This window comes from Felis catus, chromosome C1 (assembly GCF_018350175.1).
Source record: "Felis catus isolate Fca126 chromosome C1, F.catus_Fca126_mat1.0, whole genome shotgun sequence".
In the NCBI taxonomy this organism is placed as follows: Eukaryota; Metazoa; Chordata; class Mammalia; order Carnivora; family Felidae; genus Felis; species Felis catus.
Window position 1 is genome coordinate 30,681,066 of NC_058375.1, and position 119,551 is coordinate 30,800,616.

General features: G+C 51.5%; 5 protein-coding genes and 1 long non-coding RNA gene across 12 annotated transcripts; 1 reads left to right on the forward strand and 5 right to left on the reverse strand.

Moving 5' to 3' along the window:
- Positions 1-251: 251 nt before the first annotated feature.
- On the reverse strand, positions 252-20,406 carry NT5C1A (5'-nucleotidase, cytosolic IA). Of its 3 annotated transcripts, none has more exons than XR_440887.4 (7): positions 20,180-20,406; positions 13,278-13,445; positions 12,688-12,817; positions 11,372-11,494; positions 9,284-9,468; positions 6,965-7,747; positions 252-3,034 (listed from the first exon to the last, which is right to left on the reverse strand). XR_440887.4 is itself a non-coding variant. In XM_003989889.6 (6 exons), exons 1-6 carry the CDS (start codon positions 20,312-20,314, stop codon positions 7,382-7,384), a joined length of 1,107 nt encoding a protein of 368 aa, XP_003989938.1. In that variant the 5' UTR covers positions 20,315-20,406; the 3' UTR covers positions 252-7,381. The 3 variants fall into 3 exon arrangements, 1 of the variants encoding a protein (XP_003989938.1); XR_440886.4 differs by having other exon boundaries at positions 5,726-7,747; XM_003989889.6 differs by having other exon boundaries at positions 252-7,747.
- Positions 20,407-25,180: 4,774 nt separating this feature from the next.
- Positions 25,181-37,409, reverse strand: HPCAL4 (hippocalcin like 4). Its single transcript, XM_003989890.6, has 4 exons — positions 37,252-37,409; positions 31,098-31,267; positions 30,617-30,832; positions 25,181-29,272 (listed from the first exon to the last, which is right to left on the reverse strand). Exons 2-4 carry the CDS (start codon positions 31,257-31,259, stop codon positions 29,075-29,077), a joined length of 576 nt encoding a protein of 191 aa, XP_003989939.2. The 5' UTR covers positions 31,260-31,267; positions 37,252-37,409; the 3' UTR covers positions 25,181-29,074.
- An 11,688-nt stretch (positions 37,410-49,097) lies between these two features.
- Positions 49,098-52,302, reverse strand: LOC111561945. Its single transcript, XR_002745000.2, has 3 exons — positions 50,578-52,302; positions 50,326-50,394; positions 49,098-49,622 (listed from the first exon to the last, which is right to left on the reverse strand). It is a non-coding gene; the product is annotated as an uncharacterized LOC111561945 (long non-coding RNA).
- A 10,218-nt stretch (positions 52,303-62,520) lies between these two features.
- PPIE (peptidylprolyl isomerase E) lies at positions 62,521-76,852 on the forward strand. 4 transcript variants are annotated; one of them, XM_003989891.5, is made up of 10 exons: positions 62,521-62,590; positions 63,519-63,617; positions 65,125-65,168; positions 65,619-65,645; positions 66,787-66,868; positions 67,397-67,497; positions 70,061-70,184; positions 74,405-74,590; positions 75,551-75,693; positions 75,875-76,852. In XM_003989891.5, the coding sequence occupies exons 1-10, from the start codon at positions 62,560-62,562 to the stop codon at positions 75,941-75,943; spliced, it is 906 nt and encodes a 301-aa protein (XP_003989940.1). In that variant the 5' UTR covers positions 62,521-62,559; the 3' UTR covers positions 75,944-76,852. The 4 variants fall into 4 exon arrangements, with proteins under 4 accessions (XP_003989940.1, XP_019692287.1, XP_019692288.1 ...); XM_019836728.3 differs by having other exon boundaries at positions 62,527-62,582; XM_019836729.3 differs by lacking the exon at positions 62,521-62,590 and adding an exon at positions 63,219-63,355.
- Positions 76,853-82,030: 5,178 nt separating this feature from the next.
- On the reverse strand, positions 82,031-111,439 carry LOC102901566 (bone morphogenetic protein 8B). 2 transcript variants are annotated; one of them, XM_023258517.2, is made up of 7 exons: positions 110,725-111,438; positions 94,234-94,423; positions 93,662-93,810; positions 87,079-87,273; positions 86,241-86,320; positions 85,568-85,678; positions 82,031-82,272 (listed from the first exon to the last, which is right to left on the reverse strand). In XM_023258517.2, the coding sequence occupies exons 1-7, from the start codon at positions 111,056-111,058 to the stop codon at positions 82,123-82,125; spliced, it is 1,209 nt and encodes a 402-aa protein (XP_023114285.2). In that variant the 5' UTR covers positions 111,059-111,438; the 3' UTR covers positions 82,031-82,122. The 2 variants fall into 2 exon arrangements, with proteins under 2 accessions (XP_023114285.2, XP_023114284.2); XM_023258516.2 differs by lacking the exon at positions 82,031-82,272 and having other exon boundaries at positions 82,506-85,678; positions 110,725-111,439.
- On the reverse strand, positions 89,429-91,575 carry OXCT2 (3-oxoacid CoA-transferase 2). The gene is given in 4 exon segments (XM_023258515.2): positions 89,429-89,903; positions 89,906-90,894; positions 90,897-90,923; positions 90,926-91,575. Coding segments are annotated over 4 exon segments (1,560 nt in total). The 5' UTR covers positions 91,179-91,575; the 3' UTR covers positions 89,429-89,612.
- Positions 111,440-119,551: the final 8,112 nt, after the last annotated feature.

The window sequence follows — 119,551 nt, forward strand, 5'->3', positions numbered from 1 at the left end:
TGGTAGTTCCAGATGGGAACACTGAGTCCATTGAGCCAAGAGCACTATCAGGAAAAGCGTGCCTTCTGATGGGTTCAGGCTGCAGAATCTCCCCTCAGGGTGGTCTTCATGTGGGGGAAGGTCTACAGAGAGACACTGGACCTGGATGGAACTGATCTCAGGCCTGCTCACTACATGAAATGCCACTGGCATTTCTTGAGAGGACCAGTTAGTAAATATAATTGTGACGAAGGAAAAGAAGACAATAGAAATTTATTTTAAAAGTCATCTATTTATTTGAATGGCTTTTATGAGGCAGAAGCTCATGTTGTAAGATTCAGGTATAGGACCAGCATGAGGAATGAGAGGGATCCCCACTGACAAGCACACAGCACCCTGTATCACGTGACTGGGTAAATGCTGTGAGCCCGACAGAGCTGGGGCCCGGGGAGGGCTGATGGCAGACCATAGAGGGGCTGAGCTGAAAACGTATGAGCTGTCTCACCCCCTCCTCAGACAAGGGAACTCACATAGATAACGAAGCGCATGCTCCAACCATTTAAGGAGGCACTTAGGAGATATACCATAAAAAACAACCCAAGGAGGTTAGGTTGTAAGGAAGACCAGGGCAGCCCATGTTTGCCAAAGATATAAATAGACCTATAAAGATATAAATAGGGCTTCAGTCAGGTAGATACAAGCATACTATGTATAAGGCTTCACTTTAAATCTTGTTCTATATTGAGGGGGGGAAGGGGACTGAGATGCTTTTTAAGTAGAAACCAGAAGCTAAAGATACACATGCTAATAAAGTACTTGATATGCACACAGTTTAAAACACACAGGGATGAACTAGGTTATCTCTGAGGTCTCTTAAAGATCCTAAACTCTGGGAGCCTGAGTGAAATACCCTTACATGCTCAGTTAGTCGGTTCTGAAGAACCCAGTTCACTGGGCCTGGGCCAGAAGGTGCAGACAGGCGACTCCAGGGCTGGCTTGAGCCTGCAGGATGTGTTTTGTTTGGCTTGTGCAGTGCTTTCCAAATTCAAAAGAGTTGCCAACATTTAAAAGTCCAGATTTTTAGCTTCTCTTGAAAAATGGGGTGGAGATATCTGGCCACACCAGCACACATTCCCATGTGGCAGAAACTGTGTCAGACAACAGCATATGCACGCTCCCTTTCACTAAAGACTCTGCCTCTCTTCTCTCATTTATGTTTCCTGCCTGGTCCGTGGAGGCCCTTGTGACCAGGCCCAGACACCCAGTCCGTGGTGACCTCATGATTTTCTACCTGGTGGAAGCTACAAGCTTAGCCTTGAGGCCTTTATCCTAATTCCATGGTGGACCCATCTTAACAGTGGACCCACGGAGGCATTTTCACCCACAATCTAGGAGTATGGGAGGCAGTAACTCCAGTCTGTAGAACTTTCATTTGTCTTACAGGGACCTCTAATCCTAAGAAGATGAATAACTGAAAAGTTGCCAGCCATATTTCACTTTCATAAATTCAATCCCAAAGGCTTTGGGGAGATACTTCCTGATCAAGGCCAAGAGTTAGTCATTTCTGGGCCAGACTAGAACACCCAAGCAGAGAAAGGAATCCCAGCCTAGATCGGGCTGGGCCAGGGGAGCAGGGAAGAAGGTAGCTTTTCTGGCCATGACCATGAGATGACCAGGACAGCTGCGTGAGGTTGGCAGGTTTTGCAGGTGTTAAGAAAGCTCCACTCATGTCATAGTGTGAATGACACCATCTGGATTCGTGCAGTATACAATCTGCCCAACTGTACGTGTTAACCCTGGGACTATTAGGGGGAGAAAAGAAATAAGTGGAAATGGTGAGGCAAATGCAGTCCAAAGGGGTGTCCTAGCACAGATTCTACCACTTCTTTCCCAAGACTGCAGGGTGTAGGACTGGGAGGTAGAGGATTATAAGTCAAGATCTTGTTGGCCAGAGGAAGCTGGCAAGAAAGATAAGTGGCCCCCATGCTGCACATGTGCAAATGCCCATGAGATGATGGGAATGGCCAGAAGCAGTCCCAGGAAACAGGGCTGGCCATAGTATGGGGGGCCCAGGATCCTTAGTTAACAGAGATAACCATCCTGTCCACTGTCCACACACACACACACACACACACACACACACACACACACACACAGAGTTGTCAGCAGATATATCTGACCCATTACACGCTCACATAAACAAACATACATGCAGTTTTTATCCTGTTGTACACACTCAGATGAATGTGTACAAACACACAATCACAGTGGTTGCTGGTAAGAGCAATCAGCTTGTCACACAGGAAATTTTCAGTCCTTTCCTGCAGGAATCTAGCACAGCACCAACTAACACAGGAGACAAAAATCAACCCCTGAATAAAACCACCAACTCTGGCCTGTAGTGCCATCTTCTGGCAGGACGGGATATTGTACTTTGCCTCAAAATGGTGAAACCCAGTAGTTTCCCAGGCACGGGATCCAGGGAAGCCACCAGCCCCAGGATGCCATCCCCCCTCCTCTTTGTGTTCTGTCCTAGTGGGGTGAGACCCCAGCGTCCTGAGTTGTACCACGGCATCAGAGAATGAACATTCAGGGCCTTGAATGCCCTCTGGAAAGCAATGCCCAACACCAACAGGGATGTCAAAATAGGGTTTCATCTTTCATGCCAACTCTAACTCACTGGTAGGGGCCTCCTGGAAGGCTGGGTTGAGAAGGCTTCTGAGGCCAAGTCTGGGCATATGGGAGAAGAGTATCATGATGGAACAGTGATGTCTACAGGTGGGACCACTTCCACACTTGCCATTCTTGCAGTGGATTCTGCAACCGTGGTAAGTTCCTAAACCTGCAGGGTCCTAGATTTCTCGTGATGCACAATTCCACCGCGAGGGTATGTGTGTTTGTCGCTTACACCTGCATAGCACAAGACAATTGCCGCTCTGACTTTTGATGGAGTTTTATCTCTTGCTTGATCAGTAACATCTGCGCCAGCTAAAGCCCTCACTGAAACTCTTCATGAAGAACGTGTTCTTGCTTCCACAGAAAGCTTGCAAGTGACCTGTCAGATCAGAGTGCTGAAGTCAACATTGGGCACTTTGCTTTATCCAAAACTAATATTTAGCGAAACCCATCCATCTACCAGCACTTGTCACTTCCCGAGAGGCCCCATGAGGGCAATGACAAACTTACAAAGCCATGTTGGTCAGGTGTTGGACAGCCATCTGGGCTCAGCCCTAGCCAGGGGTCCCGCTCCCTGCTCCTCACCCGTCCGTTTAGGAGGGCACGTTCAAGTCAAATTTGCGCATCAACAACACTTCAAATTACAACAGGCCATGGGTCACTTGAAAATAGTCAAAACTTGAAATCTAAAACCCTCAAATGCCAAGAGTCGGTTGCAGTCAACGTCAAGGCACTTAGCTGGGTGGGGCCTGAAATTTTCTGCAACCCTAATGATGCTCATTGATGGGCATGGAACCCCCACCCCCATGCTCCCCTTTCTGGCAGTAAAACCAGCATCTAACTCCACTGCTTAGGTGGATGTGAGCTGGTCTCTCCCAGTATGGGGCAGACTGGAGATGTTTGCCTTAGCCCAGGGTCAGATAAATATTTTCAGCTCCTTGTTCTCTGTTGAAAGAAGTCAACTCTGCTGTTGTGTGCAAACGCAGCCATAGACATATGTGAACCAACGGGCATGGCTGTGTTCCAATAGAAGTTTCTTTACAAGAATAGGTGGTGAGCTAGGTGTGGCCCATAATTTGCCAAACGCTTCATTAGCCCAATACAAAGGTCTTCAAGCTGGGTTCCAGGGAAGGGTGGTGGCGGCCGGTGGGGGGGGGGGAGCGGTGGGGATGTCTGGAGGTGCTTCAGGAGTTCTACAAACGTTTGGCTCTAATTTAAATCCCTCTTAGCTATTTAGGAAACCGCAACAAACCTGTACCCACTTTGTCACGAAGCTTCTCTGGCCACCTCTATGCTGTCTGGGCTGGACGGCAGAATGGCTAAGAGCCTGGGTCCCAACAAACAGACATGCGCTTGAGGACCAGTGCGGCCACTTACTAGCTGCGTGACTTTGGGCAGGTTACTGTCTCTAAGTCGAGTGGATGATGGCCATCGTGCTGGTGCAGCCTCCTGGACGCCCCTCTGGCTGAAACTGTGGGAAGATGGCGTTGTCACAGTGGAAGATGGCCAGGGCAGCTGAGGCCATGGAAGGTCACTCGGGCTCGGGCCAGTGCTATTTACTAACTGTTATGGAGGTATTTCAATACCTTTATCACCAGTTTGGTGTACTGGTGCACACCAGTTACACCAGTTGAATATCATTGTAATGCCAGATCCACCGCGGGTTTGAACTTCTTGCTGGTTTTGATTTCTTCTGGCATTTTCTGCCACCATCCCCACCATTCTGATTGGGCACTCAGGAAAAGGAGGGAGGAGTTCTGCATTGATCTTAACAGCCTCAGTGCATAGAACAGGGCTTGTTGTTCTGTTCAGTGGCAGTTTCCACTGGGTCTGGGACTTATGTTGGCAAGCACTTCCTGGGAAGTGTTCCACAGGACTTGTCAGGGAGCGGGACTGTTGGCTTACAGGGGTCCAGCATTTCAGGAGCTGTGGCCCCTCTGCCCCAGTGCTGCAGTCCAGTGGGGGCTTTGGTGCTCAGCTGTCTTTTTAATTTGCCTGGTGAGACAATCAAGGATGTTCCTTGCCCCGGAGCTCCTCCTCGCCACTGGAAACAATCAGAACGTGTGTCTGGCTGCTGCCTCGCCTGCCTCCAGGATTCTGGCCTTTGACTGTAGCCACTGAAGGCTGTTTTCCAGGCCTGAGATGCTCATTTAGGGTTTTAATAATAGAATTGGACCCCAGTGTTGCTCACTGCCCGGGGCTATCCATGTCTATTACTGGTGGCTCCAGTGAAATCGCGACTTTTACTACACCTTATCTTTCTGCTTCCAGCATCATATTTTTCTGCTTCCTGAGAGACTTAGAAGAATCAGGGCTGTTTATCACTAGGTTCTGGAAGCAGGACCTCTTGGTTCCCAGAAGCCCTGGGGTTTATCTTAATTAGGCGCCATCTGCTACCTAATATACATGTCTGCCCTGGTCATCCAGCCTGATACTATTCCATGAACCTCGGCTGTGCCCAGCTTTGCAGGCTGCTTATGGCTGTGGCTGGCTCTGTGAGCCCTAGAGGCTCATCCAAGGGGGTGATTCTGATGGGGGGAGGACAGAGGCCCTTTTGTGGTCTAGTCAAGATCAAAGATAACTCCCTCTCTCACTGTCTTTCCTGCAGGCTGTTCTTAGGTCTCACTATCTCCGGGCTTGGAGCAGAGGGAGGAGCTCAAAAACCAGACCCTCTGCCCTGAGGCGTCCTCTGTTGGCCGGAAGAATCCTGCCCCTCCTGTGATAAGGCAGTCATTGGCGGGGCCTGCCCCAAGCACTTAGCAAGGTCTAGACCTACCCCCCACCCCCCAGTTTCCCTGCAGCCCCCGACACAGAGTGAAAATCAGACCCAGCACTTCTCTTCTGGCCCCAACTGTTGCACATTTTAAGAACCACCTCTGTCTTCCCACTTTTTTCTCCATCCTGGATTATCTTTCTGCAACTACTACCCTGCCCTACACTGCTCAGAACCATTACCCATTCGGACTCTGAGCCAAGTCCTCAAAATCACAAAGGTCAGAAGGTCAGGCCCCACGTGGCCCTTCATCCCCTTTTCCCGCCCTCATAAGCCGTCCAACCCTCCTGCACACACCTCCAGGCTCCTGTCCCTATGATGGTTCCTGTGGCTTGCTTCACAGAGTGCTTGCTCACGCTGGGATTCTTCTCGGAGCCAGGCAATCAGTCGCTCACACAGACAGCTGCTCACCCTTTCTGGGTCTTCCTGAGGGACAAGTTCTCAGTGTCCCCACCCTCCCTTCATAGCGAGAGCCAGGCTCGTCTGCAAAGGAGGAGGCTGACTCATCAAGGAGTGAGAGTTCTCCACGGGAAGTGGTGACAAAGGGGCTGCAGAGGCTCCTGCAAGGGTGGAGGATCCACTGGGGCACTGCAGGGGGAAGTCACTTCATCCTGGAGTCCCTTGCACAGCATCCCAGTGACAGAGAGCTCAGTACTTCCGCTCGCAGTCCCATAGCTGGAGAATCTTGCTAGTGCACACACTTCAGCTCCTTGCTCTCTAGCTGGTCACTGTCTCAGATCCGACCTTCCCACGTCACCCGGGGTGGGCCTTCCCTCCCACGCAGGCAGGACTACCTCCCCCTTTAGCCCCTGAGCTTTCTTCCTCTGCATTTGGGTCCACAACAGTGAACCCCAAACCCCACCTCTTCCCCCACTGGCGGAGCTGCTTGGCAGCACAGCAGGATGCGATCATTGAGGGAGGAGGGGGGGCTGAGCTGAGGGGGTTGGGAGGCAGGAACAAAAGGAAATTTGGCTGAAAGCAAAAGCAAAGGGAGCACTGGGCAGGCTGCCACCACCGCTCCTCCCTGGGAGAGCTTGCAGTGCCCCCTGCTGGTGGAAGGAGAGCTTGCGCGCAGGTTAAATTGGCTCCTCTCTCCTTCCGCAAACCCTGCCCCTGGCAGCTGACCCCTGGTGCATGACTCAGAGCAGAGGATCACAGGGAGCAGATGGGTCATCTTGTCCAGTGGTTTCCAAACGTGTGGCATTAGAGGTAGGGTTGCTGCAGACAATTGTGCATTTTGCCCATCTGACAAAGGCCCCTGGCCTGAGGAGCCAGTGGGGGCTGAAAAACAGGCTACATGCTGCCGAGCAAGGCAAGGACCCCAGTGTGGGTCTGGGCCAGCCCCCAGGAAGGGCCGTCTTTCTGAAATTCATTCTAGAGACAGTGCTCTTCTCTAACTGAACAAATGTACCATACGGACTAGCAGCGGCCCTATCACAGGGCAATCTTATTAAACCAAGCTTCTTGAGCTGAAGGAGACTTTGAAAACCACCTACAAGATGGGGGAACTGAGGGCCATGAAAGGGAGGGACTTACCCGAAGTCAGACAGCTAATGCCAGGACGGAGCTTGGAAGCCAGATGCCTTCTCTCTCAAAGCCATGTTCCTTGCATCCCACTGAGCTGGTTTTCACCCCAGGCCCCTTCCCTTCTTACCTGGCTCCTCTGACCAGGCCCCACCCTGGCTCCTCTGACCTGCCGCCCTCGTTCCCTCAACTTTCTCTGCAACCCAGCTACTCTGCAGTCTTCCTCTCCTTGCCGGAATCATGGCACAGTGTTTGCCCGAAAGAGGGGCTGGTGAGAATTCTGGCTCAGTCCGCATAATTCCCCACCAGTCCCTCACTCGTGGGGATGGGAGCAGTCGTGTAGGACAGAGTGGTGAGGAACTAGAAGGGTCCACTGGACGACATGGTGAAGTATATGACAGGGGGCTGTGCCTGGAGCTGGCGGCTCAGCTACTGTGCAGACGGGGCCTGCTTCGCAGGTGCAGCCTGCTGGGGTGTCTGTGCCACGCCGTAAGGCACATGGGCGGCCACTGTGCCCATCTCCTGAGCCCCAGCCACATGGAACATCTGGTCGTCGAAGAAGATGTGTGGGCGGATCTTCTCAAGGAGGGGGCCCTTGGGCGCTCCTGCAAGGAACAGGGCTTCGTCTGTCTCCAGGCCCCAGCTGCGCAGGGTCTTGAGAGCTCGGGCCCCAGAACTGGCCGCGCTGCGTGCCGTCACCAAGTAGGTGCGGATTGGACACTCCAGCCGCAGGCCCTTGGAGTAGAACTTCTTCTGCAGCCTACCCAGTGCCTCTAGAAAGCCCTTCAAGGGGCCCTACAAGAAGGCAAGGGAACACTGTGAGCTCGTCCGTCTCCCAAACATTTGCCCCCTCCCCCCTCCAGCTGGGCTCCTTCCTAAAGCACGAGTGTCTTGTTGTTTGGGACAGGAAAGGTTCTCGGGATCCCCAAATCTCCCACTTCTGCTATGCCTGCTAGGGCCACTGTGTGCATCAAGGGGACTGTAGGTACCTATACTGGTCTGGTCTCCACACTGCTGTGATTGGGGATTTCTGTGTCAGAATAACCATACCAGAGCAACTGTTACTCTGTATGTCCATCCATGTGGCCACCAGGTACATGGGTGTCTGTCCTGCAGCTGTGTAAGTGTGGCCTTCTGTGCTCATCAGCAGGGAGGATATTAAAAATACTTAGTAACTATGGCATGGGCACCCTCCAGTCAGAATGGACTCCGGCTGCAAATAACTGGGACAGACAGACCAATGGGTACCTGCTGAATATCGACCTTACCCATTGGGCACAGGTGGCTCAGGGTGTCGTGTTCCAGCTCTCTAGGGTCAGGGAAAGGATTTACTCTCTACTGTGCCTAGGACAACAAAGCTTAACGAGGATGTGTGAATAAAGAACCAGATGCTGATGAAGAGGGAAATCGCAACAGCAGCTGGAGATGAGGGCCTGTGGGCTTCTAATCTTGGAGACCCCTCACTGGCTGGGTGAGCCAGTGAAACAGGGGTCACTGGCAAGCAGTGTTCTCCTGGGACTCTGCCTACCACTTAGTGGTAAAACTGTGCTGCCCTGGATTCCCGGGGATTTCAGAGGAATCCCAAAAGAATGCAAGTTGGATGACTATCCGGGGGCCACAACTACAGAAAGCCTGCTGAGCTCTGGAGAAAGAGGTTCTGGGATTATTGAGTAACGAGATTTTTGTCAAAAGCGCAAATAGGAGCTCCCAGGGGGTCTGAGAATCCCAACACCTCTAACCCCAGGGGGTTTTCACAGGCTCCAGGGCACAGTCTCGGGGAGACTCCAAGCCATAGGAGGGCCCCTGAGCCTCCCGGCCAAGGGATAGATGGCAGGAGGTGGGAGGGCCGGTGTGGCCCAAAGCAGGTAGGCTGCTGCAGACCCCACCCTCGTCTGGATCTCCTGCCCCCTGAGGAGCCGTCCAGCTTTTTCTTTTCTCCAGTGAGGTAAATGGGAGCTTCCTGAGGACCTGGGAGACTAGTCAGAGGGGTGAGGGAATCTCAGAGAAGGAACAAAGGCTCCAGAGAGAAGATGGCAGCTCTGGGGAGAGGGTGAGGCCTTTGAAGAGAGGAGGGAAGCTTCGGAGAGGGCAGGGGAACTTAGAGAACGGGGGCTTCAAAAGGGGGGTGGGATTGCACTGAGGTAGATGGGGTTCATTGAGGGGAGCCAGGGGTCAGGTGAGAGGGATGAGGGCTGGAGGCCTGGTTGGGGGGACCCAGTTGGATTCTGGGCTGAGCTTGGGGTTTGGTTCTGGGCTCAAAGTTCCAGCCAAGGGCAAGTTCTGGGGACCCTCCTTGCCCCTCTCAGGGGTTCTGGGGAGTGTGTGGAGCACCTGAGCCAAAGGTTTGTTCTCGTGGGCCTTCTCATGCTCGAAGAACCTGTCCAGCCCATGGGCCTTGACGATGCGCTCCGACTCATCGGAGAAGAGCACAGCATCCCCATCGAAGGCCACGCGCAGCTGACTCTGGGATACAGCCACGTCCCTGCTGGGGCTGAAGATGGTGGCGGCTGCAATTCCTGGGCAGAGAGAGGCAAGCGTTGTCTGCTTTCATCTAGGCAATGGGGGGGAAGGGTGCCCTGACACCTGCCTCAGCTGCCTGGGGCCAGGAGACCACTATCTCAGGCTGTTCATGTCCCACTGGCCTCACCCAGGACTCAGAGCAAGGCTAATGAGGGCTCATTTTCAGAATATTTAAAAACTGGCCAATAAAAATGGACAGTGGCTTTTGCTCTGAGTAGGACTTTGAGGGCGCTGGCCCAGGTCAGGGTTTCCTTTTAGTTGCTGCTGTGTGGGAAGGTCTGGGGTGGGGGCAGCAGGAAACAGGGGTCATTCAGAGAATGCAGGGAAGCAGCTGTTTATCAATCAGTAGGGAGAAATTTCAGTTCTTTAATATCTAGTAAGGTCATGCTGGTATGGACCAGCTGAATGTCAGTCCTGACCGGAAGGAAGGGCCCCCCAGGTCACTTTTGTCCTTCTAGGAGCTCCTTACAGGCACCTGATGTTGACTCGCTAGGGGCTGGGAAGGAGCCCCAACCTGGGCTTGGCCTCAGTTACCCTCTCCTGTTGATTCTGGCAAAGTCTCTCACCTTCTCTGGACCAAGGTAGAGTTAAGGGTGTCTGAGCTCTGTCTGGAGCTGAGATTCCAGGCTGAAGCCTATAGGCACCCCCAGTCCACTGCCACAGTGACCACCAGGTATGCCCCACTCAGGCCTCCTTAAAGCAACATGGGCGACCATCAAGGGCAGTCCCAATGCTATGTGGCTGTGTACATAGAATCTCTGCAAGCCTGGGCTTCTCCAGGGGTCAGGGATGCCTGTGGGAGCCCTGGCCCCAGACCAGAGCAGCACTGGACAGCAGAGAGCCAGCGCTAAGAGGCTGGAGGCCTGGGGATCTGTTCTCTAGCTGCCATCTCCCCAAAGGCTGCTTCAGCCCTGCTCTTGGGAATCTAGGCTCACAGAGGTTGGACTAGGGCAGAGCTCTGTGAGGAGAGAGCAGTGCCAGGCTCCCTTCAGCAGCCTGAGGATGCTCTAAGTAGGACCAGGTCCTGGGCATCAGGCCAGGCACCTTCTCAGCACCTGCAACACTGGAGCCAAGATGAACCAGGACCACCCGACTCTGGGCAGGGCCTCCCTCCTGACCATCCCCTGCTTGCTAGCCTGAGCTCAAATTACAGACATATAGAGACACACATGCAGGCCAGTGCCAAGGCCCCAACCAGAGGGTGTGACATCTGCCTAGAGAAATCACTTCCGGTTTCTGGTTAAAGAAAGCCTCTTGGAGCCTAAAGCAACTCAAAAGAGTGAGGCATCAGTGGGAAAGAGGCCAGGCTTCTAGGCAGGAGACAGCATGAAAGAAGAGGAAAGTGGATATATTGTTGGTTGATAGAGAAACCCACCAGTAGTGTTCAGCCTGAGGAGCCGTCTCAGGCAGGAGGACAGTCCTTCCTCCCCTGTGGGCCCGTTTTCTTCCACGAGCAAGAGGGATATGCACCCTGTCAGGAGGGCCGAGACTGTGGATGCCACCCCAAACTTCCACTTGAGAGAGACACATGGACTCTGGGAAATTCTCTTCGTCAGTACCTGCAGCTGTGTCTCCTAACTTCACCTCGGCACGGCCAGGCCAGCTGCTGCAATGCCAGCCATTTCCCAGACCGCAGTGCTCAGGATGTTCTAGATACTGACCTTCTTCCCCACTGGCCCTGCGAGGGGCGGAGGCTGCTCATGGTCACACAGGAATCAGAACTACTGACCCGGAGGGTTCTTAGAAGGGAGTACAGGTCATAGGAATTAAGGAAGGTACTTCCTTTCCAGTTACCATGGTAACCCTTAGCACCTGCTCAGAGCTTTAGGACCAAGCCCCGCACCCCCCGAAACCCCTCTGTCAGACTCCCCCATATTCTCCCTTCCCAGTTTGACTCACCTTCATCAATGGCTTCCCGCACTTTTTCCGCATCAGCTGACAGGTAGAGGTTGGTGTGATAGGCCTTGAGGTAGCAGATGGGGCTATTCCCACCTGTCATGCAGAACCGCTCAATGAACAGGTCTGGGGAGGAGGTAGAAAACACCCAGGTGATGCCCGAGTCAACCCTCAGGGCCTCAGAGTGGTCCCTTGGTGTCCAGTGGGTGCCATGTTGGTTCTGAGTGGTGGTGGGGCAGCAGAGGGATTCTCTGAATGATTTTACGTCACCATTCCTCTCTCTGAGCCCCTCCATCCTTCATTCATGTAACATGGATGGGCAACCAGGAGTGACTGCCTGGTTCAGGGTAGTATCTTCTTGCCAGATAGTCACAGTACTACAAAAGGTGGGTCCCCAACCAAGCCTGGCCCTCCTGGCCATAGCTGATTGGATAGGGGCAGACACCTGACCCAAGCTGGGCCAATCAGATCCTCTCCAAGCCTGGGCTGATAGTGACTTCCTGCCCCTGTGTGCGGAGGCTGTAAAAGATTTGGTGGTTGGTTAAGAGGCTGTCTGAGCCCACTGAGTTATTCCATCGCTACCCTAGCCCCCATGAGGGACAATCCACAATGGAAGGGCTAATGCCTGGTGCAGCAGGAGCCCTTGAAGGCCATGCTCCAGTACTGTAGATGGTGTCTCCTGTTTACTAGGTGCTTATGTCCTAGGGCACTTAAATATTTTGAATATCATCGCTCCCAGCGATTTTAAGTTAGGATTTTTAAAATGCCACCGAAGTTCTGTTGGTTGCTTAAAACAAGAATTTGTAAACTTATAAAGCTAGCTCTGGAGGATCTATTACTTCCAATCAAGAGTTTGGACTAAGACACAAAGTCCCTTCTCTCTGACAACTGCACCTACTTCACCTAGCAGCCTTGTGAGGCCTGTGAGCCCCACTGCAGACAGAGAAACTGAGGCACGGAGGCAGCAAGTGCCCTGCCCAATGCATAGGCAGGGTGGCCTGTGCAGTGGGGTACCGGAGCTGGCTTGTACCAGCTTGCGAGAGCCTAATGTTAAGCATTCAGGGATTTTTTTTTTTTTTTGAGTCAGTTAGATTGTTCAACTGTTGACAACTTGAAATCAGCCATGGTGGGAATATTTATGCCCTAAGATGGCAATCAGAGTTTTTGTTTGTTTGTTTGTTTTGTTTTCTTAAAGACGCAGCTTACCAGCATACGCCTGGGCTCAGGTTCCAGTTGGCATCACCTCCCTCCTGCAGAAGTGTGGCCCTATCCCCAAGCCTCTAGTAAGGGTGTCCCATGGCCAAGCCCCTGATGCTCACCGTAGTGGTTGATACTGTTGATGAGACGGACACCCACTTGAGCGTGGTTGTTGGTCACGAGGACAATGTCAAAGATGTCCTCACTATCGGGGTACAGCTCCCGCAGCCGCCTGTTCACAGCCTCCAGAGCCTGGATGGGAGAGAGGACCCTCTTGCTCAGAGCCCCGGGGAATGATATCTGGAGTTGGTAGCCAGGGCTGGGGAGGAGGGGGGGTCAGCTGGGATCTAATGGTGGGAGAGTGGGAGAGGGGAGGTCAGGGACTGGCCAGGGGTGAGAACAGTGGACTTGGACTGTCTCATCCTAACCTCACATCATGCTGGTTGATGGCTGCACAGGGGCGCCTCACTAAAAGGGTGAGTGGAGGCTGAAATCCAGTCCATTTCCACTCACCAAGCTAGTTACCTGGAGCGGGGCTGCATTAGCGCAGAGGATGGGGAGGCTTCTTCCCACAATGGCTCTGTCCCCTTGCCAAGCCAAGTTCCCGTGGGCTGGCATCTGCCCGGGTGTGGTGGGGGGGGGGTGGCTTTCCTTACTCAAACACCTAGGAGTGCTTTTTCTGATCCCCACAAAAGCACTACATGGCACCCACCTTCACGAAGGGGAAGGCCGGCCCGGGGCTGAAGGGCTCGTTCTCATGTTCCAGCTGGTAGCGCACATACTCCTCAACGCCCTGCTCCGTGTAGATGCGCTGCTCCTCATCCATGCGGAACAAGGCTCGGGAGGACACAGCAATGGTGACGGCATTCTGAGGCTTGGGCTGTGCAGGTGCAGGAGGAGGGCTGTTACTCACACTCCCTGAGGCAGGTCGCACATGCCAGCTTCCCTGGGTACTGGGGACAGGGAGAAGACCCAGGCCCCGTCTCTGCCCTAAGAAGCCTCTGCCTTGGGCAGGGGCAGACCTGGGTCAGGACCCCCTCCATGCGGGACCCAGCCAGGAACTGAGGGAGATGGTGGCTCCCCACCAAGGAGCATGATCTGGTGGGAGGGATATGCCCTCGGGCAGTCTGCAATCTAGTCAGCTATCTGGACACAACGGAAAAATGAATACAGTGTATGTAGCCAGAGTATTGATGCCCAAGATGGTCTCCTGATGGGTTCCATTACCAAATGAGAGCTATATGCCCCTTAGGAAGAAATGGTGCCCAGAAACGTAGCAGTTACATAAGAAAATTTATCTCCAGCCCAGATCTTTCTCCCGAGCTCCAGACTTCTACATCTAACTGCCCAGTTGACCAACAGACACTCAAACTCAACGTGCCCAAAGCTGAATTCCCACCACCCCTTGCACCTCCAAACCTGATCCCCCACCCACCTCCTCATCTCATTCTCAGCACCACCATGGACTCAACACTAAGGTCAGAGCTGAGATGTCAACCTCAGCTCCTCCCTGTTCCTCAATTCCCCCTCCCCCACCAATCAATCAATCAATCAATTAATCAATCACCAAAACCCGTCAACTGTATAGAATCCATCTACTTCTTTGAGTCTTCCCTGCCAAAGTCGTCTTCCCTGCCAAAGTCGAGCCCATCACCATCTCCCACCCCAGGTCATCCATATTGTTGTCAGGGGATGTTTCTCAAGTTCACATCTGATGATGCCCCTCCCCCTTTCAGTGGTACCCACTCTTCTTAAGTTCTGTTTCATAGCCTTGAGTATGGAGTAGAAAGCCCTTTGAGACAGACCCCTATCTCTCTCCACTGTCACCTTCCTGTTATCCCACTTTGTTCAGTCTGACCTTTCTCATGTCCGAACATACCCTTCTGTCTCTGAGCCTTTGCATGTGATGTCCCCTCTGCCTGATCTGCTCTTTCCTTGACTCCATCTAGCTAACTTCTTTTTTAGTGTTTATTTATTTTTGAGAGAGAGAGAGAGAGAGAGAGAGAGAGAGAGAGAGAACATGAGAGGGGGAAGGGCAGAGAGAGGGAGACACAGAATCCAAAGCAGGCTCCAGGCTCCAAGCTGTCAGCACAGAGCCCGACGCACAAACCAAGCGATCGTGACCTCAGCCAAAGTCAAATGCTTAACTTACTGAACCACCCAGGCGCCCCTCCATGTGGCCAATTTCTACCCAGCCTGCAGATCTCAAACTGCATGTTGCCTGCAGGAAGTCACTCCTTGCTCCTAGTCCTGGGCTTGCTACCCCTCCCATAGATTTCCTTTTTTAATCAAATTTAGTGCAGGCTTCATTTAACGATTTCCATTTCTAGACAGATCTGGGGAGGAAGCAGGAACCATGCTTAAATTCTGAGGGAGCAAGAACCAGGACTATCTTGTTTATTTACTGTATCTAGAGTGCTTAAAACTGTGCCTAGCACACAGCAGGTGCTCGGTAAATTTGCAATGCTCAAGTAATCTGTTTCAACGAGAAACAGTATTTGCCACAACAAACTTAATGCGAACTGGACATTCCAGCGCAGTACCTCGATCTGCTCAGATTGCTTGACATATGGTAGGTGCTCAGAGAATACTTTTTTGGTTGATGCAAATTTTACAACCATTAACTGGTCCTTTGTGCCAAGACCCTGGGCTCTGCCTGGGAGTGGCCCTGGTAGTGACTTGGCTCCTGCCCTCAGAGTCACGGGCTAGTAGGGAAGAAAAGCAGGTAAACAGAGACACAAAAGGGGGTTAGAATGAGTAATAGAACACAGGTGAAAGCAGAGTTTTGATGACAGGGGTTCACAGTAGGCTGCCACAGGAGAGGAGGTATTTGCATGGAGCCCGGAAGGAGGAGTCAGGTGAAGGGAGGCATAGGAGGTGAACACGTGCACGGTGCATTCACAAAGGTGAGCAGAGACCAGGGCAGGTGTGGGTGGAGATGAGCCCAGAAGAGGGGGCAGGTGCTAGAAGGCCTCTGTCGGGGCCTGGGAGGGCCTCAGAGCTCCCTCACCACCTGCAATGGAATGGGGAAAGGGGCGCCACCACAGACAGCAGCTGGACCCTTTATAATCCGCGGGGAGGATTAGAATGTGGGTGCTTGCCTGTGGGTGCACATGCACCCAGAGTCCCAGCACATCTGTGTGGCCTGAGCATTCCTGGAACTGTGATTCCCACTTTATAGATGAGGAAACACAGGTGCAAGGTGAGAGTAACACTCATAAATGGGCCTCAAATTCTGACCTACTGCTGCCAGCACTGTGGGCCATGTGCTCAACCCCATTGCTTCCCTCTGGAGTCAAGCCTGGGTCCCAATCAGTTGACAACATTGAGCGATTACCATGTGACAGGCACCATGCTGGAGACATGGCAGGAAACAATACAGGCATGATCCTCACTCCCATGGAGCTTATGATCTACCCCCAAGGCAGAGATCTGTGCCATCCTTTAGAACAGCATTGTCCAGTAGAACTTTCTGTGATAATAGACACGTTCAGTGCTGTCTGTGTGGATACGTGTGGCTACGGAGCAACTTGAAATGTGACTAGTGAGACTGGGGAACTGGATTTTTAATTGCATTGAGTTTTAATCAATGTAAATCTCAGTGGCTATGAATGGCGAGTGGCTAATGGAGCTCTAAACCTCAAAGTAGTAACAGAAGACCAAAGAGTTCCCCAAGCTCATGTGGTAAACCTCAGTTTGCATTTGACTTTTACCCCAACCAAGATGGTGTCTGTGGCCAGCAGGGCCAGGGAAAGGCAGTGACAAGACAGGTGCCTCTTCTCTGGGACTCAACCCAAGTGCCTCTCCCAGTTGCCAAGCACCCCCTGATCATGGGTTGGGTACCTCCCAATCTCCTTGGCAACTGTGAGCTTTCAAGGAAAAAAGGTAAAGTTAAAAGACCAACAGGAAAGCGGTGATAGAGGCCTGGCCAGGGATGGTGAGGGTGGGATCGGGGGAGTGGGGAGACCACTCTTACAAACCCAGGAAACCTGCTGGGCTTCAGGACAGGGCCTGAGCTTGCTCCACCCCCTGGGCTTCCTGCCCCCAGGGACAGGCCCATCACCCCTTCAAGGACAGACAGCCAGCTGCCCTCTCAGCCCCTTCAGGCAGGTTCCCAAGTCAGCCGCTCCAAACCAGGCAGCCAGCCAAGGTCTCGCTCCTCACTTGCTGTCCCACAGTCCCTGCCAGACTACTGCATTCTGGGTCCCCTCTGGCTGAGCTATTCAGACCCCATCCCATCCCAGGAAAAACATCCCAGTTGCCTTTCTTCTCTTATAAATGGGGGAGTAGACTCAGAGAGGGGCAGAGTATTACTCTAGGTCACACAGCAAAGTCAAGGCAGAGGCAGGTATGGAAGATCCCAAGTCTCTGGTCTCTAACTTGGCCTCTGTCCACACAGCAGCACCTCCCCCCATAAACCCCTCCTTGATTGCTCCCAGATGACCCCAACCCCTTCCATGTCAGCCACTTCCTTGGGACCCTTGGCCCACACAGACTTCCCCTTACAGATTTGAGAGAAATGATAAGGGAACACCATGCCCTAAGGTGGAGGTTCCTATGGGCAGGGCTCTCTTTCTCCTCAGAATGGAGGTCCCCAGGGCAGGACCCTTCTGCCAGCTCCATCTGCTTTGACACTGTACAAGTGGGATAGGTTCTTAGGGCCCAGAGGGCATGAACTGCTGTGAGAGATACAGAGAGAGTGGCCTCTCCAGGCTTTAGGCAGAGCTGAAGGGACAGGTGAAGGGCTGACCAGAGCTGGGGAGAAGCCAAGCACTCGGAGAGGCCCCTGGACCCGGTTGCAGAGGAAGGCCACCCCTTCACGTGTTGTCAGGCATACCTGGGAACAGTTCCTCCAGAATGCAGAAGGAAGTCCAGATTCCAGACCGGGAATTGGGTCAGAGCAACCCTTCTCCCAGACCAGGGATTCAGCCCGAGAACACTGGGCTCCAGGGAGCCACAGTCCTGCCAGTTCTCTCTGCCTTCCACGGGGCGGGCGCTGGGGGGCCGGTGAGGGGGGATAATGCAGGAAAGGCGGCCCCGCCCAGCCTGCCAGAGGAGCTCTCATTTAGACTGACAAGATTCTGCCTGTTGGGCCCAAGAGAGGAACGTAGCCAAAAGCTGTTATTTCTAAAAAGTCATGCTGGGAGAAGAGCTGCTGGAAGAGAGAGTGACAAGCTAGGTCTGGACTGAGGAGTTCTCTGACCCCATGAGGTGAGGGGCTCCTATGGGCTTTCAGGGCTTAAGTATTTCACTCAAGCCCCCGGGAATGAGAATAAGCTCTAATGGGGCCCAGGAGGCCTAAAGCCCCCAAAATAGCCTTTAGGAGGGGAGGCTGCTACAGGAAGGAGCGGGGGGCTGGGAGGCCGCCAGGTCCTGGGCTCCCAGAGGACCATGAGGCATCAGGGGTCATGACTGACAACTGGACCTGAGCTCCCTGGCTCCACGGAGGAGATACATTGGTGAGCTCCACACACGACCCCAGTCCCAGTCTCCATCCCCTGGGCCATGCCATGACACTAGTCAAACTTCCTCCTCAGGCAGGGACCAGCCTCCTCACTGGTCTGCCTGCTGCCAGACTCACCCTCTCCCAGCCGTCTCCCACACAGCCCCAGAACAATCTTGCTAAAATGAAATGGGACCAAGTTAATCCCTTGCTGAAAAATCCTGCAATAGCACCCTAATCGTTGTCATACTTTTTAAAAAGAAGATTAAACTTTTATTTCAATGAACTCCTGGGCAGAACCCCAATATGTAAATCAGATATTACTATAGCTTATGAGTTTAAATTTATTTTACTAATTTACTATTTGATTCAAATGTATTACATGCACATGATATATTATAATGTCAACCAATGGAAACGGCACAGTTGTACAGGTGATAAATTTGAAACTGGGGGTTAGGCTGCCGATGCAGACTTACGCTTCATCATCTAGTTATTTGTTTCTGTGTTTGTTGGTTTTTGCACAGTATTGAGAAAGTCCTGAGTCACACCAATAAGCAGTTGCAAATGGTAAAAAAAAAAAAAAAAAAAAAAAAATTGTATTGTTTTAAACTACAAGTCTCAAGATACTCAGCAATAGTAATTGCCAGCAATTTCAAGATAATCTTCTATTAAGCAGTTCACAGGGAAAGCTTTATTCTGAATTTTGCTAAAAAAGAAAGAAAAAAAAAAAGAACCTGTAGCATAAGTTAATATATTGGTGGTATCCAAGGTGCTAAGACGTCCACATAACACATTTGAGGGAACTGAGCTTTATTACACATTTTAATTGTTTAAAAGGAAGTTGGAAGGAAAATGAAAATAAATTTGATCTGCATATAAGCAGACCCCCAGAAACATGGGGCCCCAATGGAACCTAGTTTTAAAACCCCTAACCCACTGAATACCCAGGCTCCTTAATATGGCACTCAAGGCCCCATGTGGGTCTCTGGCATCGCTCTGATGTATCTCCCAAAGATCCTGCATTCTCCCACTCAAAGACATCCCCAAGCCTTTTGCTCGTCCTGTTTTCCTGTCTGCCTGGGAAATGCTGTCTACTCAGGCTTTAAGGTGAGCTCAGATACCACCTCTACAAAGCCTTCCTTCGTGAGCCGTCACTTGCTCCCCTATGCTCCCTCTCCCCCCATCCCAGGCACCTTGTAGGGTCTTTTATCTGAGCTCTCACTATGTCCAGGGTCTCCCTCAGTGCACTGTGAGCTCCTGAGGCAGGGACTCAACCCAGTTCATCTCTCAATCCCCACTGCTGAGCTGGGAGGGCCTAGAGGTGCTGCAGGAAATGACTGTTGACAGGGTGGGCCTCCTGGGGAAGGCCGGAGGGAAGCAGCAGGATGCTTTAAGGTCAGGCAGGTGCTGTTTAGAGGATGCCTCTGGGCCAACCTCCGTTCAGTCCCCTTCCCAAGCTGTGAGATCTGGGAAGCAGGGATGAGCAACGCCAAGGCGAATCTGTCCTATGGGGAGAGGAGCTCTCTCCTCTGTGTGAGTGTCAGAGGGCTGGGACCACCATGGGGGGCACGGGGATGTTGGTGACTACTGCGATGGGAGCAGAGCCCGAAGCTGTGCGGCGGAGTCCAGCGTCGGGAGCCCTGAACACAGAGCGAAGATCCCAGTGCAGCTTAGGACGCGGGCAGCGCAGCACCCTGAGCGCAGGGCGCAGGGCCTTGAGCCAGAGTCCGAACGCAGGCGCTCGGGTCCGGGGCCCGGTGCCCAGATCGCAGGGACCTGAGCGCTGAGCGCACAGCGAGGAGCCGGGTTTCCAGTGTCAGGTTACCCGAGCCCGGGGCGCTTCCGTAGGCGCCGCAGACCCGTTTTGCCAACAAGTGCTGCTGTCCGCGCGCCCCTGGCCGCCCGCTGTCTGAGGAGCTGGGCCCTGATGACAGCATGGGGGAGGGAGTCCTGGCGTGGAACCCGAGCGCCGGTTAAAACAACAACATCAACACCGGCGCGGAGCTCCCAAAATAAACGTGAGCCAGCGCCAACTGCCCGGCGCATTCTGGTGCTGAGGAGCCGTCTCCCCTCCCGGAGGGCCGCCACGGGCCCCTCTCTAGGGGGCTTACGACCCTCCCCCGGTGACCCTTCCCCAGCCCTCCTCCGTACCCAGGCCCTGATGTTACCGATTTGGGTTTCTTCTTGGGCGCGAGGTTGTCGTAGAAAGTCTTGGTTTCCTCCCATCGCGGGGCCGCCGCGGTCTCTGCCCCTGGCCTGGGCTCGCGGGGCTCGCGGGGCTCGCGGGGGTCCCCGAGTTCCATGATCCGGCTGCGACCCGGCCGGCGGGAGCAGGCGGCGGCGGGGACGCGGCGCTGGCGGGGCTGGGCTGCAGCAGGGAGGCGCGTCCCGGGCGTGAGAAGGGGGCGGGCCGCGCGGGGAGTGTGCGCGCGCTAGCCCGCGGGGAGGCGGGGGGCCGGAGGGAGGGTGGCTAAATTCGCCCTCCTCGCTGCCCTCGCGTTGCTCTTTGCGGGATGTGTACTGGGTGGCAGCGGAGTCCAGGAATGAATGGCGGCGGGGAGGGGGCTCTAGGGAGGGTTTGGCCTCTGGGACTCCCAGGGGGAGGGGCCCTAAAGCTGGGCTTTAGGGCTGCTGCGGATTCCGGATTTCGGGGATCGTGTTCTTCACTGGTGCTCAAGGGCACCCAGAAAGGAGAGGCCTCACAACTTTTTTTCCCAGGATGGCGATCCCCAAAGAAGAAAATGAAAAGCTAGATTCCACCCTCCCCGCTCCCCGCCCCCCGTCCACCCTGCCAAAAGCTAACCCGCCTCTTTCCCCTCTGGTGCCAGGACCCTGGGGATCCGATTGGCGTCCCCTTCTCCCAGACCCTAGTCTATCCTGAGGAGGGAGAGGGGGTGGTGGTGGATGGACAGCTCCGTCCGGGAGCAGGACTCTGCTCCTAGCCGGGCACACAATAGAGGGCCCAGCTGGGCAGCTATTCTCAACCAAGGCGAAAGGGTCTTTAAAGTCCCTGGTAAGACCAGGTCCCCTCAGCCTGGCGGGGGACTCAGGCACGGGAGACACCCGGGGACTCTGAACCCAGGTTCTTGCTGGCCCCTTGAGGGCCAGCAGAGGACGCGGGTTCACAGGTTCCACCTGCAGAGCTTGGGGTGGTTAGTCACAGGCTATGGAGTGACTGAAAGGAGGAAGAGTAGAAAAGGAGTTTGGGAACCAAAGACGATTGGACCACCACCCTGGAGTTCCAGGGCACTGTCTTCCCTTGGTGCAGAGCCTAGGGTGCAGCCACTTGTGCCACCTATCCCAAGGCACAGGTCAGGAAGCAGACAAGGGGCATCTCTGTGTGAGCCTAGAAGTCAGCACAGGTGTGTGGGAGCAGGAGGAGAACATACTGGCTTAGCCTGGAGGGTGTCTGGCTGGAAGGGGGCACAAAATAAAAGGATATCCCCAGGTCCTGGGGGGAACCAACCAAACCTTGTGTGGGAGGAAGGGGGAAATAAGCAAAGCTTTTAGGATTGGGGTAAGTACTTTAGACTTGCCCTTCTCCAGACTTGATAGATTGTTTCCATGGATGGCCCCAAACTCCAGTCTGACTGCCCTTTGGCAGTGTGGCTTTGACACAGAGACCTAGATGAGCCTTAGCAAGCTGCAGCTGTGTGCCACATAAAGCTAAATGGGGTTAGAAACTCTAAGCAGAATGAGCCGGTCAGCAGATAAAGATGGGGAAAGATGTGCAGAGGGCAGCAGGGACCCCATGAAAGAGAAACCATGCTACCCTGATAGGGAGCTGCCACCGGTCCAGATGGTTTCCCAAGCCCCAAATGAGGCCAGACGATACTGTCCATCTCTCAGTCTCCATGAGATGCTCCACACCCCGTCAACAAATGCCCCTCAAAAGTTGGCGGCTATTGATTTTGTCTGACTAGCAACCTTTCCCACCTTCTTCTTCTACAGTTGACACTTGTAAGACATGGGTACGAAGTACATGAGTTCACTTAAATGCAGATTTTTTTCAATAAGTATAGAGAGAGTACTGTAAATGTGTTTTCTTTATGATTTTTTAAAGCCATGTTTCTCTAGCTTACTCTATTGTAAGAATACCGTGTGTAACACATATAACATACGAAATATGTGTTATTTGACTGTTTATGTTATTGAGGTTTCCAGCCAACAGTAGGCTATTAGTAGTTAAGTTTTGGAGGAGTCAAAATTTATACGTGTATTGTCGAATGCTTGTTGGTAGAGGGTGGTCAGTGCCTTTAAGCCCCGCATTGTTCAAGGGTCAATTGTACTAATGGGCCCTACCTCCCTGCCTCCTCGGTCACAGGAGTAAGCATGTGAGCTAGACCTGACCAATTGGAAAACCCTATTTCCCTGGACACAGTGATTGAACAAAGAATGGGCATGCGACCACAGCTGCGCCACTCTCCTGCATTCTTATATAGGGTTGCTGGGAATTTGGCTTTTTCTTCTCTGGGATTATTAATTTGGGACAATGTGAGCTAGGAACCCATCTTTCCCCGTGGTAGGTTAAAGCACATGAGAGGAGCCCATCTGGAGTGGACAGTGAGGTCACAGAGACAGAAAGCAGAAGCAGAGAGGGAGAGAGGCTGCAACATGGAGCCTCTGGATCCATCAGTGCTGGAATTCCCAGTTACAGGAGCCAACAAGCCTCCCTTTACACCTGAGCTCGTTTGAATTGGCTTTTGTTCCCCCCAAACCAAAAGCCTCAACTAATCCAGTCCTCTTACTCATACTGACATGAGTAGGCCTCTAAGGATTCTGTCTGACTCCGGCTTCAGTTCCTTTAAGAACTTTCCCTAGATCCCTCTTTGGAAGGGTTGGAACTCAATCCTAGATCCTTCTTTCCACCCTTTTTGGCTTCTGGCCATCGTCTCTGTCTTCTTTTTCACACCCTGACCACTGGCTTCATGCAGGGATTCCCTGGCTCTCTGCATTCCTGCACTTTGGCCAGCACTTCCCCTCAGGGTCCAGCTCTTCTGCAGATGAATAAACTGGGAACACACCCCTTTGCACGTAAATCCAGGATCCCTGCACTTGAACTGCTCTCCTGAGCAGCCTTAACCCAGCATGCCTGGTCCTGTTGGCTGGTCTTTAGCGAGACCTGGGGCAAGAAGCCACCTACTCCATGAAGCCCCCCTTCACCCTTCTCCTGACCCCCCGACCCCCCCACACACAGCAAGCACAATAAACAGTAACCTTGACGTTAGAAGACCTGAGTTCACGTTGCAGCCTTACCATTCCCTGAACTTTCATTTCCTTGCCTTTAAAAAAAAAAAACAAAAACAAAAGGAAACTTAAACATGTGCTTGGCTCAGCTGACCCGGAATCAAACAGAAACTATGATGGACTGTGTCCACATGAGGGGTCAACTGTTTGAGGCTTGGGAGGGCTTCACTGAGAGAGACATCATTGAGACAGGGAATGGGTGGCCCAGGCAAAGGCAATGGCTTGTGTACAACCACAGAAACATGAGAGAGGCCTTAAGGAAAATGGAGGACAATACGGGATGACTCAAATGCAGGGGGAAGGAGGGGGGTGGGGGAAAAACAGGCTTCAGAGGTCAGCAGGTGGCAGGCAGATCATGCCGGGCCTTGAGGGACTTTTAAGGAGCTTATCACACTGAGGAAAGAGGGGAGATTTTCAAGAATTGACATGGTCCAGACTTGCACTTTAGGGAAAACATTCTGGTTTCTTAGGGACAGCTGGATGGCACAGAGGGTAAGCCTGAAAGCAGGAGGTAGATCAACCTGGGTCAGAGGTGATGAAGGCCAGAGGGGGAAGTTCTTAAGAGATGGGAACCCAGGACTTGTGCACCCCAAGGTAGGCAGGGAATAAAACTCCCCATCCCCCCAGTGAGGCTTCAGCTGGGAATAGCAGCCCCAAGTTCTCAGGCTCCTGAGTCACCTTCTGGGTTCATGGCTGCCCTGAGGCCAGGTCAACCTCCTTCCTCTGTCCTAATTGCTTCCTGCCAAGGAAGCTGGCCCCCTCCAAGCGTCCTTGAGAAAATCCTTGTTAATGCAATTGAGCGTTTCAGGACAAAGCAGGCACCTCCAGCTGCCACTGCCCCCAACTACCTGCAACAACAAACAGTGCCTCTCTGGCCATTAGAGGGCAGGGGAAGGAGGACGAGAGGGAAAATTCTAGGAAAAACACGTCAACACTAACTGCATCCCAGGGAGGTCTCAGGGCCTGGGCTGAGCTCCTGTGGATGGTGGAGCAGGTTACACACTACACAACATCCTTGACCAGCAGGGCAGGTGAGACTGAAATCCAGGATTTGTTCCACTTGCCAAGCTGTGTGCCATGGCATGACAAGGCTGTATTTGTTCAGAAGAAGGGGTATACTTTTCTCATTAGGCCAAAGGTGCCATCCACTGGCCCAGCTGTATACTTAGGAGGCTGTTTACACTCAGAAGGGGTGGCTTTTCCTAATTTGCTCAAAAGGGCACCATATGGCCTAATTATAATCTTGGCTCTTGGCTTTTCTCTTCACTCCCCACTATCCACTCATTTGGGCTCTGTGCTGCTTTCCATTGGACAGAGGGAGAAACAAAGTCCATTGTTGGCTGCCATTATCTCCCTTCTGGGGAAACTGCTCTGCTCACAGGCCCACATATCAGTACCTGGTCTGGCTATTGATGAATGGACCAAGGCCTCCCTCTGTAAGCCAAGCTGAGCCAATCAGACCCTTTTGCTTGAAAACTGGAACTAAGAGATGCAGAGTATTGTCAGCTATTGGTGAGTCTTGACACAGTGTTGGGGCTGCAGCCACTTTTGCAGGGAAACCAAGGAAATCTGAAGAGAAACCGAGGAAAAGAAGACAGATACAAATATTGCCAAGAGGAAGAGAGCCTGTGAGGCCCAGAGAGGAGAAGGGAGAGACCTTGTGGCCAGTTCTTTTGAGGCCCAGCCATTCTTGATTTTTCATCTTCAGGGTCCCTTGTAATCTGCTCCTCCTTTCTTTGAACTAACTCCGGTGGGTCTCTGTTCCACATAACCAGAGTCGTTGCTAGAATAAGGACCTCAGCCCCAAGGGAGTCGTTGAGGCACCCCCAACAATGAGCTCCCCACCCCCCTCCCCGGGGCCTCTTCTCCCCTGTCCCTAACCCCAACCCTATCTTAGCTTAGGGAAGAATAAGAGACCTCAGCATGGTCACACCTTTTATTCACTGTCAGTGAAAAAACACACCATACAGCACAGGGTTGAATAGTGAGGACAGTCACTGCGGGCACAGTCGGGAGCAGCACATGTGGAGAGGACAGGGAGCCACACTAGAAAATGAGTTGGGATGCCCCCCTCTGCCACCCAGCTCCCCTATTTCCCCAGGTCTCCACATGCCCACAGCCTCCACAAAGCAGGAAGGGCCATACACCTTGGGAGGCCTGGTCCTGCCCCACCTTCTGGCAAAGGTAAAAGAAAACCTTGAAAATTTCAGAAAGAAAATTCCATGTTTTTCTGAGACTTTTCAATTGCAGAATTTGACTTTTTTTCCCAAAAATGATAAATAAAATACGTAAGAAATATATTCTTGCTTCCACAGTGATCTCTAAAGTCAGAACAAAACCTCACCCAGGGTGGATCTTCAGGAAAATGTGTTGATTTTGTAAATTTTTGTGTAAAAACATTTACAGTGTCAGCTTACTACCCTGTGTAGAAACACCACATTATTCTCTCATTCTTTCTCTTTCCTTTCTCTTCCCTCCCCTCCTTCTCTCTCTCTCTCTCTCTCTCTCTCTCTCTCTCTCTCTCTCTCTGCAGCATGATGAAATTCTACCTCTAGAAATTGTCAGGAAAAGATTCAGTGCCTTAGCTTATGGGCTTCCTTTTTCTTAACTTTTGATTTGAAGGTAAGTTATATAATCCTGATTATAGCTCAAAGGACTGGAGTGGCCATGTGAAGTAGACCTTGCTGTTGATTTTTAGAGATAAGAAATAAGGGGCTCATCAATCAGCCCCAAAGGATGAACGAGGAGAGAATGCAGTTAGAAGGTAGATTCTGAAACCTTGTAAATCAGACTTGCTGCAAAAAGAGACAAAACTTCAAAAGGAGAGTTTGAATATACTCTATGTATTGTTTTCACTGTCTATATATTTTTGTGTCTCTACAAGTCATACTTCAATCTCCACTAACCTTGAGCTTTATGGCAAGTCCCTCATACTGGCACAGGGATTGGAGGCCTGCCTCTCTTCTCAGGGCAGGGTCAGTGCTCTACCACAGGAACTCCTGAGCATGCAGCCTGTAGGACATCCAGGAGCATGTGGGAGCAAGACGTGGCCTGCCTGGGCTCCTCCTATCAGCAAGATGGTGTTCCCAGTTCCCAGCCTGGTTTTATGTGTTCACATCACTGGGCTGTCTGACAATGTTTGGCCAGACTGGCAAATATCACCCACAGGATACGTTGAGAAGCTTGGAGTGATCAAACATGCTCTCACGGGTAGGACTTACCCACCAACTGGAGAAAGACAAAAACAGTTCTCGTAGGGAGGAATAGGATAGTAAAGACAGTGCAAAGAAAGTGCAGGGTGCTTCCAGGGATCTGAGTCAGGGGCTTCCCAGGACAGCATTGACCTGTTAACAGAGCTGCCCAGAAGCAGACAACAAGATACTTAAAAATGTCAGGAGTTCAACCAAGCTCCTACCTATTTTTGGAAGACCACCACCTCAGAAACTTCTTAGCAGGAAGCATGTACAGGACCAAAGCTAACTTAGCCTGCCCTACAGGCAACTTCATATGATTCAGATCCAGACAGAGGAGGAGGGAGAGACTCTGAGGGAAGAAACCCTCTTAGAGCCTTGGGTTCGAGCCTTAGCGCTGTGCCACTCCCTGACCGTGTGCTCTTGCACAAGGGATTCCCCCCCTTTCTGTGTCTCACTTCCCAAGTCTGGAGAAAGAGAATGAAAATCTCTATTTCCTAGGCTGGAGAATAGAAAGAGATGGAGTAGATGGCAAGCCTTTGAAAGTCATGAAGTTTTCGATCGTGAATTAGATTAGATTCAATATTTGGGGGATGGGAACCCCAGTTTGTAAAAAGCCTTCCACTGGAAGTCTCAGCTAAGCCAGGCTGTTGAATATCTATGCATCTTCAGTGCTGAGTGGTAGCACAAGATACACCTAACGACCAGCTCCTCAGAGCAATGGAACATTCCTTGAGGCATTATTGGATAAAAACTTGCTGGTTACTGCCTGAGGATGTGAATTCCCAGCCTTACCACATGGCTGGTCATAGGCAGAAGACAGAAAGAGTGTGGCAGCTAAGTGGCCTTGCTACCTCCAAGGGCAGCAAGAAGGAAGGTCCAATAGAGTTTGGGACCAAAGGTCAGCATCCTCAAGCAACCTGCAAAGAAGGGAGGACAGGTGAGCACTCAGAAGAGGCATGCCGCATCTCTTTCCTGGAGATAAAATCCCGTACTCCTGACTCGGCAATCACTCCCTGCTCCTACCCTGGGCTGACAGCACCTGTATACGAGATTGTTGTCACCAACAGCTTAAGAGGAAATCTGTCACTGCATATCAAAGCTAATTTCTGATCACAAGTACAGTAGAAAATAAAGTGAAAGGCTTGAAGGAGCAAGATTAATTTTCTGGCAGTCAAAGCATGCAGCTGTATAGCTCACGGATCCAAAATCAGAAAGCAGACATTGGAAAGCAAAGCCAGTGCACCTGGAAGATGATGAATTACCTGGCAGACTGAGGATCTGGGGTTAGAAAAAGCCTTTCAAATGGAGCACATCCCCAGCACTTTTTAGGCATTTTGGTCCATAAGTGTAGTCTGGCAACCTGAACAGTGGCCAGGTGGTCCTCTTCTTCTAGGTCCTTCTGTTTCTGTGGCAGTGAAAGAAAAAGCCCCTCTTTGAAACTAGACCAAATCCGGAAAGGAACTACCAACATGTGGAAGATACACCAGTCTCACTCTCAGCAAACCTGTCTTTTCTGTTTCTGAAGTCGGCATCCAACCAGAGCAAGCGCATAATAGAGAGTTGCTCGCTGAATTGAAAATGGTCATTAAAAAGGAAGCAGCAGAAGCTGCTGACAGTGACGCTTCAGGACTTGATCTGATAAGAAAAAGTGTTATTTGGTAAGTTTGCTGGTATTCTCCCTCTTTTTTCTCAGCTCTCCCCCCCCCTGCAAAATTAGCATTTTCTATATTCATTTAATCATTTTACAAGAAACCAAGTAATATAAAGTATGTTTTAATATCCTAAACTAATAAAATGACTTTAGCTCTTTCAAAGGGTTCTAAAAAAATAAGTATTACATAAATATCAGTGTTTCTTAAAACTTCCATTCACATGGTTCCTAGACTTCCAAACACTTCGTTTCATCTCTCTGCAGCTCTGGGTGGAGCTGAGCTGAAAGATTTCATAGTTCCTTTCGAACTAACTAGCCTTTCCATGCCCTCTGCTCAGCTGTGTGTGACGTTTCCATCTGAGACTCTGACCACTGCCTCACCCTCCTTTATGAGCTTCCAGAGGGCATGGAATGTGTTCTGTAAAATACCATAACCTTAGCACCTAGAGGTGCCTGGCATTGAACAGGTGCTCAATAAACGTTAGGTGAAGAAAGGATTGAATGAACGCTCCAAAGGCTGGGGCTGGAGGGGCCAGGTAGAGTCAAGGGGGCAGGGCAGAGACCACCTTTAAGGAATTTACATCCTCAGCAAAGGACAGGTCCACTTTGGCCCTTTAATTGGGATCTGTGGGACCACATCCTGTAAAGCATAATCCCAGGAAGAATAGACTTTCAAAGCAGACCCACAGCCCCCCGTCCTCAACCCTGTCTCTTGGGGTAAAAGCCAACTCTCTATGCCCATGTTCAGGGCCATGACTGGGGGGTGGGGCTAGACCACAGAATACCTGAGGATCTGTCTCTTTTCCAGGGTGAGGTGGTCCCTCAAGGATCTTGACTGAGGGGAGCAAGGGCTTGGGCAGAGGGGTGGGTGAGCCAGAGAGTGAGGCTAGAGTACCCCTCCCCCTGAGAGGTCATTGGGTTGGGAGGTGGCCACGCCCCTCCTGGCCAGGGGCCCTGCCCCTCACCACCCTCTACTTCTGCATGTCGCACTGAAGCAGTAGCACAATGGATGGGTCACTCTTGGCAGCCTCCTTGAACTCCTCCAGTGTAATCTGGTCGTCCTTATCCTGGTCCATCTTCTTGAAGATCTTGTCCACACGCTGCTGGGGCGTGAGCCCATCCTGGTTCATACGCATCATGATCACAGTGCCCACCATCTTGTAGATAGCCTGGCAGGGGTGGAGGGGAAAGAGGGGAACTGTGAACACCCACAGTGAACAGAGACAATGGCGGTGTGTGTGGGGGGGGGGGGGGGCGGTGCGGTGAATGAAGGAAGTCAGGGGTGGGCAGAGAGTACACTGGGAGATGGCAAGGATACTGGAAGGTGATGTATGGTCACTAAGACTGAATATTTAATGGTTATCTCATAACCAAAGATGTCTAAAACCCAAGTCTTCTCCTCCAACTTGCTCTCCCCCCAGCATTCCCTTTCTCATTAAAGAGCAAATTCATTCTTTTAGTTGTTCAGACCAAAAACCTTGACGTTCTTGACTCTCCCTCAAGTCCAATCCTTCAGCAAAACTCGTCAGCCCAGATTTTGCATTAGGTCCCATATCCAACCACTTGCACTGCTCCTGACTGGCCTGCAGTGGAAACCTCCTAACTGGTCTCCCTGCTTCTGCTGCCTTCCCATGCCCTTCGTCTGTTCTCCACACGGAGAACAGAGAGCTCTAAATGGTTTCCCTCTTGCTCAGAATAAAGTTAAGTCTCTACCCCAGACTGTGAGACCGGGATCCTGGCTGCCTACCTGACCACTTCCACTCTCCCCTCTCTCACTTCTCTCGTACCACCCTGCTCTCCTGGCTACTCCTTGAACGCTGCAAACACGGTCTCACCTCAGAGTCTTTGCATTTACTGTTCCCTCTGCACAGAATACTCTCCCCCACCCCCAGATTAAGCTACATGATTAACTCCCTCACCTTATTCAGGTTGCTTCTCACATTTCACCCTATACACACCTCCTCCATCGCGTTAGCTCCCCTTACTTTGTTTTTCTTATGTCCTAACATTTACTGCTTCACATGCACAGGGTTTTTTTCTTGTTGTTTCAAAATATTCTCACTGTAGAAGGAATGTCTCCCCCCCCCCAAAAGCAGTAACTTTGAACAGTGCCTGGCACATGGTAGCACTCAATACATACTTGTTGAAAAAATAATGAGTTAGAAACATAGGCTCTGAAGTCAGATTTCCTAGATTTGAATCATGAACCACTATTTGCTATGTTTCCACATCTGTAAAATGGGGTTTCTGCCAGTACCTACTCCATAGGGTTATTGGGTAAAGCACTTAGCATAAGGCCAGTCCTTACACTGCACGCCCAACCAATGCTAGTTAGCCACTGGGTCCTGGGAGGCGGGAGGCGGGAGGCGGGATGCGGGGGCAGGTGGGGTGCAGCGGGGATGTTCCTGAGGCCCGACAGTAAGGTGACTGGAGATGGCTGGAGAGGACGTGCCCCGAAGCCAGGAGCGCGTCACCCCAGCACACCCTGGCCTCCCGGATCTGCCCCAGCGCACCTCGATGATCTCCAGCATCTCCAGGCGCGTGATACGCCCGTCGCCGTCCAGGTCGTACATCTCAAAGGCCCAGTTCAGTTTCTGCTCAAAGCTGCCGCGGGAGGTGACGGAAAGGGCACAGATGAACTCCCGGAAATCGATGGTGCCGTCGCCGTTCTTGTCAAAGGTGCGGAATGCGTGCTGCGCAAACTTGGAGGCGTCGCCGTAGGGAAAGAACTGAGGCGCGGACGCGGGTAGTGGTGAAGCCGCAGTCTAGATGTCTCTGCCCGCCCGCGGCTGTCCGGCCCGCCCCCTGGGGTTGCCTAGCCCCGCCCCGGCCATCCGGCCCGCCCCCTGGGGTTGATTGGCCCCGCCCCTGGCCGTCAGCCCGCCTCCTAGGGTTGCCTAGCCCTGCCCCCGGCCATCCAGCCCGCCCCCTGGGGTTGATTGGCCCCGCCCCTGGCCATCAGCCCACCTCCTGGGATGGCCTGGCCCCGCCCACCTTGATGTAGAGCTGCTGGAATTCCTCCAGGTTGAGGATGCCGCTGGGGCAGTCCTTCAGGAAGCCTTTGTACCACTGCTTCAGCTCCTGCTCGCTGAATTCGGTGTTCTGAACCAGGTCCTCCAGCACCTCTGGGGCCAGTTTGCTGTTGGTCTTCCCCATGGCAGGGCCTAGAGGACAGGGGCTCCCTCAGTTTGGTTCAGGGCAAGGCCGCCTCACCAGCGGTCCCCAGGTCCCCATAGGACAGGTTCTCTTTCTCCACAACAACCCCTCCCATAACAAGTCCCACATTCTCACAGCCAGGATTCCTCCTTCCACAGCAGGATGGGTCTCCTGCTCTCACCTCCACCCTCCACAGCCTCCCCCGCTTCCTACAGCTAGGCTCTATCCTTCACACACTTTCCCACAGGACGCCCTGCCTCCCCCACCCCCTTCCCCTCATCATTCATTTCTCTCCCATAGCGGCCCCTCCCCCCTCCTGGCAGCAGGTTTTCCCTCCTGGCACCCAGGATCACCACCCCCAGGTCTCAGCTCCTGGCCTTCTGGCTGACTGGCGCCGATGCCACAGCCTGCATCCTCCCCTCTCCCGTTTACACCTGGCATAGCCCCCCACACCCCTAGAGTCTTAACCCCTTCTCCTTGCTATTTAGAGCTTTCCACGCTTGGCCCCTACCCGCCTCTGCAGGCTTTTTTCTGCTCAAGGACCTGAGGAAGGTTCCTCATATGTCCCGCCCCCGGCACCATCTCCCAAGTTCTTCCTCAAGGCTTTCTGGGCCACCCCAGCAGGAAGCTTGTCCCTCCCCTCCTCTGTACAAATAGAAGTCCTAGCTGATAGCATTGATGACCCTGACTAATCCTGTTTTTCATTAGTCACTCATTCCCTGAGCATTTATCGAGGCTGGCTGTGTTAGGTCCCATGCCAGTGATGGGGATAAAGTAGATACGGGCCAACCCTCAATAGCTCATAATTGGGCCAAAGAGGTAGCTGGCTGATTGTCAAGGGCCTTCAATCCATGCCAAGGAGTTTGGCCTTTACCCACAGGGATTTTAAAGCAAGGGCTGAGACGATAGCATTCAGTCCATCAACACAGAATGCTTACAAATGGTAGGTCCTGAACTAGGCGCTGGGATGAGAAAGTAGGAATGTGTTTTAGAATTTTTCCTTTGGCTACAGCGTGCAAGATGACCTGGGTGGGGGAAGGTACAGAGAAGAGAGGGGCCTGCTGCATGGTTCAGGTGAGAGATGGTGACACTGAGCAGAGGCCGTGGAGTGACATGGATGGACCGAGCCATGTTAGGAGGAGGCGCTGGCAGGACTCGGGTGACTGAATGTGGGGATGAGAGCAACACAGAAGTTGAGGCAGAGGCTCAGATTTGGGGCTGAATGAGTGGAGGTGGTGTTGCTGAGAAGCGGGTTTGGGGAGGATGAAGAGTCATTCCCCACTGGAACAGGAGCCCCTCATGTAGCCTGTGACAGAGAAGTTTCTGCAGAGGGAGGTACAGGCCCTCCCCAGGATGTATCAGGAGTGAGGCCTTGCCAGGCCCTGAAGGCCAGGTAGACATTCTTGGCTGACCTCCACGGGAGGAATATCCCTCCAGGAACTGTTTCCAGGACCTGGCCCTGGAGGTGAGTTTGACCTGCCTGGAGTCTCTTTGGGAAGGCACCAGACTCCGACCCCAGGGTAGCCTGTCATGAAGATACTCTGGAAGAGGAAGTTGTCAGGCTAGCAGAAGAAATTCCTCTTCCATAGCCCACTGCATGCCAGTGTGGCTTCTAATCCTTACTGCTAGGGGTGCCCTGAACAACCAGATCTAAGATTGGTCTGTTCCATGTCCCCTCCCTTGCTATGTGGCTTCAAGTTAGTTACAAGATATCTCTGGGCCGCACATGCCTCCAGTGTGCCATGAGGAAGATCAAGCAGGAGTAGGGGTAGCGATATCCTCCCCCGCCTACCACCCCCAGAGGATGAGGAATCCTCTATGCTCCCAGGAGAAGCCAAGGAGGGGGAGGCATGCCATCCTCCAGAACCCCGAACGTGGGGTCCAAAACAGCTGCACTGGGCACAAGGATGCCTCTGGAGCACCTATGGGCAGAAGAAGGAGGCAACATCCCCTGCTGACCCCTCCCCAAGTCCAAAGCACACTGCAGGCTCAGGGTGTAGCCAAGCGAGCTAGAGAACCCAGAGGGAGAGGTGTCCGATAGGGGAGGTGGAGCCTTTCCCGCGTTCTTCTGGGGGATGTGCCTGAGCGTCTGTGTGAGGGGCTGGGTGTGGGCGGGAGCATGTCAGTGAATGAGACCGCAAATCTGTCAGAGCACACATGTCTGCGTGTGTGCGTCATGATGTCTGTGTGGCTCTGGCCTTCCGTCCCTTGACTCCTTCCTGCCTTGTGCTCCCTTCCCACAATTCTCTATCTCTTGGGGTCACACCTGTTCCCAGCCCCAATTTGGTCCCAGGCCCACTGAGGATTATGCCTCTTCCTTCATTTCTCTTCATTTCCTCTATTGTTCTTGGATTGCCAGTCAAAGCTGGCAGTCCCTTTAAGATATCGCCTTATTTGGGGGCGCCTGGGTGGTGCAGTCAGTTAAGCATCAGGCTCTTGATCTCGGCTCAGGTCATGATCTCACAGTTTGTGAGTTCAAGCCCCGCTTCGGGCTCTGTGCTGAGGGTGCAAAGCCTGCTTGGGATTCTGTCTCTCCTTCTCTCTGCCCCTCCTCTGCTTGTACTAGCTCTCTCTCTCTCTCTCTCTCTCTCTCTCTCTCTCTCTCTCTCTGTATCTCTCTCTCAAAATAAATAAATAAACCTGAAAAAAAAGATATCCCCTTATTTTAGTGAAAACTGGAACCCAGAGAAAGGAGACAACTGGCTCAGAGTTACACAGCAGGTCAGTGGAAGGGTCCAGATGAACACCCAGGCTGAATCCATGCCACCTGCCCGGACTACTCTCTCCAATTTATGACTACTCTTGTCCAGTACAGACCTTCCCCACTCCTGCCTGCCTTCTGGGAAAACTTCAGCTCTGATCTCCCTCTTGGCCTCAGTGGGTCCATCTTACTGTGCTCCAGCCCACTGTATCTGACATCCAGGAAATATCCACCCCTCGGGGTAGCCCAACAGCTCCTCTGACTCCCCTCATCTACAACCAGACACCCTCAACCTGTGGCCACCTTCTCTCTCCATCGGCCCTTCCTTCCTTTCCTCCTCCATCCCAGAGTGGAAGTGCAATGTTAATTACCTTTACTTTCCCCTCTTCCTTTTCCCTAGGTCCAACTTGCAACCAAGCCCTGCTGTTCTTTCTTTTGATGCTCTCCTGGAAACTTCACCATGTCCTCTCTCCCCCCGCCCCCCATCGTCAAGGCCAGGGGCACAGCTAAAGGGGCTGAGATCCAGCTGGAGCACTGCATACGAAGCCATGCCCATGGGCTCAGCTGCCTCAGAGGAAGTGTCTTTCTTCTGATTTCTCCGTTCTGAGGCAGCTTCATCTCTGGTTTTGCCCATAAGTATACGATACAGGCTAGAGGTGGATATGCCCATGGGCCCCCTTGTACTCTAGAATCTTCTAGAATCTGGCATCAAGGTGCCCACCTGTCTAGCCTTACTTTCCACTGCTCCCCTCATAACTACATGCTTTTCAGTTAGTTTTCACACAGCCGGGACCTATTTCCCTATTGCATATATTATATGCAATATAATATATTGCATATATATATAGCCGGGACCTATTTCCCTATTGCTTTCCCCTCCCCTAATATCCTTTCTTCCCCTCTGGGCTGACGCAGCTATCCTCAGCACTCAGGCCTGGCTGAAGCCTACTTCCCAGCCTGGACAGTGGACAGTCAGCAGCATGCACCCAGCTGTGGAACTGAGCCCCACAAGTGTGTGGATTCCAGAACTCTCTGACCCTCACCTTGTGCTCTAGAATTCCAGAATGGAACCTGACTTGGGAAAGATCTTCGTATTAAGCCCTGGCCCAAGCCAAAAAATATTCTTAAGTTTTTTGCTCAATGGCAAAGAGTTTATCCCCCTCCGCCATATAACCAAGTCCACTTTGGGGCAGATCGGAGAGTGAGAAAAGCACTTTTCCCATCATTCCGAGTTCTGCCCTCTGGTAGCTGCCTCACACCAGTCCCGCTCTGCCCTCTGTGGCTGTGCAGAACCGCCGGCAGAGACCCAAAGGCCATGTCTGGCACAGAGTAGTTCAATGAATGCCCCTTGGTGGATTACACAAGAGGGGCAGAAACCTCGTCTTCCTCCTTGGAATGGCGTCAGTCTCTTTTGTTTATCTGTGTTCTCCTGCCATGGCACCCACTTCAGAGACAGTGGAACCCAGACCCGGGGAAAGGAAGGGTTCACTGAAGGCCAACTACAGCCCACCAGTAGCAAGGCAAAGGCCCTGGGGGCATTTTCTGTTGGGACTGTGGCCCCGCTGAACATCTGCAGGCTCCCCTGCCTACCTCTTGAGGGTTGCCCTCCAGCTGTGAAGGAGCTGGCACTGCCCCGTACACAAAGCTGCTGCCCCTCTGTGCTCACAGGCTTCTTCCAGAGGGCAGAGCTCCAGGTTGTGGGCTTCAAATGGGGAAGTGGCAGTGAGGGTAGGAGGGATTGAGGGAGGCAATAATCCCACACCCTCACCCAGCTTCAAAGGAGCTGGTGCTGAGACGGTTGCCATGGTGACAACAGCTCCCTGGTCAGGAGATTTTTCTCCTTCCTCTCCTCCCTTTGCTCCTCTCCAAGCAGCTGCCATAGCGGCACGTCTTCTCCCTCTCCTCCTTAACGAGGGGCAGGGCATTACAAACAAAACGTGGGCCCTAGTGACCACCTCCACTTTGGAACTGTCCATGCCACGTGGGCTGGTGGTCTGGGAGGGGACTCCGGACAGCTGAGACCGGGCCTTGGCTTGGAGAGTGTGTGGGAGGGGGAGGCCTGGGTAAGAAGCAATGCCCCCTTGGTGAGGACTAACGCCCCCCCCAGGCCTCTCTCTGAAATGCCTAATGGCTCAGGGCAAGAGTGAAATGGTCCCATCTGCCCATAATTAGCCACAGAACCAGAACGTGTCAGGGTTGGAAGGCCGTTCAAGACCATCTCATCAAGTCCACCCTCTGTCCGGCCCCCTTCCCCATTTCAAGAAGGGTCAGAAAGGGAAGTAACTTGGTCAAAGGCAAACAGCAGGTGGGGCAAAGGGAAGATTTAACCCAGCTCTTCTGCCCTCCAGATTCAGGCCACCTTAGGGAAAGGAGTGACACAGTCCACATGGAGCTTTGGCAGATCCTTGTGGGGCAGCAGGAAGATAGGAGAGAGAGCGACTGAGTGCAAGAAGGCCAGAAAGAATCCAAATTAGAGATGTTTGAGAGGCAGGACTCAGCACCTGTGAAGGGTGAGGGGAAAGGAGAAGGCTGGGACCTTGACAGCAGTGACAGTCAGGTATGGGTAGCCTGCTGGGGGTGGTGCCCCTGGCTCATCCTCCAGCCAGGATGAAAGAGGCCAAACATGGGACCACTGCCTAGCCCTGGGACCATGGGAGGTGGCAGTGCTGTTGAGGAAGTGTGAGGAGAAGAACTGGGGGGGGGGGGGGGGGGAGGTGTTCTTCCCTCCCCCAGGTATGCTGTGAGGTCTATCACCTTGAGGGGTGGGAGATGGGGACAGTCTGAGGGGACAACGTAAGGTGGGAGTAGGCTCTCCATGGAGGTGGGGGGCTGTCTTTGGGGACAGGGACCTTGTGATGTGAAGTGCAGAGCTAGCTGCTGGTGGGGCCGGGTGGCATGGGTGGGGGCTATCTGTGGAGGTGGGAGGTTGCCATGGTGCTGGGCAACTAACTACCCATAGGCAAAGGGGAAGGGTGATTACTGCCTCCTCGAGCACCAGCAACACCACACCCCCAGCGTGGGTGGGTGTGGGTGTGGGTGTGCGGTGTGTGTGTTGGGGGCCAGAGCAGTGGGTGTTCTTACCTGAGCTGGGAGTAAGAAGGCGGCTCTGCCTCCTTCCCTGAGACCTATGGGGCCTGGATTAGGGTGGGAGTCCCTGCCCGGGGGCAGATGCTGCCGCCTATGGAGGAACCAGGGGTCAAGGAGATGAATGAGGGGAACAGGAGAGGAGAATGGGAATGGAGAGTGGAGGGGGAGGGGACAAGGGCCTCTGCCCGGCCCCGCCCGCGTTACCTGAGGCCGCTCGCCGGGTCGCTGGATGGCTCTGAGCCTCGGCGGGCCGCGGGGACCGAGACTGGCTCGCGGGCTGGAGGCCAGGCTCTCCGAGGTCCGCACCGGAGCCGCCTCCCAGCTCTTGTATCACTATGTCTCTCGGAGGCGACACGATTTGCATAAGCCCCGCCTCATCCCGGGCAGATCGGGCGTTGATTGGCTCCGCTGGGGCGGAGTGGCAGGCGGGGTTTCAGGTGGGGACTGGATGGCCAGTGAGGCCCGGCTGCCGGAGCGCGCCCCGCCCGCCCGCGCTGACCTTCTCGTAGTCGCAAGGAAGGGGGAAGGGCTGTGCCCCCGACTGTACCCCGCCCTAGGGTTCAGACTCCGGGCCTCAGTCTGCGGCCAAAGGTGATGATTGAAGTGGATTCGCGCAAACAACCGCACGGTTGCTGTGGAAACCGGAGAGCCACAGCCGAGTCTCTAAGCCTTCCCTTCCAGGGCCCCAGCCGGGGGTGGGGATGGAAGAGGGGATGAGTCACAAGATGCGACCCCCTCCAAGTCCCACCCGAAATTGGAGGAGGGCGACGGGGAGCTGCAGAGAAGCTGACTGGTGGAGGGAAGAGCTGGGGTGGTCGCCCACCCACGCCTTCGCTTCGCCCCCTCAACACACGCCCTGCGCTGCCGGCGGGGAACTGAGAGGAGGGTGGGCGGGCGCGGAGAACGCAGCGCCGATGGCGAAGCGCCCAACCTCTACCTGGACCCACGCTAGTCCTGGGCTCCCTACAGCCCCTAATTCCGATCCTCTCCAGACAGGCCTTCCTTATTTCTCACGGGCCCCCAAGAGGCCTCTCGGGATCTCCCCCAGAAGGTGCCCCTGCCTACCCCATGCACCTTCCAGTCTCCACCCTCCCATCTTCCCGTCCCGCAGACGGAGCTGGTCCCCAGCCGCCGCCAGTCTCCCAGTCTCCGGCCTCGGATGTTGACACAAACCCGAGGTGGTTTACACTGAGTGAGTCTGGAAGGTTTCAGGGCCCCGGGAACACCTCTTCCCCGCACTTAGGGGTCTCCCCAAAGCCCGGACGGGCTGCCCTGGCTGCCCTGGCAGCTGAGAGCTCCCCACCCAAGGGGGTGGGAAGGAACCTTTTTATTCCAAACAGGGAGGGGGCTGGCCGGGAGGGGAGCAGGTATCTCTCACGCTGGGCCACGTGCGGAGGAGGGACTTCTAGGCATCTGTCAGAAGTGGGGCGGGGCGTCTGGGGATTGGCCGAATGGGAGCGGGGATGCTGAAGAGCAGCGGGGGGGGGGGGGGGGGGGGGGGGAAGAGGTGAGGCTTCTGACGAAAGAGCAAAAGTTGAGGTGCGCCGGCTATAGGGGATGAGGACAGGCCAGCCAAGAATGGAGGCGAGGCTTCAACGACTGGTCCCCAAAATTCCCCGGCCAAGCTCCCGGCGGAAGGAACCCATGGACGTCTCTTTGTGGGAACCCGACCCATTCCTGTGGAACCCCCGTTTTGCTGTCCCTTTCTTACGGCTGCGGGCGGTCTTCTCTCTGGGGCCCTAACAGGATGACAGCACTACCTGGGCCTCCAGTTAGCTGGCACATCCCTGGCCCCTTGATTGATGATTCACAGGGACAGGTGTCTGAAAGTCCTGACACTATCACTTCCTGAGCACCTTCACCTGCCCTGGGGACACGGAGACAGGCAAGAACTCATCCCTGCTCACAGATAACCATAATCCAAAGCATGAGGAAGTGGGAAGCAGCAGCATGGGTTGCTGGAAGTGGTATCTGAAACTCTAAAATGGGGCCCTACCTTTGTCAATGATGCTACGTATTACCAAAGTCAAGACCATTCTCTCTCTGGGCTTCCCAGTCTACGGGGAAGTTGTGAGAGCTGGTGCCAGAGGCCCAGGGGAGCAGGGGAAGAATTTCAAGTAGAAGAGTGAAGACAGACTGTTTGCAACCCTGGACAGAATTGTGTGGGCATGACTCTGTTTCACTACACTTGTGAGCTCCTTAACAACAACTAACATATACTGATGAGAGCTTACTTTGTGCTAGGCATTGGCACTATGTAAATATGATGTACATTTTGTATCCTAACACTTTATATGTTTTACCTAATTTGTTCCTCACAAGAACTCTATGAGGCAGGTACTATTATGACTCCACGTAACAGATGAGGAAATTGAGGCTCAGAGCCCTTAAGTGACTAGCCCAAGCTCACAAAGCTAGTAAAGCTGCAGGGCTGGGATTTGAACCCAAGCAGGCTGGCTCCAGAATACACTCTTAGACAGAAAAAATACTGCCTCTCTTTAAGATCTTTCAAGTCCTTAATGGCAGGGTCCTTGGATTGGAATATTCTTTATCTGATCCTCCAAGGCATAAGAAAGGCAAACAAAGCCCAGCCTCCTGGAAGCAGCTTCTGGAACTCTGAAGTGGTCGAGACATAGGGTTCCAAGCTCTCCTGGACTGCAAGAGGGCCAGAATGTGGCTGCACCTGACTCCCCCATCCCCCACCCTGGAATCAGCATGGGATCCAGGAATCCCAAGTAAGCGGAGAAAGGAAGGCAAAGGCAGTCGGTGAAACAGGATATACTGGTCCTTCTCTGGCTGTTTAAACCAGGCAGGACCACTCATGCAGCCTCGCCCATGAATCATCCTGGGCCCTGTGACTGTTTCTGACCTGCCGGTCATAACCCATCTTCCCCTGCTTGTAACACTTGAGATCCTGATCTTGATCCTGTCTCTGCCTTTAGGTTTGGTGTTTAAAACAATAATGGTGGCTGTTACCAAGTTGCTTCCCTATGTATTAAATTCCCTGCCAAGTCCTTTATCTGCATCATCTCACATAATCCCACGGATGACCCCTGCCATTAAAGATATCTAACAATCCATTCAAACATGAGCATCACCAATCAAAGTGGATGCTGACCTTAGTGCTAGACCAAAGACTTAGTAGGTCTTCGTTCTGCCAAGAGTTAACACTTTAGTTATTGGATCAAGGGGAATAGTCAGGAGAGAAGCTTAGGGATGGGGGGGGGGGGCGGGTGGTGGCGCCCAAGGCCTACGATTACCTATTTACCAATCAATTTGGAAGTATTTTGGTGTTTTAACAACCAGTTCAGCTGTACCAGGCATGGGGACTGAATTTCAGCCCTAGCATACTTTATTTCATGGCAGTAGATGGAGGCTCAGAGAGCTTAGGCAATTTGCCCATTGTAACACAGCTCATTAGTGACAGAGAGGACTCCAATCTAGGTCTGACTCCAGAACCCACACTCTTAGTACTGACTGACCTGTGTTCCTAGGAAGAGAGAGCTGGGGTTTCCACTTTCTGCATCTAAAGGCTGAGCCAGGGGAATGTGGTTTAACTTCTGGGACTTTGTTGTGGCCTGACTATTCTCAGGCTTGGAGCCTTGGCAACACCTGTTCCATGTTGTTGAAAAGAGCAGGCCGTGCCCCTGCAGAGTGAGGAGGGCAGGCTGTATGGGACAGCGTGCATGTGTGGGAGACCCCAAGAGCGGACACAGAGGGAAACCTCAGTAGGGTTTTGATGAGGACAGAGGTCTGCAGGCAGTGGACACTTCAATTTGCTTCACCAGAGTGCTAGCATTCCTCACATCGGGTACCGACAACAACAAGGATGCCTTTATGATGGATAACACCTTCCTCACTCCCTGGGTTTCCTCAGACTTGGCTCCTGCAGTCTGGTGACAGCTAGAATTCCCCTGGGTCTTAGATATTTCAGTCTTTTTTGTGACTGGGAGAGAGTGAGATCACCAGCTTTGGGCTCCTTCCTCTCCCTTATTGGCTAAGCGGGACATTTTTTTTTTCTTTTCCAAAATAGAAATCTATTATCTTTTTTCTTTTCCTGTTAATACATGATGGCTAAACAAATGATACAGAGAGAGTGGAAATTCCTGCCCCCCCCCCCCCCGATTCCTCCCTTGAGCATTTCCGTGCAGGGGACCTTGCGTTTTGGTCTGCCCTTCATTCCCCTTCTTCTGGAGAAGCCCTATAGCATAGTGGGTTAGATGTGCAGACTCTGGAACCAGGCTTTCCAGGTTTTCATCCCAGCTCTATCACTCACCAGCTCTGTGACCACAGGCAAATTACTTAGCCTCTCTGTGCGTCAGTTTCCTTATCTGTAAAAAAGGGATAATAATAACAGTACCTATGTCAAAGGGCTACTCAGTGTTAGAATGAGTTAGTATATGCAAAGTGCTTAGAACAGATTTTGCTTTGGGGAATTACACAGCCTATATTGTGTACAGTCTTGGTGGAATTATCAATCCGAGTGCCCTGCCTTCCTGTGGACAGGGTTGGGCATGAGACCCCAGTAGGGTTAAATGGCTACCCCCACCCCCCACCCCGCCCAAGCGAATCTGAATCTTGAGTAAAGTGACTCAAGGACACTAGATGGTTACCGTTGGTTTATGCCAGGGCAGTGCTCTGATGACTGTCCACTCATTCCTGCTATCTGAATCCTCGGGAGTGACTCTAGTACACGTCCACATACAAGACCTACTTTGGCTTTTCCTTTGGTTCTATGAACCACCTACATCCCTCCCCAAAATTTCTTTTCTTTTCTTTTCTTTTCTTTTCTTTTCTTTTCTTTTCTTTTCTTTTCTTTTCTTTTCTTTTCTTTTCTCTTTTCTTTTCTTTCTTTCTTTCTTTCTTTCTTTCTTTCTTTCTTTCTTTCTTTCATTATCTAGAGGAGATTTCTACTTGCCTGCAGAAAACATATGAGCTTGGCATATTTCTCTCTGTTACGACTCTTGCTTGCAAGTGACACAGAACCAAACTCACAATGGATTAAGCAAAAAGAAACTGTAGTAAGAGAAAACCCAGGAGGGGATTGGACTTTGGGGATGGCTTGATTCAGGGGTTTATACAGTGTGATTAATATCTGACCCCTTTCCAGGGCTTGGCTTTGCTCTCCCATGTTGACTTCATTCTTGAGATCCACATAAAGGCAAGATATCTGCCAACATCTCTGGGCCAACACACTCTCAGGTTGGAATGCCACAGAAAAGAAGAGAGCTTCCCTTCCCCCAGTGCAGGTAGCCAGCATTCTGGGATGGTTTTCACTGGCCTGGTTTGGGATCCATGCTAAGCTCAGAACAGTCACTGAAAACAGGGGATACAGTGCACTGATTGGCCAAGGCTGAGTCACTTGCTTACCCCTAGATAAGGTCAACTCCTCCCAAAGAGTGTGGACCCAGAGTAGGGAAAGGTGGGTGTTCTTACCAAGGACAGCAGAAATTGCCAAATTATAAAAACACATCCAAGCTCTACTATCAGGGTACTGACAGGAAACAGATGGCGGCACTCAAAGAGATGACTGAAGATAGGTCAGTGAGGGAACTATTTGCACAGATATGGGCAGGGTTGAGAGAAATCAACAAGGTATTATCCAACGCTGGGGCTAGCACCCTTGGAGAGCCGTTACCACCTCCAGACCCCAAGGGGCAAGGAGAGGGAGCAGAGCTGTTGTTGTAGAAGGGAGTTTTCAAGGGAAGCTATGGTCTTTGGTAAGGAAACACAGCACTGCCAGCACATAGCCTGATAGGGAGAGACTGAGGGTGGGTAGAATAAGCACCTTGACCTCCTTCGTTTTTTTTTTTTTTTAATGTTTATTTTTGAGAGAGAGAGAGAGAGAGAGAGAGAGAGAGGAGAGACAGAGTGCCAGCAGGAGAGGGACGGAGAGAGGGAGACACAGAATCCGAAGCAGGCTCCAGGCTCTGAGCTGTCAGCACCGAGCCGGACGCAGGGCTCGATCTCACAAGCTGTGAGATCATGACCTGAGCCAAAGTTGGTCACCCAACTAACTGAGCCACCCAGGCGCCCCAACCTTGATCTCCTTCTATTCCCACATCCCAGAAGTCTCCTACTTATGTCTCCCGTTGGCCAAACCCAACTGGAAGCCAGAGGGCAAAAAAGCCCCACTGATGCAGTCCCCACAGCAGCCTCCTGGAGCAGCACACAGAGGGCAGAGAGTGGAGGCAAGCAGAAAACAAACCTAACAGGAATAGATGATGCCTATACCTACATCTCTCTGTATACACACATTATGTATTTGTATGTAAAGTATCTATATATCTATCCAAGTGCTTAGGCTTTCAAGTTAGACAGCCCTTGGACAAGTCACTTCACCCCTCTGCAGTTCAGTTTCCTAGTCTGTAAGTGGGAATAATAAAAAGAATTACTTGTTGTGTGAGGGTCCAGTGAAGATAGAGTCTTTACTGTCATTCACATAAACATATGAACCATGGCTGTGAAAGTGCTGTATTTGTTGGAGCAAAGGCTAAGCTGCTGTAACAGATACACCCCAACATACAATAACTCAAAGAGAAGTTTATTTCTTGTTTACATAGAGTCTAGGGTCGCTGTCAGGTGGATGGGTGGCTCTCCTTCTTGCAGGGATTTGGGACTGGGGCTCCATCTACCGTGTGGTTCCACCATTCCCTGGGATCTCCAGCCAGTGGAAAGGGAAAGAGAGAGTGGAGGAAGCAGACGGTGAGGGTGCCCAGAGAGTTCTAATTGGAGGAGGCCACTACCCCCACCTAGGCTGGAGGGGCAGAAGGGAAAATGAAGTCAGCCAGAGCCCGTGCTCACTGCACCTGCTGCTGCCATCACCAGAGCCAACACTGCTGCTGCCCCGAAGGAAGCCAGGAACTCACCCTCTTGGCTGATGCTACAGTCTGGAAGTCTGAAGTCACTTGCTGTTGCTGTTGGACACTGAAAGCACAGCAACCAACGTGTGGTTACTCGTGCAGGGAATGGCGGTTATGACCCACAGGAAGAAGCCTACTCCAACTCACTATGGGCAGTCACATGAGAACCTATTTTTTCCTTTCTCCCTCCACCCGAAAGCCCACACCAGAGAAGCAATCACAAGGAAGGGGGTGAGTGCCTAAGAGCTCCCTAACTGCCTTCAGCCGCTGGAGCCTTAAGTCTGCCCTTCACGGGGTGGGGCTGAGAAAGAGCTTTGAGTCAAATGTGAAACGGAAACTTTAATTGAAATTCAAGAACCAAAAGCGATTGAGATGATGGGCTCAGGATTGGGGTAGGGATGAGTGAGAGGGTGAGAGGAATCAACTCCCTTGGTCCGGTGCTGATCTTCTTAGTGACCTCCTTCTCCTGTCTGCCATTGCCAATCCCTGGCACAGCTCCTTCCTTACCCTGGCTCTGGTTTGCTTAGCCACTGAGCCCAGGGAATGCCTGGTCCTTTGGCAACCTGCATACACACACCCCAGCAGTCCTGGCCAGCTCTTAAGACTTTCAAGGGCCTTTGGGAGTACAGGAGCAGATCAAGGCATTCACGGGCCAGCCTGGCCATTAGAGGAGGTAGACCCACCATAGAGGCCCCATAGCCTCAGTCTGTACTCGTGGAAGACATTTGGCTCAAGTTAGACCAGTGAGATGTTGTCTCCCGGGAATCTGGAATTTTGAATGGAGAGGCACAGAAACCTCAGTGTCTTTACAGCAGAAGCACATTGATCGAAGTGCTCTGGGAGAAAAGTCCTCTGGTTTCCTGCGGGGGGCGCTCTAAGTCTGCCCTTCTGTGAATCGCCTTGGTTGTTCAACCCTGTCTTGGAATCCATGCGCTACTCCATGACCCTTCTAATGTTCATCCCATGCTCTCCTCACTCACCCTCCCTCCCCCCCACCCACACATACACCTTTTTAAGTTAGCCAGAGCTGGTTTCTATGGCTTTCAGCCAAGTGGCTCAACTAATAAAAGGCCATTTAAGGTCAGAGACGGGAGGTGCAGTGAGAGGCAGATGCCAGCAGAGGGCACTGTGCGCTCACTTAGAGAGGCCCCAAAGGTTCTGGAGGCCTTTGAAGGGAAGATGGGTGGAGGAGCCAGGCAGTGGGGGGAAGGCTCTTCCTTGCAGTGTTTTATCCTAGCAAGTGTAGGGAGGACACACAAGGAGACGATGATGAGATGGAAAGTCGGGACCTTTGTTGCAATTGTATCTGTGTCATTTATCTCACCGTGTGACCTTGGACAAGTCATGTAACCTCTTTGGTTTCCCCATTTGTAAAACTGGGATAAGACTTGAACCTGCTTGATGAGGTTGTCGTGAGGATTAAATAGAACAATGCCTCTTCAGTGCTTAGAACATTGTCTGGCCTATACACTGTTAATACATTTTAGCTATTATTGTTACTCTCATGTCACCGAGCACATAATCAAAGGGCCAGAGATAGAGCCAGAAAATGACAAGGGGCACACAAAAAAAGGTTACTGGACAGTAGTCACAGACTTCAGATGATTCCAGAGAACAGGAATGTTATCAGGAGGTCCTTGGTGCAGAGGAAGAGGAAGAGAAGGGATGGAAGGACAATTCTGAGGGCAAAGGTTGGTGGAATGATCTGAAAAAGGGAAATGGGGACACTTACCCCTTTGGGGTGAGAGGAAAGGAAATCAGGAGAAACACTGGAAAAACTGGGGACAGATGTGGAAGTCAAGAGGCTTCCTCCCCTTACACAGGCCTCTAGTCTTTGGGAAGCATGCCATGCACTTAGTTGGGGTGGTGGGGGTGGCTGAGGAGGCTCAGCTTTCTCCACCCTCACCAGCCTGGGCCTTTTTTGTCATGTGAGTCCTACTTTGTCTTCTTTTAGTTTTTACCATTCATCCATTGATCACATATCTATTGGATGCCTATTAAGTACTAAGCTCTGGAAATATAAAAGAGTCTCTATTAGTCTGGGTTCTCAACAGAACCGAAAGAAGATAATAAGTAGATAGATAGATAGATAGATAGATAGATAAGAAGAAGAAATGGCTTATGCAGCTATGAAGGCTGAGAAATCCCAAGATCTGCAGTCAGCCAGCTGGGGATTCAGGAGAGCCTATGTTCTACGGTCTGGTCTTTGTCCACATCCGAAGACAGGAGACCAGTGTCCTAACTCAGAGATAGTCAGGCAGAGAGAGCAAATTCTCCCTCAGCTTTTTGTTCTATGTAGGCCTGAATGGATTGGATGCTGCCCACCCACACTGGGGAGGGCAGTCTGCTTTACTGAGGCCACTGATCCAAATGCTAATCTCCCTCAGAAACACCCTCACAGGCACACCCAGAATAATGTCTGGGCACCTCATCGTCCAGTCAAGCTGACGTGTGAAATTAACCATCGTAAAGACCAACATGGCAACTCCTTTCATGCAGTTTATGGTCAGACAGGAGCACCAGACACAACAAGTAAAACAGTGACTGAGACAAATGAACAGGGTCTGTGATCAAATAAGCGGGCCCCAAATGGAATGCAGATTGGAGGTTCGGGGGAGCATCTCCAAGAAGATGCCATGTTGAGGATTGGAAGTGGACAGCCAGGGGAAAGAAGAGGAAGAATATTCTGGTGAGGGAGTGAGGCTCAGGGAAGTGTGAGCTCAGAGAAGACCTTTGTGGCAGAAAAAGAAATGAGTTTGCTGAGAGAAGTGAGTTCACTAGATTTTATCCTAAGTACCATCAGACTGTTTTGTAGCTGGGGATGGGCTACACATCCCGAATTCCATTGTTCAGGGTTACTCAGGCTTTTAGCTAGAGACTGGGGCAGGGGCGGTTGTTGGGGGGGGGGGGGGTGCTGCAAGTAGAGGTGGGAGAACGGGAGTGGTAGAGGGCTGGAATCTGGGCTAGAGAGCCAGCAGCCTGATGGAGAGGGATGACAGGTAAAACTTGGGACAAGGGTCTGCAGACCTGTTCCCATGGCCTTCCATACCAATAACATGGAAGGTAACTGGGAGCTTGACTCCCCGTTCTGGATATTGGGAGCCTCTTGGGTGCTGGGTGGGAAGGTGCCTTTGTATCAGGGTACTTGGTGGGGGTGGGGGGAGAACCCTAACGGTAGCCAACCCACTGAGAGGGAAGCACTAAACGTATTCCTCTCCTCCTGGCAGACAATGGCTAGCTAGATTGAATTCTGGGGTCAATTCCAGATCTGAGTTCTAGCTTCTGCTCTTGGGTGATTATGTAGGAAGAGAAAGAGCAGGGCTCAAGACAAATCTGATTTGAATCTCAACTCTGCCCTGTACTCCCTGCTGGGACTTCTCCTTCACTGATGCTTGGTGTCCTCTTCTCTGAAGTAGGATTAATAATGGTCCCGGGCTCATAGGATTTGTTGTCAGCATTAAACGAGGCAATGCATGAAAAAATACATGGCTCAGTGTCAGGCACATAGCAGGGATTCAACAAACGGAAGCTGCTTCCCTGTGCCTTAGAGAAAGCTCCAGTTTCCAGCTGAGACTAGAGGTGCCCCATCTGGGACCAGGTTGTATGACCCGGGAGGCTCTGCGGCCTAATTCACCCCCTATCTGCAGACAGAGCCTGGTTCCATGGGGTGGAGAATCTGGCTCCAGATCTGGAAAATGGGGAGGTAGCAGTGGAGGGTGGGGGAGAGCAGAAAAAGGCAGAGTTCGAAGTGATCCGGAAAATATCACAGTCTCAAAATTGGAAACTCTGGGGTGACTCATGGGAATCGGCATTTTCTGTACACTGAAGTTCGCGGACTACTGACTTGTCTATCTTGTCTATTTTCGGTTCTGAAAGACTCAGGCCAAAGGAGGAGAAGCAAAAAGCAGAAGAGTGCGTGCGCTTGGGTGAGGAGCACTGGATGGGAAAGAAAGGCCCCCCGCAATAAATTCGATGTACAAAGGGTGAGGTCCCAGGTTTTGACTGCAATGGGAAATGTTTTTCCCCTTCGTTTAAAAAGAACAAACAAAACACTTTTGTCATTTGAATTCTGAAAGGAAAGTTTGCAAGTGGGGAGAGATTTCTAAGTAAATCGCCCAGTTCTGCCCCACCTACAGCCCCCATGATGGCAGGCACTGTGCGACACAGGGCTGCTGAGCAGGCGTGCACCCTTACAACTGGGACAGCTGATGAAATGTTGCCAACTGAACGCCCTAGTTGGCCAAAGGTACACGGTAACTGCACTAAATAGTAAATTATTTATAAACATAAGTTATAATACAGATTCGTTAGTTCATTGGGTACCATCATGAACATCGGTCAATGGTCCTCCTAAAATAGTCACTTCTGAGAAACCCCCATGGCTCTCTCTGCTACTTCGCCCACGTCTCTGCAGACAGCACACGCGGCGTTGCTCATTCTTTATGAAGCGCTCTGTGCTCTAGAGGAATCATCAGTTTATCTTTATCCTCAAATTACTCACATGTTAGAGCTTCTAAATAGTTTACCCTTTCCGCTGGCTTTCTTGTTGGTGCATTATACTTGTATAACTAGTAAGTGGGGAGGGTTTTAACATTTTCTTAGAAGATCCAGAACTTACAGAAAAAAAAATTTTTTTATTTTAATTTTTATTTATTTTGAGAGAGAGACAGCACAAGAAGGGGAGGGGCAGAAAGAGGGAAGGAGAGAGAGAATCTTAAGTAGGCTCTGCACTACCAACACAGAGCCTGATGCAGGACTTGAACTCACAAACTGAGATCATGACCTGAGCCAAAATCAAGAGTCAGGCATTTAACCGACTAGGCCACCCAGGCACCCCACAGAAAAATTTTAAAGATAAATATCCAGAAGAAAGGAACAGTGGTGTTTGGGTAAATGTTTCTTTTATTTATTTATTTTTTAATGCTTATTTACTTATTTTTGAGAGAGAGAGAGAGAGCGAGAGAGCGAGCAGGGGAAGCACAGAGAGAGAGAGGGAGACAGGATCCAAAGAGGGCTCTGTGCTGACAACAGAAAGCCTGATGCGGAGCTCGAACTCATGAACCATGAGATCGTGACCTGAGCTGAAGTCAGATGCTTAACTGACTGAGCCACCCAGGCGCCCCAAGGGTAAATGTTTCTTTTAAATATCAGAAAGAAAAGTCTTCTGAATCTGGGGGAGAAATTTTTTTAAAGATATTAATAATTACTAGTAATATAAATGTTGAATTAAAAAGTACCCCAATTTTATTAGAAGTTAAAGGTGCCCACCTTCTGTGGCCCTTGTACCATTCAGAATGGCAAGCATGTTCGGCCAGAGTTCATGGTTTGTATCAGTCAGGGTTGGAACAAATAAGCGGAAACAGTATGAATAATATAGAAAAAGGAATTCATCAAGGGATTAGAGTTTATGCAACTGTAGGGTTTCCTTAAGGTTGAGGGGGGTGGCTTCTCTCAGTTCCTCAATGTCTGGGAAAATCTGACACTGAGAGCTAACATCATCTGGAACCATCTTCACACATACATCAGGTGCTTGATCCTGGTGTCAGTGGGGACCTCAGCTGGGGCTGTTGTTGTGTAGACATGAGACTGAGATCTGGCCAATGAAATATGAGTGGAAGTGATACTATCTCTTCTAGGCCTGGCCCATACAAACTTCTCGTATGATCCTTTCTCTTTTCCATCTGTCAGCTGAACGCGCAGGACTTCAAAGACCTAGAAGAAGGTAAACCCAAAGGTGAAAGAAGTCTGGGATTCTGAGGGACTGTGTAAAGCAAAACCCTCAAAGCCCTGAACCGGACTGTGACATGAATGAGAGATTACTTCCTATTAAGCCATCTACAGTTAGGAGCTGTGTGTTACAGCAGCTAACATTCATTACCCTGACTAATAACCATCTCTGTTCATTTACTAGTTACAGACGACCAGAGGCTTTTATCTGGTGAGATCCGGTGAGCTGTAAACATCTCTAGTGGTTGAGGTCGGCATCCCCACTATTTCAAGAGCCCTTGGCACAGTCACCGTGTCAAGGGATGGTCTCGTAACTCCTATCAGCTAACACGTGTTTGAAGGAATTTTGATGATCTCATATGCCTCTTTCTGACAATGGTCACAACTCATGAGTTTGTTTTGTTGGTGCTTTGTTAGGGAAAAGGGCAATCTCCATTGTCTTCCACCGCTAAGTTTATAAAAGAGCTGATATCTGGATCAGATATCAGCTGATATCTGGATCTCTTTTGCGCCCATGAACATGGAGAAGTGTTCGCCTCCCATCTAAAGGCAGTCCAGGGTACAAATGTCTTCCCCCTTACCGAATCCAACAGTAATTCTATGGTGTTACCCCTCTTAATCCCCTTGATAAGGCAGTTGAACAAACCCCTCCTTGAAACACTTTCTTCATTTGCCTCCTATAACACACCTTTCCTATAACTTGCTGGCTTCGCCACGGCTCCTTCTGCAGGCTCTTCAGTGGCATACTAATAGGCATCTGAAATCAAACAAGCCCAATTAGAAACTCTTGATTAACCCCTCCAGATCCAGGGCGCCCACACGCATCCACATGTCAATCCATAGCACCACTCTGCACCTAGTGGTCAGGCTGGTCACCCAGGAATCATGCTTTCTGCCTCCGTCTCACACCCCCAAACTCTAATCAATCAACAAATCCTACCGACTCCAGCTTCAAGAGATATACACCAGGATCAATCGACTTCTCACCGTTTCTGCTTTTACTATTCTACTTCCAACCACCGTCATCGTTTGCCTGGAAGACAGAAAAGCCTTGGAATTGGTTTACCTCCTCCGCCCTTCTTTCCATATTGTTTATTCTCCACAAAGAAACCAGAAAGATCTTTAGAAGCAAAAGCCATCCTTTCAATTCCTTAAACATACTAAATTCTTTCCTACCTCAGGGCCTTTGCACTTGTGGGTCTCTTTTCCAGGAACATCCTTCTCATTGAATGGCTATTTCTTATGCTTCAGGTCCAAAACTGCATGTCATATCCCCAGAGAGCACTTATCACCCTGTATGAATTAAGTTCTCTTGCTGTGCTCTGTCACAGCACCCTGTTTATTTTTCAGTAGGACTCGTAACCATATTTCTGTTTACATGTTTATACTGTTGAATCGTCAACCTTCATGAGGTGATAATCTCCATAAGGGCATGTGCTATGGACTGAATTGTGTCCCCTCCCACCAAAATTCATAAGTTGCTCTAACCCCCAATGTATTTGGAGATATATAGTCTTTAGGAGGTAATTAAGATTAAATGAAGGATGGGGTGCAAATCTAATAGGATTGATGGCGTTAGAAGGGAAAGATCTCTCTCTGTCAATCTCTGTCTCTCTCAGGACATCTGGATGGCTCAGTCGGCTAAACGTCTGACTTCGGCTCAGGTCATGATCTCATGCCTTGTAAGTTCAAGCTCTGCATTGGGGTCTGCGCTGACAGCTTTCTCCCCGCTTCCTCCACACCAAGCATACCTACAGAGAAAAGGCCATGGAAGGACATAGTGAGAAGGTGACTGTCTACAAGCCAGGAAGAGGGCCATCGCTGGGAACTGAATCGGCTGGACCTTTAATCTTAGATTTCCAGGCTCCAGAACTGTGAGAAAATACATTTCTGTTGAAGCCACCCAGTCTGTGGTGTTCTGTTATGGCGGCCCCAGCTGAATAGGACAGGAGGGTTAAAGAACCTGTTTGTTTCCATTTTTTTATCGCTCACACTGAGCTTAGTGACTGGTACATGGTAGGCACGGGAAAATTATTTCCTGAATAAATGAATAGACTCCACACAAGCTACTTGTACGACTGCTTCAGCTGTATATACCACGCTTGTGCCGATCCTCAAACTCCCTAAATATTAGGCCCATGTTACAGGAATTTAAAGAACAGCTTTTCCTTTCCCCTGCCCCTTTACTGATTACTGGAAACATCACTGATAGCTTACCGCCCACTTCCCCCTCGTTAAGACACTCTACCCAGAACTTAACTAATCAAGACTGGCCCACAAGATGAAACCCGTGTGCCTCCCCTGGACTAACTGTAACCAGCTCTGGTGAGAAAACGAGGCCCGTCCCCTTGGCCCTCGCTCAGGGCTGGGTTAATGGGTAACCAGGTTTGGGGTTTTCCAGGCTCGTTCCTGTTTTCTGTGGAAATGGTGATCTGCAGTGTGAGGACCCGGTGCAGAGAACAGCCTGGAAGAGGTGTGGGTATTACCCGCCTGCCCCGGGTGGGACCGGCGTGGGGAGCTACAGCAGGCTCCAGGACACAGCCCACGGTGAGGTGCTGAGGGGAGTACACAGGCCCGAGTCCCAGGCAGAGCACTGCTGGCCTCCCTGTGTGGTCAAGGGCCAGGCGGCTCCAGGCTCTGAGCTTCTCAGCCCAAGCCCCTGAAGTGCAGAGGCAGGCACCCAACAGCCAGATCTCTAAGAGGCACATGTCCACTCTCTCCATTAGGTCCCCCAAGCTTTCACCTCCTCACCATCCCCCTGCTTTGCCCTTGCCCCACAGCCCATTCTCCTTACAGCAGCCCCAGCAGCTTTGAACATGCAAGGATGAGGCCACCCTTTTGCTCAGCACCCTCTGTGGCTTCCTCTCCCACGAAAGCCCACAGCCCTCCCCACGGCCACACAGCCCCATATCGTCAGCTCCCCACCCCACACCTCACCCCAGGCCCATTGCACAGAACTCTCCTGTCACCGCCCTCTTGTGCTACCCTGGCCTGCATTAGTCTGATTATTTCAGAGAAACAGAACCAATAGGATGCACATTATGTATTTGGAGAGAGATTCGTTTTAAGGAATTGGCTCCGATCGCATGGGGGCAGGAAGTCTGAAATCTACAGGGCAGGCCAGCAGGATGGAAATTCAGGCAAGAGTTGATGTAGTCTGGAGTCCGAAGGCTGGAGACTCGCGCGGAATTTCTGTGTTACAGTATGGGGGCAGAACGGCCTTCTCCCTCAGGAGGACCTCAGTCTTTGTTCTTAAGGCCTCTACTGATTGCATGAGGCCCACCCACATCATAGAGGGTAACCTGCTTTACTCAAAGTCCGCTGACTGAAATAGCGATCACATCCAGAAAGTGCCTTCACAGCAACCGCGAGAAGGTGTGTGACCAAAGAACTGGGCACCACGGCCTAGCCAAGTTGACATATAAAATTAACATCACGGCGACTCTGCCATTCTTTGAAGGCGGGCACCTTCCTGTCTCGGGACCTTCATCCTCACTCTTCTCTCTGCCCGAATGTTCTGCTCCAGGATATCCACCATGACTCCTGGATATCCAGAAGTTCCTCCCTCCTTTTCTATGGGTTTTGCTGCATGTCATTTAGTGACACCTCCTCTGACAGCCCAGTGCTCCCAGGCTCCTGTGCTGGCTTCCCTGTATGGAGGTCTCAGGTGAGGCTTGTCTCTAAGGCATAGCTTTCTACTAGTACAATCTCCCTGTGAACAATTTTGTTGCTCTGGACTAGAAACTCCTTAATAAAAGGCCCTTATCTAACTTGGACAGTGGCCAGTGCTTTGGCTGTAATCTCTCTGCTTCAAACGCCACCCCTCTTCTATACTGGGCTTTGTGAGGCTGGAGCTGGGACTCTGAGGCCCACGTTCTGCTTTGCTAGCTGGCTCCCTGTTGGAGTCTGCCAACGAGGCCACTACAGACTGCCCTAAGGGGACCTGGGGTTTGTTTAATCAGATGAGGTGGGACGTGCACACACAGAAATGACTGTCATGAAGGAGGATGCTTAGTCACGGTCCCTAGAAACAGGAAGACAAGGCACACCATGCAAGGCCATGTGGGGGAAGCACCAGGGTGGGTCAGGAGGGAGAGGGAGTAAGGGGAAAATGTGGGAGGAGTATTGATTGATTGCAGTTTTCATTGGAAGGGATGGGCAAGGCAGGGTAAGTGGGTCTAGAATTGGCTAGTGTGAATAATTTCAGTGGGCTCTGGGGTATTGGGGCTGTCCTTAGTTGTCCTTCAGTTGGCCCTGAGGCAATTAGAGCAGGTGGATAGTGAATAGTGGCCCAGAGTGTGAGAGCCCACTAGAGGATGTGGTTGGCGTTCAAGGCTCCAGACTCATGGTTGGTTTGCATATGAAAGGCATGGTCTAGGGCAAATTGTGTGCTATCTCTAAAGGCGGGTAAGCTAGCCTGGAGAGGGGCAGTCCCTCCAGAGGCAGTAAGGCCCCAAGACACCAAAGCATCAAATAAAAGAAAATAAAAAGGCATGATTAATATTGGCATATCTCGTTTTATTGTACTTCGCTTTGTTGTGCTTCACAGATATTGAGGGTTTTTGTTTTTGTTTTTGTTTTGTTGGTTTTTTATTTTACAAATGTGGCAATGCTGCATCAACGAAATCTGTTTGCCCCATTTTTCCAACAGCATTTGCTCACTTCGCATCTCTGTGTCATATTTGGGTCATTCTCACAATATCTCAAAATTTTCATTATGATATTTGTGATGTATTTGTGATATATTATTATTATATTTGTGGTGGTGATCTGTGATCAGTGATTATGACTCCCTGAAAGGTAAATGATGGTTAGCATATTTTAGCAATGAGGTTTTTTTTTTTTTTCAGTTTATTTTGAGAGACAGAGAGAGAGAGAGCATGCACACACACACAAGCAGGGGAGGGGCAGAGAGAGAGGAGAGAGAGTGAGAATCCCAAGCAGGCTCCAAACTGTCAGTGTGGAGCTTGAGCCCGTGAATTGTGAGATCATGACCTGAGCCAAAGTCAAGAGCTGGACGCTTAACCCACTGAGTCACCCAGGTGCCCCAGCAATTAAGTATTTTTTAATTAAGGCATATACTTTGTTTTTAGACTACAGTACAGTGTAAACTAATTGTTTAAAAAAATTTTTTTAATGTTTATGTATTTTTGATAGAGCAGGACCAGGGGAGGGGCAGAGAGAGGGGGAGACAGAGGATCTGAAACAGGTTCCATGCTGTCAGTGCAAAGCCCTATGCGGGCCTCGAACCTACAAACTGTGAGATCATGACCTGAGCTGAAGTAGGACACAACCTACTGAGCCACTCCGGTGCCCCTAAACTAACTTTTATATACACTGGGAAGCCAAAAAATTCCTTTCACTCGTTTTATTATGCTATTTGCTTTATTGCAGTGGTCTGGAACCGAGTCAGCACCGGGCCCAAGGTGTGCCTGTACAGGGAGGGAGTGTGCAAGGACGGGGGTGGAAGAAGAAACTCCCCTGCATTGTTGCCCTGTGAACTTCCCGTGGGCTCTCCTGATGGCTTCCACTCTCTGTATCACTCCAGCAACGCTTTGACTCCCTGGTAACAGCAGGGCCTCCCCGCAGCAGCAGCAGCTGAGTCCAGTTTACAATTCCCTGTCACTTGCAGAGCCAGCCCCATTGTGCTGTCTCAGAGATACCAGCACCAGGGAGTCAGTGCCCTGTCCCCAAGAGGTCTGGGTCTCAGCCCCATGGAACCCTCTTCCCGATTCAGAGACACCAGCATCCTCCAAGTAGCGCCCAACCTTTTGAGGCCTGCGTTCCAGCTCTGCTGTGCTTTCCTCCAAACTTCCATGAGGTTCTATTACTCACACCTCTTCTCTGAGCTCCTTCAGCCCTGGGGGTGGTAGCTGCTTCCGGCAATTGCTACCTCTCGGTACCTTGATGGTTTTTTAACTGTTCCTTTAGTGACTTCATTAACAACTTTATACTTAGTTAGCCATGATTTATATTCAGTTCTCTCTGTTCAAATAATTGGTGGGTTCTGTCTCCGGATTGGACTCTGGCTGACTGAGAAAATGTGCCAGAAGGGGATTTTTTTTTTTTTTTTTTTGGCGTTACTTTGGTTGTGTTTTTGGATAGAACTCAGTGCTAACCTTACCCACAGATAATGGCATGATAGCAATCTGTGGCATGAGAAGACTTCACAATTCAACAAACTATGACCCACAGTCAACTGACTATTGACTATTGACTATTGACTATAGTCAAATGACTGTTGAAAATGCCAGTGGGGCACCTGGGTGGCTCCGTTGGTTAAGTGTCTGACTCTGGCTCAGGTCATGATTTCATGGTTCATGAGTTCAAGCCCAGCTTGGGCTCTGCGCTGACAGTGTGGAGCTTGCTTGGGATCCTCTCTCTGCCCCTCCCTCACCCTCTCTCTCTCTCTCTCTCTCTCTCAATAAACAAACAAACAAACTTTAAAAAAAGAGAAAATACCAGAGGACAAAGTGGCTGTTTCACTTGGTCATTACAGCAGTAATGACAACCACAAGGACCATGGTATAGGAAGAATTTTTTTTTATGTTTATTCTTGAGAGAGAGAGACAGACAGATCATGAGCTGGGGAGGGGCAGAGAGAGAGAGACAGATCATGAGCTGGGGAGGGGCAGAGAGAGAGAGACAGATCATGAGCTGGGGAGGGGCAGAGAGAGACAGATCATGAGCTGGGGAGGGGCAGAGAGAGAGAGACAGATCATGAGCTGGGGAGGGGCAGAGAGAGAGGGAGAGACAGAATCTGAAGCAAGCTCCAGGCTCCAAGCTGTCAGCACAGAGCCTGACACCAGGCTCGAACTCATGAGCTGTGAGATCATGGCCCAAGCCTAAGTCAGACTCCCAACTAACTGAGTCACCCGGGCGTTGCAGAAGAATTCTTTTGAATGCACCAGAGTGCTTATAGAAAGAAGATGATGAGCTCACATGAATCTTCAGCTGGAATTATGACTGCATTTAAGGAGTAATTAACATATCTTAAAAATGGATGTGTGAATGTCTCAAAAATGGATACAACCATCCCTGCAACTTTGCATCTCCTCATTTGGGGGAGAAGATTAGATGTCTCCATTTGTATGAAGGACAGTTTTATTTTGTTAGGTAGAAAGAGCTGTTTTCATTGTCTTATAGGAAGCTCAAATACATGAAGATGTGTGTGTAGGGATGCTGAATAGCCAAAGGGAGGGATGGCGCCATTCATTAAGCTGTTGTCTATTAACTCCAACTCACCCTTCCATACTCTGCCCTGCGATGCTGGGGCAGGGACCCTGCCAACCACATCTCTGCTTTGTCGAAAGCAGGCTCCCTATGGGCTTTGTCAGTAGGTGATACGAGGGATAGCAAGGTTGAAGGAAGAAGGAACTGGCTTCTTCTCCTGCGTGGCCCAACCTTTATTATCCAGCAAACTTCTTCACCACAGCCACAGCAGATCCCGTGGGGCTTGTGAATCCAGTTTTTGGTTTTCCCAACATTTGGACACTAGCCTTATTGTGTTTCACTCAGAAACCCCAACCACAGCTGACCAGTACCCCTACTCAGAGATCTGAGTTTCAGCTCTGCCCGGCCTCTCCACTAAGCTTGAGTTTTAAACCTTCCCTTTGCTCTCCTAGCCCCGATGGTGGTATTGCTTCCAATAATTGCTTCCTCCCAGATACCTTCTTCTGTTCGTGCCCTGTCAGCTAAACGGTTAATAACTTCATACCTCGGTGACAGTCCTTTAGATGAAATTCTCTCTGCTCAAAGAGTGTGGTTTCTGTATCCTGATCAGACCCTTCCCAATACACATACCTTAGAATGTAGCACTGAAAAAAAATTTGTTGACTAGCAATAACACTTATTGGGTTCTTACGACCTCAGGCTTTGTTCTAAGTGCCCTACAGGCATTATCTCATTTCATCATCAAAGTAATCTTATAGATAGGAACTATTAGCCCTAATAAAAGGAAAAATCAATACTGATACGTAGTGAGTATTAAATGTAATGTACTGCCAGGTAAAACAGGGCCACTTGATCCAATACGGAAGTTAGGCCATGGGAGGGGCACGTGGGTGGCTCAGTTGGTGAAACGTCCAACTCTTAATTTTGGCTCAGGTCATGGTCTCACAGTTGGTAGGATCCAGCCCCGTGTTGGCTTCTGCACTGACAGTGTGGAGCCTGCTTGGGATTCTCTCTTCCCCTCTCTCTCTGCCCCTCCCCTGCTCGAGTGCACTCTCTCTCTCTCTCTCTCTCAAAACAAACAAACAAACAAACAGACAGACAAACAAACAAAAGAAGTTAGGCCATGTGAGATTGTATCTTCAGATGAAGTGTTAGCAAACAACTCAGGAAGCAGGAAAGGTTTATTTTGAGGTAGACAATGTACAGGGGCTGAACAGGCCCTGTGAAAACTGACTCCACTCAAAGGCAAAGGTGAGCTTCTAAGGGCAACAGCCCCAGTTTCAGAAGGAAAAGTGATCGGTTGGTTCAAGTAAATCTTTAGCTTGTCAGCACAAGATTGTTTGGTGTGGAATGGACCTGAGCCCCCATTCCATTTGTGACTTGTTGGAACTTTACTGACCCAAAAAGTCATCGGGTTGAGTCCAAATAGGACAGTTGAGACACAGATCACACGTTTGGCAGGCTCATCACCAGGCTCTTCGTTTTGCTGATTCTCCCAGAGGCAGTTGCTTTGAGCCCTGACCAATGCCTTCTTGCCTTTTACTAGCAATATAGTCTCAGAGACATGCAGCAGGTAAGCCTATCTGCAGACGCTCAAGACTGAGCAAACATTTCCTTATCGTCTCATTTCTACCACGAGGAACCCGAGCTACAGAGCAGTTAAGTAGCCTCCCCTTGGTCACGCAGCTAGTCAGTGAGAGAGCCAGACATTGGTAGGTAAGTCGGTGGCTTATTTTTCACAGGAATCAATTTCGTGATGCCATTTTCCCCTGCAGGTGCTCATGTGGGCCAAGCCTTCCTGGTCAGGCAGGTTGACCTCAGAATTGATACATTTAACCACTTTGTTCTACTGCTTCTAAGGAGGAGAGAAAGGGAAAGAGTGGGAGAGAGGAAGAAAGAAACCAAGAATATAGTATTGTTAAGAGCATGGACTCTAGTGCTAAGTAGATCTACGTTAAAATCCCAGATTTGACTTACACCACTTACAACTTTCATGAACTAATTAAGTTACTTAGCTTTTTTTTTTTTTTTTCAACATTTTTATTTATTTTTGGGACAGAGAGAGACAGAGCATGAACGGGGGAAGGGCAGAGAGAGAGGGAGACACAGAATCGGAAACAGGCTCCAGGCTCCGAGCCATCAGCCCAGAGCCTGACGCGGGGCTCGAACTCACGGACCGCGAGATCGTGACCTGGCTGAAGTCGGACGCTTAACCGACTGCGCCACCCAGGCGCCCCTAAGTTACTTAGCTTTTTTAAGGCTCGGTTTTCTCATCTATAAAATGGGAAAAACGATACATACCTAAAATGGCACTCAGTTTAATCTCTTTCAGGTAATTTTTTTAAGCATACCAATTTATGATCCATGAGTGCCCCCTAGAGGTAAAATTAAAAATTTGCACTCTACAATTATGCTAAATACAATTCCTGGAAAGCTCTTTTCTTCCCAAACTGTCCAGCAAAAAAGCCAGTAGTGTCTGCAAATCAAATGGTCCAATAACCACTGGTTTGTGGTGTCTCTGATCTCCTTGAATTGCAATATCAGGCTTCTCCAAATGTAATCAGCAAGGCTTGTTGCGGCGCCTGGGGGGCTCAGTCGGTTAAGCGTCTGACTCTAGGTTTAGACTCAAGTCATGATCTTAGTTTCATCAGTTCAAACCCCGTGTCCGGCTCTGTGCTGGCAGCGTGGAGCCTGCTTGGGATTCTGTTTCTCCCTTCTCTCTGCCCCTCCCCTGCTCACGCTGCCTCTGTCTCTCTCAAAATAAATACATAAACAAAACAAAACGGAAGCAGCAAAGCTTGGCCAAGTTGGGTACTGCAGGGCACCAAGGCACCAGAGAAGTGTGACTCCCACGAAAAGTCAGTTACTCACTATCAACAGTAACAACAGCACACACAAGACATGAGGCAAACCCAGATATCTTTACAAATGAGTTTCTGACATTTCAAAGAAAAGGAAATTATCCCCACCATACACAAACTACTTCGAATCACAATAAAAGGAAGGAAGGAAAGGAGGAAAGCAGGGAGGGGCGAAGGGAGGGAGGAAGGAAGGAAAAGACACCTGGATGGCTCATTGTATTAAGTGGCGACTCTTGGTTTCGGCTCAGATCATCATCTCGTGGTTCGTGAGTTCGAGCCCATCTCATGGTTCGTGAGTTGGGCTCCGTCCTAACAGTGCAGAGCCTGCTTGGGATTTTCTCTCTCTCTCTGCCCTTCCCACACACACTCGCTCACACTCTCTTTCAAAATAAATAAACTGAAAAAGAAAGAAAGAAAGAAAGAAAGAAAGAAAGAAAGAAAGAAAGAAAGAAAGAAAGAAAAGAAAGCTGACCAATTCATTTTATTAGGTTAAACTAAGTCCACAATCCTTTATCTTAAATTCTTTGGGGCTGGGGAGCTTAGAAAGATAGTGTAATATGTAAGTTGTGTATAACACCCCAGCAAAGTCTGAACCAGCTCCCACAATCAAATATGTTAATATTTTTGCGGTATAACATACTAAGTGGGGTAAATAAATGCTATAAATCGGCTTGCATCAATTCAGATCCGGCTTTACTGCCAACTGAGTTTGCTGAAAAAGTGCTCTCCCAAAAAAGACACCTATTGTTAGTTCTCAGAACTCTTTGAATTTTAGAATTGCAGGTAAAGATCGTGGGCCTACTAAGGAATGGATGCCAAACAAACCTGGGATGCTAGTATGAGGAAAGAAAATTTAGCCCAAACTTGTTAATATATTTGCAAAACTCCTGAAGTAAAATGCTAGCATATAGAATCCAGCAGTGTATAAAACAAACAAACAAGCATATGGCATGAGTCTTTTCTCTCACCTTCCTTGACATCCACTTTCAAAATATATCCAGAATCCCACCACTTTTCACCGCCTCCACGGCTATTCCCCCTGGTCCACGCCATCATCTCTCAACTGCATTTCTGTAACAGCCTGCTACCTGACCTCACGCGCCACAGAAGCCGGAACGGTGCCAGTGAAACACATCAGGTCTTGTCACTCCTCCAAGCAAACCGGGGGTGTCTTCCCACTTTATTCAGGATGAAAGTCAAGATTCTTACAATCACCTCCAAAGCGCCCACGTGATCTGACCTCCCGGCGGTCTTTCTGGCCTCACCTCCTGCTGCTCTCCCTCAGCTCACACCACTTGAGCCACAATGGCCTTGGAGTTCCTTGAACGGGAGGGGAGACAGGGAGATGTGAGAGCAAGCCCCACGCTAAACACCACGGGCTCCCACTGCTCTTACCTGAAATTCACCAGTTTTTCACGAATAAACACTTCTCAATTTGTTATGTAGCTGAGGCACAGGGGTGCAAGACCAACTGTGCCAGGTATTAGAGACAAAGATCAAATATATATACATATATGTGTGTGTGTGTGTGTGTGTGTATACATATAGTTTTTTTTTTACATTTATTTATTTTTTGAGAGACATAGAGAGACGGAGCACAAGTTGGGGACGGGCAGAGAGAGAAGGAGACGCAGAATCCGAAGCAGGCTCCAGGCTCTGAGCTGTCAGCACAGAGCCCGACATGGGGCTCGAACTCACAAACTGCGAGATCATGACCTGAGCCGAAGTCGGATGCTCAACCGACTGAGCCACCCAGGCGCCCCTATATAGTTTTGTGGGTTTTTTTTTTTCTAATTATACCACACCCACTTAAAGGATGCCTGGTCAGATTCTTCTTGAGAGTGACCTTGTTGGTCTGGAATAGTGACAGGTACCCGAGGAGATCCCATAATCAGATCTCACAGCCTCATTTCTACGATCACCTCCCTGGTTTGGCCTGAGACTGGTGAGGCCAATGGGCATAGGCCTTGGTGTCAAAGTGGGAGAGACAGACACACCTGACCACAGTTACAGGGTGTGGTCCGGTTGGCTTCTGGATTTGGCAGCTATGGCTTCTGTCTAAAGGGGCGGGGGTGGGTGTGAAGCTTAACAGGGACTGGTGGATGCCTCCAGATGGAGGAAAGAGAGAACCAGAAGGGCAGAGGCAGAGGCGGGGGGAAAGGGCATGTAGTAAGGGCCAGAACTGGTATGGAGGTTGGGGTTGACTTACGTCCAAGGCCCCTTGTCAAGGGCTCTAGGGGCCTTGTTAACTATCGGCAGCAGGGTTTAAGAGGGAGCTCTGGAGAGTTTAGATTTATTTTGAAGAAAGATCACCCTAGGAAAAAGCTGGAGGATGGAGTGGAGGTAAAAAGCCACCAACTCTGGGGGACCTGGGTGGCCCAATCGGTTAAGCAGTGGACTTCGGCTCAGGTCATGATCTCACCGTTAGTGAGTTCCAGCCCTGAGAGCCCCCCCCCCCCCCCCCACCTGTGGACTCTGTGCTCGTGGCAGGGAGCCTCTCTCTCTCTCTCTCTCTCTCTCTCTCAATAGATAAATAAATAAATAAATAAATATTAAACAAAGATTTTTTAAAAATGGGTTTGTCTCGTGTCTGTAGCAGGTTGTCCAAGGGCACGCAGGCGAGGGTGGCCCATCGTTTACTGGCGGTTTTTTATTCGCGGAGCCGGAGGATTCCGCCGAGCTCGGTTTGCCCCAGTACCGAACACCTACCACGCCGGGGCGCTGCAGCTCACTCACGGCAGGGCACCTCCCACCGCCCCGGACGCCTGACTCACAGCCAGGGGCGAGGTCTGTGAGCGTCTAGAGGCGGGGGCGGGCCCGGAGGGGCGGGGCCTTGCGGAAGGGGGCGGGCTGAACTCCGGCTTCCGGTGGGTGCGCGCGGGAGCAAGATGGCCACCACCAAGCGTGTGCTGTACGTGGGTGAGCAGGCCCGGAGTTAGGTGGAATCGGGGCGAACCCGCAGGGAGTGGGTCCTGGCGTAGGGTAGGACGCGTCTACGAACGCGGAGGGCAGCGAGCAGCTGTCTAGGCGGGATCGATGGCGGTACTGCTTTGCTTCAGGGAGTTAGCCCGAGACGTAACAGTCTTTCCCGCTCTCTTCCGGGACGGCTGAGCTCTAACAGGAACCCCTTCACCCACTCGACCCGGAGGATTGGTAGAGGAATATTATGGGGCTCCAGATCCTCGCGCTCATTCATTTTATAGACACTCACTGCAGCTCTGGCTCAGTCCCGGCCCCTGCCCTAAAGGAAGGGGTTCCCTGACTAACCGGTAGCCGTGAGAATAACCTCAGTAGCAAAGTTTGATGAGCGCTTTGTAGCCCAAGTAGGGGCAGTTGTGTTTACCGAAAGGGAGCAGCAAGAGCAAAACCCCGAAGATGTGAAAGAGACTTATACGTGGGACAAAGGGGTCATCTTGGGAGAAACCCAGGGAATTGAGGAAGCAAAGGGAAAGTTGGCGGGGCTCAGGTTATCAAGAGTCTTTTGTGTACGCTGCTAAGGAGTTTGTGTTTTATCCTGAGGACAGTGGGAAATCTTTGAAGGAGTTTAAGCAGTGAAGTAATGGGTTAAAATCTGCATGATCCCAGGATCGCTCCAGTTGGCTGTGTGGAGGAGAGGGAGGGCAGTTAAGAAGCTATTGCAGTAATCCTGGCGCTAAGATGGGCGTCTGTGAGAAGCGTAAAGAGGTGTGTTTCCTTAAGGACGGATGAGGGAGCAAATGAGAAGGGTGGTACCCAAAGGACTGGATGGAACAACCCCTCTCCTTGGCTGTCGCATGCTAACTGGGCTGCAGGGACTTCTCAAGAGAATAGAAGACAGTGGTTCAGAGGGCACTTGGCTTCTTTGCAGGTGGGCTGGCAGAGGAAGTGGACGACAAAGTTCTTCATGCTGCTTTTATCCCATTTGGAGACATCACAGATATTCAGATTCCCCTGGATTATGAAACAGGTGAGTCCTTTTCATGTCTTTCATGTTCAGAATACTAAGAGGAAAAAATTCTAAATATGGTTGATATGTAGAAAAGTTCAAGAGGGTGCCTCAGTAGGGCAGCATGAGAGTGATCTTGATGGAGAAGGAATGTTCTGAATCTTGTGGTTGTAAGCTGTAACATAACTTGCAGAGTCCCATCTGTTGAGTGTGAGATAACAAAATTTTCAATAGCCCAGTAGGAAGATAGATTTTGAGCTACAGGGAGATCAGACTTCTTTCAAACTACCTGCTGGACCCCTGCTCCTTTCTTGGCAGCTGTACTGTTAATCAGGGCACCAGGGAAGCTCAGCCCCAACTGAGGGACTTTGGCCCCTGCTTACCTGGGGGAGTTTTCCTTCAATTGCTATCACAGGTACAGTGCAGTTTTTCTACTTTCCCTTTCTTGTCTTTTTTAAGATTGGAGTTTTAGGCCTAGATCAGTCATCGACACTGCACGATTATTAGCAAGGTCTTTAAACACTCTGGGTCTGGGATCTTTATCTGTAAAAATCAATATGGGCATACTTTGGAGATATTGCAGGTTTGGTTCCAGACCATTACTATCAAACCAGTATCGCAATAAGATGCGTCAAGTTAATTTTTTGCTTTTCCATATAAAAGTTACATTAATCTATACTATAGTTATTAAGTGTGCAATAACATGTCTAAAAAAGCAATGTACCACCTTAATTAAAACATACTTTATTGCTGAAAAATGCTAGCCATCACATGAACTTTCAGAGAGTTGTAATCACTAATCACAGATCACTATAACAAATATAATAATGATGAAAAAGCTTGAAATACTGTGAGAATTACCAAAATGCGACACAGACACAAAATGAGCAAATACTGTTGGGAAACTGGTGCTGACAGAATTGCTTGGTGCAGGGTTCCTTTCTCAGTTTGTAAAAGATTGTATCTATGAGACACAACAAAGCAAAGTGTAATAAAACCAGGTATACCTGTAAGGTTATAGTGGTTCTCTAAAGTTAGTTGGTTTAATTAAGTTAGCACTGTTGTGCTTGGCCTTTTAAGTTAGGTCAACATTTTTCTGAGGGTAAAGAGTGAGCATGCTAATCCAGGTTTTAAGATTCATGCTTTATGCACAGTTGATGCTCAAAATGTGTATTTGGGACCAATAACTGATAAGTTAAGTAACTTAATTTTTCTACTTGCCTTGTATGCAGAGGTTAAGGCTTTAATTTGGCTTTGGTAAGAATTGAATGCCTTAAAGATTAAAAGTACAGTTCATTCTTTAGCCATGTTTTCTAAAAGACAGAGTTCAATATTACTGGAAATATTGTTCAAACCGGAAAGAATCAAAGAAGGAGATTCTTTCTTACAAAATAGTGATTGGGTAGAATTTCCAATGTCGGGATATGGCATGTGATTGACTTCCCTGTCCTTGTGACCATATTTCTTCCCATTGCCCCCAGTGCTAATTACTTGTTTTTGTTTTCCCTTTTTTTTTTTTTCCTTTCAGAAAAGCACCGAGGATTTGCTTTTGTTGAATTTGAGTTGGCAGAGGTGAGAAAATTCTGTGTTACTTCTGTTTATTAGTCTTTGTTTTGTGTTAATGTTGTTACTGGTTACAAAGGGAACCAGTCTCCATTTGGTTAGGTGTCTAGGCCTCTTGCTGAGGCTTCCATAGAGACATGAAGTGCTGCTTAATGGAAAGCTTCCCATCCGTTAATAACATTTAGAGAGTTAACAACACAGACCTGCCCTTCTTGCTCTGCACAGCTCCTGCAGCCCTGCTCACTGAGCATTCCTGCCTGGCCACACTGGTGATCATTTCTTAGGTCTTCCTCTAGATGGCAAATTGCTGAAGTGCTCTTTGTTAGACACACATACAACCAAGGCAGGAGGTATAAGATGTGACTTTTTCCTATTTTGTTTTAATTTTGTTTTTCTGCTGCCAAGTATGCTTTTAGACACCATAGGAAGCTAAACTTGTACCTTGTCTTTTCTCGGCAGGATGCCGCGGCAGCTATTGACAACATGGTATGGCTGAGGATCTTCATTCCTAACTGAAGTTGCTTTTTGGTGGTACAGAGAGTCCTTATGCCTCGATTGGTTTGCCTAACCTCCAAAGTTACAGGGTTGCACGGGGAAGTAAAAATTGTCATCGTGTGCAAATATTCGCTGTGAACTGATCACTTGTAAGATTGGTCCTTACTCAAACGGCCTTCCCCATTTACCAGTGATATAAATTCTAATCATCCCTATTGGCCAGTCTCTCACTGACTGCCCCATGTCTAGGATAATCGCAAACACTATGTAAGTTGGTTGCACAGTGAAATCACACGTTTTGCAAAAGAGGCAGAATTTCATGAAACATCGGACCAGTGACAAGTAAGAAGAGAAGTTCAGTAAGGGTAATGGCAGGGTGTGTTACTGCTGTGGAAGATTTGAATACCCTGGAGAAGACTTTGGGAATAATGATGAATCTCTAGAGTATTTGTAGCGTCTTTGTGATTTTCATATCAGATATGACGTGTAATAATATCATATACTGTTGACAGAATTTTGTTGGAAAACCACTGCAAACTCATCAGCATCCGTTATGTCTTTGCTCTACAAATTAGTACATAGTTAAACCTGAAATTTATAAGAAATTTATTTCCCTTACTTTTAGTTTCACCACAACAAAGTCCTGGTCCTTTTTTTTTTTTTTTTTTTACCCCCCTTCTCTTTTTACTCTGAATTTGTCTTCACTGCTTAAAATGGATTTATGATAAGTGACCTTTCCCAGTACTAGTTATCTTTGGATGATAAAGTTCTCCTTTACTCCTGTTCTGGTACCCATTCACAGAACATATTCCTTAGCCCTCAGAGATCATTTCTCACCATTTCAAAGCAGATCTTGACTTTTGAAGGTGAACCCAAATACTTGGAAACTGTAATTACCCGTGTAATTCCAGAGCATTCTGGAGTTACTTTCAGGAGCACCCCGGGGGGAGGGGGGGGAAATTGCAGCCCCTGGGCTGCTGCGTGGTAGGCACACAGCTTGTTGTTAGTGGTCAGGGATTCAGGGAGAATGAAGCATGAGCATGTCTCAGATGTATTAGAAGCAAATGCAAAGCTGTCTGACTCTCTTTTAACCTGACAAGAGTTTAAGCAGTTGGATTTTCGATCTTTTCAGAATGAATCTGAGCTCTTTGGACGGACAATTCGTGTCAACTTGGCAAAACCAATGAGGATCAAGGAAGGCTCTTCCAGACCAGGTGAGCGGGGACAACCACAGATTCCACATCACATCCTCCAGTGTGGCCTTAGTCACATTTTTATTCCTGTTTACTTGGAAGTAGGCACTGAATGCCACTCCAGATGGATAGTAGAGGAGGGTTCACATTGGCAAAGGGCATGTGCCGCCTTTGTGGGGAATGAAAAGAGTTTGAGCTTCTCAGAGTGATTGTCTGTATTATAAGAGAAACCCTGCCCAATCTCTTCTCTTCCCCAGTTTCTCGGCACTTTGCTCATCAAGGCTGGAACTGGCAAGGCTGTGCCTTCACCCTTGATGTAGTTTTTTTTACTTAATTCTTGATGTCGTTTTTTTTTACTTAGCCTCATACGAGCTGGACTTCAGGGCGGACATTCCCGTTGGGAACTTTCCTTACCCTTGGGAGTTCCTCAGCAGAAGTGTCTGGCTCCGAGGGCCATGGAGTATGTTCCACTTTGCCGACCAAAACGCTAGTGAGCAGCTGGCCGTTAGCTTGAATTTCTTAGCATTTGTTCAATTCTTCTCCTTTCAGTGTGGTCAGATGATGACTGGTTGAAGAAGTTCTCTGGGAAGACTCTCGAAGAGAATAAAGAGGAAGAAGGGTCAGAGCCTCCCAAAGTGGAGACCCAGGAGGTGAGAGTGAAGGCGTGCGCTTCTATAGGAAACTTTTTTTTTTTAAGTTTTTATGGAAATTTGCAAATATATACACAAAAGCAGAGAGAATGAAAAGCAGACTCTTAGTGTTGTGATGAAGGTGGTATTGAGTGAGTGAGTGAGAGGCTCTAGTTCTTTTAGCCTTGTGCCCTGTGTCATAATGAGCTGCTCCGGTCTGCCTAGTCCCGTGTTGGGATTGTCTACTGACGAGGAAGAAGCCTGAGGTGAGGAAAGTGAACGAGTGGTCCTCTTCACCCCTCCTGCCCAGTCCCTCCTTCACTGAAGTGCTTTACAGAGGCTCACTGTCTCCCTGTCGCTGCCCTGATTCAGAGGAGGCAGGCCAGAGTGGTGCCACCTTCCCTCAGTCTGTACACAGGTTCGAGGCTCTCCCTTCCCAGGAGGAGCCTGCCAGCACTCCCCCCTGACTCTGAGCATCCCTCCCTGGCTGGCTCCCCGGGCTTCCCCTTTCTTCCTTGTGACTGTTGTTCTCTGGATTTCATTCTTGGCTCATGGTGTCTGTCTCCCTCTCTCCATCTCCCCTCCTCTCCTTGGTTGAAATTTTTTGTTTTTAATGTTTATTTTTTGAAAGAGAGAGAGAGACAGAGCACAAGCGGGGGAGGAGCAGAGAGAGGGGGAGACACAGAATCCGAAGCAGGCTCCAGGCTCTCAGCTGTCAACGCAAAGCCCAACGCAGGGCTCGAGCTCATAGATCACGAGATCATGACCTGAGCTAAAGTCAGACGCTTAACTGACTGTGCCCCCCGGGCACCCCAGCAGTCACTGATTTTTTTTTTTGCAGCCTCTCCCGTGCTGTTACCTTTCCTGGCCTCTGTTTCTAGTGTCCAGCTTTCAGATCTTTCAGCTGCAAGTCTCACAGGCAGCTTAGAGTTGCCCAGCACGAGTGCCCTCCTCTCTCTAATCTTGCTCTCCATCTTGTCAATTTGCCACCATCCAGCCACACACACACCGACCCAAGCCAGAAATTTGGTTGCAAAGCAGAGCACATATGGCCTTCACAGTCCAAGGAGTAACCTTAGACCCCCCTCTTTAGAACGGCCAGCACATCATCAAATGCTGCCAAGTGTTCTCAGACTTTCCCGAGTCCCCCTCCTTGGTTTGTCCCATTGCCCCAGTTAGCCTCTCCTTGTGCAGATAATTGCAGAAGTTCCCTAACTAGTCTTCTGGCTGCTGACCTCTCTCTAGTCCTTCATTGAGACAGATGGAATGACCTGTTTAAAGCACAGACTGAGTCGGAATCTGTGACTCCCTCTCTGCCGCTCCCCCGCTCATGCTCTGCCTCTCAAGAAATAAATAAACATTAAAAAAAATTATAAAAAAATCAATAAATAAAGCACAGACTGAGCCCCTGATTCCTGCTAAGAATTCTTCAGTGGCTCCCATTGCCTGTCCCGAGGAAGAAAGTCGGGGTGTGCTCCCCAGTTCCTGTCCTCCCACCTCACCATCTGTCTCCCTTCCACTCTCCCGCTCCGGTCCCCACTTCAAGCTCAGGAAAACCAGTCTCTGTTTCGCTGTACGTCTTTGCTTTTGTGCAGGCTACTCCGGTGTTTCTTGCCTGTCCCTTTCTAGGCAGTAATTCTGTGAGTGTAGGGGCCTTGTATTAAAGTATCTTATTAATTAAAAAGTGAGGTGGGTGAAAGTGGTTAAGAGTGCGGGATCGGGGGTGGGGTGGGGTGGGATGATTTAGGCCTGAATTCCGGCTTCACCATTTAACCACTTCTCTGACCTTGGGCAAGTTACTGAACTTCATTGTACCTCAGTTTCCCCACCTCTAAAATGGGGATAAATAGCAGTACTGATTGATCTTTAGGGTGGTTGTAAAGACTTGATGAGCTAGTATATGTATCCTTCAGAGAATAGTACCCCGTACTTGGCAAGTGCTGTGTGAACGTTTGCCGCTGTTGTCGCTAGTGGCAAATAATAGTAATAGTATCCTCAGTGCCAGCGGGCGACCTCAGCGCACTGCTTGACTTTTCTCTTTGGAACACATGTGACCCCAGCAATTGTCTCCTTATCCTCTTCTTAGCCTTGTCTCCTTGGGGTGTAAATCAAGGCCCCTGCCTCCCCCATTGTCTTCTGAGCACACCAGAGGGCTGCCCTCCCGGCTTCCGTTGTAGCCAGCCTGTGGGTGCGTAGGACTGAGCATAGAAGGGAGGAGGTGGCGTCTTATTTAATTGGAGTGAGGTGGGTTTGAACGTGTTGAGAGCTACCTTCTGTGGGCCAAAAAAGTGTTCTGTGACCACAGGGCAGGGCGAAGCGAGCTGGCGTGTCTGAGGGTAAGTGTGATAAGGTAATGAGCCTGCGGGGTGGGGCTCAGGTTAGCTGGTGCTGAGGTGTCCTGTCACTGGGTGTCCAGCCGGGGGTTGCGGCCGTGGCCTTCCCTTTCACGGCCCAGGGCCTTCCCTGCCAGCATCTTGCTGCAGCCCGCTCGCGGCTGTTGGGTTCTTGGTGCATATTCGGAATACTTGCTCTCCTACTTGGGGGTCAGAGTTCTCCCCAACTTAATGATTTCTCCTGCACCCAGGGAGAGCCTGCTGCGAAAAAGGCCCGATCAAATCCTCAGGTGTACATGGACATCAAGATTGGGAACAAGCCAGCCGGTCGCATCCAGATGCTCCTGCGTTCGGACGTTGTCCCCATGACGGCAGGTGAGTGGGACTTCGGGCAGGATGCCGGTGGCTGAGCAGTGGCCTTCCCAAGGTCCTCACTGCCACAGTTCTTGTGCCCTTGACACTGTCTCTGACCTGAGTTGACTTGAGGCATCTCAGATCCTGGGATCTAGGAACAAAAGAGTCGAAGCAGGCACTTTTGAAACTTTATAGGTGCTGGTTTACTATTTTTTAACAATAATTGTTTTGTTTTGTTTTTAACACAAGTAAACATGTATCCATGCTCAAAACAAAACAAAAAACAAGTACCATACACACATACTGCAACAATACTGAAGGCAGTAAGTTGAAAACTTAAATCTTTTTCCCTCTCTCCACATCCAGTTTTACTCTCCGGAACTAACTACTGTTAACGAACAGTTTCTTGAGTTTCTCGTGTAAATATTGACTTCTATTTATTCTTTTTTTACATCTAGTTTCATTATGTAGGTGTCAGTTTCACAAAGTTTGTCATGAAAAACCTCACTCCCCTGGTACTGTGCCCCTGCCCTGGGCACCTCCCTCCACCCCCCCCCAACACCATCTGCTGCTCCCCAGAGGCAGCCAGTTTCAACTCTTAGCTGATTCTTTTGGTTTTTGTGTTAGTAGATGAGAGATTTTTTTTTTAATGTTTTTATTTATTTTTGAGACAGAGAAAGACAGAGCGTGAGCAGGGGAGGGGCAGAGAGAGGAGAGGGAGACACAGAATCTGAAGCAGGCTCCAGGCTCTGAGATGTCCGCACAGAGCCCGACGCGGGGCTTGAACTCACGGACTGGAGATCATGACCTGAGCCGAAGTCGGACGCTTACCCGGCTGAGCTACCCAGGTGCCCCAGTAGATGAGAGATTTATATTGCTGCTCCCTGGTTTTTTCATTTTAGACATCTGTTGGCTCTTCCACTTCAGGAGATAAGGAATCAGCTTTTTAAATCCCTTTCCCTGCCCCGTTATCTTCCTGACATATCTAGTTGCCATAAGCTTGGTTAAGTTGGAGGTTATTTTAACTATTTAACATCATACTATAGTAATTGCCATTCACACACAGCATTTTGTTTTCCTGGGATCTGTAATTGTCTTGTTTTCACGCAAGCTCAGTCTATGCATTTATTCCTGATGCTCTCCCAAATTCTGCTGCCTGCATAAATATCTCCTCATGTTCACACACACCAGATATTCTGTCAGTTTCCCTCTCCTGTAGAAGTCCTCCTTAGAGCCTTCTAACTCTCTTTAGCCTGGACCATTGCTTTCCCAGCCTGCTGCACAGCTAGTGTCACGGGGTCTCCTGTGTTCTCTGCTGTCTTCTTTTTTGGTGTATTCCCTCATTTTAGTAGAAGACATGCTTCTGTAGCATCTGCAGGAAAGAGCTTGGGAGGTAAGTTTTTTGAGACTGAAATCTAAACATAAGTACCTTCTCACTTGATTGATAGGGTACAGAATTCTAGAGGAGTCTAAGGTCATTCTGATTCTTGGTCCTTTATATAAAGCCCTTTCTTTCTTTCTAGTGCTGAGCTTTCCAATACAGTAGCCACTAGGCACATGTCACTGTTTAAATTAAATAAAATTAAAATTAATTTCCTCAGTTACACTAGTCAAGTGCTTTTCTTTTTCTTTTTTCTTTCTTTTTTTTAATATTTGTTTTAATATTTGTTAATTTTTTAAAATATTTGTCAATATTTTTTTAATACTTGTTTATTTCTGAGAGAGAGGGAGACAGTGTGAGCTGAGGAGGTGGGCAGAGAGAGAGGGAGACACAGAATCAGAAGCAGGCTCCAGGCTGTCAGCACAGAGCCTGACGCGGGGCTTGAACCCACAAACCGTGAGATCTGAGCTGAAGTTGGACGCTTAACCAACTGAGCCACCCAGGTGCCCTCCAAGTCCTTTTTTTTTTTTAATTGTTTTTTTAATGTTTATTTGTTTTTGAGAAAGAGAGACAGAGTATGAGTGAGGGAGGAGCAGAGAGAGCGGAGACACAGAATCCAAAGCAGGCTCCAGGTTCTGAGCTGTCAGCACAGAGCCCAACACGGGGCTCGAACTCACAAAACAAGAGATCATGACCTGAGCCAAAGTCAGATGCTTAACTGACTGAGCCACCCAAGTGCCCCTACACTAGCCAAGTGCTTAAGAGCTGTTAGATAGCCCTGGCCTAGAGGCCCTTACGGTGTCTGTGCTGTGTTCTGAAACCATGTGCCTTTGGATAGATCTTACATCCATCATGCTGGATATTCAGTGGGGGACCTACTATATTAGTTTTCTATTGCTTTTGTCACTGATTACCACAAACTTAGTGGCTTTCAGCAACACAAATTTATTATCTCCCATCTGGAGGCCAGGTCACTCCCTTACTGGAAGCCCTACAGGAGTATGTTTCCAGGGGCATTCAGGTTGTCAGCAGAATTCAGTTTCCTGCATGTGTAGGACTGAGGTATCCCATCCTTGCTGCTGTCAACTGAAAGCTATTCCCAGTTTCTGAAAGCTCGCCACTTCCCTTCCTCCATCTTCAGAGCCAACAGTGGTGATCCAGTCCCTCTCACATTTTGAATCTCTTAGCTAGGAAAAGTTCCCCTGTTACCGGTTCATGATTCTGTTAGGCCCCTCTGGATAATTGGGGCTGCTTTCCCCACTCGAGGTCCATCCATAACCCTAATCACATCTGCAAAGGCTCTGTTGCTATATCACGTTCTCAGGTTCCAGGGACTGGGATGGATGTCTTTAGAGAGATGTTTCTCCTGTGTACCACACCCACAGGACAGTGTTTTATCCTCTGGTTGGGGAAATTTCTTTCAATTACTTCTTCACTTTTGTCCCCTCTGATTTCTCTCTTCTCTCTTTCAGGAATCTCCCTAAGTGTCTTTTGTTTTTGTTTTTGTTTTTTAATGGCGTTCTGTGCTTATTTCACAGAGGTGATAATTCATCTTTCTGGGGACATTACTAAAGTTTTGTCTTCCTGTGGCTTATGTTTCAAGTCCCTTTTTCCTGAGTTGTTATGTTTTGCTTTCTTTTTGGTCTGTTTGTTTTGGTCTTTGCTTTTCACGTTAGATGCCTTCCTCATCTTTAAGAATGGGGCCCTAACAATCTGCCCGGAAACTTCCTAGGCATCAGTAAGGCTTGCCGGCTGAGGCTTTCCACCTGTGGGATGAGTCGGTTGGGGTCTTTCTCTGTCAGACCCCGGATGTTCGTTCCCTGACTTCTGTTCTCTTTGACAGCACAGAGTCCTCTGAGAAGAGTCTAGTCTCCTGCTAGAGGCTCTTACATCCAGCTGTTTGCCATCTTGGTCGGGAGAGACGGGGGCAGTATGTAAACTTTCACTTAATCTCCATTTGTCATTACAGTACCTCTGCCCTCGGCTACATGTAGTATAGCCAGTCCAGAGACCCTCTGCCTTAACCTACCAGAGAGAGTAGACCTCCAGCCAGCTACTGGGGAGGAAGTGGTTAGCTACTTTCTTAACAGGCTTTCAGCCAGCTTTCCTGTTTTCAGAACCACCTTTACCCTATACCTGAGCTTTTGGCATTTCTGCAACATAAAGCGAGTTGCTTCTTGGCTCTTCTGACTTAAGATCCAGCTTTCCTTTTTTTTTTCTTTCTTTTTTTGAATGGTTCAAATTTTTATTTAAATTCTAGTTAATTAACATATAATATTAGTTTCAGGAGAACTTAGGGATTCATCGCTTAGGGTTTGCCTCACTCTTTTTTTTCCCCTTCCCCTGTGTTCATCCATTTTGTTTCTTTTTCTTTTCTTTTCTTTTCTTTTCTTTTCTTTTCTTTTCTTTTCTTTTCTTTTCTTTTCTTTTCTTTTCCTTTTCTTTTCTTTTCTTTTTTTTTTTTTTTTTTTTTTTTTGAGAGAGAGAACGTGCCAGCAGGGGAGAGGGGCAGACAGAGAGGGAGAGAGAGAATCTTAAGCAGGCTCCATGCTCAGCATCATGGTTTTCCCAATGCCACCCACCAGCTCCCGACCCTGCATTCCAATCCTGAGACAGGAGAAGGTGGTGCGGAGCTCCCTGGCCACTGTGCCCACTGCACAGCCCATCACAAAGCACATCTTCATGTGGTCAAAGCAGCTCGGCTGGGACTGTCTATAGGGCTCTATGGCCACCTGCGTTTCATTCTTGGCTTCGGTCACTCACTTCTGCGTCTCACGTGGAATGCAAGGCGAGGTGTGCCCAAAGCCTGAGGAACTGCTCTAGTTTTTAACCTCAGCATCCTTTCCTTTCTCCCCACCAGAGAATTTCCGATGCCTGTGCACCCATGAGAAGGGCTTTGGCTTTAAGGGAAGTAGCTTTCACCGCATCATCCCCCAGTTCATGTGCCAGGGCGGCGATTTCACGAACCACAATGGCACTGGGGGCAAGTCCATCTACGGGAAGAAATTCGATGATGAGAACTTTATCCTCAAACACACGGGACCAGGTGGGACCCGATCGGGGCGTGGTGGTGTGTGGGGCCAGGCCAGTGGCTTTGTGGATGGAGCAGCGGGCTGTGGTTCGGGCGGAGGGCTCAGGTCTGTAGGCGAACTGGTCGATGATCCAGCACCTGCATGTGGCCTGGCTGGTGTCGGGGAACGGCTTCCATTCACACACTGCCCATCCTCCCTGTCCGCACTCCCTGGGGCCCGCCACGTGAGCTCTCTTAGTCCCTGAGCCCGGCTGCCCCGTCTCTGTTAGATGTTCCTCTCTCTCTTAGTGGTTGGTCCCCCAGCAACTGGAGAAAAACAACTATACTGAATGGTCATCTTGAAACTTACGACCACACTTCCTCAGGGGTCCTTGGCAGCGTTACTAGAGTCCCCTAGTTACTAATGCTCAGTCCCAGTCAGAGGTGACGGTTCCTCCCTTCGCTCCCGAAACCTCCATGTCACCCTCCAAGCATGACCTCCTGCGTCTCCTGACACGGGCCCACTCTGCCTTCCCTCAGGGCAGGGCATGAGCTGTGGTCCAGACCCCATCCTTGCTCCCCTACCTGGGAACCTGGCTTCTGTGGTTGTCCCTCTGCTGCCTTGTGTAACCCACACCCTCTGCCCCGCTGGATCAGCCCATCTGTGTAAAAGCATATGGTATCTGTGTTTTAAAAAACTCCTTTGACTTGTGTCCCTGTTAGCTATCTTCCATGCCTCTCAATCCCCGTGAGTAAAATTTCTTGAAAAAGTTGTGTAGACTCCCTGCCTTTTGTTCTCTCTATGCCCCTTCAGCCAGACTTCTAGCCCCACCTTTACTGAAACCACCCTTCCCACGATGCCAAGAGCATCCATCTTGCCAGTAGCCAGCTCGTGCCACCTCCCGGCAGCATTTACAGTGCGCCATCTACAGACATCTCTCTGACGGCCAGGAGCCAGGGGAGAAGGAGCTCATGTGCTTGTTCTCTCTCCCCCAGGCCTGCTCTCCATGGCCAACTCCGGCCCAAACACCAACGGCTCCCAGTTCTTCCTGACGTGTGACAAGACGGATTGGCTGGATGGCAAGCACGTGGTGTTCGGGGAGGTCACAGAAGGCCTGGATGTCTTGCGGCAGATTGAGGTGGGTGGCTTCCCCGGGCCCTGGGTGCATAGCCCTGCGGGAGAGCTGGAGAGGGGCCACGGCTGCTCCCAGGGAGGGCTGCTTCTGCTCAGGCAGGGGTGGGCAGATGGGGAGGGTATCCCTAAGCCAGTCCTTACTCTCCACCCTCCCGTGTTTCTCCCCCTTTTCTGTCCCCACAAAGGCCCAGGGCAGCAAGGATGGGAAGCCAAAGCAGAAGGTAATCATTGCCGACTGTGGGGAGTACGTGTGAGTCCGCAAAGTCTTGGCACTGCCCCTGCATATCCAGGAGCTGTCAGCCTGGGAACCAGCACCTGAGGGTGTCTGTCCCCTTTGTGGCAAGCAGGGGTTTGTGTTGTGGCCCTTCTTGGACTCAGCTCGGAGCAACTCTTCTGCAGGTACGGCCTGGGCTCCCTCTGGCTCTTTCCCAGGCGTGGCCGTGGGCCTGGGAGCCGGCACAGGGGCCGCCTTCCCCATTGTGGACAGGCTGTGCGTGGTCTTTTCCGGCCTTTGCTGCCACGGCTTCTCCTTGGCCCGCCAGTGTGGCTCCTGGACGTTTCTTCTAGTAAAATAAATCCTAGTTCCTGTACTGCCGAGTCCAGCTAGTTCCTAGCAGTTGTCAGAGATTATGTCTGTGGCTAAGCTGTCCTGCTGAATTAGGCTGGCAAAGGGATGGGGCATAGCTTTTCTCTACACCCTTGGATAGTTCCCTGAGATGCCAAGTAATAGATCTTCAAGCCAGGTTCCCTTGTCAGATCATTGTCAGGACGGTGGAAATCAAAGATAGTGGAGAAATTTGTCTTCTGCTGCCTGTGCTCCTAAACTCATGCTGGCTAGTCTTGTAGGCAGCAAGTGTAGTTACAACTCTCAGCGATTCATGTGTTTATTTCTTCATATTCACTCTACAGATATTAAGTAAGCTCTGTGCCCAGCATAGGGCTTGAACTCACAACCCAGAGGTCAGGAGCCACATGCTGTACTGACTGAGCCAGCCAGGTGCTCCCATTCTACAGAATTTTTCACACAATATTTTATAACTCAAAATGCCTTCTCTGTGCCACGTACTATGCTTATTTGTCCGGGGACAAGATGTCACCCAGCTACCTGGGTCTAACCAACCTGCTGCCTTTTTTGTGAATAAAGTTATTGGAACACAGCCACATCCATCTGTTTACATATTCTCTATGGCTGCTTCCTTATCACAGTGACAGAGCTGAGTAGTTGGTGACAGATACTATATGGTCCCCATGTTAAAGCTCTCCAGAGAAACAGAACCAATAGGATGTGTGTGGACATGTGTATATATAGAGAGAGAGATTTATTTTAAGGACTTGGCTCCGTGATCGTGGAACTTGCAAGTCAGAACTCTGCCAGGCAGGCAAGCAGGCTGGGACCCAGGGAAGAGTTGATGTTGCAGGTCAAGTCTGAAGGGCTGTCTAGAGGCAGAATTCTTCCTCCCTCTGGCAAGCTCAGTCTTTTCTCTCTTAAAGGCCTTCGACTGATTGGATGAGACCCACCCACATTTTGGAGAGTAATGTGCTCTACTTCCAGCCTGTTGCTTTAAATGTTAATCACATCTGAAAAGTACCTTCACAGCAGCATCTGGACTGGTGTTTGACCAAAAACTGGCCGTGGTGGCCCAGCCAGGTTGACACGCAAAACTAACCAACACAGCCTCAAAACCTAAAATATTTATGACATGAACCTTTGCAGAAAGTTTGCTGATGGCTTAAACAAATGGTCCCACCCCATGCTCAGCTCACAGTCTGGTCCTAATGCAGCCACTGCTTGGAGCTCAAGCTTCTCTCTCCGTGCTCAGCCAGGTGGCTTTCAAGCATCCCTCACCTGCTGAAGGCCTGAGCAGAGACGAGCCCTGTGGCCACTAGGCACCTCTCTGGTTGGGTTGCTAGGACCATTCAGAATCCATGGGGCTGGGCTTTTTGATGTTAAGATCTGGACGAGCCTGGTGCCTCCTGGCCCTGGTGACCCCAGGATAGCTCCTGTGAGGGATGTTGGCTGAGCTCCTACTTGGGGTTTCTGTCTTCCTTGTGGCTAGGATGTACCACATGGTTACCCTTGACCCTACAGAGCTCCCAAAAGAGACCTTCCCTCGAAGCACAGGCCCCCACTCTGAGGGCAAACTATGGCCATCACAGGTCAGCCACCAGGAAAGGATGTGTATAAAAGGGTATAGCACAGCCACCTCCCAAGAGGGGACTGACTCCTATGATGACCTTGTTGCTTTCTCTTGTTCCTTGGTAGCACCCACTGGGTGCCAGTGCCCCTCCCAGTGTGCTACGGACCATCTGCAGGTGTTATCCCTGTATCCACAGCAGAACCCTATACAGAGGTAAACCAAGGCCTGGGTGACATGGCTACAAAGTCCCAGAACATGGTAGAGCAGGATAGGAAGCTCAGCCTGCCTCCCCCTAGTTAAGTGGGGTCCTGGGAGGTTTATTGGGCTCTAGCCTCGGCCTATGGCAGGGGGCCCAAGGCCCTCAGGAAGACACATAGTCCCTATAGTTGGCCTGGACCCTTTGGGGAGACCTAAGGAAACAGGGTTCTTCCCTGCCAGACAGGAGGTGCCCCAGAGCCTGGGGAGCAGTGGCCTGGCTACCTGATCAGCTCCTCACAGCATACTACCAAACCTGTTACTTGGGAAGGCTCTGGTCCTTCGGAAGTGTACCCAAGGGTGTCTGAGGTAGCTTCCTGGTCTGCATGTGCATTGCCGCAGCCCCAGCACCTCAAACAGGGCTGGGTTTTGCCAGTGCACTGACTCCTTCAGGTTGTGGCCCCAGGGTTGGTCCCGTGGCTGCTGGAGTTTCCTCTTTGACAGCACCTCAGCCCTCGGATGTGGCTGGCCGTGATGTCACAGTCCCAAAAGCCTGCAGCAGCACTCCAAGAAGGGATTTGGGACCTACTTTTTAGTTGTGAACACAGTCTTGTAGGCTGCGGGTGTTAAAAACCAAGAAAGCCATGTTTTCAAAAAATATTAACAGGAAAATTTCTACTACATAATAAAGTGGGAAAAGCATATTTCAAAGCAATTTATATGATATGGTGTGATCCCAATTTTGTAAAAATACCTATCTATAACATGTAAACATCTAAACGTGTATCCTAAGGAAAAAGCCTAGAAACAAATTCACTAAAATACTGTTTATGAATCATACAACTGTGACAATTTCAGATTTTTTTTTCCAATTTGTCCTCCAAAACTGCATTATTTTTGTAATAAATGAAAAACCTGTTTTTTAAAAGGTGGGTTGAGTGCTTTGTACCTTTAAGCAGGCTGGTGGGATCCCCTTGCCCCTGGGAACATGGGAAAAAGGTTCACAGCCTTGGCCGTAACCAGGCACTTTCCTCAGGCCTTGAAAGCAAGTGGGAACACAAAGTCCCCCCTCCAGAGACTGCAGGGTGTAGATTTTCAGGAGAAAGCACAGCTCTGAAATAAGTACACCATCACCTGCAGAACACGTTCTGGACAAGCACAGAAAGGGCTCAGCAGATCCTTTTGTAAGGTCAACGGGTACCAGTTGCTAAGTGTTTTTATGGCAGACATTGTCCTAAATGTGTATGTACATATCTGATCTTTCCAATAGCCTTGGAAGGAAAGAACCAATATCCTACCCTACCATAGAAAAGGACCCAAGATTCACATCCATTTGGCTCCAAAATGCTGTACTCTTGCTATGCTGCCTCTGTTCCTTTGGGAATTTTCCAGGACAGGTTACCTCCCCACCTGAGAAAACCATGAACACAGATGTTGTAATAACTTGGCCTCCAGGCCAGCATTGCACTGCCAAAGCCGAGACTGCTCTGCATGTGTCCTCAGCCTTTTCCCACATGCCCTCCCTTCTGGCAACAGTCCTTGATTCCTCGTTGTCAGTGGGCCTGACCAACCACCCATATGTATCCTTCGGGTCCCGTGCAACCAGATAAACCAGCCATGCCCTGAGCAAGAGAAAGGGAAATGGTGGCATCTGTGCTGTGTATCTGCCAGCCTGGGCCACCCCCTGCAGCTGCCGTGCTTGGCTCAGCAAACGGATAACTGGAAATCTAATACACGCGATAAATGCATGCAGTATCATGCAATAAACAGGGCATAAAATGCAGGAACTTTGTGTCCATTCACAATGGTTTCACTGCTCAGGGCTTTCTCCATTTGATCTCATTTGCCTGAATGGTAGAAGTTGCTGCAAGTCTGACCCAGGAAGGCAGGCAGAGGCTTCCTGTTTTTCAGTTGTGCACGAAAAAGGAAGATTACAACCTCCAGTCATTCCTGCTGTGCCCAGCCTGACAGGTGAGGTATATATATCCCTGTCTATAAATCTTTGGGTGATTTGATAGACATTCCTGGTGTACCCCTAATTGTGTTGGGCTATTGGCTGGGCACAAAAGATGCGAGGGTGAAGTAAAGAATTGTCAAAATAATTGGCTAATTTTAAACTTACATTTGCCTAAGAGGTCATCTTTGATGTTAGGAAGATGGAAGTGTTAGATAAGGACTAGAATGGCAAACAGTTCTATATTTTATACCAGCTCTGATCTGTGACCACCACCTGAGCCCCCAGTTCAAGGTTGTGAGGCAGCATCTGGGCTCAGCGTGAGAAAGTGTTGGCAGACAAGATTTCCAGCCGAAGGCCCTTTGGAGACCAGAAAGCCGAATGCCTTCATGTACACATGGGAAAATGAGACCCAGAGGAGGAAACCATCTACCCGGTCAGCTCTCTTAACATCTAGGCCAGAGTTTAGATCCTTAACTGATGGGGAACTTTCCACCTTGCAGACAGTCTGGACCTGCTCTCTATCCCAGGGTCTCTTTCTCTGTACTTGCTCCACAGTCCCTTCCAGGTCCCCGTGGAGGGGCTGCTGTCCTGCAGCAGGGCCCCTGGCCTCCACACCTGCTGCCAGGCCTGATGTCCGGGGCCCCTCCTCAGGGTGCAGAGTGATGGCAGAGATGCGCGTCTTTGGGCACAGGGGTGGTTCCGCCTCAGCTGGGCTGTGCCTGTGGGTTGGGCGGGCCCAGGATCTGCTTTTAATGACAGTATTTCAAGGCTCGGGCAGCTGGACTCTGTCTGCTCCAGCAGGTAAATTACAGGCTTAGCAAGTCAGAAATCAAATAAACACTCCAACTGCCTGTGGCGGCTGCTCCAAGGAGAACAGTGGTTTCCGGGAACCTTCACCCAGGTCAGCCTAATTACTGCCTGTCACTCCCGTGGGACAGGGACCTTTTCTTTTGTCCACAGGCCTAGAGAGACAGGACGGCACTCCTGGGCACACAGGGTGATGCAGATTATGGTGACCAGCCTGATTTTGACAACTGGACATAAGCAGGTGCTGAGAAAACCCTGCCCTTGCCCCACACCTGGCCCCAGGCTGCCCAGTGTCCCAGATGCACTGCAGTGGGTGAAATGGATTGCTCCTTATGGCAGAAGATGGCAAACAGTGGAGTTCTAATACCAATCATTTTGAAATTCTATCCAGATTTGGAAGCAAAAACAATCAAGATTGATTATTGATGTTTGCCATGCCAAAGGGAAAGGGTAGTCATGTCATCTGTTCTCAGCATTGTCATCCTGAGCCACCCAATTTCTCTACCATGCTGGGCTCAATAAAAAGAGAACTTTTCCATGGAGCTGAGCTCAGCATGGTGACAGATAGATAGGTGAATGAAACCTCCCCAGTTTTTTGTTTCTACAAAGGCCAAAATCCATGCACCGCAGCTCTTCCCCGGATAGCAGAGGCAGATCAACGCGGTAAGATCGGGAGAGACAAATGCCATTGGCCTGAGCCCTACGTCATGTGGTTCATTCAGCTCTTGAGTTGGCACACGTGCCTACCTATGGCTAGCAGTTTGATGATTCAGAGCCACAACTACACAGCAATGAGGGCAAGTCCACACTCTAACAAAAGTGCCCAGAAATACCTGGGAGGGGCAGGCAACCGGAGGTAGACTAGACTGTCTACACACATCCAAGCCCTGTGATGGATAGTAAAGAGCCCGAGGTAGCCATTTTGGGTTCTAGGTGCCCCTCAGTTCACCCCAAATCACCACAAGCCTGGACCGGCAAAGGACATGGATAGGTCCTCAGATAGGACTTCTGTGTCAACCCCAAAATGCTGGTCAGCACGTGCTTCTCGGGGAGGAGGCTGGGAAAGAACCTGCTCAGTGACTCAGACCACCAGGCCTGGAGGCCAAAAGATTTTCACAAACCTCAGGCAGGGAAGGGGCAGAGAGGCCTGGAGAAGATCCAGCCCTGGCAGGAAGAAAAGAAGGGCATTGATATGTTGATCTCTGGGGGCCCACCCCTCCATCCCCCCCCTCCCCCCCCCGCCCCCCGAGGTCGGGCTGGGTCTGAGAGTTTTCTGCATCTGGAGAGGGGCCTGATCCAGGCGGGAGGCTCTGCAGCGGCGGGGCGGGGCCGGGCCTCAGTGGCAGCCACAGGCCCTGACCACCATGTTGCGGTGCTTGCGCAGGATGACATTGTTGCTGCTGTCATAGTAGAGCACGGAGGTGGCGCTCAGCTTCGTGGGGGCACAGCACGCCTTGGGGACCGCGTCCGGCTTCATCAGGTGCACCTGGCCAGGGGAGGGACGGCAGTCAGGTGTGAGTACCGCGGCCTTCTCCCACGACTCCCAGGTCCCACCGACCCCGGAGTCTCCAGCTGCTCACCCTCCCCGGCTCCATCCTCTGCAGCCCAGGCTGGCACTAACCTGTAGATGTTCCCCACCCTGCCCCCCTTCACCCCTTCCCCGCACCAGCTGGCTCCCTCCCTCCACATTCACTCCCCTCAGAGGCCACGACCCGCTCACTGGTCTCCAGCACATGGCGTGCCCAGTGCCCAGTCCCTCTGCCGCACCACCCCTCTGGGGTCCCCTCCGCTCCTCCCATGTGCTCCTGTAACGTCCCTGATCATATCTTGTCCCCATTAGCTGTTTGCCATCTGTCTCCCCTCCCAGCTGTGAGCCAGTGAACGATCACAGAACAGGAGAGACCTAGAATCCTAGGTCCATCCTCGTGTTCAGTGCTGTTACTCCTCAAGGCACTTGCCACCCCTGATAACAACTTCTAAGGCAACTACTGTTCTGGGCCGACCAAGACAGAGGGCACGGAGGCCCTGCGTGGTGCCCAGAGTCGCATGGCTCTCAGGTGTGGCGGAACTTGGACGGGGTGTGCTGACCTGCTGCCCTCTGAACAGCCTTACTGCCAGGAGAGAGCCTGCCTGAGGAACGGCCCATTTTCAGCTTCCTAAAAATATTTCTCCCAAGCCCTGGCAGGACGAGCCGCAGTTTACACGGAATTCCGGGTCAGGGCCCCCCACTTGCAGGCCCAAAGGTGGCCCGAGGCTGTGGGGAGGCAGGAGAGAAGAGGACACCTGCTCCATCCCTGTGTCGTGCAGCCCAGGGCCCCCCACCCTCTCGGACGCAGCCGAGCAGGACCCGGATGAAGCTGTCTGGTGGGGGAATCTGTCTGGCCCCCACTCCCCTGTGCCCAGCTCTGAGCCAGCCTGCCGGGAGGACACCAGCTGGCTCAGGGCCCAACAGCCTCTCAGGGGCCCAGGGGGAGGCCGAGGCCGAGGCCGCTGTGGGGATGTCCAGCCAGACAGGACCTGGGTGCCACTGCTCCCAACTTCCCCACCTCCAAATGCGGTGGCCCAGCTTGGCCTTCATGGGCCCACGTGAAAAACTAGGCGACACTGCCTGCCTGCCCCAGCCACGGGCTCTGAATGACTGGGAACAGGGGAGGGTCTTTCCCGAGTCGGGGTGCCGGAGAGAAGTTGGGCACTGCGGGGGTACGGCCTTTCTGAGACCTCCCCCACGCCCCAGACGAGAGCTTTGTCAGATGAGTGACAGAAAGAAGGTCTTTTATTCCATCTGGCACCAAACAGGGTGACTTGGGGAAGCTAATGTGCCATTCCACCCAGCTCAGTTTTGAGCCACCGGGAGACCAAATCCAAGGGTCTGTCACTTACTGGCTGTGCATCTTTGGGTACAAATCGCGCATCTGTGGGCCTCGTTTTCTCCTCTGCCAAATGGGTAGAATGGTACTTTTCTCATTTCCAACACAAATGTATCTAGGACATGTGCCTTGTGCCAGCTCTGCCAGCATGGGGCACAGAAATGTCCCAGACATGGTCCCTGCTTTCACAGACTCAGTGGGGAGGGAAAGGGAGACGGGGAATATTCCAGCAGACAACCAGGACCCACCGGAGCGGCACAACAAAGCAGGCCTTCAGCACTGGGAGCATGAGCATGGTGACGACCCCTGGCAGGGAAAGGCCACAGACATGAGGCGTGCAAGGGGAGCAGGGGGTGGCTGGGCCCAGGGCAGGGGAGGAGGCCCTGCAAGTGGAGGGCACAGCAGGTGCAAAGGCAGGAAGGTGAGAAACAGCCTATGCAGGGAGATGAGGGCACTAGAACATGTGGGGACACTGGCGAGGTCGGCAGGGCGGCTCACGAGGGGTCCTGCGTCCCAGGCCAAGGGCTCAACCTTCCTCCTGGGAATGGTAGGAAGCGAGACCAAGTTTCTCAACTGAGAACGAGGTGCTAGGTTGTGCTTTAGTGGGATCCCCAGCTGCTGTGTGGAGAAGGGCTAAGAGGATGAGCCTAGAAGGAAATGCTTCCTTCTCTTGCCTTCACGACACCCCAAGCCCCCCATCACTGCCCGGCCTCCCCATGGAGGAGGCCAGTCCTCACCTCCGCTCCTGCATCTGCCGTCTCCCCAGAGAGGCTCACCTGTTCTCAGGACTGGAGGGACAGCCCCATGCCACTCTGACATCCAGAGCTTCAGCCCGGCCCCTCCTCAGACCTGCAGGTCCCGCTTCCCTCCCGGGCCCACCTCTGACCTCACCTTCCCGGCCCCCCATGCCTCCCTGCAGCCCGAGCCCACCCAGCTATCCTGACTTGGGAGCTGCACACCCTTGTGGGCCAGGAGAACCATGTGTGTCTCATCACGACCAAGCTTTTCCCAGGAAAGCAGTCCCTGAGGGCAGCAACTCCCACTTGATGTGAGAAAGGCAGTGTGACCACAGGGTCAAAGCCACTGTCAGTGATGTTTACTCTCACTCAGGGGCATCACTTAATCTCTTACTAGATTAACATAGGGGCAGGGACACCAGGAAGTAGGCTTCTAGGTAAACGTTCTAGAAAGAAATCTCAATCCTATTATCAACAAACTTTTAAAACACTTAGCAATAAACAGCAGCAACAAAGCTCCTCACAGAAACTATTATTCGGCATTTAAAGGTACCCCAGACAGCATCAAAAGCATTTACTACCTGTGGGAGACACAAAGAACTAAGGGACCAGGAAAAAGACAATGGGGAGGTGAACAGAAGGGGGGGGCAAAGCCCAGCCCATCACCCAGGCCACACCTGTAACGCTCTCCTCATACACCGTGCAGCAGGTGGCTGAATGCACATGCCTGTCACTCACCCCACAGGCATCTGTGTGACGGGAGGCCGAGGATGCCAGGGGACACGGTGATGTGTGTTTAGAGCACACAGGTACACAGGTGGGATGCACATGTTATGTGTGTGTTGTGGTGTGATGTGTGACCAGAAGCAAGCATGTCTTGTAAATCTGGGTGCCCACATATGTATGTGAATGCCTTACACGTGCATGTGCAGGGCACGGATCTGGGTGGGCACAAGCAGTCAGGGTAAGTCAGGTGTGTGTGGGTTCAGATGCCTAGGGGTCTACATGTGAACGTGGCCACATAGGGACCAGTTCCTGTACAGACGTGGGAAGTTAACTGCGTGTGCCTACAGTGAAGGGTGGGGAGAGCTCCCTGAGACCCGAGCAGGCGCTTCCATCCACCTGGCTGCACGAGCCCTCTCCCCGTGGGTGGGGACAGGATGGACGCGGTACTGACCAGGGACTGCAGGATGGCGTGGTTGGTGGCGTTCATGCACGAGTCCAGCGGGAAGGAGCACTCCCCCTCACAATAATAGGCCGAGTAGCCTTGGGGAGCAATGACCCAATCCTGGGGGGGAAAGAGGAGAAAGTGAGTGCCATCCAGATGCCCCCCCACACTGAGCCCCTGAATCCAGCACACGGCACAAGACGACTCAGGGCTGCCCCTTACCCACCTGCAGCCCCAGCCCCATCAGCCAAGCCTAGGGTCCCTGCAGGCAGGCTCCCCCAAGAGGCCTGTCGTCCACCGGGAGGCCCTCGGCAGGCAGGGCTGGGCACAGCTCTGTCCCCTTCACGTGCACTGGGCATCGTCCTCCCCACCCGCCCCACTGCCTGCATCTTCTAGAGCTGCTGTCCCAGCAGACGTGCACAAGCACTGCCCTCCCAGCCTCGGTTTCCCTGTTGCAGCCCTGACATGTTCTGGCTGAGGATTCAGACTATCCCCATTTCCATGGTTTTCACCAAAAAGCACCTTCTCACTATAAAAGAAAGACATATTCCCTTCAGAAAACACTGAAGAACCTAATGCATGAGAAAATTAAAGTCACCCATAATTCTAGCTGCCCCCGGAGATACACCTATCATTTCTGGGTGGGGACCGTCATGTAAGAAGGAGGGGAGTCAGAAATTACCAGCCAGCCGAGGTCCTGGAAGCTGACGTAGAGCTCGTGCCGCCGGCAAACCTGCCGGCCGTCGGTGCCGTGAACGTCATCTGCAGGGACAGAAGCCAGGTCTGTTCTGGGGTTCCTGCTCTGGGCAGCTTCCACAGGGAGCTCCCAGGGCGGGGGACACCCCACCGGGCACACTTGGTGAATAAATAAATGCAGTGAAACAGACGCATTTGATCTCATTAAGCCCATCCTGCAGCTCTGCTGGTGTCACGACCCAGCTCGAGAAACTTCGATGGCTCCAGGTGGGTCCGATAGCTACAGAGGAACCCTGCACTCACCCCAGGCTCCCCTGAGTTCCAACCTGTGGGCCCTCCCGATGCTTCAGTAAACAGCCCAGGGGACCCTGGGCCATCAGTGGCTCCTTTTCTGTACTGACCTCATCCCACCTCTCCTGCCGCCCCCATTCCACGGGATCGAGTGGCTCACGGAGGCCAAAGGGCGGACTCCCCGTGGAGGAGAGGAGGGCAGGAGGGCAGGGCAGGCCCACTCCTGATCCTGAGGGGCTCAGTCTGCGGGGGAGACGTTCCGCATAAACAGTTGTGCATCCTGCAGGGTCCCCAGGGGCTGTGCTGCCCGGAGGATGGGGCACCTGATTCTGATGGAAACTTCTGGAAAAAGCCCTGGGAGCCAGGGGAGGGCAGAGAAAGCACTTCTGGGTGGCAGGGACGGAGAGGGCAGAGGCTGGTCCACAGAACAGTGCTGGAGGGTGACCCCCGGCCTGAACCTACTGAGGACCCAGAGGGTTCTGTCCCCTCCAGGTGGCTCCCGGGCCCCGCCCCAGGCCCCTCCCGGACCTCACCAAAGATCCCCGGGAGTTTGTTCGGGTGTGGCAGCTCGTTGGTTTTCTTGGGCGGCCTCCTCTTCAGGGGCCTCGCTGCCCGAGGGGCTCGGACGGGACCAGGGCTCGCCCTGAAAAAAGTGACCAGGAAAGGCTGTTTGGAGCCCGGCGCCCGTCGCCCCAGCAGGCCGGCCAGGCCAGGATCCACGCTGTGCCCTGAGACGGAGAGAGGAGAGAGGGCGATCACTCGCGGGCAGGGGCCGTGCACGTGGGACAGCGGGGACCCTCCTGCCAGGGCCTGCTCGGGCCCAGGAGCGCGGAGGCAGAGGGCCTCAGTTTGCTCCTCTGGAAACAGGAGTCCCAGGTCCGAGGGAGATGGAGGGAGGGGGGCCTCGCGAACACAGGGTCATTACTCGCGATAACGGTGAACAATGCCATCTGTGAAGCACTTTATAGGTTTCGAGTTAGTTCACACGCATGACCTTATGTGTCTCCACAGTCCCCCCGGACCTCATGCTTCGCTGAGAAACGTCAGAGCCACTCTGCCGGGGGCTCGCAGAACCACGGTTCCCATGTCCATCTGAGCGCTCCGAGGCCCGAGTTCTCCCTTCCACCCCATACGTTCTGGGGGTGTGGATGGATTTATGACCCAGCAGATTAGCGCAGCCACCAGGACGTAGCCAGGGCTTGCTCTGCCCAGCACTGCCAAGAGCAGGGCACTAACTGTGCCCTGACATCCACAAACGAGACCCCGGGTTCAGTGGGGCAGAGACATCTGGCCAAAGTCCTGGAGCCGCGGTTCAGTCAGATCCCAAGTTCTTACCCACTGAAGGTCTTACTCCCGGGTTTGTGGGTTAAAAAAGAGAGAAAAGGCTGTGGGCTGGACGTGATGGGGACCTCCGGCTAGGAAGAGGGACACCCCTGAAAACGGGATTTGACCCCACAGCTGCTTAGAGATGAGGATGCCCTGAGAAACACACTCACGATCCCTGGAAATGTCGACTCCACCAATGAAACCAACTTCCTGTACCTCTTTGTATTTCCAAATGACCTCTTGATTTCTTAACTGTCAAAGTAACGCAAGGGCAACTGTAAGGTAACCTCTGGGGAAGAAATATCACTCAGAAACCTCTGCCCACCCCAACACATCATTTTCATCTTTCTGGAATATTTTCATGTCACCTGAACTTTTACACAATGGTCATCTTAACAAAGAAGTCTGTATGTTTTCCAACTTTTTCACATAAACATGTTCACTGCTGTTAAAATGTCTCCACTATGAACGTTTCAAATGCATAAAATTCCTTTGAGAAAACGTACCATAACATTTAGAGATTAGCTTAACTTTAGACATTTAGGTTATTTCCCGGCTTTCATTAAAAGACGAGAAAGGGGTAGATCTCTTCATTCTCATTTCCTGTGGAATTTTCCTTTTTCTTTGTTTGAATGTTTCTATTTTTCAGAGAGAGAGAGAGAGAGAGAGAGAGAGGAAACATGAGTGGGGGAGGGGCGGAGAGAGAGGGGAACAGAGGCTCTGCAGTGGGCTCTGTGCTGGACAGCAGCGAGCCAGTCGTGGGGCTCGAACTTACAAACTGGAAACTGTGAGATCATGACCGGAGCAGGAGTCGGATGCTCAACCAACTCAGCCACCTAAGAGCCCCTCCCATGGTATTTTCTTAAACTAAATGACAGGAGGTGATTACTGACTTTTATGCTCCTTAAAACACAGTGCCAACTGCTCTACTTCCTGTACATCACCTCAGTGTTGCCACCCTGACACACACACACACACACACACACACATACACACAGGCACATGTACGTACGTATGTATGGAAACACACGTGCACTTCTCATACAGGATACAGACACACACATACACGATGCTACATGTCTGTTCCATTAGCGGGTGTCTGATTCACTGTGAAACCATCCCAGTCCTGCTCAGCTGGCAAAGGTCAGCCCTTAAACAGCCGGGCTCTAGACCTGGGGCCCCGGGCCAAGTTGGTTGAACTAATCAGTCCAGAGACTAAACTTTGATCTATGACATCACCTCCCACAAACAAATGCACCGGACACGTTAGAGGCACCTCTCAGGAACGATCCTGCTGGGACAGGAGGGGGGTCAGCTGCAGGGGCTGACACTGGAAGGAGCCTTGGGGATACAGGGGTGGTTACTCCTCCCTCATCACTTCCCCCCACATTGCGTGGCTCGTTCCGGAGAGAAGGCTCCTCGGTGAAAGCCTTCCTGTGGGATCATCCGAGCTGCAGGAATTTAACGTAAACATCACAGTGAGGAGGGTGTCTGAGTGCCCGACGACGGAACCAGACCTAACTCAGGACTCACAGAACATGCAAGAGCAACACCAAAGATCTCCTTTTGTTTTTAATTAAAGCCATGTTCCTCTTGAGAGAATAGTCTGTCTGGCGGTAGCCGAGTCTGAGACGCCAGGAGAACCGGTCAGACGAACGGACAGGCGTGATGACACCCCCTCTGGGTGAGAGGCAGCGGCGAAAATGAAACACACCCTCTGACCAGGGCTTCCTTTCCCGGGTCAGGCGGCCACCTGCTGCATGGGTCTGAGGTTCGGTGACACGGCGAAGGGCTGCCCGTGCTCTGTGACGTCGTCCACGGTCAGCCCGTCCCAGAGCTCAATCAGCGTCAGGCCTTTCTTCTTGTGCACGTCGAACACGGCCTTGTCAGTGATGATCCGGTCCACACAGCGCTTCCCAGTCAGCGGCATGGTATGCTTCTCCGAGATTTTGGGTTCGTTGGCCTTGGTGCAGTGCGCCATGGTGACCACCACTCTGGTCTTGGGACTGGACACCAAGTCCATGCACCCCCCCACCCCATGCCTTTCACCTTCTTCCCGGGTATCATCCAGTTAGCCAGGTCACCGTATTTGGAGACCTGCATGGCTCCCAGCATGGTGAGGTCGAGGTGCCCCCCTCGAATCATAGCGAATGAGTCATCGCTGGAGAAGAAACAGCCCCTGGGGAAAATGCTCACCGTCTGCTTGCCCGCGTTGATGAGATCTGCATCCACCTCATCTTTGGGTGGGAACGGCCCCAAGCCCAGGATGCCATGTTCACTGTGAAGATGAACAGTCATGTCCGGGCTGATGTAGTTGCTGGCCAGGAGCGGGATTCCTATGCCCAGATTGGCATACATGCCATCCTCAAATTCAAGAGCTGCCCTCTTGACAATTCGGGCCCCGGGGTCATCTGCAGACTCGGCTTTTTCATCGTGCTCCTTCCTGAGGGCTAGATGCTCAATTCTTTTCTCGTGTTTTTCTCCCTGAATCACGCGGTCGACATAAATGTTAGGAACGTGGATGTCTTCGGGGGCAAAGGTCCCCACATCCACGATTTCTTCCACCTCCACCACGGAGGTTTCCGCAGCTTTGCACATGGGCACGTTGAAATTCCTGGCGCTTTTTCTGAAGATGACATTCCCGGCGCGGTTGGCCTTCCACCCCTTCACCAAAGCAAAATCGGCGGTGATGGCCTACTCCAGAAGATAGTGGTGCCAGTGGAACTCCCTCACCTCTCAGGGCTGGCTCATGATGGCGATGTGGCCGTCGGGCGCGGACCTGATGGGGGCGCCTCCCTCCTGAGCCAGGGTCCCGTAGGCCGTGGGCGTGTAGAAGGCGGGCACCCCGGTGCCCCCGGCGCGGATGCGCTCGGCCAGGGTGCCCTGGGGCGTCAGCTCCAGCTCCAGCTCCAGCTCGCCCGCCAGGTACCGGCGCTCGCACAGCGTGTTCTCCCCCACGTAGGAGCAGATGAGGCGGGCGATCTGCTTGGCCTCCAGTAACAGGCCCGGCCCAAAATCGTCCAACCCACATTGCTGCTGACCACGGTCAAGCCTTGACACGCGTGCGGAGCAGCGCCTGAATCAGGTTCTCTGGAATCCCGCAGAGCCCGAAGCCGCTGACCATGATGATGGCCCTGTCCACGATGTCTTTGACAGCCTCCACGGGATCTGCGTAGAATTTGGCATGGGCGCAAACGCTAGTGGCCAGGCCGCGCACACCGCCCTCGGCCTCGGCCAGCATGGGTCCCCAGCGGCTGGCGGGAACGCGGTGCCCGAGCGCCCGCGCGAGCCTCTGGAGGACGGTCATCGTGCGCTCCAGCTCTGGGCCCCGGACTGTGACCGGCGGGGGACAGGCCAACGCCGGCCGCCACCACCTCGTCACAGAGCAGGGAGGGTACGTGGGGCGGTGACGCTCACACCGGGTGGCCCCGGTGCCCCTGCCCACAACGAGGGGCCCTCCCCCAAGGGGATTCCGGACCCTGCGTCCCCCGCTGCAGAGGCAGCGGGGTTCCTGAGGGGAAGACGTGACCCTGAGTCCTCGGGGTTGGCGGCAAGGCCGCCCGTGTCCGGCCCAAAGCCCCGGGGGCAAGGGAGGTCCTTCGTGGGGCCCCTTCCAGGCACACCTCTCCCTGTCGGACACCCCCAACTCTGGGTGGTCCCCTTCCTTCTTTGTCACCACCCCCTTCCCGGGTGACCTATTCCAGTCCCCTGGCCCTCAGGCCACCCAGACGGCCGCGCTTCCCACACCTGCCCCGCCCGCCCCCGCGCTCACCTGCCCTGGGTGACCGGCCATCTGGACGTCTACCAGGGCTCCCAATGACCTCACCGCCAAAGAAAGTGCTCTGGGGTTGCTGCCTCAGACCTGCCCCCTCCTCTTCTTTCATTCAGACACAAATCTATTAAAAATGGGCCCCTGGCTCACTCCACATTTTCCGTGATTCCTCCGCTGCCCACTTTTCTCCATTTCTGCCGCTACCAACAAGCTCCTCCCCACTCCACCTGCACGCTGGGTGGCTCCTGAGCCTCTGTGACGGCGCTCTTGTCCCCCACACACCACCCTCCTTGCTCACGTCAGGGGCGGGCCGTTCTGGATACATACGGAGAAAGGTTTTATTTTATCCTAGTTGAGATTTACAGAAAAATCGCACCGACAGCCCAGAGTCCCCGGATACCCAGAGCCGGTTTCCCCAGGGAAATGTTAACATTTACGTTAGGGCCTGGATTTGTCACAACTGATGAACCAATATGACAAATTAACACGATATATTCGGATCTCGCCGGTCCTCCCCATGTCCTCTCTCTCTTCCAGGGTCCCTGCCCGGATCCCACATGGCCGTCAGCTGCTACAACTGCTCAGGCGCCTCTGGGCTCTCACACGAGCTCAGACTTGCTTTGTAATTATGACGGTTTGGAGAAGGACCTGACGGGCACTCTGCAGTACGTCCTTCAGTTTCCGTTTGTCTGGATTTTTCTCACGGTTAGACGGGGTGTGGGTTTTGGGGGGAAGGCCACGAGATGAAGGGCCCTTCCCATCCCTTCATGTCAAGGGGACACGGGAGGTACGTGACATTCACGTGAACCCTGATCACCTGCCGAGGCAGCACGCTCAGCTTTCTCCTCTGTGAACTTACTTCCCCCACCCCGTCCCGACTGTACTTTGGGAAGCAGGTCGCTAAGCGTTGTCACACTGAGGGGTGGAGTGATGTCCTCCTTGGGGGGGAAGGGGGGGTGTTTTCAGGGGGCTCTTTTCAGATCCTGCCATCCTCCACTGCTATGAAATACAGTGAGCTACCCCCCATGCTCCAACACCAGGCCCTGGTTTACCCACAGAGGGCCCGGAGCGCCTGGCGGGCTCAGTTGGTAAAGCATGCGACGCTTAACCTCAGGGTTGTGAGTTCGAGCCCCACGTTGGGTGCAGACATTACTTACAAATAAAATCTTGGGGGCCCTGGCTGGTTCAGTTGGTTAAGCGTCCGACTCTGGCTCAGGTCATGATCTCTCAGTTCATGAGTCTGAGCCCCACATCAGCTCTCTGTCATCAGTGCAGAGCCTGCTTTGGATCCTCTGTCCCCCTGTGCCCCTTCCTGGCTCATGCTCTCTCGCTCTCAAAAATAAATAAACGTTAAAAAATAAATATAATCTTAAAAAAAAAGAATGCGCCCTGCCAGCTCTCAGTCTCCTCTCCCATCTGCCCTGGTCCCCCCTGCTCCAGCCACGGCCGCCCCTTCCTGCAGCTCAGATACACCAATCTTGTGCCCACCTTCGGCCTCTCCATCCCACCTCCAGCCATAACGGAGGCTCTTCCCCAGATACCTATGGAACGAATGAAGGTGTGATCCTCATTCTACAGATGAGGAAACGGAGGCTTAGCAGGTAAGTATCCTGCAAGGTCACCGAGTGACAGCGCTGCAGGGCTGGGATTCAAGCCCAGGCCTCTCTGATCAAGTCTGAAGGTGTAACTGCTTCCCCTCCTGCCCTGCCCAGTAGGGGACCTCCCAGCCTACAAGGTCGCTCCTGGAGAGGGAAAACACAGACTCTCTCTCAGCAGCTCAAGCGTGGGTTCCGCGCAAGGAGAGGAGGGAGAGCACTGGGGTAGGGGGCCCCTGCTGCGGGAACCTGGCCCCTGCACCCCGCTGACCCCCACGGCGGGGCAGGGATCGTCACCCCAGGCGCAGGGCTGAGAAAGACCAGGCCTCCAGGGCCCAGGGAGGGGGCTGCAGCCCTCTCGGCTGCCAGCAGCCCCAGAGGAGCCCCCGGGGAGAAGGTCTGCCGCCCAACCCTGGGCCTCACCATCGTCCGTTTCCACATAGAGGCGGAGCCCCAGGTCCTTGTTCCGGCTCAACAACCAGCGGTCACTGGCTGCTGTCACGTCCAACACCAGCCAGCCCTCGTCCCCAGCTCGGAGCGTCTGAAGATCCAAAAAGAACAAGTCAGACTCCCTGTGGACACGAAAGAACAATTAACCGAGGGCTGGCACAGCTGCCTCTGTGTTTCTAGGGCCCTCCTGTGGACCACGAGTGGGCGCCTGCCTGGCTCGGGCCGGGTGCCTCACTGTCCTCATCTCACTGCATCTACCCCACAAAGGTGTTACTGCGCCCACGCAGCGATGTGGAAACTGAGGCCCAGGAGCTCAGTGACCTGCCCAAGGTCCTGCCCCAGGACAGCGGGCCACGGACTTGCAGCAGGACTGGTTCTGGGTCACTCCCCACAGTGACACGAGGCCTGGGGTCAAGTATCTTTCTGTCTCTGGGGGTGTGCTCTCCAGGGAGCTCCCCTTCTGGCCTCTGGGACATGTCCCCTCCGGGGCTGGGCCCGATACACCGACAGAGGCTCGACCGGGAGGCGGGGCGTGGGGCGGGCACCTGTTGGACTGCTCTCTGACCACCTCGAACATGCTGACGTGCAGGGTCCCGTTGAGCAGGTGGGTGCTGGCCATCTTGTAAATCCGGAACTCAGCGGCTGTGACCATCTCCCCCTCTGGGATCTGGGTCAGGTCAAAGCGGAACTCCTTCCAGTGGGGCTCCTGGTGGCCCAGGGTACGGTCACGCTCCACTGCAAGACAGAGCGGGACCGGCGGTCACTCGTGTTCTGGGCTCGGGCTGGGGGTGGGCGGAGTTGGGTGGGAGCTGGGGGCCGAGGCAGCCTGGGTGGTGACGGCCCCCTCCTCTGCAAAGGGGCTTGCTCCCAGGCTCCGCCCGCTGGGTGCTGAGAAGGCTCAGTGGGGCTACATGGTGAGGCGTCTGCAGAGGACCCAGCATACATCAGCTCAACGAGAGCAGCCTTCACTTCTGGCCCCTGAGCCCCAAACCCGGCCTGCCATCCCCATTCCCTGCTGGCGCTGGGACCCTGGGTGAAGTAGAGGTCAGGTCCCTCCTCTGGGAAGACGGACATCAGAGCCAAGGCAGAAAAGGGCCACGTAAGGGAGCAGAGACATAACTGAGTGCATTTCTGAGGCAGGGGCTGCCCAGAATCTGCCGATGTACATGCATGGAAGCCTGGGGAGGGGGAGCCTTTGCAGCTGACACGGGCTGGGCCTTGAGGGGTGAGAGCGGATATGTCGAGAGAGGAGGACACTGCACAAGAAAGGGGCCAGCCTGAGCAAAGGCCTAGGGCTGAGGAACAGATTGTGCCAGCAGGGGAAACAACAGCCATAAAACACAGCAAAGGGTGCAATGATGGCAGGCCCCGTTTGGGGACAAGGGGAAGGAAGAAGGAGTGCCGGAGGGAGACTCAGAAAGGAACAAGGAGTAGCAAGGTAGGAGTCACAGCTCCTGGAGAGACCTGGTCAGGGCCTGGGGAAGCTGGACAGTCCCATGGTGTGGTGGGATCTGAGCAGGCTTCCCGGAGGAGGGGACATCTGAACTGGCCTTGAAGGATGGGACAGAGTCTTGTCGGGTGGAGAAGGTGGCAGGGAAGGCATCCTAGGCAGAGGGGACCCCAGAGGCACCGGTGTGGGGTGCTGGGGCGTCCACAGAGCAGCAGTGTGGGGGACGGGCCCTGAGTGGCTGTGGCCTGACTGTGGAGGGCTGGAATTCTGGCCCAGGAGCGTGGGCTGTGCCTCTGGCCGCTGGGGTTCAGGGCTCTGGGCAGCAGGGGCGCAGTGTGGTTTGGGGTGGGGAGGAAGGTATGTGTGGAGGGGCAGGTGAAGCGCAGGCTGGAGGGGGAGCCAGGGCGGCCTGGTGGCGAGGCTGGACTGTCTGGGCAGGAGGCTGTGGGTGGCGAGTCAATCCCACATCTCCCCAGCTGCCCGGAAGTGCCCAGGACAGTATATTTAGTACCGTCTTACTTTAGCCTCTTGTCACTTTCAAACACCACAAATCTGTGTTTCCGGAAAGCCGGGGTGGGAGCCGCCCAGCGCCGTCCTCAAAACCCAACACTGAGATTTTAATTACATGTCTGTGAGTCTTTTAAAAACTCTCTCTCTCCGGCTACTGGGCTCAGTGACCACAAGTCACCGGGCCGGTGGCAGAGGCGGATGTGGGGAGCACTTCCCGTCCTCACGGTGAGGACCTGATCTGGTGATGGACAAACAGCTGGGCTGGGTGGGGCCCGTGGACGCACATGTGGACAGGAGGAGACGGGCTTCTCATCCCCAGCCGAGGAGGAGAAGAAACAGAACGTCCATCCTCTGACAGCGTGCCGGACACGCGGCAAATGCCCACCCGTGGCCCAGGCTGTTGCGGAGGCAGCATGACCCAGAGCGGATGCGGGTCCTCCCACACAGGCAGAGAGCGCGGAGGGCAGGGTTCTGGACCCTCACCGAGCGATGCACGCCAAGAATATGGACACGCATGTCCCCTCCCCCCTACAGACACACTCATATTCACACACACGCACAGCTTTGGTGACAATTTCCATCCACTCGAGGACTGCACAGACCACCCCTGGTATGTGGCGGTGTAATCCCGGTCGTGCAGGATGACGTAAGTCTAGGCTGCTGGCTGTCACAGGGTGCGGCACGGAGAGCGAAGGAGGGTGGCTCAGTCACACCCTTCACCTGTGTCCTCTCAGAGTATCATAAATGTATCTGCTCCCAAGGCCCAGTGGTGGCTGACGGGCGGGTCCTGGGGCCACTGGGAATCTCTGTGTGCAGCCCGACGCTGATTTCATGCTGGATCTGGGGACTCGGGGCACAACCCGTGAGCCCGCCAGCTCCTCAGGAGCACCACACCCTGCGGCCTCCCTCCCGTGCTGACCTGGGGGGCCAGGTGCGCTGGGTCGAGAGAGTCTCATGTACCTGCATTGACCCCAGTTCCCAGCTTCCATTGTGGGTTTGTGAAATCGATGAGGCACCCAGTAGTTCGGCACAGGAAACTCCCCACCCTGGCTGTTCCAGGTAATCACTAGAAGGGACATTTTTAGGAAAGTAATGCTCTTCATCAGTAATTAGTGGTATTTCCTGAAGTGTGGAACTGGGTAAAGAACACTCCTTCATCTGACAGTTGAGAGGATGCGAAGAGATAACCTATGGATTTGCCTCTTTTTCTGTGGCTGTTGCTTTGAGTCAGTAGAGAGATTTTCCAAAAGCTGGTGCTCTGGGAAAGCATTTTTGGGGACCTCTATGACCCTTTTGTTAACAGTGCAAACCAAGCTTGCTTTAGCCAAAGAGGCAGCTTAGGGCAGCACAGGGAGCTCTGACCAGTGGTCAGGACATTCACTGCAGGCCTGACCCTGCACCAACCAGGTACGTACTTGGCCTCGTCTCCTCTGTGAACTGAGAATAAGGGTACTGCCCAGCTTTCCTCACTTTATAAACGTCAGACAATGGACTGGGAGGGGTGGCCATTCAACAAGAGTTCTTGAGGAGCCTGACCTGCAATCTCCCTACATTGTGCTAAGATGTGGTACCCTCAGGAGGCCATGTCAGAAATTTCAAAGCTGGGGGGAGGAGAGGGAAGGAAGAAGTGGAATGATCTTTTCCCAAATAAATGTGTTAATCTGCCCATTTAATTTTCCTTAGTTTATCAAGTTCAATTTATAAACAAATTTATTAAGTTCTTACTATATGTAAGATTGTTCTGATAACCCAGTGAAGAATTGGGCAAAAGACATGAACAGACACTTCTCCAAAGAAGACATCCAGATGGCCAACCGACACATGAAAAAATGCTCAAGATCACTCATCATCAGGGAAATACAAATCAAAACTACAATGAGATACCACCTCATACCTGCCAGAATGGCTAACATTAACAACTCAGGCAACAACAGATGTTGGCAAGGATGTAGAGAAAGAGGATCTCTTTTGCACTGCTGGTGGGAATGCAAACTGGTGCAGCCACTTGGGAAAACAGTATGGAGGTTCCTCAAAAAATTAAAACTAGAACCACCCTACGACCCAGCAATTGTACTACTAGGTATTTATCCAAGGGATACAGGTGTGCTATTTCAAAGGGATACATGCACCCCAACATTTATAGCTGCACTACCAATAATAGCCAAAGTAAGGAAAGAGCCCAAATGTCCATCAATGATGAATGGATAAAGAAGATGTGGTATATATATATACAATGGAGTATTACTCGGCAATCAAAAACAATGAAATCTTGCCATTTGCAACTACATGGATGGAACTAGAGGGTATTATGCTAAGCGAAATTAGAGAAAAACAAATATCATGATTTCACTCATGAGGACTTTAAGACACAGAACAGATGAACATAAGGGAAGGGAAGCAAAAATAATACAAAAACAGGGAGGGGGACAAGACATAAGAGACTCTTAAATATGGAGAACAAACAGAGGGTTGCTGGGGGTGTAGTATAAGGGGAGATGGGCTAAATGGGTAAGGGGCTTTAAGGAATCTACTCCTGAAATCATTGTTGCAATATATACTAACTAACTTGGATATAAATTTAAAAATTAAAAACAAAACAAAACAAAACCAAAAACAAAAAAACAAAACAAAACAAAACCAAAAAAAACCCTAGAAGATGGCCTTCAACTGGATCCTGAGCATGCTGGCACCCTGATCTCAAACTTGCAGCCTCCAGAACTGTGAGAAATAAATGTTTTTCTGTTTAAGCCAAAAAAAAAAAAAAAAAAAAAAAAAAAAGACTGTTCTGAGCACTGGGAATACCGTGAATAAGACAGGTAAACTGGGTCTCTGTACTGATGGAGTTTACAATCTAAGGGGGAAGACACAATATGAACAACAAAACAAGTAAGATAGGGGATGCTGTTTACATTGTGAGTGAAATATAGAGGGTTATAGGCTCAAAAGTAATGGCAACAGGGAGAGGGTACTTTTCATAGAGTGCTCAGTACAGCCTTTGCGAGATAGGTGAGAGCAAACATGAATATTCTCACATGTTGCTGGTAGGAAGGCATTGGATAGAGGTGCCCACCTGGGTGGCTCAGTTGGTTAAGCATCTGGCTTTTGATTTCAGCTCAGGTCATGATCTCACAGTTTGTAAGTTCAAGCCCTGCATCAGGCTCTGTGCTGGCTGCTTGGGATTCTCTCTCTGCCCCTCCCTATTGCTCGCTCTACCTCAAAAATAAATACACATTAAAAAAAAAAAAAAAGGAATGCATTGGAGAGGAATTTGGCAATATCCTTTTGCAGGACCATGGCAAAATTACATATGAATTTACCCTTTAACAACACAACCCTTTGTCGCACTGGCAAAAACATGAAAGGCCACGCACCAAGTATTTACTGGGCATAGGGAACACACAGAGCGACACCTGGCACTTCTAAATGTTTATTTTCTACATAATTATAAAAACTGCCAAAAATGATCAAACGTTGGACCAGCTTCTGTCTGGGGAACCACAAATGAATTTACTTTCTGATTCACCTTAATGTGGCTTCCAGAATAAGAAACAATCATGAATCACCAACATGTGTTGATAGGACTCTCGGCCTTCTCCCTCAGTCTCTGATAAACCAACCTCCAGATCCCATGTTTGGGAAAGGCCCTTTCTGTGGGGAGGTTGTGGCCTCCGCCCTCCATGACTGCCACCCACAATCTGCATCTGAGGCCCTGCACCACTCATGGGCCAGGTCTCCAGATGCCACACCCTGAGTCTACCAGTCCTACACCAACAAAAACTTTGGCTATTTTTGTGCCCTGGACAAAATTTAGAGTCATCCAGAAGACCTAAATCTGTCTTGTTTCTGACCATAAGTAAGCCACCCAGAGTGGCTGTTAAGAAAAGAAAATCTGACCGGTCTGCCCTCAAACCCTTCCCCAGCCCCACAGGGCCCCTGGGAGGAGCCCAAGCTCTGGTTCCAGGACCCCCTGAGCTGACCTGGCCCAACCTCATGGCCTCCTCGGCCTTCTGGCTGCAAACACCCTCCCTGGACACCCTCCCCAAAGCACTCTCTCCTGAGTTGCCCCCATCCCACCTGATCCAAAGGCTACTCTCCTCTCAGTCCAGCTGTCAAGGCCCCCTCGTCCTGCTCCGACCCCACACAGATCAGCCTGCCAGCCTCTCCCTTTCCCCAGTCCCAGGGGTCCCCATCTCTGCTCCATGTGCCCTTTTGGATGGTGCACAATTGAGGGCAGGACTGCACAATGTGGGGTGGAAACGGGAAGCTCTCAGTGAACTTCCACTGAGCTCCTTGTGTTCTGGGGGCCCAGAGAGGGGATGTGTCTGCTGGTTCTTCCCAAGGTCCCCGGGACAACAGCTCGTCATCCAGCAGCCACTGCCCCTTGGGTTGGCCATGCTGCCGGTCTGGAGTGGCCTCCATGTCACGGTGTGCCTCCATCAGAAGCCACTCACGTTGTCACTTTGCCTTGGGACTGGCCCCCCTTTGCATGGCCAGGCTGCTAAGGGGGAGGGCAGGCTCCCCAGGGTCCCAGAGGCAGGTGTGTGGGTCCTGTCTGACTGGTCCTGCTCATGGCAAGGGCGAGGGCCCCCCACCCCTTCAGACCTAAAACAAGACCCAGGTCTCCATGGCCGGTGCAGGCCCACCAAGGGGCTGCAGAATGGACCACCTACCAAGTCTGCATCCGAAGGGCTTCTTCCTCCCACCCAGAAATCTCGGTGCTTCCCAGAGGAGGCCAAAGCTCCATTTCTAAGGTATTTTTAGTCAGTTTTCATTACCGGCTTTTTTCAAGAGCTGTTTCCATAAATGGTTCTGCACTCATGATTGCTGGTCCAGGCCTCCGACGGCTTCAGACCCCAAATTAAAAGGGAACACCCGCACGCTCCCCCACATCAAGTCTGTCAAGGCCAAAAATAGATCCGAGGAGATTGAGCAAGGATACGATTCCCCAGTGCAAACCCGGGGGAAGAACTGAACTGTGGGACTTTTCCGGAAAGATGTGGTCACAGTGACACATCCCTCTCTCCCGTAGGGAATGGATTTCCGTAAGGAGATGGATTGGGTGTACCTCCCTGCCCTGGGCCTCACCCCTGGAGGAGCCCCATCAGTGGGCAGGGGTGGGCACATTCTTTGGTCAGAGCTGGAAAGGCCTCCAGGGCAACCCTGCAGACATGGGGAAACTGAGGCCCAGAGGGGCAAAGACTTGCCAGGGGTCGCACGTCAGATGAGGGCCCTTCGTGTGGGCTTTCAGACCTGCAGCTGAGGTAAAATGAGTGGCCCTAGCTTCCCTCCAGGTGGTGATACTGGGATGGGGGGTGGTCACCTGTCAATGAGGTTCTCCTGTCAATGGGGGCCCCCCTGAGAATGCCTGCTGAAGCCACCTTCTTCCAGGCAGGGCCCTGGGGGCACTGGAGGTCCCAGGAAGCACCCAGGGAGATGCCGAACCCGCTGTCAGCCTCCACAAAGACAGTGAGGACGGCCCTGCTCTGCTGCACCGACCAGGCCCAGGCTCCCGCCCCTGCTCTCAGCTCCCTGCCTCCAGCTGTGATCGTCCTCCCTCAACCTTACCAGTCTGCCCTGAGTGCCTGCCATGCAGGGGATGGGGTGCACGGGGTGGGGGTGCCCCAAAGACTCAGATCTGTCCCTGTTCTCAGGTTGTTCATGGTTTCCCAGGGAGTAAAATAGGGGCGAGACATGGCCCTGAATGAGACTGGCAGAAAGTGACTCAAATCCTAAAAGAAATACACACGATGGGGATGAAGGCTCTAATCATGGAGGGTGCCTTGGGGAGCAGGGGTCAGAGAACACTTTTCTAGAAAACGTATTTGAAAGTGGTGGAAGAATTTTGACAAACAGAAATGGAGGAGAGTATTTTAGGCAAAGGCGCAGAGGTGGGAAATAACGTGCCACCTCCCTTTTTATTTATTTTTTTAATTTGATAGAGAGAGAAAGAGAGAGCAAGCAAGCACAAGTGGGGGAGTGGGGCAGAGGGAGAGCAAGAGAGAATTCTGAGCAGGCTCCACTCTCAGTGTGGAGCCCCATGCAGGGCTCCATCTCACGACCCTGGGATCCTGACCTGAACCAAAATCAAGAGTTGGACACTCAGCTGACTGAGCCAGGCTTCCCTCAGCTCCCATTTTTTTAGCACTGAACTGTGTCAGGCATCATACTGGGCATGTCACACATGCCATTTCTGTTAATACATAATTGTATTAGCTATCTATTGCTATGTAACACAGTAACCCAAATGCAGCAGCTCAAAACAAGAAACATTTATTATTTCACATATTTCTGAGGGTCAAGAATCTAGGCGCTTAGCTGGGTGGGTCCCTCTCAGGGTCCCTTATGGGGTGACAGTCAAGTTGCTGGCTGGGGCTGTGGTCTCAGAAGAACTGACTGGGATGAACACATCACTTCTAAGCTCACTAATGTGGCTGCTGGTGGCAGGGTTCTGTTCCTCACCATGTGGGCCTCTCCGTGGGACTGCTCACGGCATCCCGGGCATGACTTCCCCAGACTCCACAATCTGGCGCGCGGAGGAGTGGTGGGGTATAGGACCCAAGATGGGAGGGGCAGTCTTTTATAACCCAATCTCGGAAGGGACACATCATCACTACTGTCATATTCTATTGGTCACACAGACCAGCAATGGCAGAGTGTGAAAGGGGCCTACACAAGAACAGGAACACCAGGAGGCGTGATCACTGAGAAGCAGACTGGAGGCCACGACAACTCAGTGAAAGAGATATTATTCACCCCATTTTATAGATGAGGACACTGATGATCAGGGAAGGTAACTGATTTGCATGAGTTCACAACCAGGAGCACCCAAGGTAGGGTGAGAGTCTAGGTCTGTCTGATTCCAAAGTCTGTATTTTCCCTTCATCCACAGCCTCACCAAGTTGGAGACATGTCAAGGGAACACTGTGTGGCTCAGCTGGGCCAGAACACTGGACACTGAGTGGCAGACTTGGGGAACCTGAATTCAATTGTGACACGAAGGAACACACAGAAGGATTCTGAGCAGGGAAAGCTGGGAGTGGATTTTCACTTGAGGAACTGGGGTTCCAAAACCCCAAGAGCTTTTTCACCTCCCTGCCTCCCCTCGCACCTTCTCCTCCCACCTCTTTCTAAGTTCTACCCTCCCTCAAGGTCCAGCAAAATGACACTTCCTGCCAAGCCCTCTCTGTCCCCCAGCCAGGACACCATTCTTCCTCTTTTTTGGGCCTTGTTCGTCTCCCACAAAATGAAACACCGTGTCTCTCTTGTGCTGTACTGAACCTCCACGCTCCTGTTTGTTGAGTAGGTGAATGGCCATTCCTCCCATTTTGCCATAATTTATATGGACTTGCCTCTGGGCCCACCTTTCCCACTCTAATGAGCAGACCTCGGGCTGGGGCTGTACTTTGGAGGAGGCCCCAGGATAACCAGGAAAGGGAACAGCACACAGTAGGTTCATAGTAGTGTTCGTTAAGGGATGGCCACAGACTGAACAACCCCACTTTCTCCATCCCCAGGTCTCCCAGCCTTCAACTTCCCCCCAACCCTTACTGTATTCAGAGCCCAAGGCTGCTGGGAATAAATGGCTGCTTGCTCAGGGTATAGAGGCAGCAGTTAAAGGAAATAATTGGGTTTTACTTCTGGTCTTATTACCAACTAGCTGCCCTTGGGCTAAAAGCCAACAGACAAAGCTAACACTTATTGAGCATTTAACAGGTACTGTTTCAACATTTTACACAGATTACCTCATGTGATACAGCAATCCTGTGAGGCAGGAACTATTTATTATGTCTCCCATTTTGCAGATGAGGAAAACTGAGGCACAGAGCATTAACTAACTTACACAAAAATCATATAAACAGTATCAGGCTTCTGGGCAAAAGACTGAGTCAAGACGTTCAGTGGGAGAGTGTTCTCTGTAGGGAACAGAGGGAGCAGCACCAAGCATAGCTGAACAGTGATTTGACCACACAAAGGCTCAGCCCATTCCACCTGCACTGGGAGCCCTGGGGCTGGTTGCTGGTGCCTTCCCGGAGACAAGGGACTGGACATGTACGCCCCCATAAACCAGCCATTAAATGTGGGGTGCCGCCACGGAGGGTGGCTAACATCGGATAAAAAGCTCCTGGGGGGCCTAGCTGATGGGTGCCTACAGAAGGACTCGGTTGCCAGCAGCCCACCCTCCAGGCAGCTGGACAATGGGTGACTCGCTCCTGAAGAGAAGATGTGCGAAACATCACGACACCCACTACAAACTGCAAGTGGTGGAATGGGGATCCAAATCTAGGCAGCCTGAGCTGACCACTGGGCTGCAGGTCCCTAAGTAAATGGTAGGGCTGGGTTTGAGGAGGGGGCAAGGTAGGGTGCAGAGAAACATGGCAGGCCCTTCCCCCATAACGCTGGCTGTTAGTACCGAGCACTGCCAGGCACTTGCTAAGTTTTTAAGTGCTTAACCTATTTAAGTGTTGCACTATGGACACAGGTAGATGATCCCAATGTTAAAGGTGAGGAAACTGAGATGCACAGACTCTAAATAACCTGTTCAATGTCTCACAGCTCTCAAGGGGCAGAGCCAGGGTTGAAGCCCCGTGTGTCCTCCTCCAAAGTAACCCACCACTCTGGCCTCCCACCTGCAGGGCTGACCCTCCTCACTGCTGTGATCCACTCTTCACATCCGCCCCTTTGGATCTGGGTACCCAGGAACTGGGCCAGTCACTAATACTCCTTGAGACTCAATTTCCTCCTCTGTCAACTGGGGGAGGTAGTAGTCATTTACCTCAGAAGGGTAAGAAAACACTGAGGAGATGGACGTAAGGAGTCAGTTGTCAGGGATCCACAGGGGACACCAGCCTGGTGGACAGACAGGGTTTTAGAGAAAAGGGACCCACCTTCAACGCTTGGAAAGAGAAACCTTTGGAAACCATCAACAAAATGTGAAGGTGACCTGTGAAATGAAAGACAATATTTGCAAACCACATATCTGATAATGAGCTAATATCTAAAATATATAAGGATTTCATACAACTCAAGAGCAAAAAAAAAAAAAATCCAATTTAAAAATGGGCAGAGAAACTGAATAGATATACTTCCAAAGAAGACATACAAATGGCCAATGGGTACTCGAAAAGGTGCTCAGCATCACTCGCATCAGGGAAATGCAAATCAAACCACGAGATACCACCTCACACCTGTTAGAATGGCTGTCATCAAGAAGACAAGCGATAACAATCTCTTGTTGAGGATGTGGAGAAAAGAGAACCCTCTGGCACTGTTGCTGGGAATGTAAATTGGTGCAGCCACTATGGAAATTATCACGGAGGTTCCTCCAAAAATTGAAAATAAGACTACCATATGGCCCAGCAGTCATACTTCTGAGAATACATCCAAAGGAAATGAAAACGAGACCCCAAAGAGATATCTGCACCCCCGTGTTCACTGCACATTATTCACAACAGCCAACATATGGAAACAACATAAGCGCCCATCAACAGATGAGTGGACAAAAAAGATGTGGTATGTAGATGTAATGGCATATTATTCAGCCATGAAAAAGGAGATCCTGCCATTTGTGACAACACGAGCTGCACTTTGAGGGCATTATGCTAAGTGAAATAAGCCAGACAGAGAAAAACAGATACTACATGTTACCACTTCTAAGTGAAATCTTAAAAAAAGAAGAAGAAGAAGAAGAAGTCAAAATCACAGAAATAGACAGTAGAAAAGTGGTTGCCAGGGGCTGGGTGGGGTGGGGCAAATAGGAAGAGATTGGTAAAAGGGTACAAACTTTCAGCTATAAGATGAATAAGGTCTGAGGACCTAATGTAAAACATAGGGACTATAGTTGATAACACAGTATTGGGAAATTGAAATCTGTAAGGTGATGGACGTGTTAATTAACTAGAGAGGAGAATCCATGAACAATGTCTATGTGTATCAAATCACCATGTAGTACACTTTTGATATCTTAGAATTTTATATATCTGGGGCACCTGGGTGGCTCGGTCGGTTAAGCATCCGACTTCGGCTCAGGTCATGATCTCACGGTCCGTGAGTTCGAGCCCCACGTCGGGCTCTGTGCTGACCGCTCAGAGCCTGGAGCCTGTTTCAGATTCTGTGTCTCCCTCTCTCTCTGCCCCTCCCCTGTTCATGTTCTGTCTCTCTGTGTCTCAAAAATAAATAAATGTTAAAAAAAATTTTTTTTTAAGAATTTTATATAGGGGCGCCTGGGTGGCGCAGTCGGTTAAGTGTCCGACTTCAGCCAGGTCACGATCTCGCAGTCCGTGAGTTCAAGCCCCGCGTCGGGCTCTGGGCTGATGGCTCAGAGCCTGGAGCCTGTTTCCGATTCTGTGTCTCCCTCTCTCTCTGCCCCTCCCCTATTCATGCTCTGTCTCTCTCTGTCCCAAAAATAAATAAACGTTGAAAAAAAATTAAAAAAAAAAAAGAATTTTATATATCAATTATATATCAGAAAAACTAGATTAATTACTTTTTAATAAGAGATGCTACCTTTGGGCATATGGTCACATTAATAGCTTTAAAGATGGACAAAGGATTTACTGTTAAATGAAAGACAAAGTAGCAAGACTGGACATTTATGTCATACTTTGTAAAAAAATAATAATAATAAAATGTTAGAATCTGTATTGATAAAATGTCAGGGCAGGTTGGGAACTCTACACCAAAGAATTAGAACGCCGGTTTTCTCTGAAGCGGAGAGAGGATTACTAGGGGCTTCCATATTGTATATTTTTGAACGTATGGTCTAATTTTGTATAATGAAATTCTACAATGAATTTATATGGTATGAATTTTTGCATTATTTCTATAAATCCTAAAACAAGGAAATTTTAAAAATAAGATTCTCAGTTTCCAATATATATTCAATATAGTCCAATTCGGCAACACTTACTGTACCTAATGGTGGGCCAGGCCCAGGTCTGGGCGGAGAGGCAGTGTCTATGTAGGAGAAGAGCAGAGCAGACAGGAAGCTGACCTGCTGGCTGGCCTTGGGAAAACCACCTAACTTCTCGGAGCCTCACTCTCCTCTTTTCAAAACAAAGATGTGACCTGAAGTGTGATGCAGATGAAGAGACAGACTCAGAGGTTCTGAGCACAGGGTCCTCACCAGGGGCCATCTTACACACTCCCCGAACAGCCTGCAGGGTGGGCTATTTTACACAAGTGTCTCCATTTTACAGAGGACGAAACTGAGGCTCTGAGAGGTGGCCTGGAGAGCCCAGATCACCCTGAGACTCGGTGGTGGCATCAAGATGCACAGGTTAGAACCCCCCATCCAGGTCCTGTCTGACCTCCCACTGTCTATCCGCTCCTGGGCTCCAGAGCCCCCCTGGGGGGGGGGGGGTCACTGTCTAGACCAGTGGTCTAGACAACCATCTTTGTGGCTTAAGTATTTATTCCTTGCTCCCCACTAGGAGGCCAGCTCCGCAAGGGGAGGGACTTTGTTTCGCTCACTGTCCTATCCCAGGAACTAGAAAGAACTATGTCTGGCACAGAGCAGGTACCACATGACTATCTGTTGAGTGAATTCGTGAGAAATGAGAGAGTTCCCTAGTAAAGAACCAAAGGAAGTACCTTCAAGGTCACAGGGCTGAGCAGGACGTGGGCCAGGTCCCTCATTCCCACTCAGCCCTGCCTCTCCCAAATCCAGCGCCTCAGGTCAACACCACCTGTCCTCAGCTGCCTGAGGCACGGGAATAAATTAGTCTGGTCAGAGAAGGGTCTCCACAAAAGTGAAGATGGCTTGATGCATTTCTGGCTAGACCTCTGCCTTTAGGGCTGTTTGTGCCTCAGTTTCTCAACCTGGAACACGGCACCTGCTGGCCCAGCGGCTCGAGGTGGAGAAGGACCAGGACCAACGTGCAGAGTTGGTCTTTCTGGCCTCATTCCTCCCTCCCAGCGGGCTGGGCCAGCCTGAGGTGCCCAGGGAGCAGCCAGTCAGACCCACGCTCCAGCCCAGGGGACGGGGTGATGCCATGAGGAGGTGCCTCCAACACGGAGCCACGGGGTCAGGGCCGGGAGGCCCCGTGTTTTCTGACACCATCGCTGTGGACTGGATGAGAAAAGAGGCCCAGAGAGGGAAGGGAGGTGACCTGGGACAGGAAGGACTCAGTGGCGAGCCCAGGCGGTACAAGAACCTGGGTGTTGCCTCCCAGCTCAGGCCTCTCCTCTCCGTGAGCACAGGGGACACCCAGGACAGGTATCGGCCCCCATTACCGTGTCCTGACCAAGGGCAGCCAAGAGCATACAGGTGGAGACTCACTGACAGGCCAGGCAGGGGCCCCAGCTCTGACTGTAGTCCTGGCTTCCCTACAGAGACACTGTCAGCCATGACACGGGCTTCCTACAGCACCTGCCTGGGCACAGAGGCCTGACCCACGGGCCAGAGGCCTGTGGGAGGCTAGAGGTCTCTGGGTCCCACAGGCTGACATGGATGGTCAGGGGCCCAGCAGTCAGCAGGTCTGGCTTCTCAGGACCCGGATGAGGCCAACAGGAGGTGGAGCTGGAGGCAACAGGTGTGGGAGCCTGGGCGTGGGTGCTGACACCATAGCGACTCTGCTATTAGTCTCGGTGGTGGTTCAGGGGCCTGGGGCCTGGGCCTCCAAACAAGGAAAGAATCCTGGTAGGTGTCTAATCCCCCCGCCCCCACAGCCCAGGTAATTACCAGTTAAAACTACTCAAATTGAAGGAGTTGTACTAGTGCAATTAGCACATCAGAATAAAGGAGGCCCTCTGACAGCTGGCTGGGCCCGCCCACAGACCGGGCTTCCACTGAACAAAGATCTGCTTGTTAATCCCACAGCGTCAGAGGCCTTCGATCTTCGTGAAACACACAGACATGGCGTGGGAAGAAGCTGGCATCTGGAATCCACAGCTCCTGGATGATGTCATGGATGCGCTGTGTGGCCCTGGACTGGCCATTTAACCTCTCTGAGCCCATGAAAAGGGCTTGGGGTGGCTCAGTCAGTTAAGCATCAACTCTTGATTTTGGTTCAGGTCACGATCTCGTGGTTCGTGAGTTCGAGCCCCGCATCAGGCTCTGTGCTGACAGCTCAGAACCTGCTTGGGATTCTGTCTCCCTCTCTCTCTGCCCCTCCCTCTTCTCCCCCCTCCCCTCAAAACAAATAAATAAAGGTTAAAAAAAGAAGTGTGGGACATTCCCACACATCCAACCAAGGCTGGCCAGCAGCTGGGAGGGACCGGAGTCAGGAGCAACCAGGCCCAGGCTCACCGACCAGAGGCATGATTTTCTGTTCCTCCCATCTATCAACTGAACACACAACAACCCTGACGATGCGTTGATCTCTAGGAGCCCCACTTTACAAGGAGGGATCTGTGGCTCCAAGGGGACAAGGGACGTGCCTAAGACCACACAGCAGAGACACAAGAGGAATCAGATGTGTCTGAACTAAGGGTGATGCTTGATTCACAACAGCAGCTCCCACCAAGGCCGTGTGCTCCTTGACCATGGGATGCAGGGGAAGCAGGACATTGGCCGGGCAGTGACTCACTAACAGATGGCTCCCTTGGGGACATTCTCAGGATAACTGTATCTACAGCCCCTCTTGGTTCTGAGCCCCAGGTCAGCTTGTTCTGAGGACAGGCCTCAGTTTTGCACATGGTCTCTGTTATCCCGCGTGCCCCACCCTGCCCTCTAACCAGGAAGGTGGCATTCACTGGCCCAAGTCCTGTGCCTGGCACCGGGCTCTCAGCAGAGGTTAACAGCCGCTTCCTGCTGTTCCCTCACCTCAGGCACCCACCAGCTCGGGGCTGGGGGGGGACAGAGGCCTCCTTGGCTGTCCCCTCTGTCTGCCCCAGTGTAGGAGGCAATTGGCTAAAGACCCCACAAGACCTGCTGCTGCTCCATCCCCTGGGTTTCTCTGCCTAAACCCCTCTGGAAGCTCTCTACACCCTGAAAGCCTGCCCTCCTGACAGGAGAAAAGAAATATCAGCTCCTTGAGGAGGTGGATGTAGGGCTACCTCCTGTCCTGACTGGGCCACAGAGAGGCTGTGCTATCCTGGGCATAACATTGTCTCTCTGAGCCTCAAAGTCCTCATCGGGGAGATAGGGATGAAGATCATGTCTGGTAACAGGGCTGTCGGGGAGGTCAAGAGTGACGCTGTGGGTGAAGGGAGGCCGTTGGCCTTGGCAAAGGTCTTCTCCCATCTAAGCCTGAGCTGTAGTCCCTGTGCCCCCAGATCCAGTCTGGTGTCTGCTCCAGCCCTGACCCCACAGACAGGAGGCAAAGCGGATAGGGGACAGATAGGACTGCAGATTAAAGAGCACTTAATAATAGGAAAGACATCTTTGAAAACTAACCATAAATGGCTCCACGACTTATACAGGGTTTCTGCAGAGAGGAAGGGCTGGGCTTTGTGTGGGAGAAGGAGGGGCATCCGAGCTGCCCACCATGTCCTTCCACAGCCTGGACCTTCCCAGCATGCCAAGCCACCTCCCAGGTGCTGCGCTCAGGGTGACAAGACCGCCGACGGCCCCACTGAGCTCAGAGTCCACTCCTTCCCCACCCGCTGCCCTGACAGCCACACCCTCACCTACAGGGGCTGGGGCTCTGGCCAGGGAACGGGCTGCTGTGGACTCATGACATCTTGGGCTCTCATCTCAGCTCTGGGCACTCTGATGATGTCACCGGGGCTTTCCACGCTGAACTTTGTCCCTTTCTCCAGTACTGCCCTTATCACTGTGGCAGCATCCCGTTCTGTTTACTCATCCGTCTCCCCAGGACCACACGGTCTTCCTGGCACTGCCCGGTCCACCCGACATGAGATGATTCCTACCCTTGGGTGTTTCCAGGGGCGGGACGAACGCGCACATCGATGGGACTCACATTCGCGTCTGTCGGAGTGAGCGGGGCCCACAGCCCTTGGACTCGGCCGCCCTGAGCTCCGCATTCCCAGCCCGCTGTGGGGGCGTGGCCGCGATCAAAGGGGCGCGCACCGGCCAAGGCGGTCCCCTGGACCCGTCCGCACCCGCGCGTCCACCCGGTGGTCTGGTCGTATGGTTACCGGGGCCCCGGACGCCCACCCCGACGGCCTCACTCACCCATGTTGACGAAGCTCATGACCAGGTCGGCGCGGCCCGGGCGCCGCTCGGGGGGGCCGCCGTCCTCGTCGTCGTCGCGGGCCATGGCGTGGTACAGGTCCAGCATGAAGAGCGGCGCCGACGCGGGCAGCCGGGCGGCGGCGGACGGCGCGCGGGGCCGGGGCCGCCCGGGCAGCCCGAGCACCGCCAGGATCTCGCGCTGCATGTCGCGGCGCTCGCGCGGGCCCAGGCGGCGGGCCGGACAGCCGGCCGGGGCGCGCGGGCCGGGGCCGCCGCCGCTCAGCGCGCACAGCGCCAGGCCCACGAGCCACAGCGACCCGGGGCGCGCGGCCATGGCCGGGCCGGGCGGGCGCTCAGCGAGCGCGCATCCGCTCCGCGGCCGGGCGGGGACCGGGGCCGCGGCCGCCCCGACGGCGGACGGCGGACGGCGAACGGCGGGCGGGGCTCGGGGTCGGCCGCACGGGGCGCGCTCGCCTGCGGTTTCCCAGCACCTGCTGGGCTCGGGCGGCGTGGACGCGGCAGGGGCTCCTCCGGGAGCTGGGGGCTGGCGGCCAATCTGTCTGTGGCGGCCGAGCCGTCAGTCGGCTGCTGCCGAGGCCCGCTCAGCCGCAGGGGCGGCGGGCGAGCTCCGGTCTGCGCTCGGGACGACGCAGATCCGACGGCGCCTCTCCAGCTGGAGCTGCTGTGTGCTCCGCGCGCCCGCCTCCGCCGCCCGTGGGTCCCGCGTGCCGCCGTCGGGCCCCGCCCCCTCCGCTCCCGACCAATGGGGGCTCGGGGCGGGGCCAAGGCCGCCGGACTGAAGCCAGGGGGAAGGGGCGGTGGGGCGCGGGTGGTGCAGCAGGTGGTGGTGAAGCCGAGGTGCCGTCCGCTGTTCGGTGGTGGGCGGGTCCGGCGAGGGGTCCCCTGTCCAGCTGCCGGGTCGTCGGGGTCGTGCTGGGCTCCCCTCCCAGCCGGCACCGTCGGGCGGGCGGGGGGCCTCGGCCTGGGGACACGAGGGTAGCGGGGCAGTCGGGAGAAATGAGGGCCCTGCGCTCCCGCAGGGCGTGTCCTCCAGCACTCTCGACCGGGCGGAATCCGGGGCCTGCGTCCCACCATTGGAGTGACCCCGCAGTCCCGCCTTAGTGCGCGGAATGTCGCTCCACGCGACACGAAGAAAAGCCTCAGTAGGGTCTAGAGGTAGAGAGGCCCCGAGGTGCCAGTCGTGCCCGGAGAGTGAGACGCGTTCCTTTGCCATTAGCCGCCACCTCAGTTCCTCGCTGGCCACCCGGCTCCTTGCCCGCTGTCCCTTTGCACGCGCTATTGGAAGCTTCTTTCGCGACACCTGCTCAGTCTCTGTTCCCAGCGTGCGTGCCACCCACCTGGTTCCCGCGTGCTCCTGGCTAGCGCCCCAGGCGAGACCCTCCATCCCCCCATGTTCCGGCGACCGCACTGTCACCGCCAGCTCTCGCTGTGCGCCCTGGGGACCCCCCAGTGCTGATCCCGCCTCCCGCAGGAGGGAGCCGCGCATCCGCCTCCAACTGGGCCAGGGAGCTCTGGGGCCCTTCCAGAGCGCCCGGGAGCCGCCCTTTAACGCGTCTTAATTGTCGCGGCTTTCAGAGGCTTGCAAGAGAAAGAAGACTCTACACGGAAACTCGTTATTGACTCAGCCCCTTTCTGCACACTCTGCTCCTCCTGGGCGCCCTCTCACTACATTGATTCATTTATGGCTAAGGCGGTGAGCTGGGAGGAAGTGACACCTAGACTGAGCTCGGAAGGCTGGAAGGAATCGGCCTGGGATGACAGGAAAGGGCAGAGGGAGAGCTGGAGAGCAGTTTCCAGGCAGAGGAAACAGCTGGTGTCGAGGCCACAGGACTCCAGGGAGCATAATGCAGGTAACACTTAGCACTTACCATGTGCCAGGCAAGGTCTGCGTCACTTCTTGAATGCTTGCACATATAGAGTAGATGCCGTTTCAACCCCCTCTTTTAACAGATGAGGAAACTGAGGCACACGGAAGTTAAGGGACTTCCCCTGCAGGTGAGCTGTTCAGTGGAGCCTGGAAAGCCTGGGAAACAAATGGCCAGGGTGAGGGTGAGGCTTGAGTGGCTGGCAAGATACGGACCCAAAGGACCTTGCGGGGAGACTAGATGAGGGCTCCGGACAACAGATGGTTATGGTGGCCCCAGCGTGGACTCAATATGAAATTTCAAAAGAAACTAAGAAGTCCACCGAACTTTAAAAATTCCCATCATCACTTCAAACTTTAAAAAAAATCAAGACTTTTCTCTCACATTCTAAATCGAACCAATCATTTGTTGGTGCTTTAAGCCCATGCCAAGTCTGCCTTTTTTCCAACGGGTAAATTTCCACACTGCTTATAAGCCCCATAAGGATGTGGCAGCTTCACCACTGAAAGTGCCCAAGGCAGAGTCCACTGCAGAGGGGAACATGGATTGCAGGGATGAAGATTAGAGTCAGGGCCCACAGATGGAGGCAAGTACAGTAATGGGGTGGGCAATGACCATGATCCTTTCTGGTGACGGGGTAGAGGGCAGAGGAGAAGCTGTTTAGCAGGCTGCATCCCCAGGGCTTGGTGAGTGCATACTGGGGCAGGGGCAGGGTCAAGGGGATATCCCTGTGTCAGGCTAGTTCAGGGTCTCTGAATCTCCTGTCCTCCTCACTGTCCTTCTCTGGCCAGCCCTCTGCACTCCCCTTTGAGTTCACACCACATCCTCCGGGTCCTCAGATCTAGCCTGGAGTCCTCAGGTAGTGTATTGTGCGATACTGGGCTTCCAACTACACTGTAAGCAGCCCAGGGCTGGGCAGATTCTTATAACAGAAATCACTGATCTCAATTAAGGGTGAGCAGAGATAGCTGTGTTCTTTAAACAACAGGCCTCAAATTCCCATAAACCTAAACATCAGGTTTCAGTCATTCCAAATGGCGTCTCCCTGAAATTCAGTTCAGCGGCAACCGCTGTGGGCTGCTCTGTGCTCTGGCCTGAGCCAGAGATGAAGCCGACGGTTCCCTGCCTCCAAGGGCCCCCCACAACGGGGGCGACAGTCTGATGAATATACAGTCTTAACGGGAGGCAGAAGGAAGGCTGTGCTCCCACCGAGGGCCCGGTAAAGTGCCTGGATGGGTGGAGGACAAGGAGCTGGGAAGTGGGGGTGGGGATGTGAGTGGAATCCTGGAACTCCGGCCCTGGAAGGGAACTGAGGGGGGGAAGATTTCTGGAGAGATAGTGTCAAACAAGGGCTTTCCCAGCCGCCTGGTAATGCTGTGACCTTGGGCACGTTACTGAACCTCTCAGGCTGTTTCTCATCTGTGAATGGGGTCACGATGTTGGGTTTGTGCATAGAGCACTTAGCACAGTAGCCTATCACAATCAGTCAATAAACATTAGCTATTGTTATTATTAAAATATAATTACACTATTCAAAGTACTAAAAAATGCCTTTTCCTGATTACTAAAATAACTTGCTTAATTGCAGAAACTTTTGAAAATATAGAAAAGTAAAAAGAAAACAAAAATCCCCCAAACTCATATTCTAGAAGTAAACACTGGCAATATTTGGTATTTCTTTTTCTTATATACATGTGTATATTTTTAGTACAAAAAAATAGGATCTTGCTTGCTTTATTGATTTCACAAATGGCCTAAATGATTTCATAAATGGCATTTCACCATGCCATTATTTATGTCACATAGAGTTTTTTACTGGTTTCATGGTATTTTTTTCATCATATGACTATCATAATGTATTTAGCCAGGCCCATGTAATTGAATAATATGTAATTTTTATTTTATTATTTTTTAATGTTTTTTTTTTTTTTATTTTGGGAAGAGAAAGAGAGCTAAAGAGAGACAGAGAGAGGGAGAGAATGTGAGCGGGGGAGGGGTAGAGAGAGATGGGGACAGGGAATCCAAAGCGGCTCTGTGCTGAGAGCCCAATGTGGGGCTCAAACTCACAAACTGTGAGACCATGACCTGGGCCAAAGTCAGACGCTTAACTTACTGAGCCACCCAGGTGCCCCAAATATGTTAATTTTAAAAATATTTTATTAATTAATATTTTTAATATTATATGCAATGCTTGGTAATTTCTTTTTTTTTAATTTTTTTAACGTTTATTTATTTTTGAGACAGAGAGAGACAGAGCATGAATGGGGGAGGGTCAGAGAGAGAGAGGGAGACACAGAATCTGAAACAGGCTCCAGGCTCTGAGCTGTCAGCACAGAGCCCGACGCGGGGCTTGACCTCACGAACCGCGAGATCATGACCTGAGCCGAAGTCGGACGCTTAACCAAGTGAGCCACCCAGGCGCCCCGCTTGGTAATTTCTTTAGGATTAGTTTCTGGAGGTAGAGTACCTGGATCACAGGACATACACAGTTTATAAGGTTTTGCTACATATTATCTGTTACCCAAATAGTGTGAAGGTGCCCATTTTGTTTCACCCTTGCCAACCCTAGGTATTATTGTTAAACACATGAATAAATAAATCTCTGCGGATCTGACAGGTAAAACCACCTCTCTGTTGTCATAATTTGCATGTAGAGGGATTACTGACTGCTGTCTTGAAACCCTCTCCCCTTTTGGCTCCCAGAACACCTGCTCTCCTGTTTCACTCCTTCCTCCCGACTACTCCTTCCCGCCCATTCTTTTTTTTTTTTTTTTTAATTTTTTTTTTTCAACATTTATTTATTTTTGGGACAGAGAGAGACAGAGCATGAACGGGGGAGGGGCAGAGAGAGAGGGAGACACAGAATCGGAAACAGGCTCCAGGCTCTGAGCCATCAGCCCAGAGCCCGACGCGGGGCTCGAACTCCCGGACCGTGAGATCGTGACCTGGCTGAAGTCGGATGCTTAGCCGACTGCGCCACCCAGGCGCCCCCCGACTACTCCTTCCCGCCCATTCTTAAACATGATGTTCCCTGCTTCTGTCTGCAGTCCTGTTCTCCCTCTTAGACTTTGAACCTGGTGATGATGAGCTCACCCACCTGAGACGTCATTGCCTTCATACAGTCATTCCTCACACCAAAGGTATCCCCTGCACGGACCCTCTCCTGAACACCAGAAGTTGTATCTAAAGAGTGATTAGACATGGTCGAAGCCAGAAGCCGGGGAACTGATGTGTGTTCCTCCCTCCAAAGGCAGCTCAGTCTGTTGATTCCACCTTCCAATGTTTCTCGCATCCCCCATCTCTCCACGCCCTCCTCCTGTGTGGTTCATGGAGCATCTCCTCCACCCTGGATGGCTGTAACAGGCTTCCTTCCAACTGGTGTCCTTGATTCTCATTCCCTATCCCTCCCACACTCCTCATTCCCCAGAATGAATTTCTAAATGAAAATCTGATATCTGTAAATGGCTCAAAATCTTTCCGTGGGCTTTCACTTCTCAAAGCAGAATTTTCCAAGCTGAGGTTCGTGAGGGGGCTCCTTGGGGACCAGGAGGGCACTATGTGATCACATGAGCAAGTGCCCAGCACTCAGTTGGTCCCTGCTGCTGGCCCCTCTTTACAGTCTTCTCTAGCCACCCATGGTGTATACTTTGCTGCAGTCACACAGGACTACCTGTTGTTCCCTCACCCGTTCTGTTGTTGACATTTCTGTTCACCTGCACATGTGGTTCCCTTTACCAAGAATGTCCAGATCCCCTTTGCCTGTCTGGTCAAGTATTACCCCTGTTTAAGATAAAGCTAAAAAAACATCACCTCTTCCCAATGCCTTCTCCACCTTCATAGGCAGATGGTCCTCTGCTCCCCCAGCTCGCTCATTTTATCAAACTGAATGACATTTATTTGTTCCTACACTTGCTGTCCACCCACTCCCTCTCCACTGTGAACTTCTCGAAGCGGAGATTGTCATCCCGATTTACCTTCACATCCCAGTGTCGGGCTCATGCGTAGGGTGTCAGTAAATATTTGCTGCGTTTACTAGTCTCTAAGAAAGGAGTGGCCTCCAGCCTTCACAAACCCTTCCATGCAGAATTGTCCATCATTGCATGGGAGGCAAAGAACAGAAGCACAAAGCTGTGTTGGAGTGTGGGGGTCGGTGACCAGCAAAGCTCACTCTCTGGTTGTGTGAGGGGTTTGCTTGCACACCAGCCACAAATGCAAATCCATGAGTTTCCATTGCTAAAACCACAAGATCGAATTCATGATAGCAAGACCTACTCTATATGGAATACGAACAAGAAACAGCAATTTAAAAGAGCAGAGAGAACAGTTTTCCGTAAGAAAGATACCGTAGGAATGGAGATTATCCAATGTTCCCACTGACATATTTAACCTTTGCCTTTTGTGATCTGAGGACCTATGTAATTCTGTCACAGGATCCTATCCAGAGCTCCTGTGTCATGATTGTGTCAGACCCAGAGGCTGCCATGGGGTAGGTGCACTATCCTGCCTCATTAAATGACTGCTCAGGGGCCCACAGGGTGTCTCACTCGCCTTCGTGGCTGGCTGCATCTAGGAGGCTGGGAAAATCCAGCTCGTCATGTTCCCAAGGTATGCTTACATGCCAAGAAGAAACAAACATAATGACACAGTTCCTGTCTTCATGGGGAATCTCCAGCCAATGGGTCAGGTCACCTCCTATTAATGGACTAAATGCTCCAATTATAAGTCAGAGATTGTCAGGTGACTTAAGGAAGAAAAAAAAAAAAAGCAAGAGCAAAGGACAAGCTGTCTCTAAGAGATGCGCTGTAAATATAACAATACAGGTTGAAAGTAAATGGATGGAAAAACAATATATCATGCAAATAAAAGAGAAGGTGGAGTGGCTTATTAATATCAGGAAAACTAGTCTCAGGATAAGGAATCTTGGGGCAACTGGCTGGCTCAGAGGGTGGAGCATGTGACTCTTGATCTCAGGGTTGGGAATTCGAGCCCCGTGTTAGGTGTAGAGATTATTTAAAGAATATTAACAGAGATGGTGATAAAACTGTGCCTTCCTCAGAATCCATTCTGCTGGAACAGGAGGACCTTATGCAGCTCAACCTGCCAGGCTCAGGCTACACTAAATACTGACACGGACAGTTCAAAAGTCGTTCAAAAGTTCTCCCATGGATTTTGGGAGTCATGGGAAATGGGTATGTTTGAAATTTCCACCTGAAATGAAATCCATTTTGTGACCCAAATGAGAGATGTGACCCAATGGATGAAAGGAGTCAGGATGGAGGGGTGTGGGGGGAGCCTCTCGAGGTGAATTGTACACATCACCAAATCCAAATCAAAGCAATGCTGGCGAATCCTTTGTGACTGATGCAGAATCCCGGCGATACACACGGAGCGAGGAGTGGTCTCTCTGACAAGCAGAGACACAGGCTCTTCCAGACTTCCTTTCTCCCCTGGATGGTGAGTCGGAGCAGGAGGCCTGCTTAGGCGGAGGAACCCAGGGCTCTGCCTCCACGCGGCGCAGCTCCCGCCCCTCACCTTATGGGCGTCCATGAGGTTCATGACCAGGTCGAGGTCCCCGTGCACGGGCTGGTCCTCGGCCAGCTGCGGCTCCACCTTGTACAGCCAGTCGACCAAGGCCTGCAGAGCATCCATGAACTGACCCGAAAACAGCAGGGCCTCCTCCAACTTGTGCTGCCTGAGAGAAGCACACAAACCTCACTGTTTTGGGGGATCCCTTTTCTTTGACTGGCTCACAGTTCTGACTGCTGAAGGGAACACTGCTTACACTCTACAGAGACAGGGCCCTCCATGCTGGGCTGGTTCGAAATACAGTTAAAAGTTATCGAGATCAGGGCATCTGGGGAGCACGGAGCCTGTGTGGCTTCTCTCTCTTCCTCTCTCTCTGCCCCTCCCCTGCTCACGCTCTCTCTCTCAAAATAAATAAATAAAAACTTAAAAAAAAAAAAAGCTATCGGGGCACCTGTGTGGCTCAGTCGGTTAAGAGTCCAACTTTGGCTCAGGTCATGATCTCGCAGTTTGTGGGTTCAAGCCCCACGTCGGGCTCTGTGCTGACAGCACAGAGCCTGGAGCCTGCTTCAGATTCTGTGTTTCTCTCTCTCTGCCCCTCCCCCACTTGTGTTTGCTCTCTCTCTTAAAAATAAATAAACATTAAGAAAGAAAAGATGTAAAGGTGGCCAATAAGCACATGAAAAGATGTTCACAGGTGCCTGGCAGGCTCAGGCAATGGAGCGTGTGACTCTTGATCTCGGGGTTATGAGTTCAAGCCCCACATTCAGTGTAGAGCTTACTTAAAGATAAATAAATAAATAAATAAATAAATAAATAAATAAAATGGGTCGTTGAAAAAAAAGATGTTCCATATTACTAATCATTAGGAAATGCAAATCAACGCCATAAAGAGATACTTTACATCCATTAGGATGTTTAGTGTGAAAGCAAAAACAAAACAAAACCAAAGATGGCTATTATGAAATAAACAAAACAAAACAGAAAATAGTATGCGGTGGTGAGAATGTGGAGAAATCGGAGCCCTTGTGCATTGCCCGTGGGAATGTAAACTCGTGCAGCTGATATGGAACAGTATGGTGGTTCCCCAAAGAGTGAAACACAGAATTACCATAAGATCCAGCTGTTCCACCACTGGGTGTTTATCCAAAAGAACTGACAGCAGGGAGTTAAATAGATATTTGTACGATGCTCATAGCCGCGTTATGCACAATAGCCAAAAGATGGAAGCAATCCAAATACCCATTAGCAGATGAATGGATAAACAAAATGTGGGATATACATACAATGGAATATTATTCAGCTCTAAAAAGGAAGGAAAGTCTGACACAGGCTACAACATGGATGGACCTTGAAGACATTCTGCTACGTTAAAGAAGCCAGACACAAGAAGACAAGTATTGTATGACTCCCCTTAA

Coding starts and splice junctions, on each gene's coding strand:
- NT5C1A (XM_003989889.6), bottom strand. CDS start 20,314: ATGGAACTCGGGGACCCCCGCGAGCCCCGCGAGCCCCGCGAGCCCAGG. Junction 12,818..13,277: donor CGGCCTTCCCCTTCGTGAAG/GTGGGTGCCATG, acceptor TCTCCCATCCAG/GCTCTGGAGGCTGTGAACAG. Junction 11,495..12,687: donor CAACAGTATCAACCACTACG/GTGAGCATCAGG, acceptor CCTCCTCCCCAG/ACCTGTTCATTGAGCGGTTC.
- PPIE (XM_003989891.5), top strand. CDS start 62,560: ATGGCCACCACCAAGCGTGTGCTGTACGTGG. Junction 62,591..63,518: donor CAAGCGTGTGCTGTACGTGG/GTGAGCAGGCCC, acceptor GCTTCTTTGCAG/GTGGGCTGGCAGAGGAAGTG. Junction 63,618..65,124: donor TCCCCTGGATTATGAAACAG/GTGAGTCCTTTT, acceptor TTTTCCTTTCAG/AAAAGCACCGAGGATTTGCT.
- LOC102901566 (XM_023258516.2), bottom strand. CDS start 111,058: ATGGCCGCGCGCCCCGGGTCGCTGTGGCTCGTGGGCCTGGCGCTGTGC. Junction 94,424..110,724: donor CATGAGCTTCGTCAACATGG/GTGAGTGAGGCC, acceptor TCTGTCTTGCAG/TGGAGCGTGACCGTACCCTG. Junction 85,679..86,240: donor TCCAGGACCTCGGCTGGCTG/GTAATTTCTGAC, acceptor TTTCCCCCCCAG/GATTGGGTCATTGCTCCCCA.
- HPCAL4 (XM_003989890.6), bottom strand. CDS start 31,259: ATGGGGAAGACCAACAGCAAACTGGCCCCAGAGGTGCTGGAGGACCTG. Junction 30,833..31,097: donor TCCAGCAGCTCTACATCAAG/GTGGGCGGGGCC, acceptor TCCGCGCCTCAG/TTCTTTCCCTACGGCGACGC. Junction 29,273..30,616: donor AGATGCTGGAGATCATCGAG/GTGCGCTGGGGC, acceptor CACCCCTGCCAG/GCTATCTACAAGATGGTGGG.